This window comes from Rutidosis leptorrhynchoides, chromosome 1 (assembly GCF_046630445.1).
Source record: "Rutidosis leptorrhynchoides isolate AG116_Rl617_1_P2 chromosome 1, CSIRO_AGI_Rlap_v1, whole genome shotgun sequence".
Classification (NCBI taxonomy): Eukaryota; Viridiplantae; Streptophyta; class Magnoliopsida; order Asterales; family Asteraceae; genus Rutidosis; species Rutidosis leptorrhynchoides.
The window spans coordinates 544,767,938-544,912,116 of record NC_092333.1 but is presented as its reverse complement, the minus strand read 5'-3'; positions in this window follow the sequence as shown (position 1 = coordinate 544,912,116).

The window sequence follows — 144,179 nt, the reverse complement described above, 5'->3', positions numbered from 1 at the left end:
TTATTAATGGCCCTCGTGCCTTTTGTAAACATTTAACTTGTGATGTTGTGTAATGGGTTATATGTAACCGTTCATTTTGGCGCAAATGGTTTATTATTTAAAAAAAAAATTTATCGTATGGAATACGGGTTGGGTTGTTTCACAAACCTTGTAACCAGCTACATTATGCACTATAAAGCCCAAGATTTGATAACCACTGAATTGGACTGAAACAGAACGCCTGACTTGCCAGAATAAACTGCACCAATTGGCTAAACCAAATCACCCCATCTTTTGATATGTTTTAGTTTAGCTTGTTCTTGAAATTTACCCACTGACCTTGCTTGATTTTCATGCTCCTAGCTCAGGTTATGCTCATTCTAAAACTGACGCGCAGATTGAAACTGATTTCGTGCAATATGTATTGTGAATGCGATTATGTGCTTCGTGCTAAGGACATAACTTTGAACTTGTGAATGGATGTGGATTGAATACTGATCATTAACATGTCATAAGTGAAATTTGATTATCATATGTTCATATGTGACTTTAGTTGCACACTACTTAACACACTAAGTGACTATAAGGCGGTAAACTATGAAACAATGAAAGTGAAAACTATAAGAGGTCATTTGAATACAGTTTGACTATTTGACCAACATGACATGGACACTACTGATGTGTTGACTACTTTGACCCTTTTTGACCTTGGTTGACTCTTGTTTGACTTGCATAAATTAGTTGACATTTGTGTTGACTTTAACTCTACAAGAGTGTCGGTCTAAGCAATAGTACAACTTACTCTATGAAATAACTATTGTACATGATACAACTATTGACCAAGCTAAATACGTATATCTAGGTTGCATTACTCGACCGTAGTCCGTACAAGCTACTTTTTGTTTACTTTTCATACCGAGCTTTTCAAGAGGTGAGTCTACAGTCCCGCTTTTACATATTTTTTGGGATGCGAATACACGCTGATTACCTTTACGTTATTATAAATGCTTTTACTTTTGACACGAGTACTATTATCCATGTTGAGTTATTGTTCACAAAGCCCCTAGCTTGAATACTTTAATTACCTTCAGGTAAGCACAATTTAGATGGACGGATCCGTTAGGTTAGACAAAACTCACCCTACTATAATTGTGGTGCATTTACTTTGAACTATAAGTACATTCGAACAAGTGTATACGCTATATGGGGTAAAGGATAAGTGTAGTTATAAACTATACGCAGGTCTTTAGCTAGTATTCAAGTGCTCATGGATGTATGTACATTTTTGCAACGCTTGGGTTGTGTTTATTGAAATCTCGTGGTCAAATGCAGATGAACTATTTTTTCGAATAATGTTTTCAGATATTATTTTACGTTACTTAATATAACACCCTGCCAAATTCCCATCTGACGGCGTGTTAATCATAGGTCCCACGGTTATCAGTTACGCCCTCTATATGAGACGTTTCAAAGCAATCGCATTTAATTTTATTAAAAAGTTGACTTTCAAAATATAAGTCAATAAATCCTAAAATAAGTAACACTGTTGTGATCGTAACCACAAGCCAACAGTATTAAACAGTTATAAAAGTTTTAAATGCGAAAGTAAATAATGTCTTTAATAAAGTATGCTGACTCCACGGCCAGACCAAGCATCAACACAACGGAAGACTTTACCTCTTAAGGACCTGAGAATAAAACATGCAAAACAGGTCAACAAATAATGTTGGTGAATCTACAGATTTAAAGGTCGTAACAGTATCTGAAAAACAGTTATCTGAAAAATAGTTCAAGTTCATTGACCACGAGATTTTACAAGTACAACTCCAAGTTGCGAAACGTTTACAATCTATGAGCACCTGAATACTAGCAATGACTAGAGTATAGAATCCACTACACTCCCTTTACCGCATAAAAATGTTATACACTTGATCTAGTGTATCTAATGTTCAAAGTAAATGCGCCACAGTTAATATTGTTTAGGCGAGGTTTGTCTAACCTAACGGATCCGTCCATCTAAATTGTGCTTACCCGAAGGTAATAAAAGTATTCAAGCTAGGGGCTTTGTGATCAAACTCAATATGTATAAGAAGTACTCGTGTCAACATAAAAGCATTTGCAAAAAAATGTATAAGTATTCAGCGCGTATTCTCATCCCAGAAAATATGTAAAAAGTGGGACTGTAGACTCACATTCGATAAAGCTCGGATTGAAAAGTAGACAAATAACTTGTACGGATTATAGCCGAGTAATGCAATCTAAGTATACGTATTTACTAGGGCTGTAAATGAGCCGAGCTACTCGAGCTCGGCTCGTTAAAAACTCGATTCGAGCCTAGCCTAAACGAGCTCGAGCCCGAGCCTAAGTTAGGGCTCGTTTGATAAACGAGCTGGAGCCTTAAATATCGAGCTCGTTTAAGCTCGCGAGCCTAAACGAGCTTATATATATTATTAATATAAAATATAAAATAAAATAATAATATATCAAATATTAATACTGTATTATTTAATTTATAACTAATTATTTTTTATGGAGTACTTTATTAGTAATAATTATTACTCCGTATAAATCAAAGAGGTGGTATAATGAATTCTCAGACATAATCTTCTTTTACGTCTACCTTTTTCCAACTTTACCTTTCCCCAAAAAAAGTTTCCCAACATTATGTACTCGTATAATCGTGTAGTATTACTTAAGACCTTCGGTTCCCAATGTATTAATCTCTTCCTTTTCCCACATCTGGAACCAAAGTCACTAATATCACTAAAAATCGGAAAAAGCTCACAACTAATTACTCCGTATTTATTTGTAAGCTTCATGTTGATATCAGCACAACTCTATTCGGATATATGAGTAATATGCTCGTTCACCAGCTTACCCAATAAAGCGAGGTTGAGAATTTAATTTTTTTACAGGCAATAAAACAAGCCGAGATGTATTCAATTAAAAAGCACACCTAATTTATCGATCCCATAACGAGCCGAGCTCGAGCTTTTGATATATAACCCGAGCCGAGCTCAAGCTAAAAATTTAAGGCTCGAACCGAGCTCGAGCTCGAGCTTGCTAAAAATAAACGAGCCGAGCTCGAACACTGTCAAGCTCGGGCTCGGCTCGGCTCGTTTACAGCCCTAGTATTTAGGTTGGTCACCATATAAGTCTTATACAAATGTGGTTTCATAGAGTAAGTTGTCTTATTGCTCGACTCGACGCGTTTCAAAGTAAAAGTCAAACAAAGTCAACCAAAGTCAAACCAAAAGTCAAACTTGATCAAAGCAGTCAACTAAAGTCAACATCAGTAGGTTCATGTCAAATGTTGGTCAACATGTCAAATCTAAGTCAAACAACACGTTTTATTTCATAAATGGTCAATTACACGATCACAGTTTATTGTCATGCATAACGTTCATGTACATGTAGCAAACTTCGCATAATATCTCATAGCACAAAATTCACGGTAACATGGAAAACTCCAGATCACAAGCAGACTAAAAATCGATTCAAAAAAGTCCAGCCAGGGTCTCATAAGATGTCTGAAATGTCCCGTTCTTATTGATTAAAAACGTTCCATATTAATTGATTTCGTTGCGAGGTTTTGACCTCTATATGAGACGTTTTTCAAAGACTGCATTCATTTTTAAAACAAACCATAACCTTTATTTCATAAATAAAGGTTTAAAAAGCTTTACGTAGATTATCAAATAATGATAATCTAAAATATCCTGTTTACACACGACCATTACATAATGGTTTACAATACAAATATCGAAATCAGTTTCTTGAATGCAGTTTTTACACAATATCATACAAACATGGACTCCAAATCTTGTCCTTATTTTAGTATGCAACAGCGGAAGCTCTTAGTATTCACCTGAGAATAAACATGCTTTAAACGTCAATAAAAATGTTGGTGAGTTATAGGTTTAACCTATATATATCAAATCGTAACAATAGACCACAAGATTTCATATTTCAATACACATCCCATACATAGAAATAAAAATCATTCATATGGTGAACACCTGGTAACCGACATTAACAAGATGCATATATATAAGAATATCCCCATCATTCCGGGACACCCTTCGGATATGATATAAATTTCGAAGTACTAAAGCATCCGGTACTTTGGATGGGGTTTGTTAGGCCCAATAGATCTATCTTTAGGATTCGCGTCAATTAGGGTGTCTGTTCCCTAATTCTTAGATTATCAGACTTAATAAAAAGGGGCATATTCAATTTCGATAATTCAACCATAGAATGTAGTTTCACGTACTTGTGTCTATTTTGTAAATCATTTATAAAACCTGCATGTATTCTCATCCCAAAAATATTAGATTTTAAAAGTGGGACTATAACTCACTTTCACAGATTTTTACTTCGTCGGGAAGTAAGACTTGGCCACTGGTTGATTCACGAACCTATAACAATATATACGTATATATTAAAGTATGTCCAAAATATATTTACAACACTTTTAATATATTTTGATGTTTTAAGTTTATTAAGTCAGCTGTCCTCGTTAGTAACCTACAACTAGTTGTCCACAGTTAGATGTACAGAAATAAATCGATAAATATTATCTTGAATCAATCCACTACCCAGTTTATACGTATCTCAGTATTGATCACAACTCAAACTATATATATTTTGGAATCAACCTCAACCCTGTATAGCTAACTCCAACATTCACATATAGAGTGTCTATGGTTGTTCCGAAATATATATAGATGTGTCGACATGATAGGTCGAAACATTGTATACGTGTCTATGGTATCTCAAGATTACATAATATACAATACAAGTTGATTAAGTTATGGTTGGAATAGATTTGTTACCAATTTTCACGTAGCTAAAATGAGAAAAATTATCCAATCTTGTTTTACCCATAACTTTTTCATTTTAAATCCGTTTTGAGTTAATCAAATTGCTTTGGTTTCATATTGAACTCTATTTTATGAATCTAAACAGAAAAAGTATAGGTTTATAGTCGGAAAAATAAGTTACAAGTCGTTTTTGTAAAGGTAGTCATTTCAGTCGAAAGAACGACGTCTAGATGACCATTTTAGAAAACATACTTCCACTTTGAGTTTAACCATAATTTTTGGATATAGTTTCATGTTCATAATAAAAATCATTTTCCCAGAATAACAACTGTTAAATCAAAGTTTATCATAGTTTTTAATTAACTAACCCAAAACCGCCCGCGGTGTTACTACGACGGCGAAAATCCGGTTTTACGGTGTTTTTCGTGTTTCCAGGTTTTAAATAATTAAGTTAGCATATCATATAGATATAGAATATGTGTTTAGTTGATTTTAAAAGTCAAGTTAGAAGGATTAACTTTTATTTGCGAACAAGTTTAGAATTAACTAAACTATGTTCTAGTGATTACAAGTTTAAACCTTCGAATAAGATAGCTTTTTATGTATGAATCGAATGATGTTACGAACATCATTACTACCTCAAGTTCCTTGGATAAACCTACTGGAAATGAGAAAAATAGATCTAGCTTCAAGGATCCTTGGATGGCTTGAAAGTTTTTGAAGCAGAATCATGACACGAAAACAATTTCAAGTAAGATTTTCCACTCGAAATAAGATTGTTATAGTTATAGAAATTGAATTAAAGTTTGAATATGATTATTACCTTGCATTAGAAAGATAACCTACTGTAAGTAACAAATGTTTCTTGATCTTGGATGATTACTTGGAATGGATTTAGAAAACTTGGAAGTAAACTTGCAATCTTGGAAGTATTCTTGATTTTATGAAACTAGAACTTTTGGAATTTATGAAGAACACTTAGAACTTGAAGATAGAACTTGAGAGAGATCAATCAGATGAAGAAAATTGAAGAATGAAAGTGTTTGTAGCTGTTTTTGGTCGTTGGTGTATGGATTAGATATAAAGGATATGTAATTTTGTTTTCATGTAAATAAGTCATGAATGATTACTCATATTTTTGCAATTTTATGAGATATTTCATGCTAGTTTCCAAATGATGGTTCCCACATGTGTTAGGTGACTCACATGGGCTGCTAAAAGCTGATCATTGGAGTGTATATACCAAAAGTACATACATCTAAAAGCTGTGTATTGTACGAGTACGAATACAGGTGCATACGAGTAGAATTATTGATGAAACTGAACGAGGATGTAATTGTAAGCATTTTTGTTAAGTAGAAGTATTTTGATAAGTGTCTTGAAGTCTTTCAAAAGTGTATGAATACATATTAAAACACTACATGTATATACATTTTAACTGAGTCGTTAAGTCATCGTTAGTCGTTACATGTAAATGTTGTTTTGAAACCTTTAGGTTAACGATCTTGTTGAATGTTGTTAACCCATTGTTTATTATAACAAATGAGATGTTAAATTATTATATTATCATGATATTATGATATATAATATATCTTAGTATGATATATATACAGTTAAATGTCGTTACAACGATAATCGTTACATATATGTCTCGTTTCGAAATCATTAAGTTAGTAGTCTTATTTTTACATATGTATTTCATTGTTAATACACTTAATAATATATTTACTTATCATTTAACATAATTAACCAAGTGTATCAATATCTTAATATGATTCATATGTACCTAGTAAGACGTTGTTATAACGATAATCGTTATATATATCGTTTTCGAGTTTCTTAAATTAATAGTCTCATTTTTATGTATATAACTCATTGTTAAAATACCTAATGAGATACATAATTATAATAATATCATGTTAACTATATATATATATAACCATATATATGTCATCGTATAGTTTTTACAAGTTTTAATGTTCGTAAATCACCGGTCAACTTGGGTGGTCAATTGTCTATATGAAACCTATTTCAATTAATCAAGTCTTAACAAGTTTGATTGCTTAACATGTTGAAAACACTTAATCATGTAAATAACAATTTCATTTAATATATATATAAACATGGAAAAGTTTGGGTCACTACAATGTCTACAAGTCGGGAATCAGAAGGGATACATTTATGGTTTACCAAATCAGTTTCTGACCGTGCACTGATCTCGTAATGGATATAACCGGAGCTAGGGACATGAAATTGATACAAGGTCAGTGGCCATGGTTCAAGGACAAATCAAACTATCACATATCCGAAAATAAGAAATTTTTTTTTAGCTAATTGGTACAGTTTATTCATTCAAGTTAGATGTTCTGTTTCAGCTAAATTCAGAAATTTCCAAAACTATGGCCCTAGTGTGCACAATGCATAAGGTTTCATAGGTTGCAACAAACTAAACATATATCACATATCATGTAAAGATTCATATTCCAGAAGCATTCATGTTAATTCACAAAACACAAACCACATAGTATAAATCAGTGAACAAATGGCATATTCGATCCTAGTTTAGCTAGTCACTTTCGCATGCAATTATTCGAAGATCTTGATAGAATTAGATCATTATATCTACATGAAAAGTGAATTAATTTTTGTGTGCATTTCAGATATGTAAAGCTCTAATCTCAGAAGTCAATACATTTTAGCATACAAGTCAGTTTTCATGCATGTGATGGAAAACTCTGCATTTTCATTCGATTAGGCATATCACGAGCTTTACTCAAGCAAATGACATAATATCCTAGTGTAACCTGAGTGTTTTTGAATTATATATACAATGGTAATCAATATACAAGCCAATTCATGACCCATCAATACCAGTTTTCTGATCAAGCATAAAAACACAACGATGATTCAAATGGTCATAACTTAAGCATACGGAAACGAAATCAAGAGAATCCAAAGCCTAAAATCAATAGTTTTTCATGAGAATTCTAAATAAATCATAATAATTAACATTTAGCAAAGTCAAGTTTCTGTATACGCACAAATCAAATTCGGTTTTAACCCTAAACGCATCAAACGATCAAATTAACGACACCAATCAAGAATAACGCGTATAGACTTGAGCAATTGACAACATAAACTATGAAACATCAATAAAATTAAATTTTAAAAGTTAGGGTTCATATGATTATACCTTTTATCGTGAAAATAATTATACCCACGCGTAGAGGACAACGGGAATTACAACGTTTGTGAAGCAAGATTGAGCAAAAAACAAAAATTGAAGATGGATTGTATGTGTGTGTGTGTCGACGTGATGGAGCAGAGGGAGGGAGAGGCTATCGTGTTTTTTGATTAGGTTTAGGGATTGTGCAGTGTTTTATTCACTAGTTAAATACAATTAGGGCCTAAAGTATCCACTAGTTACACTTAAGTCCAACAAATTAGTCCAATAAGGGGAGGGGGGATGGGGTTCGGCTGATTAGCCGAATGGGTGAGTCCCCGAGCTCTCGTTATCCAATTCCTTGTACTCGTGGCTCGTTTCATGTGCCGTTTAGACGTACCGAAGACCCGAAACGCTAAACCGATCGTTAAAACGCAACCAAACGTTTAATTTATTAAAAACCCAATAAATTAAATATTTTTAAAAGGTTAATAATTATTAAAATAAACCCGATCGTTTCGTTGCTCAAAAAGTAGTTATCCAAACCGTATCATTTTTATCGTATTTCTTTATCCGAAATATATTTTCAAATCAATATTAACCCATATTAATTATCATAACCCTCCAAGGATCAAGTATGTATTTAATACACATAAACACATAAAATGTCAAGTAATCGTCGTTAAATTAACTAACAGAAAGTTAACGGAAATGACGGAAAAAGCAGGGTTGTTACATTACCCACCTGTTATTGAAAATTTCGTCCCGAAATTTTAGTGAGCGGCCGCTGAAGTAGTTTCTTCTGGAAACAGTTGGCCATTTGCGGGTATTTCAGTCTCATTTGATCTTCACGCTCCCACGTGAACTCTGATCCTCTTCTCGCGTTCCACCAAACTTCAACGATAGGAATTCTGCTTTGCTGCAACTGTTTGACCTCTCGGCCCAAGACTTCGACAGGTTCTTCAATGAAATGAAGTTTGTCGTCGATACACAGTTCCTCTAAAGGAATAATCAAATTCGCGTCGGCTAAGCACTTCTTCAGTGTAACATCCCGCGTTTTTCAGTTAAATTTATTTTAACACCATCTTTTTTTTAGATAATATGTTTCATTATCTAAATTCATATCTTTCGTTAACTAACATTCTTAATATTTCCGTTATTTGATTATAATATCTCTCGGTTACTCTAGCGTTTTTAAATATTCGTTCGGTTAATTCACGCACCCGTTTTCAAACTTGAGGGACCAAAGTTGCAAAGGGGCCAAACTAGTTGACTAGGTCAACTAGTCAAACCCCACCGCCACCACTCATTCACTTCTTCTTCTACTTCTCTCTTTTCTCTCTAGTCACTAAGAATCCATTTTTAACATCTTCAAGGATTCATCATCTAAATCAATTCAAGCAAGCAAAAATCAAAACAAATTACATATTCGTGATCCTCTCTTCATCCTCTTTGATTTGCTACCAATTTCACTACTTGGGGTAAGGTTTCTAATAACTCTAGATTTCTCAAATTCGTTTTATAGACATGAAATGGTGTTAGTTAGTGTCTATTGCTCGAGTTTAACATGAATATGTGATTAGTTTGCTCGATTTGTTTGTTTTGAGTAACTAGCATGAACACTTGAAATGGGTTTGTTAAATCTTTGATTTTGGATGATGATATGTGTTTAGATGTTATTGTTTATGTGTTTAAAGAGTTAGTTACTTCATATGCTTGAAATGGGTTTGTTAAATCTTTGATTTTGGATGATGATATGTGTTTAGATGTTATTGTTTACGTGTTTAAAGAGTTAGTTACTTCATATGCTTCAAATTGGTATGTTGGATGACATGAAAATCTCACATTAACATGATTATGGATTTCATGATTCTTGGTTAGGGTTTGATAGACTTAAAACGAAATTTTGATGAATTTAATGCTATGAAATGTTGTTACTATATGTTTAGTTGTATTGTATGTTTAATTACCTTCAAAACGGCGTATCGTAGGTGTAAATTGGTTTCCCGAATCACCGTTTGCATTTTTGAGCTTGAAATATTAAATAATGATCATTTATTGAGGTTTTCATTATTGTTAATAATGGATTTGATTGATGAAATGTATTTAGTTATATTCCTCGTTAAATTTCCTTTCCAACGATATAAGATACGTGTTTTGAATGTTTACGGTTCATAAGTTATGGTTGTTTGAAGTTGATTCGTGCTTGAGTGTTCAAAAACTGTCAGACTTGCTGAACAGACCATCTGAGCGCCGCTCAACGTCCTGGAGCACCGCTCCGGGCCCCGGCTGTCCAAAAATGCACATTTTCGTTTAATTCTAACTATGCTACGCACCCTCGATCAACATGAAACTTGGCCAACATACTTATATATGCTTATCTTTCATAAAAAAATTGTCGGATACCCGACCCGACCCCGTTGACTTTTTTGTTGACTTTGACCAAGATTGACTTTTAGTCAAACTTAATAAAATACTTATACAATCGTTCTAATCTTTTTTTATACTTGATTTTTGCATGAAACTTGACAACGTGATTCACATGCTATATAATCGAGTCGTAACGAGCCAAAGGACTAATTGAACACATTTCGCTCGACCTTGTGTCGTAACCGGTTAATTGATACAACCTACTTGTTTAGGTCAAGACTAAGCAACTTTCATGCACACGTTTACTTTGTGAAGTACATTTATACTCGTGCACTCGAGGTGAGATCATAGTCCCATCTTTCAACAACTTTTACACTTTTAAATCATGGGATGAGAAACATATACAGTTTTATACTACATACTTTTATACTTTGAACACAAGTACGAAAACAAACATTCCACAGCGAGTTAGAACAAATATCCTCAATTCGATTATCATTAGTTACACTTGCAGGGTGTAAGCGAGAACTTATATTGTGTGGCCATACGGGTTTGACAAACCCTCATTCGGATGGTTCGCTACCGTTGTCCGGATGAAATATATTTTCGAGAAACAGTGTATGTTCTAACACTATTGTGATGGGGTTCTATGGAAGGAAAGTTAAATCTTGATAATTGGGTGATCGCGAACATACTTTTGGAATGCAAACGATTTGGATAATCAACGTTATGGAAATACAAAATCTTGTGGTTCAGAAACAACGTTTACAAATACACTTATGATTTCACCAACGTTTTTCGTTGACAGTTTTCTATATGTTTCTCAGGTTCATACTTGGCTACTTGATACATGCTTCTGCACACTTTGATTACTTGCTTGGGGTCAAGCATACATGCATACGTTAGGGATAGCACCTTTGGATTCAAACATATGTTTACATACTCACGCTATTTATAGCAACCGTGATTTTAAACTAATTATGTAGCATGGTATTTCATTTATACTTTATAACTTTTGTAAACTTAAACTTGTTGTCGAACCGTTCGGTAAACTAAACTTTGTAAGTCTTGCACGTTTCAAATGAATGCGACATAATTTTGGTCAAACGTGTCTCATTTAGGGACTACGACCATGTAACGGGACCTAAGTTAACGGCTCCGTCAATGAAGATTTTGTCGGGTCGCTACAGATGGTATCAGAGCGTTGGTTGTAAAGAACTAGGATATGCAATAGTGTGTCTGACAGAGTCGTTAGGACGCATTAGTGAATCTAGACTTCAACCGGATAGTTAATCATTGCATTCTGACTTGCATTTGCTATAGATAGCACTTACTTGACTACTTGTGCATTCATACTTGAATCTTTCTTAGGTGAACTCCTTAATGGTACCAAATTTTCATCATATGATCATGTACTCTACCACTTTCTGGTAACATGCGTAAATTCAAAATTCATACACGTAAGGATGACGACGACTTCATTAGTTATACTAGTTCGAGAACTCTGTCTCCCACGTTATTATTCACCCCATCTCAGCTTACTATCCACAAGTGTTGTAAAGTTACCACCACTACTTTAGATGAGTATCGTCATCACTATTTATCACTACGGTTACGTACTACTCGTTATCATAATTCGTTACTCTTTTCGTGCCTAAAGACATTATTTTTTGACTTGAACCGCATTGACGTAGACAATCATTTATACACTTCCCTCGGGAAATGCTTCTTCAGAGTTGCACAAATTTTTTCGATTCAATACGAGTCACACTAGAGACGTCGTTACACTTTGTTCATTTTAAAACTTCACGATCACACGAACTTAGTTCTATGGAGTGATGTGGGAATGGAGGTATGAGTTAGCGTAATATAACGACACTCGATCAATGTGGTTATATTATGGTAAGTCATACCAAAGTTCTAATGACTCGTGATGGTGATTGGACTCGATCAACCTAATCACCACCATGTGCCATGTACATGACTTCATTTTTCTTGTTGGACATCCGAAAACTCCGAGAATATTGATGACAACCATACCAAGGACACACCTTTGATTATTGTCGAACCATATTATGCTTCCGAATGAATGACAAATTCTTTCAACTTCAAACATGTGTTACACGCGTATACTATCTCGTATTCGCACAGTTTTATCGACGAACTACAAAATGCTTGGTATGCTCACATCGAGGCGGAAACTTCTCTCGCCTTACACTCGTACTTCCGTATAAGGAAATCTTTTATCTAAATTCTCAATGGAGAGAGAGACTCTTCACATTATGCTAGTATTCGCCTCGAGGGTGAATAGTCCTAACGAACATTTTTCAGAACCCGATAAGAAACTTATTCTAACAAACGTTTTCAAGTCCTAATAAACTTGTTCAAATATACCTCTTAAAGAAATGTACCTCGTTTCGGATCGAGATTCACGTTTCACTTCTAGATTTTTGGGGTGCCTTACAAAAAGCCTCGGGACCACGTTTAGACCTGAGTACAGCACATCAACCACAAATCGACGAACCAAAAACATACGATTCAAACTTTGGAAACCATAATACGAGTTTGTGTTATCAACTCTAAATTTACTTGAGAAGAGTATTTTCCTTTAGCCGAATTCTCTTACTACAATGATTTTCATTCGAGTTTTAACGTCACACCTTTTGAAACCTTATATGACTGGAACGTCATTCTCCTTTTGTCGAACCAAGAAACGATGATCAATTCACCGGGCCCGAGATTATACACGAGTGACCGAGAAAATCTATCCATATTCAAGAAAGACCCAACACGACCCGTAGTCGCCAAAAGAACTATGCTGATGTTAGACGTAAACCTTTCGAATTCCAAGTGGGTGACCGCGTAACGTTAAAAGTCGCACCTTGGGAAGGTGTAATCCGTTTTGGGAAACACAGAAACTAAATTCGCGATATTTTGATCCTTTTAAAATCTTGGGGCGTTTTGGACCCGTTGCTAGCCGTTTAGATTTTCTGACTCGTTGGAGTCTCCGTTCGTCCTGCAATCCACGTATCAAACTTAAAGAAGTGTCTTGCAAAACAAGAACTTGTTACCCTTTCCAATGAGCTTACTATCGATGATAAACTTCACTTCCTAGGAGGACCGGTTGAAACTATGAATCGTGAAACCAAATTTTGAAACAACGTAAAATCCCAACTGTCAAAGTTCGTTGAAATGCCCAAGGAAGTACCCCTCACTTATTCGTAGAATTGGAAACGCAAGATCTCGAGGAAGAAAAACAACGACTACTACTTCTAACTAAATTTCGGGACGAAATTTCTTTTAAGGTGTAGGTAATGTAACATCCCGCGTTTTTCCGTTAAATTTATTTTAACACCGTCTTTTTTTTAGATAATATCTTTCGTTATCTAAATTCGTATCTTTCGTTAACTAACATTCTTAATATTTTCGTTATTTGATTATAATATCTATCGGTTACTCTAGCGTTTTTAAAATATTCGTTCGGTTAATTCGCGCACCCGTTTTCAAACTTGAGGGACCAAAGTTGCAAAGGTCCAAACTAGTTGACTAGGTTAACTAGTCAAACCCCACCACCACCACACATTCACTTTTTCTTCTACTTCTCTCTTTTCTCTCTAGTCACTAAGAATCTGTGACGACCCGGGAATTTCCGACCAAATTTAAACTTAATCTTTATATGTTTCCGACACGATAAGCAAAGTCTGTAATGTTGAGTCACAAAAATTTTGAACTGTTTCATATATTCATTTGACTTTCGACCATTCCCGATGTAGTGACCCGAACTTTTCCATGTTTATATATATTAATTGAGATTGATGTTTACATGATTAAATGTTTCCAACATGTTAAGCAATCAAACTTGTTAAGACTTGATTAATTGAAATAGGTTTCATATAGACAATTGACCACCCAAGTTGACCGGTGATTCACGAACGTTAAAACTTGTAAAAAACTATATGATGACATATATATGGTTATATATATAGTTAACATGATATTATGATAAGTAAACATATCATTAATTATATTAACAATGAACTACATATGTAAAAACAAGACTACTAACTTAATGATTTTGAAACGAGACATATATGTAACGTTTATCGTTGTAACGACATTTAATGTATATATATCATATTAAGAGATATTCGTACATCATAATATCATGATAATATAATAATTTAAAATCTCTTTTGATATTATAAACATTGGGTTAACAACATTTAACAAGATCGTTAACCTAAAGGTTTCAAAACAACACTTACATGTAACGACTAACGATGACTTAACGACTCAGTTAAAATGTATATACATGTAGTGTTTTAATATGTATTTATACACTTTTGAAAGACTTCAATACACTTATCAAAATACTTCTACTTAACAAAAATGCTTACAATTACATTCTCGTTCAGTTTCATCAACAATTCTACTCGTATGCACCCGTATTCGTACTCGTACAATACACAGCTTTTAGATGTATGTACTATTGGTATATACACTCTAATGATCAGCTCTTAGCAGCCCATGTGAGTCACCTAACACATGTGGGAACCATCATTTGGCAACTAGCATGAAATATCTCATAAGATTACAAAAATATGAGTAATCATTCATGACTTATTTACATGAAAACAAAATTACATATCCTTTATATCTAATCCATACACCAACGACCAAAAACACCTACAAACACTTTCATTCTTCAATTTTCTTCATCTAATTGAACTCTCTCAAGTTCTATCTTCAAGTTCTAAGTGTTCTTCATAAATTCCAAAAGTTCTAGTTTCATAAAATCAAGAATACTTTCAAGTTTGCTAGCTCACTTCCAATCTTGTAAGGTGATCATCCAACCTCAAGAAATCTTTGTTTCTTACAATAGGTTATCATTCTAATACAAGGTAATAATCATATTCAAACTTTGGTTCAATTTCTATAACTATAACAATCTTATTTCAAGTGATGATCTTACTTGAACTTGTTTTCGTGTCATGATTTTGCTTCAAGAACTTTGAGCCATCCAAGGATCCATTGAAGCTAGATCCATTTTTCTATTTTCCAGTAGGTTCATCCAAGGAACTTAAGGTAGTAATGATGTTCATAACATCATTCGATTCATACATATAAATCTATCTTATTCGAAGGTTTAAACTTGTAATCACTAGAACATAGTTTAGTTAATTCTAAACTTGTTCGCAAACAAAAGTTAATCCTTCTAACTTGACTTTTAAAATCAAATAAACACATGTTCTATATCTATATGATATGCTAACTTAATGATTTAAAACCTGGAAACACGAAAAACACCGTAAAACCGGATTTACGCCGTCGTAGTAACACCGCGGGCTGTTTTGGGTTAGTTAATTAAAAACTATGATAAACTTTGATTTAAAAGTTGTTATTCTGAGAAAATGATTTTTATTATGAACATGAAACTATATCCAAAAATTATGGTTAAACTCAAAGTGGAAGTATGTTTTCTAAAATGGTCATCTAGACGTCGTTCTTTCGACTGAAATGACTACCTTTACAAAAACGACTTGTAACTTATTTTTCCGACTAGAAACCTATACTTTTTTTTGTTTAGATTCATAAAATAGAGTTCAATATGAAACCATAGCAATTTGATTCACTCAAAACGGATTTAAAATGAAGAAGTTATGGGTAAAACAAGATTGGATAATTTTTCTCATTTTAGCTACGTGAAAATTGGTAACAAATCTATTCCAACCATAACTTAATCAACTTGTATTATATATTATGTAATCTTGAGATACCATAGACACGTATACAATGTTTCGACCTATCATGTCGACACATCTATATATATTTCGGAACAACCATAGACACTCTATATGTGAATGTTGGAGTTAGCTATACAGGGTTGAGGTTGATTCCAAAATATATATAGTTTGAGTTGTGATCAATACTGAGATACGTATACACTGGGTCGTGGATTGATTCAAGCTAATATTTATCGATTTATTTCTGTACATCTAACTGTGGACAACTAGTTGTAGGTTACTAACGAGGACAGCTGACTTAATAAACTTAAAACATCAAAATATATTAAAAGTGTTGTAAATATATTTTGAACATACTTTGATATATATGTATATATTGTTATAGGTTCGTGAATCAACCAGTGGACAAGTCTTACTTCCCGACGAAGTAAAAATCTGTGAAAGTGAGTTATAGTCCCACTTTTAAAATCTAATATTTTTGGGATGAGAATACATGCAGGTTTTATAAATGATTTACAAAATAGACACAAGTACGTGAAACTACATTCTATGGTTGAATTATCGAAATCGAATATGCCCCTTTTTATTAAGTCTGGTAATCTAAGAATTAGGGAACAGACACCCTAATTGACGCGAATCCTAAAGATAGATCTATTGGGCCTAACAAACCCCATCCAAAGTACCGGATGCTTTAGTACTTCGAAATTTATATCATATCCGAAGGGTGTCCCGGAATGATGGGGATATTCTTATATATGCATCTTGTTAATGTCGGTTACCAGGTGTTCACCATATGAATGATTTTTATCTCTATGTATGGGATGTGTATTGAAATATGAAATCTTGTGGTCTATTGTTACGATTTGATATATGTAGGTTAAACCTATAACTCACCAACATTTTTGTTGACGTTTTAAGCATGTTTATTCTCAGGTGATTATTAAGAGCTTCCGCTGTCGCATACTTAAATAAGGACAAGATTTGGAGTCCATGCTTGTATGATATTGTGTAAAAACTGCATTCAAGAAACTTATTTTGTTGTAACATATTTGTATTGTAAACCATTATGTAATGGTCGTGTGTAAACAGGATATTTTAGATTATCATTATTTGATAATCTACGTAAAGCTTTTTAAACCTTTATTGATGAAATAAAGGTTATGGTTTGTTTAAAAATGAATGCAGTCTTTGAAAAACGTCTCATATAGAGGTCAAAACCTCGCAATGAAATCAATTAATATGGAACGTTTTTAATCAATAAGAACGGGACTTTTCACCCGACGATTCACGAACAACTATTTGTAAATAGATAACATACATATTTAAATAGGTATTTATAATTTGAAATATAATTTGGAATATTATATAACTTAATTATTAGAATTTATATTGTAAAAATAAATAAAATGCGATGTAATGGAAACTATATTTAATTATATATAGATATATATAAATATGTACATAAATATTACTTGTAAATATATAAAGTTATATTAAACCTATTTGTTTAAAAATATATAATATTATTGTTTTAGTAATTAAACTTGCTATCTTAAAACTGTTTATATATAACGGGAATTAAATGATTTCGAGCTTAATTAGTAAACGTCAATAATACTCGGTTGACATTTCGTTAGCGTTCATATAGATCTAACATGAGTTTATGAAGGATTAAAATAAAAGTTGAACTGTAAATCGATTACAAAGATTTTAGATTTGTTAAAAGTATTTTTACCTTTTTAAGTTTAAATATTAGTACTCCGTACATATAAATCGGAACAGAAAATAAATAATTTTCGAACCTATTTGAGCAGGTTTCAAACAGGTAATGAGTAATATAATTAAATATTTTTAATCTAAAAATTTGGGATTTTTTTAGGGACACTTTTATCCGTAACTGTTTAGCAATGGACACACCCCGTGAAAACTGTCGGTAGAAATAAAACAAAATGTCTGGTGGCTTAACTGTTCTCTGTTTCCTTTCACATGTTGAAGTTGAATTTTGGTTATTATTATTTTAATCATTATTATTATTATATTATATAATCTTAAGTTATATATTTAATATTTATATACTTATATTCACATACTAGAAGAGAAAGCACAGGTATATCTCCATTTCTGTTTATGAACTCAACCATCCCATATTACCATCTCACATACGCCACCATCTTAAACCCATTTGGTGTTGCACATTTCTATTTGTAAATCGATCACCTTAAGAAACGCCACCATGTCCACCGCTTTAATCGTACACCTTGTCACCATCGTGACCACTACCACAGCTCACGTCACCACAACTTACAACCACCTCAAAAATTCAACACAAACCCACTTGTTACACTACTAACATACAGTTTGCAATTGAGGAACAAGCCTTTCGATATCTATTTTCCTGTCATGGCTGCTATGAAGCTTGAACCCAACTCAAGAACCCATTATCAAATATATGCTGCTACTCCATCTGTTTTTCTGTTTTCATTCACCATCGACAACCATCACAAACCTCCATCAGTCACCACCTTTCTTCTTCTCTCTCTCTCTCTCTCTCTCTCTCTCTCTCTCTCTATCTCTCTTTCTCTCTCCAAATCCTTATAACCGAGAACCATGAACAACCATCTTGTTTCAATATGTGACCTACGATCACCATTATCACTACCAAATAAACACCATCGATCAAACCACCACTTTCTTCGTTTAACGCCACCCAATTCACCATCTTCATTCTCCTTTTCTACTTGCTGCCCGACGATGAAACATCAACTACATACACCATCACCATCTTCAACAGCTACTGTTTTTTGCTGTTCGAAGAAAGGTTCCAAACATCACCACCATCAGACTGTTTCTGTTTTAATCGAGCCTCAAAACCAATACCCATTTACTATTGTTTTCCTGATTTCTAATTCAAACACCACAACAAACAAAGGACTTCTGCTATATGCTTCTGCTATTGTTTAATAACATTTAAACAATTTACGTGCTACTTTTCCTGTACATACAGCTGCAAACTACTGCAGCAACCTGCTGCTTCTGTTTTTATGATCAAATCGAAACCCATATTTTTTTTTGCTGTATCTATTCCACTGTTGCTGCTATAGCGGCTGTTTTATATTATGATGATCACGATGGTAACAAGAACAATGATAATGATGGTTCCTGTGAATGATAGCATGATGAGATGTACATGATGACAATTACGAAGATGGTGTTGATGATGGGGATGATGTTAAATGATGACGGTGGCATTGATGTTGCAGCGAGTTTGATATGGTGATATAATTATAAAGATGATGAAGATGCTTATGATGTTGTTGTCAAACCCTATAACCCCCTAGTTGCTATCTCGTTTCTTTTTTTTCCTGACCACAAAACCTACAACAACGGGACTAATCGATTAACTAATTGCAATGGAAATAGGGCTCATTAACCATATGGATTGGGCCGCCAATCACTAGTTTCTTTGTTGGGCCGAGATTCAAATTATATGTTGGGCCGAGACCCATTTTATTTTGGTGGGCTGGACTTTCAAATAATCATATTACTTAATGAAGATAAGAACGGTTATAAAGTTTAATAAATTTGAATACGAACTAATTAAAGAAATAATAATTGGAGCAGATGGTTAAGGGTATAGGTTACTGAGCGAGAGGTTGTGGGTTCGATCCCGGGCATGGGCAGTTAGTTTTTTTTTTTTTGAGCTTGTTTCATTAAGGTAGCACTTTTATTATTTTTGTTATTATTATAAAATGATTATTTTTACTATTATTATTAATATTATCATTATCAAGATTTTATATATTATTATCATCATTTTTACTAACACTACTATTATTTATTATTATTATTAGTATCCTTATTTTTATAAAAATATTCCAACTTTCTATTATAAATATTATTTTACCAAATAAGGTAATAGTTATATAAAAACATATCTTAATATAATCATATATATATATATATATATATATATATATATATATATATATATATATATATATATATATATATATATATATATATATATATAATATATATATATAAAGATATTAATCTTAATACATTATATAATATAAATAAACTTAGTCGATTAAATGTGATATGTGTTAATATATATGAATATTATAGGTTCGTGAATCCGAGACCAATCCTACTCTTGTTAAATGACGTCATATGTATTTTTACTACAAAATACAGTATGATGAGTTCATTTGCTCCCTTTTACTCTTTACATTTTTGGGACTGAGAATACATGCGCTATTTTTATAACTGCTTTATTAAATGCTTTTGAAATATATTTTTGAACTGCGAATACATGAAATGATTTTATAAATGTTTGACGAGATAGACACAAGCAAAACATTCCTCGAATGAATTATTATGCAGACAGAAGTTCTGCGGATTATTATTGAATTATGTGGACATGATAATTGCCACCCTTGAATTATGTGGACATGATAATTGCCACCATTGAATTATGTGGACATGATAATTGCCACCATTGAATTATGTGGACATGATAATTTCCACCATTGAATTATGTGGACATGATAATTGCCACCAGTTGATGTGAATGTTATATATCGAGAGAATGATTTTATACACAGGTTATGTGTATGTTATTTTTGTGCACAAGATATGTGTACGGTTACTATGATTTATGAAGATGTTTTCGTACACGAGAAAGATGTACTGTATTTAAAAGATATTGCATGTGCATTAAAGGTGGGTATAGAATTCGAGCCCATTTGTACCATGCAGCATTTAAATTTTGTGGTCTATCAAAATGATGAATTTTATTGTTTTAAGATAAACTTATGAACTCACCAACCTTTTGGTTGACACTTTAAAGCATGTTAATTCTCAGGTATGAAAGAAATCTTCCGCTGTGCATTTGCTCATATTACATGGAGTCGTTTATGGCATATAGAGGTCAGAACCTCGCAATGGGATCAACTGTTGAAGACTTCGTCCAGATGGATTAGGAAGGGGCATTTCAGTTGGTATCAGAGCGGTGGTCTTAGTGAACCAGGTCTTGCATTAGTGTGTCTAACTGATAGTCGTTAGGATGTATTAGTAAGTCTGGACTTCGACCGTGTCTGCATGTCAAAAGTTTTGCTTATCATTTCGTGTCGAAAATTACCTGCTTATCATTCTTAGGGAATCACTTGCTTATCATCTTAAGTCTAGACACGTCTTACCGCATTCATTGCATAGACAGTGTATAGATAAATTCATATATTAGCGTATCTGTTATTGTTACCTTTACCTGACAGCTTCCATAGATTCATCCGTAACTTATGGGATTTTAGTATTATATATGCATATGTAAATTATGTATTGCAGGGTACTAATCTACATCCTATAATCTATTTCTTATCGGAAAGTCCTTCATCTGATCGTACGAGATGAATCTCTCAACCAGTTCAAATTCCTCGGATTCCCACAGCTATTCCGATATGGATTTCGACTCAAGCTCCGAAGACAGTGTAACTGGAATGGATCAACCAGTTAGTCATCACCAATTCTGGATGAATTGGGGATGGGTTCATAGCTTACTTAATCATTGGAGGCATGAAGAAGGTGATCCCTTTCACCAACCGAATTCACCTCTGGGTGAAGAACCTGAAGCACTTACCGGCGAACCTGTCCGAAACACCATTTTCTCTCTCGTTTCCCGAGCATCTCGTCACGATCATATACTATACCAAATTCTAGATCTTATCTATCCACTCGTCCGAACCGACAGTCACCCCGGAGTAATAGAAGAAGTCAACGAGCTTCGCGCTCTAGTGGTGGCTTTAGAGAATATGGTGCGAAGGTTACAAACACCAGCAGCAGCACCAGCAGCATAACCAGTACCACCATTAACAACATCAACAGTACCATCAATAACAGTACCATCAACAATCCATGCCTCAACATCTCATTCTGTACCTCGAGTATAATCCTCGTTCTACGTACCATTTTACATTATTTATCTTCGTTTGACATGGCGATTATGTAATCTCTAATGTTTTAGAGATTATATATTCTTGTTCTAACGATAAATCAAATGAGTTTGATATCATATTGACTCAATAAATCCATGATTACATCTGAAGAAAATATATATGTATATATTTTTTTCATAAAGATTGTAATTAAAAATTCTTTTGTACAAACTGTTAATGGTGAAAATATTTTAACGGGTAGGTAATACCCGAGGAATATTTAGATTTCACATTAATAAATTATACTGTACATTCTTCTAATCTGATTCAACAGTCATTTATTATCCTACTTATAACTACCAATATACGTATCCGTTCACCGCAAAATAACCATTGTCTTTCAACTTCATATTGGGATTTTGATTTATCAGAATCCAACAAGTGGCATAATGAAGAAAACATTTGAGAAAATAAAATTTGTTTGAAACAAACAAATTAACTACGAGAAAAATGTTGTTAAGAATCCACGCTAACTGTTCCTAGCTAATTGTTCCTAGCTAACTGATTACATTTTATTTATCGCAATTTATTTATCACAATTTACATTCTCGCAATTTTACTTATCGTCATTTAATTTCTGTTATTTACTTTACGCACTTTATTTATCGTCATTTAATTTCTGTTATTTATTTTTACGCACTTTAAATATCGGGACACGTATACAAGGTTTTGACATATCATATCGACGCATCTATATATATTATTTGGAATAACCATAGACACTCTATATGCAATAATGCGGGAGTTAGCTATACAGGGTTGAGGTTGATTCTACAATAATATATATAGTTTGAGTTGTGATCAAGTCTGAGACGTATACGGGTCAGGAAACGTATTAATTAATTCGAATATTATATATTAAACTATATATGAATTATTGGACTGTTAACTGTGGACAATCGACTGTGGACTAATAATATTGGACAATTAAAATGAATTAAAATATTGATTATAACATATGAAACTAAACATTTCTTCAAGTTTGCCACTTGATTTCATTTTAAACTTCATTTGTATCATGGTAATTACAATCTGCGTTCAAACCTTTCATGATTCTTGAAAACACCTCAATCGAGAGGATGATCCAACCGCACTTCATCTACGGAAGAAGAGATTGATGCATATAATTATGCACTTGAAAACATTCAGAACCAGAGTAAACGTTTAATACATATCTGTGCTAGCTCCTTTGGAGTTGTAATTACCGAAAATAACTTCGCAATTCCTTTCCAAATTAGCCAATTTTGTCACAGCTCCAGCAAGTCAACTTCGACTTTTCGTTTAAAATAATCTTATTATAACCTTGATATATATGCGTGCTCTTTTATTGTTACCGGGAAACCTTTCATATTTCACCATATTACCACCAGCGTTTAATCATCTAAAAACACAAATCTCCTGAAACCACCTCGGATTGATAACCGATGATTCAGATATCGTAGCATTAAATGCAGAGGAAATAGAAAAATGATAGACGGTCTAAGCGGCCAAAAGTTTGATGATAAAGAAAGAAGTATTAGGAACGCTCGATAGAAAATTTGGTACTGAAAAACAAATTGAGCTAACCATGAAGGAGACCAAGGACAAATACAATGATCAAATTCTATATTCAAAGAATCTAGGTAACGCTGGATCAAATGAAATCTTTAGAGAATATCTTGCTCCGAAGTCATGTTAAAATCTTGCGAAAAAATTTTCTTCATCAACTTTCGAACTTAGAGATTCCAAAAATATCATCATAAATATCTTCGATATTTCTGAGGATATTTTCATAAAATCTTCTTGTTCGAAATTATCTACCTCTTCGTGTTTCCTGTATTCCATTATATTGGAAACTTATGTATAAATTATGAATGAATTGTGGAGAAGTGTTGGGAATTGAAGCATGGGTTAGTATAATATAATGACGCCCGGCCAACGCTATTATATTACAGTAAGTCATGCTGAGTTTCTAACGGAACGTGATGATTCACATGAAATGTCCCATTCTTATTGATTAAAAACGTTCCATATTAATTGATTTCGTTGCGAGGTTTTGACCTCTATATGAGACGTTTTTCAAAGACTGCATTCATTTTTAAAACAAACCATAACCTTTATTTCATAAATAAAGGTTTAAAAAGCTTTACGTTGATTATCAAATAATGATAATCTAAAATATCCTGTTTACACACGACCATTACATAATGGTTTACAATACAAATATGTTACATCAAAATCAGTTTCTTGAATGCAGTTTTTACACAATATCATACAAACATGGACTCCAAATCTTGTCCTTATTTTAGTATGCAACAGCGGAAGCTCTTAGTATTCACCTGAGAATAAACATGCTTTAAACGTCAACAAAAATGTTGGTGAGTTATAGGTTTAACTTATATATATCAAATCGTAACAATAGACCACAAGATTTCATATTTCAATACACATCCCATACATAGAGATAAAAATCATTCATATGGTGAACACCTGGTAACCGACATTAACAAGATGCATATATAAGAATATCCCCATCATTCCGGGACACCCTTCGGATATGATATAAATTTTGAAGTACTAAAGCATCCGGTACTTTGGATGGGGTTTGTTAGGCCCAATAGATCTATCTTTAGGATTCGCGTCAATTAGGGTGTCTGTTCCCTAATTCTTAGATTACCAGGCTTAATAAAAAGGGGCATATTCGATTTCGATAATTCAACCATAGAATGTAGTTTCACGTACTTGTGTCTATTTTGTAAATCATTTATAAAACCTGCATGTATTCTCATCCCAAAAATATTAGATTTTAAAAGTGGGACTATAACTCACTTTCACAGATTTTTACTTCGTCGGGAAGTAAGACTTGGCCACTGGTTGATTCACGAACCTATAACAATATATATATATATATATATATATATATATATATATATATATATATATATATATATATATATATATATATATATATATATATATATATATATATCAAAGTATGTTCAAAATATATTTACAACACTTTTAATATATTTTGATGTTTTAAGTTTATTAAGTCAGCTGTCCTCGTTAGTAACCTACAACTAGTTGTCCACAGTTAGATGTACAGAAATAAATCGATAAATATTATCTTGAATCAATCCACGACCCAGTGTATATGTATCTCAGTATTGATCACAACTCAAACTATATATATTTTGGAATCAACCTCAACCTTGTATAGCTAACTCCAACATTCACATATAGAGTGTCTATGGTTGTTCCGAAATATATATAGATGTGTCGACATGATAGGTCAAAACATTGTATACGTGTCTATGGTATCTCAAGATTACATAATATACAATACAAGTTGATTAAGTTATGGTTGGAATAGATTTGTTACCAATTTTCACGTAGCTAAAATGAGAAAAATTATCCAATCTTGTTTTACCCATAACATCTTCATTTTAAATCCGTTTTGAGTGAATCAAATTGCTATGGTTTCATATTGAACTCTATTTTATGAATATAAACAGAAAAAGTATAGGTTTATGGTCGGAAAAATAAGTTACAAGTTGTTTTTGTAAAGGTAGTCATTTCAGTCGAAAGAACGACGTCTAGATGACCATTTTAGAAAACATACTTCCACTTTGAGTTTAACCATAATTTTTGGATATAGTTTCATGTTCATAATAAAAATCATTTTCTCAGAATAAAAACTTTTAAATCAAAGTTTATCATAGTTTTTAATTAACTAACCCAAAACAGCCCGCGGTGTTACTACGACGGCGTAAATCTGGTTTTACGGTGTTTTTCGTGTTTCCAGGTTTTAAATCATTAAGTTAGCATATCATATAGATATAGAACATGTGTTTAGTTGATTTTAAAAGTCAAGTTAGAAGGATTAATTTTTATTTGCGAACAAGTTTAGAATTAACTAAACTATGTTCTAGTGATTACAAGTTTAAACCTTCGAATAAGATAGCTTTATATGTATGAATCGAATGATGTTATGAACATCATTACTACCTAAAGTTCCTTGGATAAACCTATTGGAAATGAGAAAAATAGATCTAGCTTCAAAGGATCCTTGGATGGCTTGAAAGTTCTTGAAGCAGAATCATGACACGAAAACAATTTCAAGTAAGATTTCCACTCGAAATAAGATTGTTATAGTTATAGAAATTGAATTAAAGTTTGAATATGATTATTACCTTGTATTAGAAAGATAACCTACTGTAAGTAACAAAGGTTTCTTGATCTTGGATGATTACTTGGAATGGATTTAGAAAACTTGGAAGTAAACTTGCAATCTTGGAAGTATTCTTGATTTTATGAAACTAGAACTTTTGGAATTTATGAAGAACACTTAGAACTTGAAGATAGAACTTGAGAGAGATCAATTAGATGAAGAAAATTGAAGAATGAAAGTGTTTGTAGGTATTTTTGGTCGTTGGTGTATGGATTAGATATAAAGGATATGTAATTTTGTTTTCATGTAAATAAGTCATGAATGATTACTCATATTTTTGTAATTTTATGAGATATTTCATGCTAGTTGCCAAATGATGGTTCCCACATGTGTTAGGTGACTTAAATGGGCTGCTAAGAGCTGATCATTGGAGTGTATATACCAATAGTACATACATCTAAAAGCTGTGTATTGTACGAGTACGAATACGGGTGCATACGAGTAGAATTGTTGATGAAACTGAACGAGGATGTAATTGTAAGCATTTTTGTTAAGTAGAAGTATTTTGATAAGTGTCTTGAAGTCTTTCAAAAGTGTATGAATACATATTAAAACACTACATGTATATACATTTTAACTGAGTCGTTAAGTCATCGTTAGTCGTTACATGTAAATGTTGTTTTGAAACCTTTAGGTTAACGATCTTGTTGAATGTTGTTAATCCATTGTTTATTATAACAAATGAGATGTTAAATTGTTATATTATCATGATATTATGATATATAATATATCTTAGTATGATATATATACAGTTAAATGTCGTTACAACGATAATCGTTACATATATGTCTCGTTTCGAAATCATTAAGTTAGTAGTCTTATTTTTACATATGTATTTCATTGTTAATACACTTAATAATATATTTACTTATCATTTAACATAATTAACCAAGTGTATCAATATCTTAATATGATTCATATGTACCTAGTAAGACGTTGTTATAACGATAATCGTTATATATATCGTTTTCGAGTTTCTTAAATTAATAGTCTCATTTTTATGTATATAACTCATTATTAAAATACCTAATGAGATACATACTTATAATAAAATTATGTTAAATATATATATAACCATATATATGTCATCGTATAGTTTTTACAAGTTTTAACGTTCGTGAATCACCGGTCAACTTGGGTGGTCAATTGTCTATATGAAACATATTTCAATTAATCAAGTCTTAACAAGTTTGATTGCTTAACATGTTGAAAATACTTAATCATGTAAATAACAATTTCATTTAATATATATATAAACATGGAAAAGTTCGGGTCACTACATCACAGCTTATAACGTCATCATGTGCCATGATACATAACTCTTTCATTCTACTTAACTTCTGAACATATCAAGAAAATGTATTCTTGATAGTTCTATCTTCTGTAATTTTGATAAATTTGAAAATCAAATCGTGCTACCACGTTCCACCCTGCTTAGAACATTATAATCATTCAAAACTCTATATCTACGAATTCTGGATCATTATTCGATTGACTTGAAGTCGGGAAGAGAAAACAAGAGCATGTAACTCCTAAATATAAAGGAGAATATAAAGCCCGATAACAACACATAAATTACAAAACGTGTATATCAATGTTTATCGCAATATAAAGATACGAGAGAATTAAAAACACTATAACCGCAAGGGCAAAGTAGAAGAAGACAAATTCCTCCGATGAAAGTTGGAAAAGGAGAATGATTGTTGCGATAGCCAGGATAAGGACAAGGATCAGAACTGGATTAAGCATTTTCACAATCTTTTGAATTTGGAATTGAGTATAGAAGTGGTGAAAACTAATGGACGGAAAAGGTAAATTTATAATGGAAATATCAGACGTAGTAATCGGGACAGATCACCGCATTTAATTAAAGAGATCCTAATTTCCTTAAATCTCGAAGAATCAAATCTTATAGATTTCGAAGATTTTCTTTAAATCCCTTGAATTCCGGAATCCAACCAAGACAACGTCAAAAGTTAAGACACACTTTATTCTCTAAAATAAACCGTGACTATGTCACTGGTTAAGATGAACTTCCATTTACTCATTTCACTCTTTTGTGATAACTTCACTCGTACGCTTCACCTAATCGAATCGTTTTATCTATATTAGTCAATAATGATAAAACTCCATTTATCAACTCATATTCGTCATGAAAACATTTTTATTTGTTATCCATGACGACCCCACTCAAATTTCGGGACGAAATTTCTTTAACGGGTAGGTACTGTGACGACCCGGGAATTTCTGACCAAATTTAAACTTAATCTTTATATGTTTCCGACACGATAAGCAAAGTCTGTAATGTTGAGTCACAAAAATTTTGAACTGTTTCATATATTCGTTTGACTTTCGACCATTCCCGATGATTCATGAACAACTATTTGTAAATAGATAACATACATATTTAAATAGGTATTTATAATTTGAAATATAATTTGGAATATTATATAACTTAATTATTAGAATTTATATTGTAAAAATAAATAAAATGCGATGTAATGAAAACTATATTTAATTATATATAGATATATATAAATATGTACATAAATATTACTTGTAAATATATAAAGTTATATTAAACCTACTTGTTTAAAAATATATAATATTATTGTTTTAGTAATTAAACTTGCTATCTTAAAACTGTTTATATATAACGGGAATTAAATGATTTTGAGCTTAATTAGTAAACGTCAATAATACTCGGTTGACATTTCGTTAGCGTACATATAGATCTAACATGAGTTTATGAAGGATTAAAATAAAAGTTGAACTGTAAATCGATTACAAAGATTTTAGATTTGTTAAAAGTATTTTTACCTTTTTAAGTTTAAATATTAGTACTCCGTACATATAAATCGGAACAGAAAATAAATAATTTTCGAACCTTTTTGAGCAGGTTTCAAACAGGTAATGAGTAATATAATTAAATATTTGTAATCTAAAAATTTGGGATTTTTTTAGGGACACTTTTATCCGTAACTTTTTAGCAATGGACACACCCCGTGAAAACTGTCGGTAGAAATAAAACAAAATGTCTGGTGGCTTAACTGTTCTCTGTTTCCTTTCACATGTTGAAGTTGAATTTTGGTTATTATTATTTTAATCATTATTATTATTATATTATATAATCTTAAGTTATATATTTAATATTTATATACTTATATTCACATACTAGAAGAGAAAGCACAGGTATATCTCCATTTCTGTTTATGAACCCAACCATCCCATATTACCATCTCACATACGCCACCATCTTAAACCCATTTGGTGTTGCACATTTCTATTTGTAAATCGATCACCTTAAGAAACGCCACCATGTCCACCACTTTAATTTTACACCTTGTCACCACCGTGACCACTACCACAGCTCACGTCACCACAACTTACAACCACCTCAAAAATTCAACACAAACCCACTTGTTATACTACTAACATACAGTTTGCAATTGAGGAACAAGCCTTTCGATATCTATTTTCCTGTCATGGCTGCTATGAAGCTCGAACCCAACTCAAGAACCCATTATCAAATATATGCTGCTACTCCATCTGTTTTTCTGTTTTCATTCACCATCGACAACCATCACAAACCTCCATCAGTCACCACCTTTCTTCTTCTCTCTCTCTCTCTTTCTCTCTCTCCAAATCCTTATAACCGAGAACCATGAACAACCATCTTGTTTCAATATGTGACCTACGATCACCATTATCACTACCAAATAAACACCATCGATCAAACCACCACTTTCTTCATTTAACGCCACCCAATTCACCATCTTCATTCTCCTTTTCTACTTGCTGCCCGACGATGAAACATCAACTACACACACCATCACCATCTTCAACAGCTACTGTTTGTTGCTATTCGAAGAAAGGTTCCAAACATCACCACCATCAGACTGTTTCTGTTTTAATCGAGCCCCAAAACCAATACCCATTTACTATTGTTTTCCTGATTTCTAATTTAAACACCACAACAAACAAAGGACTTCTGCTATATGCTTCTGCTATTGTTTAATAACATTTAAACAATTTACGTGCTATTTTTCCTGTACATACAGCTGCAAACTACTGCAGCAACCTGCTGCTTCTGTTTTGATGATCAAATCGAAACCCATATTTTTTTTTGCTGTATCTATTCCACTGTTACTGCTATAGTGGCTGTTTTATATTATGATGATCACGATGGTAACAAGAACAATGATAATGATGGTTCCTGTGAATGATAGCATGATGAGATGTACATGATGACAATTACGAAGATGGTGTTGATGATGGGGATGATGTTAAATGATGACGGTGGCATTGATGTTGCCGCAAGTTTGATATGGTGATATAATTATAAAGATGATGAAGATGCTTATGATGTTGTTGTCAAACCCTATAACCCCCTAGTTGCTATCTCGTTTCTTTTTTTTTCCTGACCACAAAACCTACAACAACGGGACTAATCGATTAACTAATTGCAATGGAAATAGGGCTCATTAACCATATGGATTGGGCCGCCAATCACTAGTTTCTTTGTTGGGCCGAGATTCAAATTATATGTTGGGCCGAGACCCATTTTATTTTGGTGGGCTGGACTTTCAAATAATCATATTACTTAATGAAGATGAGAACGGTTATAAAGTTTAATAAATTTGAATACGAACTAATTAAAGAAATAATAATTGGAGCAGATGGTTAAGGGTATAGGTTACTGAGCGAGAGGTTGTGGGTTCGATCCCGGGCATGGGCAGTTAGTTTTTTTTTTTTTTTTTTTTGGAGCTTGTTTCATTAAGGTAGCACTTTTATTATTTTTGTTATTATTATTAGCATTATTATTATTATTATTATTATTATTATTATTATTATTATTATTATTATTATTATTATTATTATTATTGTTATTGTTATTATTATTATTATTATTATTATTATCATTACTATTAATTAAAAATTGTCATCTTATTAAGATTTACATTATTAGTAAAATGATTATTTTTACTATTATTATTATTATTATTATTATTAATATTATCATTATCAAGATTTTATATATTATTATCATCATTTTTACTAACACTACTATTATTTATTATTATTATTAGTATCCTTATTTTTATAAAAATATTACAACTTTCTATTATAAATATTATTTTACCAAATAAGATAATAGTTATATAAAAACATATCTTAATATAATCATATATATACATATATATAAATATATATATATATAAATATATATATATATATATATATATATATATATATATATATATATATATATATATATATATATATATATAAATATATTAATCTTAATACATTATATAATATAAATAAACTTAGTCGATTAAATGTGATATGTGTTAATATATATGAATATTATAGGTTTGTGAATCCGAGACCAATCCTACTCTTGTTAAATGACGTCATATGTATTTTTACTACAAAATACAGTATGGTGAGTTCATTTGCTCCCTTTTACTCTTTACATTTTTGGGATTGAGAATACATGCGCTGTTTTTACAACTGCTTTATTAAATGCTTTTGAAATATATTTTTGAACTGCGAATACATGAAATGCTTTTATAAATGTTTGACGAGATAGACACAAGCAAAACATTCCTCGAATGAATTATTATGCAGATAGAAGTTCTGCGGATTATTATTGAATTATGTGGACATGATAATTGCCACCCTCGAATTATGTGGATATGATAATTGCCACCATTGAATTATGTGGACATGATAATTGCCACCATTGAATTATGTGGACATGATAATTGCCACCAGTTGATGTGAATGTTATATATCGAGAGAATGATTTTATACACAGGTTATGTGTATGTTATTTTTATGCACAAGATATGTGTACGGTTACTATGATTTATGAAGATGTTTTCGTACACGAGAAAGATGTACTGTAATTAAAAGATATAGCATGTGCATTACAGGAGGGTATAGGATTCGGGCCCATTTGTACCATGCAACATTTAAATTTGGTGGTCTATCAAAATGATGAATTTTATTGTTTTAAGATAAACTTATGAACTCACCAACCTTTTGGTTGACACTTTAAAGCATGTTAATTCTCAGGTATGAAAGAAATCTTCCGCTGTGCATTTGCTCATATTACATGGAGTCGTTTATGGCATATAGAGGTCAGAACCTCGCAATGGGATTAACTGTTGAAGACTTCGTCCAGATGGATTAGGACGGGGCATTTCAGAATCCATTTTTAACATCTTCAAGGATTCATCATCTAAATCAATTCATGTAAGCAAACATCAAAAAAAATTACATATTCGTGATCCTCTCTTCATCCTCTTCAATTTGGTACCAATTTCACTACTTGGGGTAAGGTTTCTAAAAACTCTAGATTTCTCAAATTCATTTTATAGACTTGAAATGGTGTTAGTTAATGTCTATGGCTCGAGTCTAACATGAATATGTGATTAGTTTGCTCGATTTGTTTGTTTTGAGTAACTAGCATGAACACTTGAAATGGGTTTGTTAAATCTTTGATTTTGGATCATGATATGTGTTTAGATGTTATTGTTTATGTGTTTAAAGAGTTAGTTACTTCATATGCTTCAAATTGGTATGTTGGATGACATGAAAATCTCACATTAACATGATTATTGATTTCATGATTCTTGGTTAGGGTTTGATAGACTTAAAATGAACTTTTGATGAATTGAATGCTATGTAATGTTGTTAGTAAGTGTTTATTTGTATTGTGTGTTTAATTACATTCAAAACGGCGTATCGTAGGTGTAAATTGGTTTCCCGAATCACCGTTTGCATTTTTGAGCTTGAAACGTTAAATAATGATCATTTATTGAGGTTTTCATTGTTGTTAATGATGGATTTGATTGATGAAATGTGTTTAGTTGTATTCCTCATTAAATTACCTTTCCAACGATATAAGATACGTGTTTTGAATGTTTACGGTTCATAAGTTATGGTTGTTTGAAGTTGATTCGTGCTTGAGTGTTCAAAAACTGCCAGACTTGCTGAACAGACCATCTGAGCGCCGCTCAAGGTCCTGGAGCGCCGCTCTGGGCTCCGGCTGTCCAAAAATGCACATTTTCGTTTAATTCTAACTATGCTACGCACCCCCGATCAACATGAAACTTGGCCAACATACTTATATATGCTTATCTTTCATAGAAAAATTGTCGGATACCCGACCCGACCCCATTGACTTTTTCATTGACTTTGACCAAGGTTGACTTTTAGTCAAACTTAACAAAATACTTACACCATCGTTCTACTCTTCTTTTATACTTGATTCTTGCATGAAACTTGACAACGTGATTCACATGCTATATAATCGAGTCGTAACGAGCCATATGACTAATTGAACACATTTTACCCGACCTTTTGTCGTAATCGGTTAATTGATACAACTTACTTGTTTAGGTCAAGACTAAGTAACTTTCATGCACACGTTTACTTTGTGAAGTACATTTATACTCGTGCATTCGAGGTGAGATCATAGTCCCATCTTTCAACAACTTTTATACTTTTAAATCATGGGATGAGAAACATATATAGTTTTATACTACATACTTTTATACTTTGAACACAAGTACGGAAACAAACATTCCACAGCGAGTTAGAACAAAAATCCTCAATTCGATTATCATTAGTTACACTTGCAGGGTGTAAGCGAGAACTTATATTGTGTGGCCATACGGGTTTGATAAACCCTCATTCGGACGGTTCGCTACCGTTGTGCGGATGAAATATATTTTTGAGAAACAGTGTATGTTCTAACACTATTGTGATTGGGTTCTATGAAAGGAAAGTTAAGTCTTGATAATTGGGTGCTCGCGAACATACTTTTGGAATGCAAACGATTTGGATAATCAACGTTATGGAAATACAAAATCTTGTGGTTCAAAAACAACGTTTACAAATACACCTATGATTTCACCAATGTTTTTCGTTGACAGTTTTCTATATGTTTCTCAGGTTCATACTTGGCTACTTGATACATGCTTCCGCACACTTTGATTACTTGCTTGGGGTCAAGCATACATGCATACGCTAGGGATAGCACCTTTGGATTCAAACATATGTTTACATACTCACGCTATTTATAGCAACCGTGATTTTAAACTAATTATGTTGCAAGTTATTTCATTTATACTTTATAACTTTTGTAAACTTAAACTTGTTGTCGAACCGTTCGGTAAACTAAACTTTGTAAGTCTTGCAAGTTTCAAATGAATGCGACATAATTTTGGTCAAACGTGTCTCATTTAGGGACTACGACCACGTAACGGAACCTAAGTTAACGGCGCCGTCAATGAAGATTTTGTCGGGTCGCTACATTCAGGTTCGATACATGGAAAGCGTCGTGTATACCACTGAGTGCTTGTGATAGTTTCAATCTGTAAGCCACTTGTCCAACTCTTTCAGTTATCTCGAACGGTTCAACATATTTAGGACTCAATTTACCTCATTTCTCGAACCGTATAACACCCTTCCAAGGTGCTACTTTAAGCATGATTTTGTCACCAACTCGGCATCACTCTTTTGATGACTCCGAGCCGTTCTCAATCGCTCCTGAATCTGTAGGACTTTCTCCGTTGTCTCCTGAATAATCTCAGGACCTGTCAACTGACTATCTCCCTATTCGCTCCAACATATGGGAGATCTACACTTCCTTCCGTACAATGCTTCAAAAGGTGCAACTTTGATGCTCGTATGATAGTTGTTCTTATATGAAAACTCAGCTAGTGGTAAGTACTTATCCCAACCGTTTCCGAAATTAATGACACATGCTCGCAACATGTCGTGTAAAGTTTGAATAGTCTGCTCGCTTTGTCCATCTGTCTGGGGGTGATACGCTGTACTCATATCTAAACGAGTCCCCATTGCTTGCTGTAATGACTGCCAAAATCTGAAAGTGAATCTGCTGTCCCGATCGGATATATTTAATATAGGCACTCCATGCTTAGAGACGACTTCCTTAATGTAGACTTGAGCCAACTTCTCCATTTTATCAGTTTCTTTTATCGGTAAGAAGTGTACAGACTTAGTGAGATGATCCACGATAACCCAAATAGTATCGTAACCTCCTACCGTTCTCGGCAGTTTCGTGATGAAGTCCATTGTAATACCTTCCCATTTCCACTGGGGAATATCTGGCTGAGTTAATAACCCTGATGGCTTCTGATGTTCAACCTTGACTTTAGCGCAAGTCAAGCACTTCCCGACATAGGTAGCAATGTCAGCTTTCAAATTTTGCCACTAATAAAACGCCTTCAAATCTTGGTACATTTTATCTGACTTCGGATGAATTGAGTACCTTGACTTGTGTGCTTCCTCCAACACTAGCTCTCTCAATCCACCAAACTTTGGTACCCACATTCAATTAGCAAAATATCGTGTTTCGTCCTCCTTGATTTCAAATGTCTTATCCATCCATTTGATAATTTCAACATCGACGTTTTCTTGTTTCAAGGCTTTCCATTGTGCTTCGTGGATCTGTGATGTGAGATTCGTACCGAAAACTATATTAAGAGCTTTAACTCTGAGAGGTTTATCTCTCTCTTTTCTGCTCAAAGCATTCGCCACAACATTCGCTTTGCCCGGATGGTATTGAAGTTCGCAGTTATAATCGTTAAGTAGTTCCATCCAACGTCGTTGTCTCATGTTGAGCTGTTTCTAATCAAATATGTGCTGTAAACTCTTATGGTCGGTGAAGATAGTAAACTTGGTTCCATACAGGTAGTGTCTCAACATTTTAAGTGCAAAGACAACAGCTCTTAGTTCAAGGTCGTGCGTAGTGTAGTTCTGCAAGTGAATCTTTAACTGACGAGATCCATAAGCAATAACCTTGTTTCATTGCAGAAGCATGCAACCCACTCCTTGACGTGAGGCATCACAATAAACAAAAAAATCTTCACTTCCCTCGGGTAGAGACAACATCGGTGCAGTTTTTAACTTCTCTTTTAACAACTGAAATGCAGTTTCTTGCGGTTCTGACCACTCATACTTCTTGTCTTTATGAGTCAACGTGGTTAATGGTCGGGCAATATTATAGAATCCTTCAATGAATCTCCTATAGTAACCAGCTAGACCCAAAAATTTCTGGATATGAGTTGGGGTCATTGGAGTTTCCCAGTTCTTAACCGATTCAATCTTTGCTGGATCGACCTGTATTCCATTGGCCCTACAACATGGCCAAGAAATTGTACCTCTGGTAACCAAAAGACACACTTAGAGAACTTTGCATACAACTTATCTTCTCTAAGCATATTCAATATCGAACGTAAATGCTGTTCGTGCTCTTCCTTGTTCTTGGAGTACACCAATATATCATCAATAAACACAATGACGAATTTATCAAGGTATGGCTTACGCACATGGTTCATGATATCCATGAACACTATCGGTGCGTTCGTCAAATCAAATGACATCACTGTAAACTCATAATGTCCATAACGTATTCTAAATGCCATCTTCGGGACATCCGCTTCCTTGACCCTCAATTGGTGATAACCGGACCTCAGGTCAATCTTCGAATAACAACTAGATCCATGTAGCTAATCGAATAAGTCATCAATCCTCGGTAGTGGATACCGATTCTTGATTGTCAACTTGTTCAATTCTCTGTAGACGATACACAATCTCGTTGACCCATCCTTCTTTTTAACAAACAATACCGGAGCTCCACAAGGTGAAGAACTCGGTCGTATAAATCCCCTGTCTAAAAATTCTTGCAATTGGCTTAGCAACTCTTGAAGCTCTGGGGGTGCAAGTCTATATGGTGCGCGAGCCACCGGTGCCACTCCTGGCACTAAGTCTATCTAAAACTCAACTTCTCGATGAGGTGGAAGACCATGTAATTCCTCCGGAAAAACTTTAAGAAATTCCTTAACTATAGGAACATCTTCGGGTCTCCTTTCTTCAGGTACAACTTGGCTTACGTGAGCTATAAACACGATACATCCCTTTCTCACATACTTCTGAACTTTCAAGCAGTTAATGAGATGTAATTGTGAGCCGTTCTTTTTTCTATAAATCATCATAGGTTCACCGTTAGCAATAGGAATACGAATAGCCTTTAGGTCACAGATGTAGTGACCCGAACTTTTTGATGTTTATATATATTAATTGAGATTGATATTTACATGATTAAATGTTTCCAACATGTTAAGCAACCAAACCTGTTAAGACTTGATTAATTGAAATATGTTTCATATAGACAATTGACCACCCAAGTTGACCGGCGATTCACGAACGTTAAAACTTGTAAAAATGACATGACGATATATATATGGATATACATATGGTTAACATGAGATTATGATAAGTAAGTATCTCCATAAGTATATTAACAATGAGTTATATACATATAAACATGACTACTAACTTAAGAATTTCGAAACGAGACATATATGTAACGATTATCGTTGTAACGACATTTAAATGTATATATATCATATTAAGATATATTAATATATCATAATATCATGATAATATAATAATTTAACATCTCATTAGAAATAATAAACAATGGGTTAACAACATTAATTGAGATCATTAACTTAAAGGTTTCAAAACAACACTTACATGTAACGACTAACGATGACTTAACGACTCAGTTAAAATGTATATACATGTAGTGTATTTAGATGTATTAAAATACTTTTGGAAGACTTCAAGACATATATCAAAACACTCATACTTAACGAAAATGGTTACAGTTACTTTCCCATTCTTTTCTTTCATCAAGAATTCTAGTCGTATTCTTACCCGTATTATACACAGCTTCAAAACGTACTTACTATGGGTATATACCAATAGGAACTAGCATGGGATTCCACTCTTAATTATGTCATGTATGACTAATCAATTTTAACTTCTACCATGAGCTAGTCAACTAACTAGAACTCCTTTTAACCCCACTCACCACTCACCAATTACCACTCATCATTCACTCCATTTCACTTCCAATTCTCTTTCTAATTCTCTCTCAACACACCCACACTATTATGAACGTATTTTTCCAGTAGTTAATCATCATCTTCATCAAAAATCACTTCAAGAATCAAGCTATAATCATCATAGGAAGAACACTTCAAGAACACTTCAAAAATCCCTTCAAGTTTACTAATTTACTTCCAAGCTTTCTAATCCATTCCAAGTAATCATCTAAGATCAAGAAACCTTTGTTATATACAGTAGGTTATCTTTCTTATTCAAGGTAATATTCATATTCAAACTTTGATTCAATTTCTATAACTATAAACTATCTTAATTCGAGTAAAAATCTTACTTGAACTTGTTTTTGTGTCATGATCCTACTTCAAGAACTTTCAAGCCATCCAAGATCCTTTGAAGCTAGATCATTTCTTGTCACTTCCAGTAGGTTTACCTACTAAACTTGAGGTAGTAATGATGTTCATAACATCACTCGATTCATATATATAAAACTATCTTATTCGAAGGTTTAAACTCGTAATTACTAGAACATAGTTTAGTTAATTCTAAACTTGTTCGCAAACAAAAGTTAATCCTTCTAACTTGACTTTTAAAATTAACTAAACACATGTTCTATATCTATATGGTGTGCTAACTTAATGATTTAAAACCTGGAAACACGAAAAACACCGTAAAACCGGATTTACGCCGTCGTAGTAACACCGCGGGCTGTTTTGGGTTAGTTAATTAAAAACTATGATAAACTTTGATTTAAAAGTTGTTATTCTGAGAAAATGATTTTTATTATGAACATGAAACTATATCCAAAAATTATGGTTAAACTCAAAGTGGAAGTATGTTTTCTAAAATGGTCATCTAGACGTCGTTCTTTCGACTGAAATGACTACCTTTACAAAAACGACTTGTAACTTATTTTTCCGACTATAAACCTATACATTTTCTGTTTAGATTCATAAAATAGAGTTCAATATGAAACCATAGCAATTTGATTCACTCAAAACGGATTTAAAATGAAGAAGTTATGGGTAAAACAAGATTGGATAATTTTTCTCATTTTAGCTACGTGAAAATTGGTAACAAATCTATTCCAACCATAACTTAATCAACTTGTATTGTATATTATGTAATCTTGAGATACCATAGACACGTATACAATGTTTCGACCTATCATGTCGACACATCTATATATATTTCGGAACAACCATAGACACTCTATATGTGAATGTTGGAGTTAGCTATACAGGGTTGAGGTTGATTCCAAAATATATATAGTTTTAGTTGTGATCAATACTGAGATACGTATACACTGGGTCGTGGATTGATTCAAGATAATATTTATCGATTTATTTCTGTACATCTAACTGTGGACAACTAGTTGTAGGTTACTAACGAGGACAGCTGACTTAATAAACTTAAAACATCAAAATATATTAAAAATGTTGTAAATATATTTTGAACATACTTTAATATATATGTATATATTGTTATAGGTTCGTGAATCAACAGTGGCCAAGTCTTACTTCTCGACGAAGTAAAAATCTGTGAAAGTGAGTTATAGTCCCACTTTTAAATCTAATATTTTTGGGATGAGAATACATGCAGGTTTTATAAATGATTTACAAAATAGACACAAGTACGTGAAACTACATTCTATGGTTGAATTATCGAAATCGAATATGCCCCTTTTTATTAAGTCTGGTAATCTAAGAATTAGGGAACAGATACCCTAATTGACGCGAATCCTAAAGATAGATCTATTGGGCCTAACAAACCCCATCCAAAGTACCGGATGCTTTAGTACTTCGAAATTTATATCATATCCGAAGGGTGTCCCGGAATGATGGGGATATTCTTATATATGCATCTTGTTAATGTCGGTTACCAGGTGTTCACCATATGAATGATTTTTATCTCTATGTATGGGATGTGTATTGAAATATGAAATCTTGTGGTCTATTGTTACGATTTGATATATATAGGTTAAACCTATAACTCACCAACATTTTTGTTGACGTTTAAAGCATGTTTATTCTCAGGTGAATATTAAGAGCTTCCGCTGTTGCATACTAAAATAAGGACAAGATTTGGAGTCCATGTTTGTATGATATTGTGTAAAAACTGCATTCAAGAAACTGATTTCGATGTAACATATTTGTATTGTAAACCATTATGTAATGGTCGTGTGTAAACAGGATATTTTAGATTATCATTATTTGATAATCTACGTAAAGCTTTTTAAACCTTTATTAATGAAATAAAGGTTATGGTTTGTTTTAAAAATGAATGCAGTCTTTGAAAAACGTCTCATATAGAGGTCAAAACCTCGCAACGAAATCAATTAATATGGAACGTTTTTAATCAATAAGAACGGGACATTTCAGTTGGTATCAGAGCGTTGGTCTTAGAGAACCAGAATTTTGCATTAGTGTGTCTTATCGAGTTTGTTAGGATACATTAGTGAGTCTGGACTTCGACCGTGTTTACTTGAAAAATGATTGCTTAACAAATTTTGTTGGAAACTATATATTTTTAACATATGAATATTATGTGATATATTAATCTCTTAACGCGTTTGATATTATGTGATAGATGTCTACCTCTAGAACAAGTCCCATTGACTCACCTAATAATAATGAAGAGTCAAATGTAAATTGGAATGATTCGTGGACTGATTCACAAGTTCCCGAATAGGAACCGGAAGAAGAGTCGGAACCAGAAGAAGAATCGGAACCGGAAGAAGAATCGGAACTGGATGAAGAAATAGAACCGGTGGGGGAAATAATAAAACGGTTAAGTAAAAGAAAATCCTCAACCAACCGACCAAGGTTAATTATGGTCAATGGTATTTCCGCTAAGGAAGCAAAATATTGGGAGGATTACCAATTCTCCGATGAATCGGATTCTGACGAGAATTCCGATGATGTTATAGAAATTACCCCAACTGATTTTAAAAAGGCAAAAGAAAATAATAAGGGAAAGGGCATAAAAATAGAGAAATCTAATTCCAACCCCGATGAACTTTATATGTATCGTCAACCCCCGAAGTCCTTAAGTTGTAACAATGACCCGGGAACCTCTAAACCACCAGGTTTTTCTAAACCAATGTGGAAAACGACGGCTCGTATTAGGGGAACATCATATATCCCTAGAAACTTGGCAAAACGAACCAAAACCGAAGAAGAAGAAACAAGCGAGTCGGAATAAGATAGTTGTATTCGCGTGGTGTAATATATGTAATATAGTGTGCTTATGCTTTATGATATATGTAAAAATTGCTTGTATTAATAAGTATTTTTTTTTTTGAATCTAACTCTTGTCTATTTTACAGTATAAAAACACAAAATAGATAGACAACCCAATATTTTAAGAGACCTACTGTAACATCCCGCGTTTTTCTGTTAAATTTAATTTTAACACCGTTTTTTTTTAAACATAATCTTTCGTATTTAAATTAATAGTTTCCGTGAGTAACGTTCATTATATTCCCGCTATTTAATTTTGACATCACCCGTTTACTCGAGCGTTTTAAAATATTCGTTTGGTTAATTACCGCACCCGCTTTGAAACTTGAGGGACCAATCTCGTCACTTGGCCAAATTGGGGCAACTAGTCACCACCTCCCCACCTTCCTCACCATTCAATCACCTCCATCTCTCTCTCTCTTTCTCTCTAGCAAGAACACACACACAAACACCCAATTCAAACATTCATCATCTAAATTCGGATCGGGAAGCAAACTTCAAAACAAATTACATATTCGTGATCCTCTCTTCATCCTCTACATTTTGATACCAATTTCATCAAGTTTGGGTAACATTTCTAAAGCACTAAATTTCTCTAAATTCGTTTTATATACTTGAAATTGTGTTAGTTAGTGTCTATGGCTCGTGTATAACATGAATATATGTTTTGTTTGCTCGATTTGTTGATTTGGAGTAACTAGTATGAACTTGGAAATGGGTTTGCTTAATCTTGCATTTTGGAAGATTAAATGTTGTTTGATTGTTAAAGTTCATGTTTTAATTGTGTTACTAGTATCACTAGCTTCGTTTTGATGCGTAGGTTGATTAAGTAAACTTCAAAAACATGAATATTGATTTTTGCGGATTTTGGTTAGGGTTTGATAGACTTAAAACGAGCTTTTGATGTTTCGAATGCCATGAAATGTTATTAGTAAGTGTTTAGATGCAATGTATGCTTAATTACCTTCGAAACGACATATCGTATGTGTAAATTGGATTCCCGAATCATAAAATACGTTTTACGAACTTGAAACTTTGAAAATAAACCTTTCTTGATCAATTGACGAGTTTTCGGTTATTGTAAATGATGTTTTTGCTTGATGAAAAGTGGTTAGTTGTATTCCTTGTCAAAATACCTTTCCAACTATATAAGATACTTGTTTTGGATGTTTACGGTTTAGGATTTATGGGTATTTGAAGTTGGATTCGTGCATAAGTTGAAAACTGCAGAAAATAGCTGAACTGCATGGTGCGCGCCGCGCATTTACCCGCGCGCCGCGCAGAATCAGAAATCCCAGATGAATGGCCCTTTTAGTCAAGTTCTGACCTGGTTTTACACTTGGGTGCGCGCCGCGCAACCCATTGCGCGCCGCGCAAAACCCCCAGGCCAGGCTCTTGTGTTTTTAAATGTTCTCAAAATGTTTCTCGCTTAACCGTAACCCCGATTAACATGAAAATCGGCTATTGTGTTCATATATGATTTCTCATCAGGGGAAAATTGTCGGATACCCGACCCGACCCCGTTGACTTTGACTTTGACCAAGTTTGACTTTTAGTCAAACTTAACCAAACTTTTATACAATCATTCTAACATGCTTTTATACTTGTTTCTTGTATGAAACTTGACAACGTGATTCACATGCTATATTTAATCGAGTCGTAACGAGCCATAGGACTAATTGAACACATTTCACCCGACCTTGTGTCGTAACCGGTTAATTGATACAACTTACTTGTTTAGGTCAAGGCTAAGCAACTTTCATGCATACGTTACTTTGTGAAGTACCTTTATACTCGTGCACTCGAGGTGAGATCATAGTCCCATCTTTCAACAACTTTTATACTTTTAAATTATGGGATGAGAAACATATACAGTTTTATACTACATACTTTATTACTTTGAACACAAGTACAAGGAAACAAACATTCCACAGCGAGTTAGAACAAAAATCCTCAATTCGATTATCATTAGTTACACTTGCAGGGTGTAAGCGAGAACTTATATTGTGTGGCCATACGGGTTTGACAAACCCTCATTACGGACGGTTCGCTACCGTCTACGGATGAAATATATTTTCGAGAAACAGTGTATGTTCTAACACTATTGTGATGGGGTTCTATGGAAGGAAACGTTAAGTCTTGATAATTGGGTGCTCGCGAACAATACTTTTGGAATGCAAACGATTTTGATAATCAACTATGGGAATACTAAATCTTGTGGTTCAAAAACAACGTTTACAAACACCTATGATTTCACCAACGTTTTTCGTTGACAGTTTTCTATATGTTTCTCAGGTTCATACTTGGCTATTTGATATATGCTTCCGCGTTCACTCATACTTGCTTGGGGTCAAGCATACATGCATACACTCTGATCATTTGCTTGGAGTCAAGATACATACATACATACGCTAGGGATAGCACTTTTGGATTCAAACTTTTGTTTACATACTTACTCTATTTATAGCAACTGTGTTTTTAAACTAATTATGTCGCAAGTTATTTCATTTATACTTTACGACTTTTGTAAACTTAGACTTGTTGTCGAACGGTTTTGTAAACTAAACTTGCAAGTCTTGTACCTTTCAAATGAATGCGACATAATTTTGGTCAAACGAGTCTCATATAGGGACTACGACCACGCAACGGGACCTAAGTTAACGGCGCCGTCAATAACGGTTTTGGTCGGGTCGTTACAGGTGGTATCAGAGCGTTGGTTGTAGGGAACTAGGACGTGCATTAGTGTGTCTAACAGAGTCGTTAGGACGCATTAGTGAGTCTAGACTACAACCGGATAGTTAGCATTTGCATTCTGACATACATTTGCTATAGATAGCACTTACTTGACTACTTGTGCATTATACTTGAATCATTCTTAGGCAAACTTTTTTTAATGGTACCCAACCTTCATCATACGAACTCGTATTCCACCACTTTTTGGTAACACACGTAAATTCATGATTCATACACGTATGGATGACGACGACTTCATTAGTCACACTTGTTCGGGAACTCTGTCTCCCGGATTGTTATTTGCCACCGTTTCAACTTACTATCGGTTTTCCACTGGTGTTTCTTGCTATCTACTTTTTGGTGTTACTACCATCACTACTCTAGGTGAGTATCGTCATCACAAATTATCACTACGGTTGCGTACTTTTTGTTATCATGACTCGTTACTCTTTTCATACCTGAATACCTTATTGTCTGACTCGAACCACATTGCCGTGGACAATCATTTATACACTTCCCTCGGGGAACGCTTCTTTATAGTTGCACTAATTCTTTCGATTCAATACGAGTCACGTTAGAGACGTTGTTACACTTTGTGTATTTTAAACTTCACGATTATACGAACTTGAATCTATAGAGTAATGTGGGAATGGAGGTATGAGTTAGCGTAATATAACGACAATCGATCAACGTGGTTATATTACGGTAAGACATACCAAAGTTTCTAGTGACGCGTGATGGTGGTTAGACTCGATCAACCTAAACACCACCATGCGCCATGTACATGACTTCATCTTTTCAGGTTTGGACATCCGAAAACTCCGAGAATATTTATAACAATCATACCGGGGACACACCTTCAATTATTGTCAAATTATATTTATGCTTCCGAATGAATTACCGATTCCATTCGACTTCAACCGTATGTCACACGGGTATACTAGCTCGTCCTCCCGCAGTCTTATTGACTAACTACAATTTACTCGTTATGCTCACATCGGGGCGGGAACTTCTTTTGCATCACCCTCGTACTTCCGGTTCAGGAGGTCCTTATTCTAAATTCTCAATGGAGAGCGACTCTTCACGTCATACAAGTATTCGCCGCGAGGGTGGATAGTTCTAACAATCATTTTCAAAACCCGATAAGAACTTGCCCCGACGAACGTTTTTGGAAACCGATAAATCTTCCGCGACGCGAATTTTCTTGAGAAACTTGTCCTAGCTAACGTTTTCAATTCCTAGCAAACTTGTTCAATATGCCTTAGGGAAATATACCCCGTTTCGGATTGAGATCCTCGTTTCACTTCTAGATTTTGGAGTACCTTACAAAAAGCCTCGGACCACGTTTAAACATGGGTACCGCGTATCATCCACAAACCGACGGACCAAGCAAACATATGATTCAAACCTTGGAAACCGTAATACGAATTTGTATTACTAACTTTAAATTTACTTGAGAAAAGTATTTTCCTTTAGCTTAATCCTCGTACTACAATGATCTTCATTCGAGTTTTAACGTCACACCTTTTGAAACCACATGTGACCGGAAACGTCATCCTCCTTTTTGTCGAAACCAAGTAAACGGTGATCAATTCACCGGGGCCGAGCTTATTCATGAGCAATCGAGAGGATTTATTCATATTCAAGCAAGACCCAACGCGACTCGTGATCACCAGGAGCTATGCCGATGTTACAAGTAAACCTTTCGAATTCCATGGGAAACCGCGTCACGTTAAGAGTCGCACCTTGGAAAGGTGCAATCCGTTTCGGGAAAACGTAGGAAGCTAAATCCGCTATATTTCGATCCTTTAAATTCTTGGGGTGTTTTGGACCCGTCGCTAGCCGTTTAGATTTTTCCGACTCATTTTGGGTCTCCGTTTATCCTACATTCGATGTATCAACTCAAAGACGTGTTTTGCGAAACGAGAACTTGTTATCTCCTTTGATGAACTCACTATCGACGATAACCCTCACTTCCTAGGAGGACCGGTTGAAACCATAAATCGTGAAGCCAAACCTTAAAACAACATATGATCCCGACCGTCAAAATTCGTTGAAATACCCTAGGACGTACTTCTCCCTCACTCGTAGAATTGGCAACGCAAGATCTCGAGGAAGATTCAACAACTACTACTTCCAACTAAATTTCGGGACGAAATTTCTTTTGAGGCGTGGATAATGTAACATCCCGCGTTTTTCCGTTAAATTTAATTTTAACACCGTTTTTTTTTAAACATAATCTTTCGTATTTAAATTAATAGTTTCCGTGAGTAACGTTCATTATATTCCCGCTATTTAATTTTGACATCACCCGTTTACTCGAGCGTTTTAAAATATTCGTTTGGTTAATTACCGCACCCGCTTTGAAACTTGAGGGACCAATCTCGTCACTTGGCCAAATTGGGGCAACTAGTCACCACCTCCCCACCTTCCTCACCATTCAATCACCTCCATCTCTCTCTCTTTCTCTCTAGCAAGAACACACACACAAACACCCAATTCAAACATTCATCATCTAAATTCGGATCGGGAAGCAAACTTCAAAACAAATTACATATTCGTGATCCTCTCTTCATCCTCTACATTTTGATACCAATTTCATCAAGTTTGGGTAACATTTCTAAAGCACTAAATTTCTCTAAATTCGTTTTATAAACTTGAAATTGTGTTAGTTAGTGTCTATGGCTCGTGTATAACATGAATATATGTTTTGTTTGCTCGATTTGTTGATTTGGAGTAACTAGTATGAACTTGGAAATGGGTTTGCTTAATCTTGCATTTTGGAAGATTAAATGTTGTTTGATTGTTAAAGTTCATGTTTTAATTGTGTTACTAGTATCACTAGCTTCGTTTTGATGCGTAGGTTGATTAAGTAAACTTCAAAAACATGAATATTGATTTTTGCGGATTTTGGTTAGGGTTTGATAGACTTAAAACGAGCTTTTGATGTTTCGAATGCCATGAAATGTTATTAGTAAGTGTTTAGATGCAATGTATGCTTAATTACCTTCGAAACGACATATCGTATGTGTAAATTGGATTCCCGAATCATAAAATACGTTTTACGAACTTGAAACTTTGAAAATAAACCTTTCTTGATCAATTGACGAGTTTTCGGTTATTGTAAATGATGTTTTTGCTTGATGAAAAGTGGTTAGTTGTATTCCTTGTCAAAATACCTTTCCAACGATATAAGATACTTGTTTTGGATGTTTACGGTTTAGGATTTATGGGTATTTGAAGTTGGATTCGTGCATAAGTTGAAAACTGCAGAAAATAGCTGAACTGCATGGTGCGCGCCGCGCATTTACCCGCGCGCCGCGCAGAATCAGAAATCCCAGATGAATGGCACTTTTAGTCAAGTTCTGACCTGGTTTTACACTTGGGTGCGCGCCGCGCAACCCATTGCGCGCCGCGCAAAACCCCCAGGCCAGGCTCTTGTGTTTTTAAATGTTCTCAAAATGTTTCTCGCTTAACCGTAACCCCGATTAACATGAAAATCGGCTATTGTGTTCATATATGATTTCTCATCAGGGGAAAATTGTCGGATACCCGACCCGACCCCGTTGACTTTGACTTTGACCAAGTTTGACTTTTAGTCAAACTTAACCAAACTTTTATACAATCATTCTAACATGCTTTTATACTTGTTTCTTGTATGAAACTTGACAACGTGATTCACATGCTATATTTAATCGAGTCGTAACGAGCCATAGGACTAATTGAACACATTTCACCCGACCTTGTGTCGTAACCGGTTAATTGATACAACTTACTTGTTTAGGTCAAGGCTAAGCAACTTTCATGCATACGTTACTTTGTGAAGTACCTTTATACTCGTGCACTCGAGGTGAGATCATAGTCCCATCTTTCAACAACTTTTATAATTTTAAATTATGGGATGAGAAACATATACAGTTTTATACTACATACTTTATTACTTTGAACACAAGTACAAGGAAACAAACATTCCACAGCGAGTTAGAACAAAAATCCTCAATTCGATTATCATTAGTTACACTTGCAGGGTGTAAGCGAGAACTTATATTGTGTGGCCATACGGGTTTGACAAACCCTCATTACGGACGGTTCGCTACCGTCTACGGATGAAATATATTTTCGAGAAACAGTGTATGTTCTAACACTATTGTGATGGGGTTCTATGGAAGGAAACGTTAAGTCTTGATAATTGGGTGCTCGCGAACAATACTTTTGGAATGCAAACGATTTTGATAATCAACTATGGGAATACTAAATCTTGTGGTTCAAAAACAACGTTTACAAACACCTATGATTTCACCAACGTTTTTCGTTGACAGTTTTCTATATGTTTCTCAGGTTCATACTTGGCTATTTGATATATGCTTCCGCGTTCACTCATACTTGCTTGGGGTCAAGCATACATGCATACACTCTGATCATTTGCTTGGAGTCAAGATACATACATACATACGCTAGGGATAGCACTTTTGGATTCAAACTTTTGTTTACATACTTACTCTATTTATAGCAACTGTGTTTTTAAACTAATTATGTCGCAAGTTATTTCATTTATACTTTACGACTTTTGTAAACTTAGACTTGTTGTCGAACGGTTTTGTAAACTAAACTTGCAAGTCTTGTACCTTTCAAATGAATGCGACATAATTTTGGTCAAACGAGTCTCATATAGGGACTACGACCACGCAACGGGACCTAAGTTAACGGCGCCGTCAATAACGGTTTTGGTCGGGTCGTTACACCTACCCGGAGACATGATTGATGAAATCTTGTCTAGAGTCGGTCAGAATTCTTCGGCACAACTATTTAAGGCGAGATCAGTTTGTAAGATATTCGAAGAACGTTCCAAGAATGCCTTGGTTTATAAAAGGCTTTCGTTCGAAAGATGGGGGATATCACATTGGGAAATCCATAAGTTACGATGTGTTTACTTTGACGCATGTATTGCGGGGAACCCAAATGCTATTTTACGCAATGGGTTAAGAAATTATTTTGACTCAATATATCTGAATATTGGACTTCGTGATTTAGAAAAAGCGGCTAACATGCAACATAAAGAAGCATGTTATGCTTACGGATTAGTAATGTTCGCTTCTCACCAAAGTGAGAACAAGAACATCGGCCTATAACTATTAAACAAAACGTTCCCACAAGTGACGGAGTCGGTAATTGGGGTAAGAAATGAGGTTTTTAGATTGTTACGGGACTGTTGGACATTACGTAACCCTCGTCCCTTTGACAACGTTACAACACGCTGTCTTATCAACGGCCATAACGGTTATGTTCCACAAGACCAAGGATGGGAAGTAGTCCTAGTAAAACCAGAATGCATGACTTGTTTCTGGACGTATGAATTACGTGTCTTTATTGCCTTTGCTGAACGACTTGTGTACTAGCTAGAATTATCTTCACAACTATCTTGTATCAAAGTTATTGTGTACTATATTTCATGCTTTATGTAAAATAAGCGGTATTGTAAGTTTGTAAAATATTGTATAAAAGTTTGAACGCGAAATATTATTATAATCAGTTTTTCATATAGAATTGTAGTAGTTGAATTGTATATTAGCTACTAAGTATGAACTTAACGGGTAGGTACTACCCGAATTTAAACTTATAAAACGCTAATATGAAGAAAAAGCTTTTATAAATGAGTTCATATTATGCTACGAAATACTATTAACTACTCTTGATATTCTGTATGATTAACTTGTTCCATTTGACTATTTTGAAGGAAATGGCACCGACTACTCGACACACCGTGAATATGAATGAAGAGGAATTCCGTACTTTTCTAGCTTCAAACATAGCCGCAGTACAGGCTGCGCTACATACCAACAATAACCTTGGATCTAGCAGTACAGAAAATCGTGTAGGATGCACCTACAAAGAATTCACTGCCTGCAAACCTTTGGAATTTGATGGAACCGAAGGACCGATCGGATTGAAACGGTGGACCGAGAAGGTAGAATCGGTGTTTGCCATAAGTAAGTGTACTGAGGAGGAAAAAGTGAAGTACGGTACGCATACCTTCACAGGTTCTGCGTTAACATGGTGGAATACCTATCTAGAGCAAGTGGGACAAGACGATGCGTACGCACTACCATGGTCAGCTTTCAAGCACTTGATGAACGAGAAATACCGTCCCAGAACCGAGGTCAATAAGCTCAAGACAGAACTTAGAGGGTTACGAACCCAAGGATTTGATATTACCACGTACGAAAGACGATTCACAGAATTGTGCCTATTGTGTCCGAGAGCATTCGAAGATGAGGAAGAGAAGATCGACGCGTTTGTGAATGGATTACCGGAAAGAATCCAAGAAGATATAAGTTCACACGAGCCCGCCTCCATACAACAGGCATGTAGAATGGCTCATAAACTAGTGAACGAGATTGAAGAAAGAATTAAAGAACAGACTGCTGAAGAGACCAATGTGAAACAAGTCAAAAGAAAGTGGGAGGAAAACGGTGATAAGAATCACCAATACAACAACAACAGCAATTACAACAATAATCGCAACAATTATCCCAACAATCGCAACATCAATCACAACTACAACAAACGGCCCAACAACAACAACAACAACAACAACAACAACAACAACAACTACAACAATCATCCCAACAACAATAATAACCGCAACAACAACAACAATCAGAAGCAGCTATGCCAAAGGTGTGAAAAGTATCACTCGGGGTTCTGCACCAAATTTTGCAACAAGTGTAAAAGAAATGGTCATTGCGCGGCGAAGTGTGAGGTCTACGGACCAGGGGTTAATAGAACGAAAGGAACAAATGGTGTCGGAATGAGTAATGGCGGAGCAAGTAGTGTCGGAGCAAGTTATGCCAATGTAGTTTGTTATAAATGTGGAAAACCCTGGCTACATTATTAGAAATTGCCCAAACCAGGAGAACACGAATGGACAAGGCCGCGGAAGAGTTTTCAATATTAATGCGGCAGAGGCACAGGAAGACCCAGAGCTTGTTACGGGTACGTTTCTTATTGACAATAAATCTGCTTACGTTTTATTTGATTCGGGTGCGGTTAGAAGCTATATGAGTAGAGATTTTTGTGCTAAATTAAGTTGTCCATTGACGCCTTTGGATAGTAAATTTTTACTCGAATTAGCAAATAGTAAATTAATTTCAGCAGATAAAATATGTCGGAATCGAGAAATTAAACTGGTTAGCGAAACATTTAAGATTGATTTGATACCAGTAGAGTTAGGGAGTTTTGATGTGATAATCGGTATGGACTGGTTGAAAGAAGTGAAAGCAGAGATCGTTTGTTACAAAAATGCAATTCGCATTATACGAGAAAAAGGAAAACCCTTAATGGTGTACGGAGAAAAGGGCAACACGAAGCTACATCTTATTAGTAATTTGAAGGCACAAAAACTAATAAGAAAAGGTTGCTATGCTGTTCTAGCACACGTCGAGAAAGTACAAACTGAAGAAAAGAGCATCAATGATGTTCCCATTGCAAAAGAATTTCCCGATGTATTTCCGAAAGAATTACCGGGATTACCCCCACATCGATCCGTTGAATTTCAAATAGATCTTGTACCAGGAGCTGCACCAATAGCTCGTGCTCCTTACAGACTCACATCCAGCGAGATGAAAGAACTGCAAAGCCAATTATAAGAACTTTTAGAGCATGGTTTCATTCGACCAAGCACATCACCGTGGGGAGCTCCTGTTTTATTTGTCAAGAAGAAAGATGGTACATTCAGGTTGTGTATCGACTACCGAGAGTTGAACAAACTTACCATCAAGAACCGCTACCCACTACCGAGAATCGACGACTTATTTGATCAACTACAAGGCTCGTCTGTTTATTCAAAGATTGACTTACGTTCCGGGTATCATCAAATGCGGGTGAAAGAAGATGATATTCCAAAGACTGCTTTCAGAACACGTTACGGTCATTACGAGTTTATGGTCATGCCATTTGGTTTAACTAATGCACCAGCTGTGTTCATGGACCTTATGAACCGAGTGTGTGGACCATACCTTGACAATTTTGTCATTGTTTTCATTGATGACATACTTATTTACTCAAAGAATGACCAAGAACACAGTGAACATTTGAGAAAGGTGTTAGAAGTATTGAGGAAGGAAGAATTGTACTCTAAGTTTTCAAAGTGTGCATTTTGGTTGGAAGAAGTTCAATTCCTCGGTCACATAGTGAACAAAGAAGGTATTAAGGTGGATCCGGCAAAGATAGAAACTGTTGAAAAGTGGGAAACCCCAAAAACTCCGAAACACATACGCCAGTTTTTAGGACTAGCTGGTTACTACAGAAGGTTCATCCAAGACTTTTCCAGAATAGCAAAACCCTTGACTGCATTAACGCATAAAGGGAAGAAATTTGAATGGAATGATGAACAAGAGAAAGCGTTTCAGTTATTGAAGAAAAAGCTAACTACGGCACCTATATTGTCATTGCCTGAAGGGAATGATGATTTTGTGATTTATTGTGATGCATCAAAGCAAGGTCTCGGTTGTGTATTAATGCAACGAACGAAGGTGATTGCTTATGCGTCTAGACAATTGAAGATTCACGAACAAAATTATACGACGCATGATTTGGAATTAGGCGCGGTTGTTTTTGCATTAAAGACTTTGAGGCACTACTTATATGGGGTCAAAAGTATTATATATACCGACCACAAAAGTCTTCAACACATATTTAATCAGAAACAACTGAATATGAGGCAGCGTAGGTGGATTGAATTGTTGAATGATTACGACTTTGAGATTCGTTACCACCCGGGGAAGGCAAATGTGGTAGCCGATGCCTTGAGAAGGAAGGACAGAGAACCCACTCGAGTAAAATCTATGAATATAATGATTCATAATAATCTTACTACTCAAATAAAGGAGGCGCAACAAGGAGTTTTAAAAGAGGGAAATTTAAAGGATGAAATACCCAAAGGATCGGAGAAGCATCTTAATATTCGGGAAGACGGAACCCGGTATAGGGCTGAAAGGATTTGGGTACCAAAATTTGGAGATATGAGAGAAATGGTACTTAGAGAAGCTCATAAAACCAGATACTCAATACATCCTGGAACGGGGAAGATGTACAAGGATCTCAAGAAACATTTTTGGTGGCCGGGTATGAAAGCCGATGTTGCTAAATATGTAGGAGAATGTTTGACGTGTTCTAAGGTCAAAGCTGAGCATCAGAAACCATCAGGTCTACTTCAACAACCTTAAATCCCAGAATGGAAATGGGAAAACATTACCATGGATTTCATCACTAAATTGCCAAGGACTGCAAGTGGTTTTGATACTATTTGGGTAATAGTTGATCGTCTCACCAAATCAGCACACTTCCTACTAATAAGAGAAGATGACAAGATGGAGAAGTTAGCACGACTGTATTTGAAGGAAGTCATCTCCAGACATGGAATACCAATCTCTATTATCTCTGATAGGGATGGCAGATTTATTTCAAGATTCTGGCGGACATTACAGCAAGCATTAGGAACTCGTCTAGACATGAGTACTGCCTATCATCCACAAACTGATGGGCAGAGCGAAAGGACGATACAAACGCTTGAAGACATGCTACGGGCATGTGTTATTGATTTCGGAAACAGTTGGGATCGACATCTACCGTTAGCAGAATTTTCCTACAACAACAGCTACCATTCAAGCATTGAGATGGCACCGTTTGAAGCACTTTATGGTAGAAAGTGCAGGTCTCCGATTTGTTGGAGTGAAGTGGGGGATAGATAGATTACGGGTCCGGAGATTATACAAGAAACTACCGAGAAGATCATCCAAATTCAACAACGGTTGAAAACCGCCCAAAGTCGACAAAAGAGCTACGCTGACATTAAAAGAAAAGATATAGAATTTGAAATTGGAGAGATGGTCATGCTTAAAGTTGCACCTTAGAAAGGCGTTGTTCGATTTGGTAAACGAGGGAAATTAAATCCAAGGTATATTGGACCATTCAAGATTATTGATCGTGTCGGACCAGTAGCTTACCGACTTGAGTTACCTCAACAACTCGCGGCTGTACATAACACTTTCCACGTCTCGAATTTGAAGAAATTTTTTGCTAAAGAAGATCTCACTATTCCGTTAGATGAAATCCAAATCAACGAAAAAATCCAATTCATCGAAGAACCCATCGAAATAATGGATCGTGAGGTTAAAAGACTTAAGCAAAACAAGATACCAATTGTTAAGGTTCGATGGAATGCTCGTAAAGGACCCGAGTTCACCTGGGAGCGTGAAGATCAGATGAAGAAGAAATACCCACATCTATTTCCAGAAGATTCGTCAACACCTTCAACAGCTTAAAATTTCGGGACGAAATTTATTTAACGGGTAGGTACTGTAGTGACCCGAACTTTTCCATGTTTATATATATTAATTGAGATTGATATTTACATGATTAAATGTTTCCAACATGTTAAGCAACCAAACTTGTTAAGACTTGATTAATTGAAATATGTTTCATATAGACAATTGACCACCCAAGTTGACCTGCGATTCACGAACGTTAAAACTTGTAAAAACGACATGACGATATATATATGGATATAAATATGGTTAACATGAGATTATGATAAGTAAGTATCTCCATAAGTATATTAACAATGAGTTATATACATATAAACAAGACTACTAACTTAAGAATTTCGAAACGAGACATATATGTAATGATTATCGTTGTAACGACATTTAAATGTATATATATCATATTAAGATATATTAATATATCATAATATCATGATAATATAAAAATTTAACATCTCATTAGAAATAATAAACAATGGGTTAACAACATTAATTGAGATCGTTAACTTAAAGGTTTCAAAACAACACTTAGACTAACGATGACTTAACGACTCAGTTAAAATGTATATACATGTAGTGTATTTAGATGTATTAAAATACTTTTGGAAGACTTCAAGACATATATCAAAACACTCATACTTAACGAAAATGGTTACAGTTACTTTCCCATTCTTTTCTTTCATCAAGAATTCTAGTCGTATTCTTACCCATATTATACACAGCTTCAAAACGTACTTACTATGGGTATATACCAATAGGAACTAGCATGGGATTCCACTCTTGATTATGTCATGTATGACTAATCAATTTTAACTTCTACCATGAGCTAGTCAACTAACTAGAACTCCTTTTAACCCCACTCACCACTCACCAATTACCACTCATCATTCACTCCATTTCACTTCCAATTCTCTTTCTAATTCTCTCTCAACACACCCACACTATTATGACCGTATTTTTCCAGTAGTTAATCATCATCTTCATCAAAAATCACTTCAAGAATCAAGCTATAATCATCATAGGAAGAACACTTCAAGAACACTTCAAAAATCCCTTCAAGTTTACTAATTTACTTCCAAGCTTTCTAATCCATTCCAAGTAATCATCTAAGATCAAGAAACCTTTGTTATATACAGTAGGTTATCTTTCTTATTCAAGGTAATATTCATATTCAAACTTTGATTCAATTTCTATAACTATAAACTATCTTAATTCGAGTAAAAATCTTACTTGAACTTGTTTTTGTGTCATGATCCTACTTCAAGAACTTTCAAGCCATCCAAGATCCTTTGAAGCTAGATCATTTCTTGTCACTTCCAGTAGGTTTACCTACTAAACTTGAGGTAGTAATGATATTCATAACATTATTCGATTCATATATATAAAACTATCTTATTCGAAGGTTTAAACTCGTAATCACTAGAACATAGTTTAGTTAATTCTAAACTTGTTCGCAAACAAAAGTTAATCCTTCTAACTTTACTTTTAAAATTAACTAAACACATGTTCTATATCTATATGATATGCTAACTTAATGATTTAAAACCTGGAAACACGAAAAACACCGTAAAACCGGATTTACGCCGTCGTAGTAACACCGCGGGCTGTTTTGGGTTAGTTAATTAAAAACTATGATAAACTTTGATTTAAAAGTTGTTATTCTGAGAAAATGATTTTTATTATGAACATGAAACTATATCCAAAAATTATGGTTAAACTCAAAGTGGAAGTATGTTTTCTAAAATGGTCATCTAGACGTCGTTCTTTCGACTAAAATGACTACCTTTACAAAAACGACTTGTAACTTATTTTTCCGACTATAAACCTATACTTTTTCTGTTTAGATTCATAAAATAGAGTTCAATATGAAACCATAGCAATTTGATTCACTCAAAACGGATTTAAAATGAAGAAGTTATGGGTAAAACAAGATTGGATAATTTTTCTCATTTTAGCTACGTGAAAATTGGTAACAAATCTATTCCAACCATAACTTAATCAACTTGTATTGTATATTATGTAATCTTGAGATACCATAGACACGTATACAATGTTTCGACCTATCATGTCGACACATCTATATATATTTCGGAACAACCATAGACACTCTATATGTGAATGTTGGAGTTAGCTATACAGGGTTGAAGTTGATTCCAAAATATATATAGTTTGAGTTGTGATCAATACTGAGATACGTATACACTGGGTCGTGGATTGATTCAAGATAATATTTATCGATTTATTTCTGTACATCTAACTGTGGACAACTAGTTGTAGGTTACTAACGAGGACAGCTGACTTAATAAACTTAAAACATCAAAATATATTAAAAGTGTTGTAAATATATTTGGAACATACTTTAATATATATGTATATATTGTTATAGGTTCGTGAATCAACAGTGGCCAAGTCTTACTTCTCGACGAAGTAAAAATCTGTGAAAGTGAGTTATAGTCCCACTTTTAAAATCTAATATTTTTGGGATGAGAATACATGCAGGTTTTATAAATGATTTACAAAATAGACACAAGTACGTGAAACTACATTCTATGGTTGAATTATCGAAATCGAATATGCCCCTTTTTATTAAGTCTGGTAATCTAAGAATTAGGGAATAGACACCCTAATTGACGCGAATCCTAAAGATAGATCTATTGGGCCTAACAAACCCCATCCAAAGTACCGGATGCTTTAGTACTTCGAAATTTATATCATATCCGAAGGCTGCCCCGGAATGATGGGGATATTCTTATATATGCATCTTGTTAATGTCGGTTACCAGGTGTTCACCATATGAATGATTTTTATCTCTATGTGTGGGATGTGTATTGAAATATGAAATCTTGTGGTCTATTGTTACGATTTGATATATATAGGTTAAACCTATAACTCACCAACATTTTTGTTGACGTTTAAAGCATGTTTATTCTCAGGTGAATATTAAGAGCTTCCGCTGTTGCATACTAAAATAAGGACAAGATTTGGAGTCCATGTTTGTATGATATTGTGTAAAAACTGCATTCAAGAAACTGATTTCGATGTAACATATTTGTATTGTAAACCATTATGTAATGGTCGTGTGTAAACAGGATATTTTAGATTATCATTATTTGATAATCTACGTAAAGCTTTTTAAACCTTTATTAATGAAATAAAGGTTATGGTTTGTTTTAAAAATGAATGCAGTCTTTGAAAAACGTCTCATATAGAGGTCAAAACCTCGCAACGAAATCAATTAATATGGAACGTTTTTAATCAATAAGAACTGGACATTTCAATAGACCACCTCGACTTTGTTGTCAGATAACCAGTCCATTCCAACCATGAGGTCGAAACTTCCCATTTTAATAGGTATCCCATCAATGCTAAAAGGCTTACCTTCTAACTTCAAAGTACAACCGCGATAAATCCTATCGGCTCTCATCAAGTTACCGTTCCCTAGTTCTATGGAATACACATAATCTAAGGGAGAAAGAGGGTTCTTAACATTGTGACAAATATCTTTAGATATAAAACTCCTATCAGCACCAGTGTCAAACAAAACATAAACATGTTGATCATTGAGTGAAAACGTACCCGTGACTAGCTTCAGATCATCACAAGCTTCCGTAGAGTTAATGTTGAATGCCCTGCCTCGAGCATTTCCATTGTTGTTGTTCTTAGACCAATCTCTCTTGAAATGACCCAGCTGTCCGCAACCAAAATAGTTCTTAGCATTACCAGCATTATTCGCATTGTTCGCCGTGTTGTTGTTGTTGGTACTGTTGTTGAGGTTAACCTTACAATCCCTAGCCAAATGGCCAAACTTTTTACACCGATCACAAATTAAAACAGTACAGGTTCCCGAGTGATGCCTGCCACACTTTGAACATTGTGGCTTATTACCCTTATACCTAGAGTTAGTTCCAGTGATCCCAGAGTCGTTTCGGTGAGAATCTTGCTTCTTGAACGGTTGCTGGTTATGATTCTTATCTTGATCACCGTTCCATTTTCTCTTTTACCATCATTAGACTTAACCTCATTCACAGCAGTACCCTTTCCTCTATGGGCAATCTGGTCCAGTAACGGACTCGCCATGTCAATAGCTTTCTGCACGGTAGTGAGTTTAGAAGTATTAACCCCACCTTGAATACTCTCACTTAATGTCACACCCCCAAATAGGTCCTGGGGTATTTGTGACTAATTATATCAAATCACAGTTGTATAAACGAGAACGACTCTATATGAGACATTTTATTGAGTTTTACAGCGAAAGATAAATAGATTACATTGTATTTAATGAACAACGTATTAAATGTCTTTAATTGATATGATATGTAATGAAGACTCCAAGCATAGCAATCAATCATCATCAAATTAGCAAATGCAAGTCTTTCAAATTATCCATGAATGACTCATTGAAATGTTGCTTTCAATTAGCGAATACACAGCGGAAGCATCAAGTATGACCTGAGAATAAATATGCTAAAGAGTGTCAACCAAAAGGTTGGTGAGTTCATAGGTTTATCATAAATAATGATTTCAATAATAATATTAGACCACAAGATTTAATAAGAGTTGATTGATATAGAAATATCAATATAAAAGTATTGTTGAAGTTGTAATATCGTGACAAAACAAAAGTTACCCCGTGACACTTTGTTATTCGTGTCGTTAAATCATTATTATGTATCCAAGACCAACGGTCAAATGGACAGAGACGTTACTCTCAATAGACCTATTCACAATAATTAAGCTTGCCAAAATTCCAGCAATTGACGATATTATGGTAGGGATTTAGCATGAATCATAGCATGTCATAGCATATAAGTTTGAGTACTTGTGTCTAAACGTAAAACAGTTATAAAAGTTGCGCATGTATTCTCAGCCCAAAAATATATATAAAAAGGGAACTATGAAAACTCATGATACGATACGATAGTTTGTAGTAAATATGCATAGAATAGCACTGAATAAGGGCAGAGTTGTCCTCGGATTCACGAACCTATATCAAGTATATATATTAACACATATACTCGTAATCGAATAAGTTTATATATATTATTTCAATTGTTATATATTTCTGTTAATATATACTTATATATATATATATATATATATATATATATATATATATATATATATATATATATATATATATATATATATATATAAGTATTTGTTTGATAAAATAATATTAATAATGATAATGATTAATGAGTTGTATTATTTTGTAATAACAATAATAATACTAGTGGTAAAATGTTAATTAATCATAATAAGGTTTAAAAATAATAATAATAATAATAATAATAATAATAATAATAATAATAATAATAATAATAATAATAATAATAGTAAAAATGAAAGTTCTTATAATAATTAAAATGTTATATGTTTACAATAGTAATGATATTAATAGTAAAAATGATAATAATCATAATATAGTTTTAATGATAGCAAAAATGATAATTTTTGTAAAAATGATAATAACGATAGTAATTTTTAATAATAATATTGCTAATAAAGATAATTATATTAGTAATAATAATAAAGATAACATTAATAATACTTATAAATATAAAATGATACTAGTACTAATAATAATAATGATAACCATAATTTGTATTGTTAAAATAATAATAATAATAATTCTAATTATAATAATGATAATAATATTAATAATAATAATGCTTCAAATTGATATGTTGGATGACATGAAAATCTCACATTAACATGATTATTGATTTCATGATTCTTGGTTAGGGTTTGATAGACTTAAAATGAACTTTTAATGAATTGAATGCTATGAAATGTTGTTAGTAAGTGTTTATTTGTATTGTATGTTTAATTACATTCAAAACGGCGTATCGTAGGTGTAAATTGGTTTCCCGAATCACCGTTTGCATTTTTGAGCTTGAAACATTAAATAATGATCATTTATTGAGGTTTTCATTGTTGTTAATGATGGATTTGATTGATGAAATGTGTTTAGTTGTATTCCTCATTAAATTACCTTTCCAACGATATAAGATACGTGTTTTGAATGTTTACGGTTCATAAGTTATGGTTGTTTGAAGTTGATTCGTGCTTGAGTGTTCAAAAACTGCCAGACTTGCTGAACAGACCATCTGAGCGCCGCTCAAGGTCCTGGAGCGCCGCTCTGGGCTCCGGCTGTCCAAAAATGCACATTTTCGTTTAATTCTAACTATGCTACGCACCCCCGATCAACATGAAACTTGGCCAACATACTTATATATGCTTATCTTTCATAGAAAAATTGTCGGATACCCGACCTGACCCTGTTGACTTTTTCATTGACTTTGACCAAGGTTGACTTTTAGTCAAACTTAACAAAACACTTACACCATCGTTCTAATCTTCTTTTATACTTGATTCTTGCATGAAACTTGACAACGTGATTCACATGCTATATAATCGAGTCGTAACGAGCCATAGGACTAATTGAACACATTTTGCCCGACCTTGTGTCGTAATCGGTTAATTGATACAACTTACTTGTTTAGGTCAAGACTAAGTAACTTTCATGCACATGTTTACTTTGTGAAGTACATTTATACTCGTGCACTCGAGGTGAGATCATAGTCCCATCTTTCAACAACTTTTATACTTTTAAATCATGGGATGAGAAACATATATAGTTTTATACTACATACTTTTATACTTTGAACACAAGTACGGAAACAAACATTCCACAGCGAGTTAGAACAAAAATCCTCAATTCGATTATCATTAGTTACACTTGCAGGGTGTAAGCGAGAACTTATATTGTGTGGCCATACGGGTTTGACAAACCCTCATTCGGACGGTTCGCTACCGTTGTGCGGATGAAATATATTTTCGAGAAACAGTGTATGTTCTAACACTATTGTGATTGGGTTCTATGAAAGGAAATTAAGTCTTGATAATTGGGTGCTCGCGAACATACTTTTGGAATGCAAACGATTTGGATAATCAACGTTATGGAAATACAAAATCTTGTGGTTCAAAAATAACGTTTACAAATACACCTATGATTTCACCAATGTTTTTCGTTGACAGTTTTCTATATGTTTCTCAGGTTCATACTTGGCTACTTGATACATGCTTTCGCACACTTTGATTACTTGCTTGGGGTCAAGCATACATGCATACGCTAGGGATAGCACCTTTGGATTCAAACATATGTTTACATACTCACGCTATTTATAGCAACTGTGATTTTAAACTAATTATGTCGCAAGTTATTTCATTTATACTTTATAACTTTTGTAAACTTAAACTTGTTGTCGAACCGTTCGGTAAACTAAACTTTGTAAGTCTTGCAAGTTTCAAATGAATGCGACATAATTTTGGTCAAACGTGTCTCATTTAGGGACTACGACCACGTAACGGAACCTAAGTTAACGGCGCCGTCAATGAAGATTTTGTCGGGTCGCTACATTCAGGTTCGATACATGGAAAGTGTCGTGTATACCACTGAGTGCTTGTGGCAGTTTCAATCTGTAAGCCACTTGTCCAACTCTTTCAGTTATCTCGAACGGTCCAACATATCTAGGACTCAATTTACCTCATTTCTCGAACCGTATAACACCCTTCCAAGGTGCTACTTTAAGCATGATTTTGTCACCAACTCGGCATCACTCTTTTGATGACTCCGAGCTGTTCTCAATCGCTCCTGAATCTGTAGGACTTTCTCCGTTGTCTCCTGAATAATCTCAGGACCTGTCAACTGACTATCTCCCTATTCGCTCCAACATATGGGAGATCTACACTTCCTTCCATACAATGCTTCAAAAGGTGCAGCTTTGATGCTCGTATGGTAGTTGTTCTTATATGAAAACTCAGCTAGTGGTAAGTACTTATCCCATCCGTTTCCGAAATTAATGACACATGCTCGCAACATGTCGTGTAAAGTTTGAATAGTCTGCTCGCTTTGTCCATCTGTCTGGGGGTGATACGCTGTACTCATAATTAAACGAATCCCCATTGCTTGCTGTAATGACTGCCAAAATCTGAAAGTGAATCTGCTGTCCCGATCGGATATATTTAATATAGGCACTCCATGCCTAGAGACGACTTCCTTAATGTAGACTTGAGCCAACTTCTCCATTTTATCAGTTTCTTTTATCGGTAAGAAGTGTACAGACTTAGTGAGATGATCCACGATAACCCAAATAGTATCGTAACCTCCTACCGTTGTCGGCAGTTTCGTGATGAAGTCCATTGTAATACCTTCCCATTTCCACTGGGGAATATCTGGTTGAGTTAATAACCCTGATGGCTTCTGATGTTCAACCTTGACTTTAGCGCAAGTCAAGCACTTCCCGACATAGGTAGCAATGTCAGCTTTCAAATTTTGCCACTAATAAAACGCCTTCAAATCTTGGTACACTTTATCTGACTTCGGATGAATTGAGTACCTTGACTTGTGTGCTTCCTCCAACACTAGCTCTCTCAATCCACCAAACTTTGGTACCCACATTCAATTAGCAAAATATCGTGTTTCGTCCTCCTTGATTTCAAATGTCTTATCCATCCATTTGATAATTTCAACATCGACGTTTTCTTGTTTCAAGGCTTCCCATTGTGCTTCGTGGATCTGTGATGTGAGATTCGTACGGAAAACTATATTAAGAGCTTTAACTCTAAGAGGTTTATCTCTCTCTTTTTTGCTCAAAGAATTCGCCACAACATTCGCTTTGCCCGGATGGTATTGAAGTTCACAGTTATAATCGTTAAGTAGTTCCATCCAACGTCGTTGTCTCATGTTGAGCTGTTTCTAATCAAATATGTGCTGTAAACTCTTATGGTCGGTGAAGATAGTAAACTTGGTTCCATACAGGTAGTGTCTCCACATTTTAAGTGCAAAGACAACAGCTCTTAGTTCAAGGTCGTGCGTAGTGTAGTTCTGCAAGTGAATCTTTAACTGACGAGATCCATAAGCAATAACCTTGTTTCATTGCAGAAGCATGCAACCCATTCCTTGACGTGAGGCATCACAATAAACAAAAAAATCTTCACTTCCCTCGGGTAGAGACAACATCGGTGCAGTTTTTAACTTCTCTTTTAACAACTGAAATGCAGTTTCTTGCGGTTCTGACCACTCATACTTCTTGTCTTTATGAGTCAACGTGGTTAATGGTTGGGCAATATTATAGAATCCTTCAATGAATCTCCTATAGTAACCAGCTAGACCCAAAAATTTCCGGATCTGAGTTGGGGTCATTGGAGTTTCCCAGTTCTTAACCGATTCAATCTTTGCTGGATCGACCTGTATTCCATTGGCCCTACAACATGGCCAAGAAATTGTACCTCTGGTAACCAAAAGACACACTTAGAGAACTTTGCATACAACTTATCTTCTCTAAGCATATTCAATATCGAACGTAAATGCTGTTCGTGCTCTTCCTTGTTCTTGGAGTACACCAATATATCATCAATAAACACAATGACGAATTTATCAAGGCATGGCTTACGCACATGGTTCATGATATCCATGAACACTGTCGGTGCGTTCGTCAAACCAAATGACATCACTGTAAACTCATAATGTCCATAACGTATTCTAAATGCCATCTTCGGGACATCCGCTTCCTTGACCCTCAATTGGTGATAACCGGACCTCAGGTCAATCTTCGAATAACAACTAGATCCATGTAGCTAATCGAATAAGTCATCAATCCTCGGTAGTGGATACCGATTCTTGATTGTCAACCTGTTCAATTCTCTGTAGACGATACACAATCTCATTGACCCATCCTTCTTTTTAACAAACAATACCGGAGCTCCACAAGGTGAAGAACTCGGTCGTATAAATCCCCTGTCTAAAAATTCTTGCAATTGGCTTAACAACTCTTGAAGCTCTGGGGGTGCAAGTCTATATGGTGCGCGAGCCACCGGTGCCGCTCCTGGCACTAAGTCTATCTGAAACTCAACTTCTCGATGAGGTGGAAGACCAGGTAATTCCTCCGGAAAAACTTTAAGAAATTCCTTAACTATAGGAACATCTTCGGGTCTCCTTTCTTCAGGTACAACTTGGCTTACGTGAGCCATAAACACGATACATCCCTTTCTCACATACTTCTGAACTTTCTAGCAGTTAATGAGATGTAATTGTGAGCCGTTCTTTTTTCCATAAATCATCATAGGTTCACCGTTAGCAATAGGAATACGAATAGCCTTTAGGTCACAGACCACCTCGACTTTGTTGTCAGATAACCAGTCCATTCCAACCATGAGGTCGAAACTTCCCATTTTAATAGGTATCACATCAATGCTAAAAGGCTTACCCTCTAACTTCAAAGTACAACCGCGATAAATCCTATCGGCTCTCATCAAGTTACCGTTCCCTAGTTCTATGGAATACACATAATCTAAGGGAGAAATAGGGTTCTTAACATTGTGACAAATATCTTTAGATATAAAAATCCTATCAGCACCAGTGTCAAAGAAAACATAAACATGTTGATCATTGAGTGAAAACGTACCCGTGACTAGCTTCAGATCATCACGAGCTTCCGCAGAGTTAATGTTGAATGCCCTGCCTTGAGCATTTCCATTGTTGTTGTTCTTAGGACAATCTCTCTTGCAATGACCCAGCTGTCTGCAACCAAAATAGTTCTTAGCATTACCAGCATTATTCGCATTGTTCGCCGTGTTGTTGTTGTTGGTACTGTTGTTGAGGTTAACCTTACAATCCCTAGCCAAATGGCCAAACTTTTTACACCAATCACAAATTAAAACAGTACAGGTTCCTGAGTGATGCCTGCCACACTTTGAACATTGTGGCTTATTACCCTTATACCTAGAGTTAGTTCCAGTGATCCCAGAGTCGTTTCGGTGAGAATCTTGCTTCTTGAACGGTTGCTGGTTATGATTCTTATCTTGATCACCGTTCCATTTTCTCTTACCAACATTAGACTTAACCTCATTCACAGCAGTACCCTTTCCTCTATGGGCAATCTGGTCCAGTAACGGACTCGCCATGTCAATAGCTTTCTGCACGGTAGTGAGTTTAGAAGTATTAACCCCACCTTGAATACTCTCACTTAATGTCACACCCCCAAATAGGTCCTGGGGTATTTGTGACTAATTATATCAAATCACGGTTGTATAAACGAGAACGACTCTATATGAGACATTTTATTGAGTTTTGCAGCGAAAGATAAATAGATTACATTGTATTTAATGAACAACGTATTAAATGTCTTTAATTGATATGATATGTAATGAAGACTCCAAGCATAGCAATCAATCATCATCAAATTAGCAAATGCAAGTCTTTCAAATTATCCATGAATGACTCATTGAAATGTTGCTTTCAATTAGCGAATACACAGCGGAAGCATCAAGTATGACCTGAGAATAAATATGCTAAAGAGTGTCAACCAAAAGGTTGGCGAGTTCATAGGTTTATCATAAATAATGATTTCAATAATAATGTTAGACCACAAGATTTAATAAGAGTTGATTGATATAGAAATATCAATATAAAAGTATTGCTGCAGTTGTAATATCGTGACAAAACAAAAGTTACCCCGTGACACTTTGTTATTCGTGTCGTTAAATCATTATTATGTATCCAAGACCAACGGTCAAATGGACAGAGACGTTACTCTCAATAGACCTATTCACAATAATTAAGCTTGCCAAAATTCCAGCAATTGACGATATTATGGTAGGGATTTAGCATGAATCATAGCATGTCATAGCATATAAGTTTGAGTACTTGTGTCTAAACATAAAACAGTTATAAAAGTTGCGCATGTATTCTCAGCCCAAAAATATATATAAAAAGGGAACTATGAAAACTCATGATACGATACGATAGTTTGTAGTAAATATGCATAGGATAGCACTGAATAAGTGCAGAGTTGTCCTCGGATTCACGAACCTATATCAAGTATATATATTAACACATATACTCGTAATCGAATAAGTTTATATATATTATTTCAATCGTTATATATTTCTGTTAATATATACTTATATATATATATATATATATATATATATATATATATATATATATATATATATATACACTATATATATACTATATATAAGTATTTGTTTGATAAAATAATATTAATAATGATAATGATTAATGAGTTCTATTATTTTGTAATAACAATAATAATACTAGTGGTAAAATGTTAATTAATCATAATAAGGTTTAAAAATAATAATAATTATAATAATAATAATAATAATAATAATAATAATAATAATAATATTAATAATATTAATAATAATAATAATAATAATAATAATAATAATAATAATAATAATAATAATAATAATAATAATAATAATAGTAAAAATGAAAGTTCTTATAATAATTAAAATGTTATATGTTTACAATAGTAATGATATTAATAGTAAAAATGATAATAATAATAATAATAATATAGTTTTAATGATAGCAAAAATGATAATTTTTGTAAAAATGATAATAACGATAGTAATTTTTAATAATAATATTACTAATAAAGATAATTATATTAGTAATAATAATAAAGATAACATTAATAATACTTATAAATATAAAATGATACTAGTACTAATAATAATAATGATAACCATAATTTGTATTGTTAAAATAATAATAATAATAATTCTAATTATAATAATGATAATAATATTAATAATAATAATAGTAATAATAATATTAATATTAATGAAAACTACCTTAGGAGCTCTTTAAAAAAATAAATGCCCAAGATGGGACTCGAACCCGCGACCTCCTGCTCACCAGACACTCACACTAACCATTCCTCCATCAGTGTTTTTCTGATTTAATATGTGTTTTAATTATATATATCCCGTATTTAATTGTTCTTCTTCTTCATCATCATAATTAAGTCGATCCAGGATTAAATCCAATTCATAATTTTGGATTATAAAATAGGTTTAGGACTTGAGACTAAGTTATAAATAACCTGAGTTTAGTTAAATCAAACAACAACAAATATATATATATATATATATATATATATATATATATATATATATATATATATATATATATATATATATATATATATATATATATATCAACTGCTGCTGTTGCTCGCGACAAAAAAAATAATAATAATGATTTTGAGATTGAGAACGTTTTAGCTTATGAATCCCACATGAAATAGGTTGCAAATCGTTTATAGAAACTATATGAATCATCAATTTTAACAGAAACATTAAAACAAAAGTGAATTTTATGATGAACACAAAGTTTGACTTTTTAAACTTGAACTTTGACTTTGAAAATTCGACTTCGATAACAAGAATTGAAATCTAAAAATTTACAGATAGTTTAAGTAATTAATTCCTAACAAGACTGCATTAATGGTTTTTGAAACAGATTTAGAATTCGAATTTTGGCAAAAAATTTATAGAACAGAGGTATCGTAGCAAAAAATATATATATATTTCTGTTAAGTTTCATCAAAAGCAGTTGTGTTTTGATAATTGATAGAATGACGGAATTTTTATATATAATGGATTCAACAGAAGACAAGATTAAAACCAGTAGCATAATTAAAATATGTCACGATTAATCAGAGAAAAAAATAAAAAAAATGGATCACGATTTTAAAAAAATAAAGAGGCAGGTATGATCCAATTAAAAGCAGATTTGAAAAATAAAATAAAAGCAGATCTTGATAACTAACAGAGTTTTGTTTATACCTGTTTTTATATAACCTATACCTAATTAATAATTAATATTTATAACAATAATAATACTTTTAAGAATAATGAAAATAATAAAATGATTTTAATAATAAAAATCTTAGTAATAAGAGTAATAATAATGCCTTTTTTTATATCATTAATAATAATAATAATATTAATAATAATAATAATAATAATACTTTTAATACTAATGATAATAATAATGATATTAATAATGATAATTATCAATAATAATAATAATAATAATAATAATAATAATAATAATAATAATAATAATATTATTATTATTATAAATAAGTTGTATTAATATAATAATAATAATACTAATAATAATATTAGTATTGATAATAATAATAATTCTTAAATGATAATACTAGATATATAATAATAATATAAATTATGTTAATGATAGTAATAATCATATTAACTATAATAAATGATAAATGATGAATGATAATAATAATAATTAATATCAAGTTTAATAATGATATTAATAATAATGATATTTATAAAAATCTTATCATTTTTAGTAAAAGTGATAATACTAATAATATTAATGATAATAATAATTATTAATAATAATAATATTAATAATAATAATATTAATAATATTGAGAGTAATAATACTTGTGAACGATGATAAATAATAATATTAATATAACAATTAATATTAATACATAATTATTTAAAAATAATGGTTCGTAAATCGTCGGAATCATATCAAAGTTAGGTTTAAATTTAGTCAGAATTTTCAGGGTTATCACACTTAAACCCTCGATGTACTGTTCAACCTTACGTTTCTCAGGAGTAACCATTTCAGGACACATCAAAGCCAACTCAAAGAACCTCTTGTTATAAGCGGTAACATCAAAGCCTACTAACTTCAAGTCTCGGAACTCACGTTCCATCTTCTTGATCTCATTCCGTGAACAGTATTCCTCAATCATTCTCTGCTTCAAACTTTCCTAGGGTAGGGCATAAGGTTGATCATGACCCAAGGATTGTGCATAGTTGTTCCACCAAGTGAGCGCACTGTCAGACAGTGTGCCCGTAGCAAAACCCACTCGATCATTATCATTACACCCGCCGATGCGGAAAACAGACTCTAGCTTTTCAAACCAGCGATTGAGACCAACTGGTCCCTCGGTTCCATTAAAAGAGTGCAGGTTGCAGCTAGTGAATGTCTTGTAAGAACATCTACCACGACCTTGAGTGCCGTTCCCATTGTTGTTGCTTGAACCACCACGATCATTGCTATTGCGGGTGTTGTTGAACTCTCTTAACAATTCAGCTCTCTCGGCTGCAATGCCTTCAGCGACAAGTCTCCTAATTTGAGCAGTTGTGGATTTCTTCGGAGGCATCTTCAATACAGAAAAACACACTAGGTCAGTGACAAAACAACGCTATATATAAAATATACTAGCAACGAGTGTTGAAGACTAGTAAATAATAATAGTACGAAAAGATTCGTAAGTAGTGAGAAGTAGTGTTAAGTAGCACTAGTAGTGATAGTAATGACAGTAGTGATAGTAGTGTCACTAGTGATAGTAGTGGTAGTAGTGACACTAGTGGTAATAGTAGTGGCACTAGTGTTATGTAGTAATAGCAGTGATAGTAGCACTAAGTAGTGACAATAATGATAATCATAGTAGTATCACATATCACAAAGTATAATCATACAACGCTGCTAAATAAAGAATATTACCGTATGCAATAAAAGATAAATAATCATTCATAACGTAATCCACCATTATTAAAATATAATCCCAAAAAGTAGTAAACCAAACAATAAACATTAAGTACTAGTAGCCCGGTTTAAAACACCCGGTAAGTCATATAATCAAATAATGGAAAGAATGGTGGCTGAGGAAGAAAAAAAGCACAAGGTCAAATGACCTTTCACTTCCTCTTTTGTCTGGTACGAGAGGCAGGTCCATCATCCTTAGGCTTATCTCGATCTGCCTCCAGTGCAGCAATTCTAACAGTCGGGGCTTTTATCATATTCTCCTGGTCAAAGAGCCTTGCCTCAACCTTGTAACAATAGGTGTTTATGGACGTAACCCTCGAGTCCAACCTGTCAAGTTCATCAGGATGTGGGTAAGTTCTCGAGACGTCACTTAAAGCATTCACATGATCAACCACATTCCGGTTTCAATTAGTGTGGATCAGGTTAATGTCATAGAGATTAACAGGGTGGTTGGGTATCTGATGAGGAGCAGGAGTAGGTGCTGGAGCAGGAGCAGGTGCATCAGCTACACTAGAGTTGCTATCATTCCTGGAATCCTGCGACATCTAACTCACAATACAAGAACACATCGAAAGACAGATTAGTCAAACACATAAAGTTAGTCATAAAGTATTCATGTAATGACTAAGTCCCGGTCGTAGTCTAGACTCACCAAAGTGTCCTAATGACCAAGTCAGACACACTAATGCAAGTCCTAGTTTCCCTACGAACCGTTAGCTCTGATACCATCTATAACACCCCCGCCAAATTCCCATATGACGGCATGTTAATCATAGGTCCCACAGTTAACAGTTACGCTCTCTATATGAGGCGTTTCAAAGCAATCGCATTTAATTTTATTAAAAAGTTGACTTTTAAAACATAAGTCAATAAATCCTAAAATAAGTAACACTGTTGTGATCATAACCACAAGCCAACAGTATTAAACAGTTGTAAAAATTTTAAATGCGAAAGTAAATAATGTCTTTAATAAAGTATGCAGACTCCACGGCCAGACCAAGCATCAACAAATCGGAAAACTTTACCTCTTAAGGACCTGAGAATAAAACACGCAAAACATGTCAAAAAATAATGTCGGTGAATCTACAGGTTTACAGGTTGTAACAGTATCTGAAAAACAGTTATCAGAAAAATAGTTCAAGTTCATTGACCACGAGATTTTACAAGTACAACTCCAAGTTGCGAAACGTTTACATAATCTATGTGTACCTAAATACTAGCAATGACCAGAGTATAGAATCCACTACACTCCCTTTACCCCATAAAAATGTTATACACTTGATTGAGTGTATCTAATGTTCAAAGTAAATGTGCCATGGGTAATATTGTTTGGGCGAGGTTTGTCTAACCTAACGGATCCGTCCATCTAAATTGTGCTTACCCGAAGGTAATAAAAGTATTCAAGCTAGGGGCTTTGTGATCAAACACAATATGTATAATAAGTACTTGTGTCAACATAAAAGCATTTGCAAAAAAATTTATAAGTAATCATCGCGTATTCTCATCCCAGAAAATATGTAAAAAGTGGGACTGTAGACTCACATTCGATAAAGCTCGGATTGAAAAGTAGACAAATAACTTGTACGGATTATAGCCGAGTAATGCAACCTAAGTATACGTATTTAGGTTTGTCAACATGTAAGTCTTATACAAATGTGGTTTCATAGAGTAAGTTTTTTTATTGTTCGATTCGACGCGTTTCAAAGTAAAAGGCAACTAATTCATGCAAGTCAAACAAAGTCAACCAAAGTCAAACCAAAAGTCAAACTTGGTCAAAGCAGTCAATAAAGTCAACATCAGTAGGTTCATGTCAAATGTTGGCCAACATGTCAAACCTAAGTCAAACAACACATTTTAGTTCATAAGTGGTCAATTACACGATCACAGTTTATTGTCATGCATAACGTTCATGTACATGTAGCAAACTTCGCATAATATCTCATAACACAAAATTCACGGTAACATGGAAAACTCCAGATCACAAGTAGACTCAAAATCAAATCCAAAAAGTCCAGCCAGAGTCTCATACGATGTCTACAAGTCGAGAATCAGCAGGGGTACATTTATGGTTCGCCAAATCAGCGTCTGACCGCGTACTGATCTCGTAATGGCTATAACCAGAGCTAGGGACATGCAATTGATACAAGGTCATTGGCCATGGTTCTAGGAAAAGTCAAAATATCACATATCCGAAAATAAGCAAATTTTATTTAGCCAATTGGTACAGTTTATTCATTCAAGTTAGATGTTCCGTTTCAGCTAAATTCAGAAATTTCCAAAACTATGACCCTAGTGTGCACAATGCATAAGGTTTCAGAGGTTGAAACAAACTAAACATATATCAAATATCATGTAAATATTCATATTCCAGAAGAATTCATGTTAATTAACAAAACACAAACCACAGAGTACAAATCAGAGAACAAATGGCAGATTCGATCCTAGTTTAGCTAGTCACTTTCGCATGCAATTATCCGAAGATCTAGATACAATTAGATCATGATATCTAAATGAATAGTGAATTAATTTTTGTGTGCATTTCAGATATGCAAAGCTCAAATCTCAGAAGTCAATACATTTTAGCATACAAGTCAGTTTTCATGCATGTACTGGAAAAATCTACATTTTCATTCGATTAGGCATATCACGAGTTTTACTCAAGCAAATGACATGATATCCTAGTGTAACCTGAGTGTTTTTGAATTATATATCCAATGGTAATCAATACACAAGCCAATTAGTGACCCATCAATACCAGTTTTCTTATCAAGCATAAAAACACAACGATAATTCAAATGGTCATAACTTAAGCATACGGAAACGAAATCAAGCGAATCCAAAGCCTAAAATCAATAGTTTTTCTTGAGGATTATAAATAAATCATAATAATTAACATTTAGCAAAGTAAAGTTTATGTATACACACAAATCAAATTCGGTTTTAACCCTAAACGCATCAAACGATCAAATTAACGACACCAATCAACAATAACGCGTATAGACTTGAGCAATTGACAACATAAACTATGAAACATCAATAAAATCAGATTTTAAAAGTTAGAGTTCATGTGATTATACCTTTGATCGTGAAAATAATTATACCCACGCGTAGAGGACAACAGGAATTACAACGTTTGTGAAGCAAGATTGAGCAAAAAGCAAAAATTGGAGATGGATTGTATGTGTATGTATGTATGTGTCGACGCGATGGAGCAGAGGGAGGGAGAGGCTGTCGTATTTTTTGATTAGATTTAGGGATTGTGCAATGTTTTATTTACTAGTTAAATACAATTAGGGCCAAAAGTATCCACCAGTTACACTTAAGTCCACCAAATTAGTCCAATAAGGGGAGGGGGGATGGGGTTCAGCCGATTGGCCCAATGGGTGAGTCCCCGGGCTCTCGTTGTCCAATTCCTTGTACCTGTGGCTCGTTTCAAGTGCCGTTTAGACGTACCGAAGGACCGGAACTCTAAAGCGATCGTTAAAACGCAACCAAAAGTTTAATTTATTAAAAACCCAATAAATTAAATATTTTTAAAATGTTAATAATTATTAAAATAATTATTAAAATAAACCCGAGCGTTTCGTTGCTCAAAAAGTAGTTATCCAAACCTTATCTTTTTTATCGTATTTCTTTATCCGAAATATATTTTCAAATTAATATTAACCCATATTAATTATCGTAAGCCTCCAAGGATCAAATATGTACTTAATACACATAAACACATAAAATGTCAAGTAATCGCCATTAAATTAACTAGCAAAAAGTTAACGGAAATGACGAAAAAAGCAGGGTTGTTACATTACCCACCTGTTATTGAAAATTTCGTCTCGAAATTTTAGTGAGCGTCCGCTAAAGTAGTTCCTTCTTGAAACAGTTGGCCAGTTGCGGGTATTTCAGTCTCATTTGATCTTCACGCTCCCACGTGAACTCTGATCCTCTTCTCGCGTTCCACCGAACTTCAACGATAGGAATTCTGCTTTGCTTCAACTGTTTAACCTCTTGGCCCAAGACTTTGACAGCTTCTTCAATGAAATGAAGTTTGTCGTCGATACGCAGTTCCCCTAAAGGAATAATCAAATTCTCGCCGGCTAAGCACTTCTTCAGGTTTGATACATGGAAAGTGTCGTGTATACCACTGAGTGCTTATGGCAGCTTCAATCTGTAAGCCACTGTTCCAACTCTTTCAGTTATCTCAAATGGTCCAACATATCTAGGACTCAATTTACCTCGTTTCCCGAACCGTATAACACCCTTCCAAGGTGCTACTTTAAGCATGACTTTGTCACCAACTTGGAATTCTATATCTTTCCTTCTAACATCGGCATCACTCTTTTGACGACTCCGAGCTGTTCTCAATCGTTCCTGAATCCGTAGGACTTTCTCCGTTGTCTCCTGAATAATCTCAGGACCTGTCAACTGACTATCCCCCAATTCGCTCCAACATACGAGAGATCTACACTTCCTTTTGTACAATGCTTCGAAAGGTGCAACTTTGATGCTCATATGGTAGCTGTTGTTATATGAAAACTCAGCTAGTGGTAAGTATTTATCCTATCAGTTTCCAAAATCAACGACACATGCTCGCAACATGTCCTCTAAAGTTTGAATAGTTCGCTCGCTTTGTCCATCTGTCTGGGGGTGATACACTGTACTCATATCTAAACGAGTCCCCATTGCGTGCTGTAATGACTGCCAAAATATGGAAGTGAATTTGCTGTCGCGATCGGATATAATTGATATAGGCACTCCATGCCTAGAGATGACTTCCTTAATGTAGACATGAGCCAACTTCTCCATTTTATCAGTTTCTTATCGGTAAGAAGTGCACAGACTTAGTGAGACGATCCACGATAACCTAAATAGTATCATAACCTCCCACCATTCTCGGCAGTTTCGTGATGAAGTCCATTGTAATACCTTCCCATTTTCAGTAGGGAATCTTTGGTTGAGTTAATAACCCTAATGGCTTCTGATGTTTATCCTTACTTTAGCGCAAGTCCAGCACTTCTCGACATAGATAGCAATGTCAGCTTTCAAATTTGGCCACTAATAAAACACCTTCAAATCTTGGTACATTTTATCTGACCCCGAATGAATTGAGTACCTTGACTTGTGTGCTTCCTCCAACACTAGCTCTCTAAATCTACCAAAATTTGGTTCCCAGATTAGATTAGAAAAATATCGTGTTCCGTCCTCCTTGATGTCAAATTTCTTATCCATCCCTTTGATAAATTCAACATCGACATTTTCTTATTTCACGGCTTCCCATTGTACTTCGCGGATCTGTGATGTGAGATTCGTACGGATAACTATTAAGATTCGTCCAAGTCTATATCAATGTGGGTGTAGATGTGTATATGCATATGATATAATATGTAGCCCTATGTGTAGCATAGTTGAGCAAACAGTGTAAGCATGGCGTATAATAGTCATTCTAAGTATACATCTATAGACTAGACCCACTAATGCGCCCTACGGTTAGACACACTAATGCATCCTAGTTCCCTATAGCCAAAGCTCTGATACCAACTATAACACCCCGTCAAAATCCATCAACGGCGATGTTAATTCTGGTCCCAGCGCATGGCTTGACTTCTATATATAACAACAAATATCTACATCATAATCAATTAAGATTTATCGTGGTTGTACTTTAAAGTTAGATGGTAAGCCTTTTAGCATTGATGTGATACCTATTAAACTGGAAAGTTTTAACCTTGTGGTCGGGATGGACTGGTTATCTGACAATAAAGCAGAGGTGGTCTGTGACCAAAAGTCTATACGTATACCTATCTCGAATGGGGAACATATGATGGTGTATGGAGAAAAGAGCAACACACAACTAAATTTCATTAACTTCTTAAAAGTCCAGAAGTATATGAGGAAGGGATGTATAACATTTATTACACACGTGAACAAAGTTGAACCTGAAGGCAAGGGACTTGAAGATGTTCCTATCGTTAAAGATTTTCTAGAAGTTTTTCCTGAGGAACTACCTAGTCTCCCACCGCATCGAGAAGTTGAATTTCAAATTGATTTAGTGCCAGGAGCGGCACCGGTGGCTAGCGCACCATATAGACTTGCACCCCCAGAACTACAAGGGTTATCCAGTCAACTGCAAGAGCTATTAGACAAGGAATTTATATGACATAGTTCTTCACCGTAGGGAGCTCCGGTCTTGTTCATAAAGAAGAAGGATGGATCGATGAGATTATGTATCGACTATAGAGAATTGAACAAGTTGATGTTCCTAAGATGGCATTTAGAACATGCTATGGACATTATGAGTTTACATAGATGCCGTTTGGTTTGACGAATGCACCAGCAGTATATATATATATATATATATATATATATATATATATATATATATATATATATATATATATATATATATATATATATATATATATATATATATATATATATATATATATATATATATATATATATATATATATATATATAGGTCAACACCTCATGAACCGTGTGTGTAAGCCATACCTAGATAAATTCGTCATTGTATTTATTGATGATATATTGGTGTACTCCAAGAACAAAGAAGAGAACGAGCAGCATTTACGTTCAGTACTGACAATGCTTAGAGAAGAGCAATTGTATGCAAAATTCTCAAAGTGTGTCTTTTGGTTACAAGAGGTACAATTCCTTGGTCATGTTGTAGGTGCCAACAGTATACAAGTTGATCCGACAAAGATTGAAACAGTTAAGAATTGGGAAACCCTAAAGACACCAACTCAGATTCGATAATTTCTAGGTCTAGCTGCTTACTACAAGAAATTCATTGAAGGATTCTCTATGATTGCCCAACCATTAACCGCGTTGACTCATAAAGGCAAGAAGTATGAGTGGTCAGAACCATAAAAAACTGCATTTTAGTTGTTGAAGGAGAAGCTAACAACTGCATCGATATTATCTCTACCCGAGGGAAATAAAGATTTTGTTATTTATTGTGATGCCTCGATTCAAGGAATGGGTTGTGTGCTAAAACAAGGTTATTGCTTATGGATCACGACAGTTAAAGATTCATGAGCAGAATTATACTACGCACGACCTTGAACTTGGTGCTGTGGTCTTTGCACTCAAGATGTGGAGACACTATCTGTATGGAACCAAGTTTACTATCTTCACCGATCATAAGAGTTTATATCACATATTTGATCAGAAGCAACTCAACATGAGACAACGACGTTGGGTGGAATTGCTTAACGATTACGATTGTGAACTTCAATACCATCCTGACAAAGCGAATGTTGTAGCAGACGCTTTGAGCAGAAAAGAGAGAGAGAGAAACCTCTCAGGGTTAAAGCTCTTAACATAGTTGTACGTATGAAACTTACATCATAGATCCGTGATGCACAACTGGAGGCTGTGAAATAAGAGAATGTCGATGTAAAATTTATCAAGGGATTAGATAAGAAATTCGACATAAAAGAGGATGGAACATGATATTTTGATAACCGAATCTAGGTGCCGAAATTTGGTGGATTAAGAGAACTGGTGTTGGAGGAAGCACACAACTCAAGGTACTCAATTCATCCTGGATCAGATATAATGTACCAAGATCTGCAGACGTTTTATTAGTGGTTAAATCTGAAAGCTGATATTGCTACCTATGTCGGAAAGTGCTTGACTTGCGCTAAGGACAAGGACGAACACCAGAAGCCATCAGGGCTACTGACTCAACCAAAAATTACCCAATGGAAATGGGAATGTATTGTGTAACAACCCTACTTTTTTTTTGTTACTTCCGTTAACTGTCTGTTAATTGTTTTAACGGTGATTACTTGAATTTTTGTGTGTTTAAGTGTATTAAATGCATACTTGATCCCTGGTGGGTTACTTGAATTAATATGGGTTAATATTAATTGATAAACTTATTTCGTGTAATGAAATACGATAAAAACGAAACATTTTGAATAACTGCAAAAACTTCTTTTCGAGTAACGAAACACTCGGGTTTATTTTAATAATTATTTTAATAAGTATTAACTTTGAAAAATATTTAATTTATTAGTTGTTTTAATAAATTAGACTTATTAGCTGCGTTTTAACGATCGGTTTAGCGTTCCGGGCCTTCGGTACGTTTAAACGGCACTTGAATTGGACCACGAATACACGGTATTGGACAACGAGAGCTCGGGCACCCCTCTTGGGCCCCATTCGGCCGACCTGAAAGGATCCGTCCTAATCCATCCAGACAAAGTCCACATCGATTACAAACGATTCACAATAGTTGGTTACATCGCGAGGTACTTGACCTCTATATGATAAATTTTGCAAACATTGCATTCGTTTTGAAAAGACAAACTTCCTTACATCGAAAATTGACGATATGCATACCATTTCATAATATATCTAGTTATAATTATCTTAATAAAAATCTTGATGAACTCGACGACTCGAATGCAACGTCTTTTGAAATATGTCATGCATGACTCCAATTAATATCTTTAAAGTGAGCAAATGCACAGCGGAAGATTTCTTTCATACCTGAGAATAAACATGCTTTAAAGTGTCAACCAAAAGGTTGGTGAGTTCATTAGTTTATCATAAATAATCATTTCATCATTTTAATAGACCACAAGATTTCATATTTCCATTTCTCATAAACATACGTCCCATGCATAGAGATAAAAATATCATTCATATGGAATGAACACCTGGTAACCGACATTCACAATATGCATATAAGAATATCCCCATCATTCCGGGATCCTCCTTCGGACATGATATAAATTTCGAAGTACTAAAGCATCCGGTACTTTGGATGGGGCTTGTTGAGCCCGATAGATCTATCTTTAGAGTTCGCGTCAATTAGGGTGTCTGTTCCCTAATTCTTAGATTACCAGACTTAATAAAAAGGGGCATATTCGACTTCGATAATTCAACCATAGAATGTAGTTTCGATTACTTGTGTCTATATCGTAAAACATTTTTAAAAGCAGCGCATGTATTCTCAGTCCCAAAAATATATATAAAAAGGGAGTAATGAAAACTCACCATACTAGATTTTGTAGTAAAAATACATATGACAACATTGAACAACTGAACAATGCAGGGTTGGCCTCGGATTCACGAACCTATATAATTTATATACATTAACACATATAGTTGTAATCGAGCAACTAAATTTACATATTATTAGTGCTATAAATGTTATTTTAATAATTTTTATGTTTCATCAATAAGTAATTTAAATATTTCTATTTTATGTACATTAACTAAATATTTAGTATTTATTATAGACGTTAGTATATATATGTTATATGTATTAACTATAGTGTTGTATAGTTAAAAATCATTTGATAAAATAATATTAATAATAATAAATAAAAAGTTGAATTATTTTATAATTATAATATCAGTAAATATACTTAATAATGATAATAATAATGATAGTAAGTGTAATATTTATATTAGTATGGTAATAATAATAATAATAATAATAATAATAATAATAATAATAATAATAATAATAATAATAATAATAATAATAATAGTAATAATAATAATAATAATAATAATAATAATAATAATAATAATAATAATAATAATAATAATAATAATAATAATAATAATAATAATAATAATAATAATAATAATGAATATTTATAAACAAGGAAGACTACCTTAATGAGCTCTAAAAAAATGCACGAAGTCAGACTCGAACCCGAGACCTCACGTTAACCATAGCACACACCTAACCACTACACTGCTTGCTACTTCTTTGATTTATCTACTACACTTTTAAGAACAATCTCAGCCCAACAAAGAAGGGCAGTCCAACATCAAAAAGAAATAATTAATTTGCAGTAGCCTTGGTTCAAACTCAAGACCTCTCGTTCCTCAACACAACTCCTAACCATTGATCTGTTAAACTAATCTTGTAGTATTTTGCGTTCTTAATCATTTAACCTATACTACGTGTTTATCATTTTTCCTAGTATCACTATCACCATATTATCATCAATCTCATCATTTTTATCATCACCATAATCATGTTATCATCATCTCTATCTCGCTAGTCATCATATCGATCACCACTTCCTTTCATCTTCTCATCATAGTCACTCATCATCATTATAATAATAAGTGTAACTCATAAGTTATGGTTTAATGTATGCTACCTTAGTTTTAGCGAACGATAAAGGATCGAGATAAGGGTGTGTCTGGCTTCTATTTATCAACAGAAATAGAAGCAGTTAGCATAATGAATCAAATGGTAGCAGCCTGTCACGTGAATATCCAACCCACAGTTCAGGCCCATGATTCACCTCGGCCCAAATGAAACACTGCAGCCCAGTAATTGAATTTCCAAGCCCAATATTTAACAGAATAAGTTTAAGGAAAAATTGTCGAATAGCAGATACACAAAAACATTCGCATACCTTCATCATGATTTCATCATGCTCAATTCATTATCCATTATCCCTTATTAAACAAAGAACTAGTGGACACTTTGATTATTCAATCAGAAAGAAAATATGGCATGCGAATAACAACAAGTGGGGTTTTCTTTGTGTTAGAGTTTGTCGGCCATAGAAAAAAAATAACACTTTAATAGCTGTAAGATGTGGTTGGTTCGTACAAGAAAATAAACAGAAAAGAGCTGCTGTAAAAGCAACTTGTAGGTGAATTTTTGTGGTGATATCGGACGTAACAGAAACAGGAAAATAACGGATGCATGTGGTTTCGTTAGTTGCAGTTTGTAACTCAGAAGTGGTAACAAGTTAATATCAAAGGTATCAGTTTTTATGGGTGTTGTCTTGAGTGGCTTAAATGGAGGTTTTCAAGCTGAAACATAACCAAGTGTAGTAGTAGTATGATAAAGGTATTGATGGGTTTAAGGTGTTCTAGTCAATGACAAACGGTTTCAATTGTTGATGATGGAATCCGAACAAAATAGTAGCAGTAGAATAGCAATGGTTTTCGATGGTTTAAGTGAGATGATAGTGGTTATTTGGTTGGCTTTCAATGATGGATGTAGAAGTATCAATCGAAGGTTGTTGGTATGGTGATGGGTGATGTTTATTAACGTGGTGATGGTTTTTGATGTTACAACCAAAATAGTCACGGTTTACCGGAACTTGCAGCTGAAATAGCATGATCTCGGGTAGAAACATAAGATAAAAGTAGCAGCAGTAACAAGCAGCAGCAGTCATTCTAGCAGGTGGAGATTGTTCGTGTATTGTGAAAATAATGATAGATGATGATAAAGTTGTATATATATATATATATATGTATATATATATATATGTATATATATATATATATGTATATATATATATGTATATATATATATGTATATATATATAAAGATGATGGATGTGGGTGATGTGATTCCAAATCAAAAAGAAAACAACAAAAGTGGTGTTTTTTAAAATAAATAGTAATCGGCAATATAAATATCGATGCATGTATATTTTTCTAAGGTGGGGTTTGGGTGGTAAGCAAAGTCAAAAGCAGAAAACTAAATTATGGCGATGATAATGGTTGTAAGGACTAATCAATACTATGTGCATGTATGTATGTGTTACTTTGTTGCGTGGGAACAAAAACAATCAACATCAAAGTTTAATAAATTAATTCATGATCCAACATGCATAACATAAGCCACTGGTCTCTCATTTGTATCTTATATTGACACTATTGTTTTTACATATCATGGATATCACAAAAGTTTAACTAAATCAGTGACGTTGATTATAAATTAGTTTAAGCGTATAACCTAATTACGGATCATCGTTCTATTTTTAATATCACACAAGTTCCTTTTTAACTCGTTTAATATCGATCGAATAATAAATGGGTGTTACGTTCGTTTACTAAATAAATTCGAAATCACATATACATATTTAATATAATTCAATTATATATGCTGATATATTTTAAATAATAATTATTATAATACCATATTTTATTTTATTTTACATAATAAATTCTAATAATTAAATCATATAATATTGCCAATGATATATCAAATTATATATTCATATATTTAAATATATATGTATCTATTTACAAATAGTTGTTCGTGAATCATCGGAAACAGTCGAAGGTCAATTGAATATATGAACATCGTTCCAAAATTTTAAGACTCTAACATTGCAGACTTTGCTTATCGTGTCGAAACCATATAAAGATTAAGTTTAAATTTGGTTGGAAATTCCCGGGTCATCACAGTACCTACCCGTTAAAGAAATTTTGTCCCGAAATTTTAGTGTGGTTGTCATGGTTAACAATAAATATGTTTTCATGACGAACATGAGTTGATAAAATAGAGTTTTATCATTATTGAGTAATATGGATAAAATAATTCGATTATTCGAAGAGTACGAATGAAACTATCGTAAGAGAGGTTCCAACGGGCATCGTCCACCTTCGCCCAAAAACTTGCCCAAATTCTTAGCCGTTAGTAAAATAAAAAAAAATTTCCAACGGTTATCCCAACGGTCACTTTTACACTATATAAACACCAACCATATACTTCATTTTATACACACAAACATATTTTTCTTTTATATTTCCACCTTTCTCAAAATCAAAATCAAACACTCCCAAACTGCAAAATGTTAACACTTCCCCCAATGATTGTTTCATTCGATGTTCATTACGGAGGTAATTTCCGTAATCAAATGAAGGAATATAAGTGGGGCGACAGTATTTCGTTTGAAGATATCGACATTCGTGATGTTGGTTTACAAGACTTGCTATCCTTTCTGAAGGAAAAAGTTCCGTGTGAATTCACGTCTGTGTTCTTTTATGAAGATGATTATGATGCGAATTGTAGGGCAAGTTTTCTATGTACCGATGATTAATGGTACTTTATAAAAGATACCATTGAAGATCACGGTAAACGCATTTTTTTGTATGCGGTTCTTGAAGATGAAGAGACGTTGAGTTATCGTTACCTCGATGAATCAGCTGAAGCAGCAGTTGAAGCATCAAGAGAAATACCGATGTGTCCAGAGTACCTCACGGATGGTGAAATGACTGGTGAACACTACTTTGCAGATGACAATTGACGACAACGAGTAGTTTGATTGTAATCTTTTAATTTTTAATTGTCGTGATGTTTTAATTTTTAATTATTGTAATTTCAGTGTTGTTGTCGAGTTTTATATCTTCCTTTATGTTTCGGAGCTCTTTGTCTTTTTAATCTACTCTCGATCTTTAGTAAAACGAGTAATGGTCCAGAATTTGCAGATACAAGTTTCAGAATGAACATTATTAATGTCCTAAGAAAGAAACGGTAATAGGCCAATTTGACTTGTCAAATCACCAAAATTCGAGAAAAGATAGGACTATCAAGAAAAATATGTTCTTGATATATTTATAGATTAGACAGAATGTAAGAGTCGTGTAACATAGCACATGATGACGTTATGATCTGTGAATCATCACATTCCATTAGAAACTCAGCATGACATACTGTAATATAATCACGTTGATTAAGTGTCATTATATTATACTAACTCATGCATCACTTCCCAACATTACTTCAATAACATTCATATTTTAAGCTCGAAATTTTACAGAATATAGAAACTAACAGTTTCTATATGATGTAATACTGATAGCACGAAGAGATTAATGATTTCAGATAAGAATAGTTATAAAAATATCTCCAGAAATATGGAGGATATTTATAATGAAAGATACGATAACATCTCGGAATATCTAAGATCAGAGGATGATAGAAACTATTGATTGCAAGGGTTTAGAGTAAGGAGCAAAATATTCACTAAAGACTTTAGCAGACATTGAATCATTTTGATTCTTTGAAGTCAAACTTATTCTTTGTGATTTGTCCACGGCTTTCTTCATAGTTTCGCATAATCTGCTTTTCGGTACTAAATTTTCTATTGAATGTTTCCAATATAATGATACACAGGAAGCACGAAGAGGTATATAATTTCGGACGAGAATATTTATAAAAATATCCTCAGAAATATCGAAGATATTGATGATGATATTTTGGAATTTCTAAGTTCGATGGTTGATGGAGAAAAATTTTCTGCAGGATTTTAACATGACTTCGGAGCAAGATATTCTCTAAAGATTTCAACGGATCCAGAATTATCTGGATTCTTTGAATATAGGGTATGGTCCTTGTATTTGTCCTTGGTCTCCTTCATGGTTAACTCTATCCGTTTTCCAGTTCCAACGTTTCTGAGCTTTTCTAACATATTATTCTTTATCATCAAGCTTCCGACGACTAAGGTCATTTACGGTTGCCTACCGTTTCTGCTGCTTCATTCAGCCTTTTCAACATTTAGAGTATTGATTCGCAGACTAGGTGCTTTTCAGAATTTCAGAATGGAAGATCATAATTCTAAGAGGTAAGTGTTATATATATATATATATATATATATATATATATATATATATATATATATATATATATATATATATATATATATATATATATACATACATACATATAACTGTTGTTGTGGAAATGTTGCGAGACTCACAATACAGATTTGATGATTCCCGGTAATTGGTATGGCAATTCTTGTTACAAGATGCGGATGAGTACATGATGAGACTTCAATAGATAAATATAGTGATTTGCCGGAGAGATTTAAACCAAGGAGCAACGAGGTTGCTGGTACGTCTGCTGGTAATATGATGGAATATAAAAGGTTCCCCGGTAACAATAAAAGAGCAAACGTATATATCAAGATATTAATAAGGTTGTTTCGAACGAAAAGTCGAAGTTGACTTGTTGGAGCTGTGACAAAATTGGCTAATTTGGAAAGGGATTGTAAAGTTATTTTCGGCATTAGTAATGCCAAAGGAATGAGCACAACTACGCATTAAACGTTTACTCAGTTTTCGAGAGTTTTTCAGGTGCAATACTATATGCATAAATCTTTCCTTCTGTAGATGAAGTGCGGTTGGTTCATCCTCTCGTTTGAGGTGTTTTCAAAAATCATGAAAGGTTTGAACGCAGAATGTAATCGTGAAGATACAAATGATGTTTAAGACGAAATCAAGTGGCAACTTGAAGAATTGTTTAGTTTCATATGTTATAATCAATATTTTAATTCATTTTTAATTGTCCAATGTTATTAGTCTACAGTCGATAGTTCACAGCTGACAGTCCAAAAATTCATATATAGTTTAATATATAATATTCGAATTAATTAATACGTGTCGTGACTCGTATACGTCTCAGACTCGATCACAACTCAAACTATATATATTATTGTAGAATCAACCTCAACCCTGTATAGAGAACTAAATCATTACTGCATATATAGTGTCTATGGTGATTCCAAATAATATATATAGATGCGTCGATATGATATGTCAAAACCTTGTATACGTGTTCCGATAATTAAAGGGCGTAAAATAAATACAGAAATTAAATGACAAAAATAAAGTGCGTAAAGTAAATAACAGAAATTACATGACGATAAATAAAATTGCGAGAATATAAATTGCGATAATTAAACTGCGATAAATAAAAATGTAATCAGTTAGCTAGGAACAGTTAGCTAGAAACAGTTAGCGTGGATTCTTAACAAAATTTTTCATCATAGTTAATTTGTTTGTTTCTAACAATTTTTATTTTGTCTAATGTTTTCTTCATTATGCCACTTGTTGGGTTCTGATATGTCAAAATCCAAATATGAAATTGAATGACAATGGTTATTCTGTGGTGAACAGATTCGTATATCTGTATATGTAAGTAGGATAGTACATGACTTGTTGAATCAGATTTGAAGAATGTAAAGTGTACTTATTAATATGAAATCTAAATATTCTTCGAGTATTACCTACCCGTTAAAATATTTTCACCAGTAACAGTTTGTAGGAAAAAATTTTAAATTACAATCTTTATGAAAGAATATATATATGCATATATATTTTCTTCAGATGTAATCATGGATTTAATGAGTCAATGTGATATTAAACTCATCAGATTTACGGCTAGAATTAGAGTGCATAATCTCTAAAACTTTAGAGATTACATAATTGCCATGAAGAACGAAGATAATTGATGTAGAACGATACGTAGAACGATGATTATACTCGAGGTACAGAATGAGATGTTGAGACATGGATTGTTGATGGCACTGGTGCTATTACTGATGCTACTGTTGGTGCCGGTGATGTTGCTGAAGCTGGTACATTTTGCACCATGTTCTCCGAATTGATTTTTCGACCGCGAAGTTCGTTGACTTATTACTCTAGGATGATTGTCGGTCGGAACGAGCGGATGAATAAGGTTCAGAATTGTGGATAGAATATAATCTTGTCGAGTTACCCTGGAAATGAGACTGAAAATGGTGTCTCGAATAGGTTCGCCGGTAAACGCTTCAGGTTCATTGTCAAGAGGTAAATTCGGTTGGTGGAAGGGATCGCCTTCTTCGCGTTTCCATTAATTAAGTCGACTACGAACCCATCAGATGAATTGATAATGGCTGATTGGTTGATTCATGCCGATGACGCTATTTTCGGAGCTTAGGTGAACATCTATGTCGGAATAGCTGTCGGAATAACTATCGGAATAGCTATCGGATCTGAGGGACTCGAACTGGTTGCAGGATTCATTTCGTATGATCAGATGAAGGATTTTCGATAAGAAATAGATTATAGGATGTAGATTAGTACCCTGCAATACATAATTTACATATGCATATATACTACTAAAATCCCATAAGTTACGGAGGAATCTACGGAAGTTGTCAGGCAAAGTTACAGTAACAGATACGTTAAGATATGAAGTAGCAGATACGCTAAGATATGAATTTAGTCTATACACTATTCATGCAGTCAATGCAGTAAAACGTGTCTAGACTAAGAATGATAAGTAGGTAATTTCTTAAGGATGATAAGCAGGTAATTTTTGACACGAAATGATAAGCAAAACTTTTGACATACAGACACGGTCGAATTCCAGACTCACTAAAGCATCCTAACGACTTATCAGTTAGACACACTAATGCAGACCTGGTTCACTAAGACCACCGCTCTGATACCAACTGAAAGGACCCGTCCTAATCCATCCGGACAAAGTCCACATCGATTACAAACGATTCACAATAGTTGGTTACATCGCGAGGTACTTGACCTCTATATGATAAATTTTGCAAACATTGCATTCGTTTTGAAAAGACAAACTTCCTTACATCGAAAATTGATGATATGCATACCATTTCATAATATATCTAATTATAATTATCTTAATAAAAATCTTGATGAACTCGACGACGCGAATGCAACATCTTTTGAAATATGTCATGCATGACTCCAAGTAATATCTTTAAAGTGAGCAAACGCACAGCGGAAGATTTCTTTCATACCTGAGAATAAACATGCTTTAAAGTGTCAACCAAAAGGTTGGTGAGTTCATTAGTTTATCATAAATAATCATTTCATCATTTTAATAGACCACAAGATTTCATATTTCCATTTCTCATAAACATACGTTGAAAGGACCCGTCCTAATCCACCTGGACGAAGTCATCAACATTTGGTCCCATTGCGATGATCGGCTCCAAGTAATGTCCTTATATTGAGCAAATGTACAGCGGAAGACTTAATTCGTACCTGAGAATAAACATGCTTTAAAGTGTCAACCAAAAGGTTGGTGAGTTCATAGGTTTATCATAACAATCATTTCAATATGTTAATAGACCACAAGATTTCATAATCATAAACATAATACACTCGCAAGTGTATGTAAAGCATTCTAAGGGGTTGAGCACTTGGTAACCATACTTAACATTTAATCAACGTCGCATATTCCCCTTTATTATGAAATCTCACTACACCGTACCAAGTGTAGTCACCAAAACGAAGTACTGTGCAACCGTTGAATACTGGTCGTCCAGTCCGGTTGGGGTTGTCAGGCCCGATAGATCTATCAACAGGATTCGCGTTTACAATACCCATGTAAATAGTAGTTACCAAGCTACAGGGAAATATGCCAGTGGTACAACTCAACGTAGAATATATTTTTAAGTACTTGTGTCTATTTTGTAAACATTTATAAAAGCAGCGCATGTATTCTCAGCCCAAAAATATATACTGCAAAAGCAATTAAAAAGGGAGCAAATGAAACTCACTTTTGCTTTGAAGGTATTTAATTCAACTTGGTTTCCAATAGATATCACGAACCTAACCATATATATAATATATCAACATATTTTCTTTTTAAGTAATCGTTACATATATATACACTTTTAATACTTTTAATATTTTTCTTAGTCCGTAGTTAGCAGTCCGATGTTAGTGGTCCACAATTAGTTGCTTAAATAAAATAAATAAAGACCCCATCATATTCGTATTGATCAGAATTAATCTCGACCCATGGTACCATGTTGTCAAATGACGTGTTGCGTACATAAAGTACCGTGTTGTCAAATGACGTGTTGCGTACAATCATGAGGTCTTATGATTAATCTTCTCGTGTTGTTTAAGGGTGGTCCTGAAATATATAAAATCAAATCATAAGTAATTATATATAAAATATCATATTAATTAGAAAAGATATGATTAATTTACTTTTTCTCCAAATATTTTCGTAGCTAAACTAGCTTCGGATACCCAATCTTGTTTTAGTCGTAGTTTCTTCATTACAACTCCGTTTTTGTTGTTTCAACTTACCACTTCCTTGGATCGAGTCAAATTTTAAGAATATGAACTGAAAATATCTTAGTTTGTATTCGAAATCATAGGTTATAGGTCAAACTTTGGTGAAACTTATGAAAGAGATCATTTTCCATCATAAAAACAACATTTAATGATCATTTTTCTAAAAATACTTACACTTTGAGTTAAACCATGAAATTTTTATGTGTTAACATATTCATAATAAATATCATTTTTCCAGAACATGAACTTCTAATTCAAGGTTCAAGATGGTTTTTAATTATACAACCCAAAACAGCCCCCGGTTGCACTCCGACGACGTAGATTCATTTTTTAAGATGTTCTTTGTAAAACCAAGTTATATCTTGTTAGGTTAGCATATCATTATGATATATTACAGGTCTTGAAGTGTTTTAAAAGTCAAGTTAGAAGGATCTATTTAGTTTCCGAACAAGTTTGAAATCATTCAAACTATGTTCTTGTTGTTAAAATTTTATACCACAAAATAAGATAGCTATATGAATATGAATTGAATAAGATTATGAACAAAGTTACTACCTCAAGTTATTTGGACAAAGTTACTGCAAAAGATAAGAAATAATCTTGGAATCAAAGAGTGGTGGAGTTAGATCAAAAGGTTGGAAGTAAACTTCTTCAAATGGGTGCTTATTTTGATATGTTCTTGAAAGAGTTTTCTTATGGTGTTTAAGACTTGTAATTGAAGCTAAATGATGGGGAAAATGCTTGGAGATGATCAAGTATGAAGTTAGGAGTATTTTTAGAGAGAAATGATGGTGTAGGTATGAGAAAATGGAGTGAAGAAATGGTGTTCATTTATAAAAACGTTTTTAGTTTATAAAGAAAGAAAAGGATTCCTAATTTTGTTTTCTTACTAATAATTCATACTACTTGACAAATTCTAGTTACCTCATATCTAGGGCAGTAATAATGTTGATTAGGATGTTGATTTGATGTGTATATACCAATAGTAAATACGTATAGAAGCTGGGTATGATACGGGTACATATACCCTAGATATACGTATAGAAATCTTGAGGAAACGGAACGAGAATTCAAATATAGCTATCTTTTGTGAATATACTTATATTGTTTTATGTATTTAAGTCCTTAAAAAGTGATTAAATACATTATATATACGATACATGTATAAGCATTATAGATTATAAGTATATATATCAAAGAATGTTACGTATAGTTATCGTTTTGAAAACTTAAGTTAGTAGTTTCAAAATATACTTATAACTCATTCTCATTAGTACACAATGAGATGTTAAACCATCCTTAGATCATGTTAAATATATATAAATACATATATATACACAAACGTATAATTATCGTATGTTATATAGTTCGTGATATCATCGGTCATATTGGACGGTCAAACGTTGTGTAAAACTCTTTTCAAAAACACAAGTCTGAACAATTTGGATTGCTTATCATGTTGGTATGGTTTAATTTATGTAAATATTAATCTCATAAGTATAATTTGGTCAGAAAATTCCGGGTCATTACAGTACCTACCCGTTAAAGAAATTTCGTCCCCGAAATTTGATAGAGGTTGTTATGGATAACAATAATAAGGTTTTCATGACAAATATAAGGTGATAATGGAGTTTTATCATCATTGAGTAATGTAGATAAAACGATTCGATTATGCGAAGAATATAAATGAGACTATCGTAAAAGAGTGAGATGAGTAAAATATATTCGTCTTAACCGATGACGTAGTTATGATTGATTTCCGGGATTTAAGGGATTTAAAGAGAATCTTACGTAATAAGATTTGGTTCTTTGGTGATTAAGGAAATCAGGATCTTCTTTGATTATATGCAATAATCTGTTTCGATTGCTCTGTCGGATATTTCACTATAAATTCACCCCTTCGTTTCCTTATTTTCCACGACTCACACCTTCTATTCTTTCTCCCTTGATTCTTACTTTAAAGCATTTATCAATATGCTCCATCCAGTCCTGATTCTTGATATACTCCTAACTTTTATATCTATCATTATTCTTTTTCATCTACCACTAGAAGAATCTATTTACTTCTACTATACTCTTGTGTTTATAGTGTTTCTAATTCTCCCGTGTCTCTATATTGCTATCTGCATCGATATACACGATTTGTAATTTCGGGGTTATTATCGAAGTTTATATTCTTCATTATTTTTCGAAGCTTCATGCTTTCGTTTTCTCTTCCCGACTTCGAGTCAAGCGAGTAATGGTCCGAAATTCGTAGATATGAAATTCAGAATGAACATAGCTAATGCTCTAAGAAGAAAATGGTAATAGAACGATTTTGATTTGTTAAATTACCAGAATACCCTGGAGAAGACCGAGTCATCCAGAAAAATATTCTCTTGATATGTTTAGAGATTAGATAGAATGTAAGAGTCGTGTAAATGACACATGATGATGGTACTGTGAATCATCATGCTTCATTAGAAACTCAGCATGACTTACTGTAATATAATGACGTTGATCAAGTGTCATTATATTATACTAATCCATGCTTCAGTTCCCAACACTACTTCAAAACATTCATATTTTAAAATCGAAGGTTTCAGAATTTAGAAACTAACACAGTTTTTTTTATGTTGCAGATATTACGGAGAGATAAATGATCTCAGATAAGAATAGTTGTGAAAATATCGCCAAAAATATGGAGGATATTTATAATAGAACATACAAGAATATCTTAGAATTTCTAATATCAATGGATGATGAAGAAGATTTGTCTGTGAAGGTTTAGAATGAGAAATAAGATGTTTGCTAACGATTTTAGCAGGCACAGAATCATTTGGATTCTTTGAAGGCAAACTTATTCTTTGTGAGTTGTCCACGGCTTTCTTCATAGTTTCGCATAATCCGATTTTCGGTACTAACTTTTCTATCGAGCGTTCCTAACACTCCTTTCTTTATCATCAAACTTTTGGCCATTAAGATCATCTACAACATGCTGCTTCATCAGCATTTTCAAAGTTAACTGATCTGGGTCATCGGTTATCAAACTGAGGTAGTTTCAGGAGAATTGTGTTTTTAGAATGATTAATCGCTGATGGTAATATTGTGGAATATAAAAGGTTCCCCAGTAACAATAAAGAGTACGCATATATATCGCGGTTATAATAAAGTTGTTTCGGATAAAAAGTCGGAGTTGACTTGCTGGAGCTGTGACAAAATTAGCTACTTTAGAAAGAGATTGCAAAACGATCTTCGGTAATAACAATGTCAAAGGAACTAGAACAGATACGTGTCAAACGTTTACTCAGTTTCTGAGGGTTTTTCAGGTGCATAACTATATGCATCAATCTTTTCTTCCGTAGATGAAGTGCGGTTGGTTTATCCTCTCGATTGAGGTGTTTTTAAGAATCATGATAGATTTGAACGCTGATTGTAATCGTCGAGATACAATGAGGTTTAAGATGAAATCAAGTGGCAATCTTGAAGAAATGTTTAGTTTCATATGTTATAATCAATATTTTAATTCATTTTAATTGTCCAATGTCATTAGTCCACAGTCGATAGTCCACAGTAACAGTCCAATAATTCATATATAGTTTAATATATAATATACGAATTAATTAATACGTGTCGTGACCCGTATACCTCTTAGACTCGATCACAACTCAAACTATATATATTATTGTAGAATCAACCTCAACCATATATAGAGAACTCGATCATTACTGCATATAGAGTGTCTATGGTGATTCCAAATAATATATATAGATGTGTCGATATGATATGTCAAAACATTGTATACGTGTCCCGATATTTAAAGTGCGTAAAATAATTACAGAAATTAAATGACGATAAATAAAAGTGCGATAATTAAATTGCGATAAATAAACTGCGATAAATAAAATGTAATCAGTTAGCTAGGAACAGTTAGCTGGAACAGTTAGCGTGGATTCTTAACAAAATTTTTCATAGTTAATTTGTTTGTTTCTAACAGATTTTATTTTGTCATATGTTTTCTTCATATGCCACTTGTTGGATTCTGGGAAGTCAAAATCCAAATATGAAATTGAATAAAAATGGTTATTCTGCGGTGAACGGATACGTATATCGGTGGTTGTAAGTAGGATAGTAAATGACTGTTGAATCAGCTTCGACGAATGTACAATGTAACTTATTAAGATGAAATCTAATTATTCCTCGGGTATTACCTACCCGTTAAAAAAAAAATTCACCATTAATATTTTGTACAATAGAACTTTTAATTACAATCTTTATGAAAACATATATACATATATATTTTATTCAGATGAAATCATGAATTTAATGAGTTAATATGATATTAATCTCATTTGCTTTTCGGTTTGAGCTAGAATAAGAAATCTCTAAAACTTTTTGAAACCACATATTCTTCGCGGAATATCAATGAAGTTATGGATCAATACTTCATCGTTCATTATTGTTGGTACTCCTTGGTATCTATGGTGCGTATGATGTTGATGTTTGTGGGATAGATTATGATGTCGAGACGTGTGATGCGGATGTTGTGTAGTGACCCGAACTTTTCCATGTTTATATATATTAATTGAGATTGATATTTACATGATTAAATGTTTCCAACATGTTAAGCAATCAAACTTGTTAAGACTTGATTAATTGAAATATGTTTCATATAGACAATTGACCACCCAAGTTGACCGGCGATTCACGAACGTTAAAACTTATAACAATGACATGACGATATATATATGGATATAGATATGGTTAACATGAGATTATGATAAGTAAGTATCTCCATAAGTATATTAACAATGAGTTATATACATATAAACAAGACTACTACCTTAAGGATTTCGAAACGAGACATATATGTAACGATTATCGTTGTAACAACATTTAAATGTATATATATCATATTAAGATATATTAATATATCATAATATCATGATAATATAATAATTTAACATCTCATTAGATATAATAAACAATGGGTTAACAACATTAATTGAGATCGTTAACTTAAAGGTTTCAAAACAACACTTACATGTAACGACTAACGATGACTTAACGACTCAGTTAAAATGTATATACATGTAGTGTATTTAGATGTATTAAAATACTTTTGGAAGACTTCAAGACATATATCAAAACACTCATACTTAACGAAAATGGTTACAGTTACTTTTCCATTCTTTTCTTTCATCAAGAATTCTAGTCGTATTCTTACCCGTATTATACACAGCTTCAAAACGTACTTACTATGAGTATATACCAATAGGAACTAGCATGGGATTCCACTATTTATTATGTCATGTATGACTAATCAATTTTAACTTCTACCATGAGCTAGTCAACTAACTAGAACTCCTTTTAACCCCACTCACCACTCACCAATTACCACTCATCATTCACTCCATTTCACTTCCAATTCTCTTTCTAATTCTCTCTCAACACACACACACACACACTATTATGAATGTATTTTTCCAGTAGTTAATCATCATCTTCATCAAAAATCACTTCAAGAATCAAGCTATAATCATCATAGGAAGAACACTTCAAGAACACTTCAAAAATCCCTTCAAGTTTACTAATTTACTTCCAAGCTTTCTAATCCATTCCAAGTAATCATCTAAGATCAAGAAACCTTTGTTATATACAGTAGGTTATCTTTCTTATTCAAGGTAATATTCATATTCAAACTTTGATTCAATTTCTATAACTATAAACTATCTTAATTCGAGTAAAAATCTTACTTGAACTTGTTTTTGTGTCATGATCCTACTTCAAGAACTTTCAAGCCATCCAAGATCCTTTGAAGCTAGATCATTTCTTGTCACTTCCAGTAGGTTTACCTACTAAACTTGAGGTAGTAATGATGTTCATAACATCATTCGATTCATATATATAAAACTATCTTATTCGAAGGTTTAAACTCGTAATCACTAGAACATAGTTTAGTTAATTCTAAACTTGTTCGCAAACAAAAGTTAATCCTTCTAACTTGAATTTTAAAATTAACTACACACATGTTCTATATCTATATGATATGCTAACTTAATGATTTAAAACCCGGAAACACGAAAAACACCGTAAAATCGGATTTACGCCGTCGTAATAACACCGTGGGCTGTTTTGGGTTAGTTAATTAAAAACTATGATAAACTTTGATTTAAAAGTTGTTATTCTGAGAAAATAATTTTTATTATGAACATGAAACTATATCCAAAAACTATGGTTAAACTCAAAGTGGAAGTATGTTTTCTAAAATGGTCATCTAGACGTCGTTCTTTCGACTGAAATGACTACCTTTACAAAAACGACTTATAACTTATTTTTCCGACTATAAACTTATACTTTTCTGTTTAGATTCATAAAATAGAGTTCAATATTAAACCATAGCAATTTGATTCACTCAAAACGGATTTAAAATGAAGAAGTTATGGGTAAAACAAGATTGGATAATTTTTCTCATTTTAGCTACGTGAAAATTGGTAACAAATCTATTCCAAACATAACTTAATCAACTTGTATTGTATATTATGTAATCTTGAGATACCATAGACATGTATACAATGTTTCAACCTATCATGTCGACACATCTATATATATTTTGGAACAACCATAGACACTCTATATGTGAATGTTGGAGTTAGCTATACAGGGTTGAGGTTGATTCCAAAATATATATAGTTTGAGTTGTGATCAATACTGAGATACGTATACACTGGGTCGTGGATTGATTCAAGATAATATTTATCGATTTATTTCTGTACATCTAACTGTGGACAACTAGTTGTAGGTTACTAACGAGGACAGCTGACTTAATAAACTTAAAACGTCAAAATATATTAAAAGTGTTGTAAATATATTTTAAACATACTTTGATATATATGTATATATTGTTATAGGTTCGTGAATCAACCAGTGGCCAAGTCTTACTTCCCGACGAAGTAAAAATCTGTGAAAGTGAGTTATAGTCCCACTTTTAAAATCTAATATTTTTGGGATGAGAATACATGCAGGTTTTATAAATGATTTACAAAATAGACACAAGTACGTGAAACTACATTCTATGGTTGAATTATCGAAATCGAATATGCCCCTTTTTATTAAGTCTGGTAATCTAAGAATTAGGGAACAGACACCCTAATTGACGCGAATCCTAAAGATAGATCTATTGGGCCTAACAAACCCCATCCAAAGTACCAGATGCTTTAGTACTTCGAAATTTATATCATATCCGAAGGGTGTCCCGGAATGATGGGGATATTCTTATATATATGCATCTTGTTAATGTCGGTTACCAGGTGTTCACCATATGAATGATTTTTATCTCTATGTATGGGATGTGTATTGAAATATGAAATCTTGTGGTCTATTGTTACGATTTGATATATATAGGTTAAACCTATAACTCCCCAACATTTTTGTTGACGTTTAAAGCTTGTTTATTCTCAGGTGAATACTAAGAGCTTCCGATGTTGCATACTAAAATAAGGACAAGATTTGGAGTCCATGTTTGTATGATATTGTGTAAAAACTGCATTCAAGAAACTGATTTCGATGTAACATATTTGTATTGTAAACCATTATGTAATGGTCGTGTGTAAACAGGATATTTTAGATTATCATTATTTGATAATCTACGTAAAGCTTTTTAAACCTTTATTTATGAAATAAAGGTTATGGTTTGTTTTAAAAATGAATGCAGTCTTTGAAAAACGTCTCATATAGAGGTCAAAACCTCGCAACGAAAACAATTAATATGGAACGTTTTTAATCAATAAGAACGGGACATTTCATGTTGTTTGTTAGTGGTGATGATGGTATTGTTGATGTTATTGATGGTGGTGCTGATTATGCTGCTGGTGTTGCTGCTGGTGTTTGTAACCTTCGCACCATGTTCTCCAAAGCCGTCACGCGAGCGCGAAGTTCGTTAACTTCTGCCAGTACACCGGGATGATTGGCGGTTGGAGCGAGCGAATGAAAAAGATTTGTAATATGGGATAGTATATATAATCGTGACGAGATACTCTAGAAATGAGAGAGAAAATGGTGTTTTGAATAGGTTCGCCGGTAAGTGCTTCAGGTTCATCGCCAAGAGGGCAATTTGGTGGATGGAATGGATCACCTTCTTCTTGTCTCCAGTGATTTAGTATATTACGAACCCATCCCCAATTCATCCAGAATAGATGATGGGAAATTGGTTGATCCATTCTGGTGACGCTGCTTTCGGAGCCCGAATGGAAATCCATATCGGCATAACTGTCGGAATCTGAAGAATTCGAACTAGATGTTGAATCCATCTTGTATAATGGGGAAAATGAATTTTTAGTATGGAATAGATTATAGTAGTTAGATTTGGTACTCTTCGATACATAATTTACATATGTATATATAATACCAAAATCCCGTAAATTACGGAGAATCTTTGAAAAGATATCAGTCAAAGTTCGCAATAATATATATGCTAAGATAAGAATTCGTCTATACACTATCAATGTAGTAAATGCAGTAAAACGTGTCTAGACTTATGAATGATAAGCAGGTAATTTCCTAAGGATGATAAGCAGATGATTTCCGACTAGAAATGATAAGCAAAACTTTTGACATGTAGACACAGTCGAAGTCCAGACTCATTAATGCATCCTAACAACTACTAGTTAGACACACTAATGCAAGACCTTGTTCGCTACGACCACCGCTCTGATACCAACTAAAATTTGGGGACGCATCCCACTCAGTGCCTTCCCAGCTAACCGCCTGGTGACCACTGAGCGTACCTCAGACACTGATTTTATGGCCCGCCTCTCGGCAACGTACAGCCAACCCTAATAGGGACCGCGAGGAGTAAGAGCCAATGCTTCATCACAGGTAACACTGTGAGAACCCCCTCTACGATTAACACGCTAATAAACGGTATTAAACCAGCTCTGATACCAACTGAAAGTACCCGTCCTAATCCACCTGGACGAAGTCATCAACATTTGGTCCCATTGCGATGATCGGCTTCAAGTAATGTCCTTATATTGAGCAAATGCACAGCGGAAGACTTAATTCGTACCTGAGAATAAACATGATTTAAAGTGTCAACCAAAAGGTTGGTGAGTTCATAGGTTTATCATAACAATCATTTCAATATGTTAATAGACCACAAGATTTCATAATCATAAACATAATACACTCGCAAGTGTATGTAAAGCATTCTAAGTGGTTGAGTACTTGGTAACCATACTTAACATTTAATCAACGTCGCATATTCCCTTTATTATGAAATCTCACTACACCGTACCAAGTGTAGTCACCAAAACGAAGTACTGTGCAACCGTTGAATACTGGTCGTCCAGTCCGGTTGGGGTTGTCAGGCCCGATAGATCTATCAACAGGATTCGCGTTTACAATACCCATGTAAATAGTAGTTACCAAGCTACAGGGAAATATGCCAGTGGTACAACTCAACGTAGAATATATTTTTAAGTACTTGTGTCTATTTTGTAAACATTTATAAAAGCAGCGCATGTATTCTCAGCCCAAAAATATATACTGCAAAAGCAATTAAAAAGGGAGCAAATGAAACTCACTTTTGCTTTAAAGGTATTTAATTCAACTTGGTCTCCGATAGATATCACGAACCTAACCATATATATAATATATCAACATATTTTCTTTTTAAGTAATCGTTACATATATATACACTTTTAATACTTTTAATATTTTTCTTAGTCCGTAGTTAGCAGTCCGATGTTAGTGGTCCACAATTAGTTGCTTAAATAAAATAAATAAAGACCCCATCGTATTCGTATTGATCAGAATTAATCTCGACCCATGGTACCATGTTGTCAAATGACGTGTTGCGTACATAAAGTACCATGTTGTCAAATGACGTGTTGCGTACAATCATGAAGTCTTATGATTAATCTTCTCGTGTTGTTTACGGGTGGTCAAAACCACCCGTAAACAGTCGAAGGTCAATTGAATATATGAACATCGTTCCAAAATTTTAAGACTCTAACATTGCAGACTTTGCTTATCGTGTCAAAACCATATAAAGATTAAGTTTAAATTTGGTTGGAAATTCCCGGGTCATCACACGACCACCCTATGTCCACCCCATTATTTTCTTGTTTTGGGCTTTGCTAATAAACTAGTGTTGTGATTAGGGCCTAAATATAACTAGCTAGTAAACAACCACTGCATTATCTCCTAAACCTAAAATTTCACTCGATCCCTCCCTCTCCCTCTGCCTCATCGTCGACTACCAACACAACCACAACACCATCAAACTTTGATTTTTAGATTAAACCTTCAATACGAGAATTGTAATTCGCATCGATAGCTACGCGTTGGTATAAGTAATTCTTTGATCAAATGTATAATTCTATGAACCCTAATTTTTAAAAATCTGATTTTGATGTGATTTTATAGTGTATGATGTCAATTGCTCAAGTCTATACGCGTACATGTAGATTGCTTGCGTTAATTTGTTCGTTTGATGTGATTAGGGTTAATCCCGAATTTATTTTGCATGATTACAGAAATTTGACTTTTTTGAATGTTAAATATTATTACATATTCAGAAACCTCTCGAAAAATTAATAATTTTAGGCTTTGGAATTGCGTATTTTCGTTACCGTATGTGCAAGTTATGATTAAATGAAGTTTTGTTGACGAATATGTGATTTATCCGAATTCTGGAAAAATGAGTAAGGAATTGAGTTATAACTGATCACCATTGTGTATAGAGTTCAAAAACATTGAATTTGGACTAGAATATCATGCTATTTGGAGTTGTAAAGCTAATGTTATGCCTAAATGAACGTTCTTGACAAAACTAGTTTGCTCGGCAGCTTAAATTAGGTTCTAAAAGCAATTTGAAATGTGATATTGAATCTAGGCCTTGTGATGATTGAACTTGTATAGCTTGCGTAATGTGCGTGTAAAAATGATAACTTGTATTGTGTCCTAATCTGCTATGCATGCACCTTTAGCTCTATAAGTTGAGTTGTGGATGATTTGAGAACTTGAGCTTCTAAATATTTTCACTTTATATGGTATGTGACCAAAGTCTAGTTTATGTCGAACCTTTGTAACCTGATACATTATGCTCAATGAGGCCAAAGTTTTGATAACTACTGAATTGAGCTGAAAAGAAGGCCTGACTTTCCGGAATAAACTGTACCAATTGGCTAAACCAAATCATGTCATCTTTTGATATGTGTTAGTTTAACTTGTCCTTGAAATTTATCCACTGAACTTGCTTGATTTTCATGATCCTAGCTCCCGTTATGCCCATTTTGAGATTGTTGCGCAGATTGAAACTGATTACGTTCAAATTGTATTGTGAATGCGATTATGTGTTGCATGCTAGAGATATGATTTTGAACTCTTGAGTGGTTATAAGTTAACTACTGATCATTAACATGTCATAAGTGAAACTTAATTGTCATATGATCATATGTGTCTTAGTTGCACACTACTTAACATGCGGTATGACAACGAAATCTATAAATGATGAAACTTGAAACTGGAAATGAATGATATGAACTAAGTTTGACTCTTTGACCAACATTGACATGAACCTATTGATGTGTTGACTTTAGCTGACCACTTTGACCGAGTTTGACTTTTGTTTGACTTTGGTTGACTTTTGTTGACTCGCATGAACTAGTTGACTATGTGTTGACTTTTACAATGAAACGCGTCGGTCTAAGCAATAGGACAGCTTACTCTATGAAACCGCTATTGTATAAGATACAAATATTGACCAAACTAAATACGTATACCTAGGTTGCATTACTCGGCATTAAACCGTACAAGCTATTTGCTTACTTTTCATACCGAGCTTTTCAAAGGTGAGTCTACAGTCTCGCTTTTTACATATTTTCTGGGATGAGTATACACGCTGATTACATTTACATTATTACAAATACTTCTACTTTTGACACGATTACATATTGAGTTATTGTTCACAAAGCCCCTAGCTTGAATACTTTAATTACCTTCGGGTAAGCACAATGTATATGGACGGATCCGTTAGGTTAGACAAACCTCACCCTACAATAACTGTGGTGCATTTACTTTGAACTTTATGTACACTCGAACAAGTGTATACGATTTATGGGGTAAAGGATAAGTGTAGTGTATACTATACACATGTTTTTTGCTAGTATTCAAGTGCTTGTGGTTGTATATACATTTTGCAACGTTTGGGTTGTGCTTATTGAAATCTCGTGGTCAAATGCAAATGAACTATTTTTCTGAATAATGTTTTTCAGATACCATTTTACGTTACTTAAAACTGTGGTGTACAAATAAGAGAAATAAAACTGGACCATGGAATTGTCTATGAACATTTGAAACTTGGCATGGTATTGTCGACGCACATTCGAAACTTGACATTGTATTGTCTACAAACATTTGAAACTTGACATGATTTTGTCTACAAATATTCAAAACAGGACACAGTGCTGTCTACAAACTTTAAATGTGAAACCTTGTGGTCTCGTACGTTGCAATTGGTTAGGTAGACTTGTGTTTTAAAAGCAGGAGAAACAAAATATTTTTGAATGTCATACACAGCTGAACTTGACATTGATGTTTATAAACAGACTAAAACTTGACAAATGTTGTCTGCAAACTTTTAATATTATACCATGGTGGTCTTTCGCTAATAAACATTTTCTAAAAATTATTTCTTAAACATACTGTATTGTTTACTTAAACATGTAGATTCACTCAACATTATTGTTGACCCGTTTTGCGTGTTATTTCTCAGGTATTAATTGCTTCCGTTGTAGAACATTGCTGTTACGTAGAAGTCAAGCCAATCACTGGAACCAGAGTTAACATTCCGTTAATAGATTTTGACGGGGTGTTATAGTTGGTATCAGAGCTTTGGCTATAGGGAACTAGGATGCATTAGTGTGTCTAACTGTAGGGCGCATTAGTGGGTCTAGTGTGATGACCCGGAAATTTCTGATCAAATTTAAACTTTAATCTTTATATGTTTCCGACACGATAAGCAAAATATGTAATGTTGAGTCTTGAAAGTTTTGAAATCTATATTCATATATGCAATTACCCTTTGACTGTGCCCGACGATTCACGAACAATTGTTTTTAAATAAATATGTATATGTATATATATATAAATGTTAGTACATATAATAATTGTAAATAATAAAGTATAAATAGTTAGGTTGATATTAAACTAATAATTATATACATAAATATATGGTAAGATGTTAAAATGCATAAATGATAAGTATTCAATATATGTATTATATAATAGTGCATAAATAAAAATGGTGAAATTATTAGTTAAAATATAGTTGACACATTATAATAGCACTTTCATTGTTATCATTAAAACAAATATCAATATTATGAATATTATTAATTTAAATAAAATTAGTACATGAAATCTGTCATGTTGTTATTAGTATTATTAGTTCATTATTAATATTGATGTTAATATTAATCTATGTATTATTAATACTATTAATTCTAAAATAAAATGTATAGATATGAAAATTGGACATATGTAACTTGTTATATCTTAATTACTACTTGTATTATTATTACCTTCGACATTTAAAATCATTAAGTTTATTATCATTGATAATATTATGATTAGTATCATTTTTATAATTATTATTATAATTATCATTATCCATTATTAATATTAGTATTATTATTATTAAAATGATGATTATTATTATTAGTATTATTTTAATATTATTTATTAATATCCTTATTATTGGTTCTATTATTATTATTTGAAAGTATTATAAATATTAGTAATTAATTAAAAAAATTAAGAAAATATATATAATTAGATATAGATCGAATTAAGTATGCTATCCCCATCAAACTGTAACAACTTCTTGTCTTTGCCTCTAATCCGATATAAGTCAGTATCAGATTTGCAAAACAATCCAAAAATCTAGTACAATTTGTTAGAAATCATATCTGCTTTATTTTTTTATATATATTTATGTACTAACCGAATATTACATGTCGGACTCTATTATCAAACAAATCTGATAAATTCTAGTGTTAAGTTATAGCAGATGACTTGGCATTATCGATTGCAACTCACAAAAATATTTAAACCTTCCTCTCAATCGAATTCAAACAGAAAAACCGTGTATTAAAAACCGATACCTCTGTCCCTCGTTATTTTTACAAAAACCTCGAAATCAAATCCTATTTTAAAATCTGTAAATGCATTGATGTTTGAAATCTTTCACTTAAACTTCCTGTAAAGTTTCAAAGGCTAATTTTTTATATTGAGTTCGAATTTGGAAGTCAAACTTTTTGAAATAAAAAGTCAACAAATGTTCATCGCTAAATTCGAATTCAGTTCAATGTTTTAAGATCAATTACTGATTCAGATAGTTTCCAGGAGTGTTTTGCAACACATTTCGTGTTGTAATCTTTATCTAAAACTGATCCGAATTCGAAAGTGGAATTTGAGTTTGTTTATATAATTTTTTTTGTTCGAAGATACAGCAGGCCTGTATATTATTTATATATTTTTTTTATCTTTCTGTTAATTCAATTCAAGGACTAGGATCGTCTCCATTCCAATTACATATCTTAATTCAAGCTTTAAATTATCTGTTAAGATCCACGTTTAGTTTTCTGGTCGATTAAAATGGTGAAGAAGATGAAGCATTTAATTTACGGGTTTAATATAATTAGCTTCTGTAATATTTTGAGAAATGGGCGACAGCCCAGCTGGTTTAAGGATTGTGTCGGGTTACGAGAGGTCGCGGGTTCAAGTCTCGGGGATGGCATAATTTTTTTTTAAAAGGCTTTTGAGGTAGTTTTCCATTTTCATTATTATTATTATTATTATTATTATTATTATCATTATTATTATTATTATTATTATTATTATTATTATTATTATTATTATTATTATTGTTATTATTATTATTATTAATTATGTTATTGTTATTATGATAAGTAGTATTGTCACTAATATAAATATTACTAATATTATTATCATTAACCTAGCTAATTGTTATTATTATCATCATTGTCATTATTATTATTATTATTAACATTATTATTGTTATTTTTATTGTTATTATTAGTAACTATTATTATACATATTAAGATTAGTAATATAATTGATATTATCACTAATATTATTATGATTATTAATAATATCATTAGGAGTAAAATTATTAAAGTTATTATTGTTATCAGTATTAGTGTTATTATTATTATTATTATCATTAATATTAGCGCTGTTATCACATGTAATTATTATTGTCATTACAATCAAAAGTATCACTTTCATTAATATTAGTATTATAAGTACCATTTAACATTAATGATAGTATTATTAATTTTATGATCATTAAAATTTTCATTGAAGGGATAACTATTATTAAGCTTACCATTACGATTAACCTTGCTAAAAGTATTAGTTTTAATATATCATTATAAGTTAAATTATCATTTTTATTAAAATTAATATTAACTATATTACTATTATCTTTAAACTAGTATTATTACAAGTAATAATTTTATAAAGCAAAAGATATATATATATATATATATATATATATATATATATATATATATATATATATATATATATATATATATATATATATATATATATATATATAAGTATAAATATAATTATTATATATATAAAGTATACTAATACTACTTAAAAATGTCGTTTTTAACTAATAACATTAATTAAAAATCAAATAAGTATCATAATGTAATATAAGCATTAATAAAATCATATATAAGAATATTAATCTTAATACATAAAATAATATGTATATATATAATTGTTTAAATTATGATTATTTATTTTAATATATATATACAAATGATATAGGTTCGTGAATCCAAGACCAACCTTGCATTATTTAGTTGTTCAATGTCGTTATATGTATTTTTACTACAAAATACATTAGGTGAGTTCATTTGCTCCCTTTTACTCTTTACATTTTTGGGCTGAGAATACATGCAAATGGTTTATTAACAATTTTACAATATTTATATGCGTGAGTTTCATTATTCCCTTTTTATACACATTTTGGACTGAGAATACATGCAAATGCTTTATTAACTGTTTTACAATATTTATATGCGTGAGTTTCATTTACCTTTTTACCCTTTATATTTTTGGGACTGAGAATACATGCGCTGTTTTTATAACTGTTTTACGAAATAGACACAAGTAATTGAAACTACATTATATGGTTGAATGATCGAAATTGAATATGCCCCTTTTTATTAAGTCTGGTAATCTAAGAATTAGGGAACAGACACCCTAATTGACGCGAACTCTAAAGATAGATCTATCGGGCCCAACAAGCCCCATCCAAAGTACCGGATGCTTTAGTACTTTGAAATTTATATCATGTCCGAAGGAGGATCCCGGAATGATGGGGATATTCTTATATGCATATTGTGAATGTAGGTTACCAGGTGTTCAATCCATATGAATGATATTTTTGTCTCTATGCATGGGACGTATGTTTATGAGAAATGGAAATATGAAATCTTGTGGTCTATTGAAATTATGAAATAATTATTTATGTTAAACTAATGAACTCACCAACCTTTTGGTTGACACTTTAAAGCATGTTTATTCTCAGGTACGAAAGAAATCTTCCGCTGTGTAATTGCTCATTTTAAAGATATTACTTGGAGTCATTCATGACATATTTCAAAAGACGTTGCATTAGAGTCGTTGAGATCATCAAGATTATTATTAAATCAGTTATAGTTATATATATTATAAAATGGTATGCATGCCGTCAAATTTGGTTGAAATGAAAGATTGTCTTTTCGAAAACGAATGCAATGTTTGTAAAATGTATCATATAGAGGTCAAGTACTTCGCGATGTAATCAACTGTTGTGAATCATTTATAATCGATATGGACTTCGTCTGGATGGATTAGGACGGGTCTTCACAGTTGGTATCAGAGCGGTGGTCTTAGTGAACCAGGTCTTGCATTAGTGTGTCTAACTGATAGTCGTTAGGATGCATTAGTGAGTCTGGACTTCGACCGTGTCTGCATGTCAAAAGTTTTGCTTATCATTTTTATTGAAAATCATCTGCTTATCATCCTTAGGAAATTACCTGCTCATTATTCTTAGTTTAGACACATTTTACTGCATTGACTGCATGAATAGTGTATAGACAAAATTCATATCTTAGCGTATCTGACAATTCATATCTTAGTGTATCTGTTACTGTAGACCTTGCCTGATATCTCTCGTAAATTTCTCCTTAATTTAAGGGATCCTGGTACTATATATATCTATGCAAATTATGCATTGAGAATACCATCTAACTATCAATTGCTGTCACTAAACTCTTCATACCAAAAATCTTTCCTGAGATCGCGTAAGATGGCCTCTACGAATCGACCAAGTTCCTCTGACTCCGAAGACAGCGTGACAGGAGCACACCAACCAATCAACTACCGTGATTACTGGAGAAAATGGGGGTGGGTTCGCGACATACTCACCCTATGGAGAAAGGAAGAAGGTACTCCATATCATGAATCAAATCTACCACCTAACCTTGGAGTACTTGACCCGCTCACCGGCGAACCCGTTCGCAATACTGTTTATACCCTATTTGCAAAAAAAATTCATCTTGAAACTACCATTAACGGAACTAGAGAAGATATCCGACCTCTACCTCACATTGATAAACAACCAGGGTTAGTAGAAGAAGTTAGAGAACTCCGAGCTCGAGTATTAACTTTAGAGAGCACGGTATACAATTTGCAATCATCAACAGTATCACCAACACCAGTAACATCACCAGCCTCAGCACCAATGGCACCAGTACCACCAACAACCCAAGTTTAAACAATCCATGCCTCAACATCTCATTCGGTACCTCGAGTATAATTATCGTTCCACGAATCATTCTACATCATTTATCTTCATTTGACATGACGATTATGTAAACTCTAATGTTTTAGAGATTATGTATCATAGTTCTAATCGTAAATCTGATGAGTTTAATATCACATTGACTCATTAAATCCATAATTACATCTGAAGAAAATATATATGTAAATATATTTTCAAAAAGATTGTGATTAAAAATTCTTTCGTACAAACTGTTAATGGTAAAAATATTTTAACGGGTAGGTAATACCCGAGAAATATTTAAGATTTCACATTAATAAGTTACATTGTACATTCTTCGAATCTGATTCAACGGTCGATTACCATCCTACCTACATCTATCGATATACGAATCCGTTCACCACAGAATAACCATTTTCATTCAAATTCAATTTCATATTTGGATTTTTACTTACCAGAATCCAACAAGTGGCATTGTAGCGACCCGACCAAAATCGTCATTAACGGCGTCGCTAACTGAGGTCCCGTTACGTGGTCGTAGTCCCTATATGAGACTCGTTTGACCAAAATTTTTTCGCATTCATTTGAAAAGTACAAGACTGGCAAAGTAAGTTTACCGAACGGATCGAAAACAAGTTTAAGTTTACAAGGTTATAAAGTATGAATGAAATAACTCGCGGCATAATTAGTTTAAAATCACAGTTGCTATAAATAGCGTAAACATGTAGACAAAAGTTTAAATCCAAAAGTGTTATCCCTAGCGTATGCATGCATGGTTGACTCCAATCAAGTAATCAAAGAGAGCGGAAGCATGTATCAAGTAACTAAGTATGAACCTGAGAAAACATATAGAAAACTGTCAACGAAAAAAACGTTGGTGAAATCATAGGTTTAAGTAAGTAATTTGAGTAAGTAAAGTAAGCCGAACCACAAGATTTGCAAAGTTGAAATAAGAGTGATACATTCTAAAAGTTAATATTCACGAGCACCCAAGTATCAAGGCTTAACGTTTCCTTCCATAGAACCCCATCACAATAGTGTTAGAACATACATTGTTTCTCGAAAATATATTTCACCCGTAGACGGTAGCGAACCGTCCGAAGTGAGGGTTTGTCAAACCCATATGGCCATACAACATAAGTTCACGCCTACACTTACACCCTGCAAGTGTAACTAATGATAATCGAATTGAGGCTTTCGTTCTAAACTCGTATGTAGAATGTTTGTTTTCCTGTACTTGTGTTCACTTAGTTAAAAAGAAACGTTTATGTTTTCTCATCCCAAATATAAGTTCAAAAGAGTAAAAGTGGGACTATGATCTCACCTCGAGTGCACGAGTATAAATGTACTCCACAAGTAAACGTATGCATGAAAGTTGCTTAGCCTTGACCTAAACAAGTAAGTTATATCAATTAACCGGTTACGACACAAGGTCGGGTGAAATGTGTTCAATTAGTCCTATGTCTCGTTACGACTCGAATATGTAGCATGTGAATCACGTTGTCAAGTTTCATACAAGAATCAAGTATAAAAGCACGTTAGAACGATTGCATAAGTGTTTGGTTAAGTTTGACTAAAAGTCAAACTTTGGTCAAAGTCAACAAAAAAGTCAACGTTTTCGGGTCGGGTCTCGGATAATTTTTCTAAGCTTAGAAGTCATATATAAGCATGTTGGCCAAGTTTCATGTCAATCGGAGTTGCGTAGCATAGGTAGAATTCAAATGAAAGTTGCAAAGTGAACAACCATCTGCCCACGCTTTAAGCCGCGCCGCGGCTGGAAGACCCGCGCCGCGGGCTAACACTAGTTTTGAAGGTCGAGCATTTTGATGGTTTCAGACATCTGAGTTAGTGTTAAGCTGCACCACGGCTAGAGGAGCCGCGCCGCGGGCTAAAGCATGACAGGACACCTGTGCTGATTTTAAGTGTAGGCTCGATCAAAACTTCAAACAAACGTAACTTATGAACCGTAAACATTCAAAATGCGTATCTTATAGTGTTGGAAAGGTAATTTAACAAGGAATACAACTAAACACATATCATCAATAAAATTCATCATTACTAAAAACGAAAATCTCGTCGAATGATCATTAAATGTTCCAAAATCAAGGTTTCAAGTTTATAAAACGCATTTCTTGACTCGGGAATCCAATTCACACATATGATATGCCGTTTTGAAGGTAATGAAACATACATTACAACTAAATACTTACTAATAACATTTCATGGCATTCAAAGCATCAAAAGTTCGTTTTAAGTATATCAAACCCTAACCAAAATTCTCAAAAATCAATAATCATGTGTTTGATGTTTTCTTAATCAACCTACGCATCAAAACGAAGCTAGTGATACTAGTAACACAATTAAAACATGAACTTTAACAATTTAACAACATTTAATCACCTAAAATCAAAGATTAAGTACACCCATTTCAAATGTTCAAACTAGTTACTCAAAACAACAAATCGAGCAAATAAAACATATATTCATGTTATACACGAGCCATAGACACTAACTAACACCATTTCAAGTCAAAAACACGAATTTAGAGAAATCTAGAGTTTTTATAAAGTTACCCAAACTTGATGAAATTGGTACCAAAATGTAGAGGATGAAGAGAGGATCACGAAAATGTAATTTGTTTTGATGTTTGCTTCTTGATCCGGATTTAGATGATAAATTTATGAAGATGGGTGTTTGAGTTCATGAAAGGGAAGTAGAGAGAAAAGAGAAAGAAGGTGGGAGGTGAAAATGAATGGATGGATAAGGTGGGTTGACTAGTTGACCTAGTCAACTAGTTTGCCCACTAGCCAAATTCGGTCCCTCAAGTTTTAAAGCGGGTGCGGGAATTAACCAAACGAATATTTTAAAAACGCTCGAGTAACCGAGTGATGTTATAATTAAATAACGAGAATATTATGAACGTTTGTCAATGGAATCTACGAATTTAAATAATGTAAGATATTAAAAAAAGACGGTGTTAAAATTAAATTTAACGGAAAAACGCGGGATGTTACAGGCATAATGAAGAAATAATGGACACAATAAAAATTGATTAGAAACAGACTAATTAACAATATGGAATTTTGTTAAGAAACCACGCTAACTGTTCCAGCTAACTGTTCCTAGCTAACTGATTACATTCTATTTATCGCAATTTAATTATCGCAATTTACATTCCAGCAATTTTATTTATTGTCATCTAATTTATGTTATTTACTTTACACACTTTATTTATCATTAATTAATTCCTGTTACTTATTTTACGCACTTTAAATATCGGGACACATATACAAGGTTTTGACATATCATATCGACGCATCTATATATATTATTTGGAATCACCATAGACACTCTATATGCAGTAATGATCGAGTTCTCTATACAGGGTTGAGGTTGATTCTATAATAATATATATACTTTGAGTTGTGATCGAGTCTGAGACATGTACACGGGTCCCGATACATATTAATTAATTCGAATATTATATATTAAGCTATATATGTATTATCGGACTGTTAATTGTGGACTATCAAATATGGACTGTCGACATTGGACAATTAAAATGAATTAAAATATTGATTATAACATATGAAACTAAACATTTCTTCAAGTTTGCCACTTGATTTCATCTTAAACCTCATTTGTATCTTGACGATTACAATCTGCGTTCAAACCTTTCATGATTCTTGAAAACACCTCAACCGAGAGGATGAACCAACCGCACTTCATCTACGAAAGAAAATATCGATGCGTATAGTTATGCACCTGAAAACACTTGGAACCTGAGTAAACATTTAACACGTATCTGTGCTAACTCCTTGGCGTTATTATTACCGAAAGTAACTTTACAATCTCTCTTCAAATTAGCCAATTTTGTCACAGCTCCGACAAGTCAACTTCAATTTTTCATTCGAAACAACCTTATTATAACCCTGATATAAAAGTTGCCTTTCGTCATCAATACCGGAAAACCGTTTATATCTCGCTACATTAGCAGCAAATTTACCAGCAACATCATTGATCTTTGTCCTTATAAAAAGTTATTATATTCATTGAAGTCCTGTCATATACCCATCCGCATCTTGTAAAGAGAACTGCCATACCAAATACCGAGAAATCAGCAATCAGTACTTTGAAAACTCACACCATTACTACATCAACAGTTATATGTATACATATAACACTTATCTCTTAGAATCATGATCTTCCATTATGGAATTTTGAAAAGCACCCAGTCTGCGAATCAATACTCTGAATGTTGAAAAAGCTGAATGAAGCAGCAGAAACCATGGACAACCGTAAACGACCTTAATCATTGAAAGTTTGATGATAAAGAATAGTATGTTGGAAAAGCTCAGAAAAGTTAGAACTGGAAAACGGATTGAGCTAACCACGAAGGAGACCAAGGACAAATACAAGGACCATACCATATATTCAAAGAACCCAAGTAATTCTGGATCCGATGAAACCTTCAACGAATATCTTACTTCGTATCCATGTTAAAATCTCGCGAAAAATATTTCTTCATCAACCATCGAACTTAGAAATTCCAAAATATCATCATAAATATCTTCGATATTTCTGAAGATATTTTTGTAAATATTCTCATCCGAAATTATATACCTCTTCGTGCTTCCTGTGTATCATTATATTGGAAATATTCAATAGAAAATTTAGTACCGAAAAGCAGATTATGCGAAACTATGAAGAAATCCGTGGACAAATCACAAAGAATAAGTTTGACTTCAAAGAATCCAAATGATTCAATGTCTGCTAAAGTCTTTAGTAAATATCTTGCTCCTTACTCTAAACCCTTGTAGACAATAGTTTCTATCATCCTCTGATCTTAGATATTTCGAGATATTATCGTATCTTTCATTTTAAATATCCTCCATATTTCTGGAGATATTTTTATAACTATTCTTATCTGAAATCATTAATCTCTTTGTGCTATCAGTATTACATCATATAGAAACTGTTAGTTTCTATATTATGTAAAATTTCGAGCTTAAAATATGAATGTTATTGAAGTAATGTTGGGAACTGATGCATGAGTTAGTATAATATAACGACACTTGATCAACGTGATTATATTACAGTAAGTCATGCTGAGTTTCTAATGAAACGTGATGATGGTTCACAGTAGATCATACCATCATCATGTGTCATGTTACATAACCTTATCATTCTACTTAACTCCTGAACATATCAAGAAAATGTATTCTTGATGGTTCTGTCTTCCGTGATGTTGATAAATTTGAAAATCAAATCATGCTATCACGTTCCTTCCTGCCTAGAACATTATAATCATTCGAAACTCTGTATCTACAAATTCTGGATTATTATTTGCTTGGTGTAGAATCGAGACGAGAAAACAAAAGCATGAAGCTCCGAAAGAGAAAAGGGGTATAAATCGCAGCAAATAAAAGAGAGTATTAACTGTGAATAACGATAATTATAGAAGACGGAAGCAGGGACTTTAAAATATAAGAGAAAATATAAAACCCAATAACAACACGGAGGTTACAAACCATGGATATTAATACTAATAGCAATATAAAGACACGGTATAATTAAAAATAGTATCACCCCGAGGTAATAGTAGAAGTAAACAGATTCTTCTGATGGAAGATTGACAAGAAGGATGACAGAAATGATAATTAAGAAAATATCAAGGAGTAGAACTGGATGAAGCATTTTCCCAACCTTTTAGAAGTAAGAATTAAGAATGAAAGTATAGGAATGATGAAAATAAGGGAACAGGAGAAGTTCATTTATAGTGAAATATTTGATAGAGAAATCAAGTCAGATCTCCGCATTTAATTAGAGAGATTCTAATTTCCTTATTCGCCGAAGAATCAAATCTTTAAGATTTCGAAGATTTTCTTTAAATCCCTTGAATTCCGTAATTCAACTAAGACAACGTCAAAAGCTAAGACGCACTTTATTTTTCTAAATTCAACCCTATCTGCATCAAAAGATATGACGAAACTTCATTTTCCTCATTTCACTCTTTTGTGTTAGCTTCACTCGTACTCTTCAAATAATCGAATTGCTTTATCCATATTACTCAATACTGATAAAATTCAATTGATCAACTCATATGCGTCATGAAATCATATTTTTTGTTAACCATGACCACCTCACTCAAATTTCGGGACAAAATTTCTTTAACGGGTAGGTACTGTGATGACCCAGAAATTTCCGATCAAATTTAAACTTTAATCTTTATATGTTTCCGACACGATAAGAAAAATATGTAATGTTGAGTCTTGAAAGTTTTGAAATCTATATTCATATATGCAATTACCCTTTGACTGTGCCCGACGATTCACGAACAATTGTTTGTAAATAAATATGTATATGTATATATATATATATATATATATATATATATATATATATATATATATATATATATAATGTTAGTACATATAATAATTGTAAATAATAAAGTATAAATAATTAGGTTGATATTAAACTAATAATTATATACATAAATATATGGTAAGATGTTAAAATGCATAAATGATAAGTATTCAATATATGTATTATATAATAGTGCATAAATAAAAATGGTGAAATTATTAGTTAAAATATAGTTGATACATTATAATAGCACTTTCATTGTTATCATTAAAACAAATATCAATATTATGAATATTATTAATTTAAATAAAATTAGTACATGAAATCTGTTATGTTGTTATTAGTATTATTAGTTCATTATAAATATTGATGTTAATATTAATCTATGTATTATTAATACTATTAATTCTAAAATAAAATGTATAGATATGAAAATTGGACATATGTAACTTGTTATATCTTAATTACTACTTGTATTATTATTACCTTCGACATTTAAAATCATTAAGTTTATTATCATTGATAATATTATGATTAGTATCATTTTTATAATTATTATTATAATTATCATTATCCATTATTAATATTAGTATTATTATTATTAAAATGATTATTATTATTATTAGTATTATTTTGATATTATTTATTAATATCCTTATTATTGGTTCTATTATTATTATTATTTGAAAGTATTATAAATATTAGTAATTAATTAAAAAAAAATTAAGAAAATATATATAATTAGATATAGATCGAATTAAGTATGCTATCCCCATCAAACTATAACAACTTCTTGTCTTTGCCTCTAATCCGATATAAGTCAGTATCAGATTTGCAAAACAATCCAAAAATCCAGTACAATTTGTTAGAAATCATATCTGCTTTATTTTTTTTTATATATATTTATGTACTAACCGAATATTACATGTCGGACTCTATTATCACACAAATCTGATAAATTCTAGTGTTAAGTTATAGCAGATGACTTGGCATTATCGATTGCAACTCACAAAAATATTTAAACCTTCCTCTCAATCGAATTCAAACAGAAAAACCGTGTATTAAAAACCGATACCTCTGTCCCTCGTTATTTTTACAAAAACCTCGAAATCAAATCCTATTTTAAAATCTGTAAATGCAATGATGTTTGAAATCTTTCACTTAAACTTCCTGTAAAGTTTCAAAGGCTAATTTTTTATATTGAGTTCGAATTTGGAAGTTAAACTTTTTGAAATAAAAAGTCAACAAATGTTCATCGCTAAATTCGAATTCATTTCAATGTTTTAGGATCAATTACTGATTCAGATAGTTTCTAGGAGTGTTTTACAACATATTTCATGTTGTAATCTTCATCTAAAACTGATCCGAATTCGAAAGTGGAATTTGAGTTTGTTTACATTTTTTTTTTGTTCGAAGATACACAGGCCTGTATATTATTTATATTTTTTTATCTTTCTGTTAAGTCAATTCAAGGACTAGGATCGTCTCCATTCCAATTACATATCTTAATTCAAGCTTTAAAATATCTGTTAAGATCCACGTTCAGTTTTCTGGTCGATTAAAATGGTGAAGAAGATGAAGCATTTAATTTACGGGTTTAATATAATTAGCTTCTGTAATATTTTGAGAAATGGGCGACAGCCCAGCTGGTTTAAGGATTGTGTCAGGTTACGAGAGGTCGCGGGTTCAAGTCCCGGGGATGGTATAATTTTTTTTAAAAGGCTTTTGAGGTAGTTTTCCATTTTCATTATTATTATTATTATTATTATTATTATTATTATTATTATTATTATTATTATTATTATTATTATTATTATTATTATTATTATTATTATTATTATTATTATTATTATTATTATTGTTATTATTATTATTATTATTATTATTATTATTATTATTATTATTATTATTATTATTATTATTATTATTGTTATTATTATTATTATTAATTATGTTATTGTTATTATGATAAGTAGTATTGTCACTAATATAAATATTACTAATATTATTATCATTAACCTAGCTAATTGTTATTATTATCATCATTGTCAATATTATTATTAACATTATTATTGTTATTTTTATTGTTATTATTAGTAACTATTATTATACATATTAAGATTAGTAATATAATGGATATTATCACTAATATTATTATCATTATTAATAATATCATTAGGAGTAAAATTATTAAAGTCATTATTGTTATCAGTATTAGTGTTATTATTATTATTATCATTAATATTAGCGCTGTTATCACATGTAATTATTATTGTCATTACAATCAAAAGTATCACTTTCATTAATATTAGTATTATAAGTACCATTTAACATTAATGATAGTATTATTAATTTTATGATCATTAAAATTTTCATTGAAGTGATAACTATTATTAAGCTTACCATTACGATTAACCTTGCTAAAAGTATTAGTTTTAATATATCATTATAAGTTAAATTATCATTTTTATTAAAATTAATATTAATAATATTACTATTATCTTTAAACTAGTATTATTACAAGTAATAATTTTATAAAGCAAAAGATATATATATATATATATATATATATATATATATATATATATATATATATATATATATATATATATATAAAAGTATAAATATAATTATTATATATATAAAGTATACTAATACTACTTAAAAATGTCGTTTTTAACTAATAACATTAATTAAAAATCAAATAAGTATCATAATGTAATATAAGCATTAATAAAATCATATATAAGAATATTAATCTTAATACATAAAATAATATGTATATATATAATTGTTTAAATTACGATTATTTATTTTAATATATATATACAAATGATATAGGTTCGTGAATCCAAGACCAACCTTGCATTGTTTAGTTGTTCAATGTCGTTATATGTATTTTTAATACAAAAAAAATTAGGTGAGTTCATTTGCTCCCTTTTACTCTTTACATTTTTGGGCTGAGAATACATGCAAATGCTTTATTAACTATTTTACAATATTTATATGCGTTAGTTTCATTATTCCCTTTTTATATACATTTTGGGCTGAGAATACATGCAAATGCTTTATTAACTGTTTTACAATATTTATATGCGTGAGTTTCATTTACCTTTTTACCCTTTATATTTTTGGGACTGAGAATACATGCGCTGTTTTTATAACTGTTTTACGAAATAGACACAAGTAATTGAAACTACATTATATGGTTGAATGATCGAAATCGAATATGCCCCTTTTTATTAAGTCTGGTAATCTAAGAATTAGGGAACAGACACCCTAATTGACGCGAACTCTAAAGATAGATCTATCGGGCCCAACAAGCCCCATCCAAAGTACCAGATGCTTTAGTACTTCGAAATTTATATCATGTCCAAAGGAGGATCCCGGAATGATGGGGATATTCTTATATGCATATTGTGAATGTCGGTTACCAGGTGTTCAATCCATATGAATGATATTTTTGTCTCTATGCATGGGACGTATGTTTATGAGAAATGAAAATATGAAATCTTGTGGTCTATTAAAATTATGAAATAATTATTTATGTTAAACTAATGAACTCACCAACCTTTTGGTTGACACTTTAAAGCATGTTTATTCTCAGGTATGAAAGAAATCTTCCGCTGTGTAATTGCTCATTTTAAAGATATTACTTGGAGTCATTAATGACATATTTCAAAAGACGTTGCATTAGAGTCATTGAGATCATCAAGATTATTATTAAATCAGTTATAGTTAGATATATTATAAAATGGTATGCATGCCGTCAAATTTTGTTGAAATGAAAGATTGTCTTTTCAAAAACGAATGCAATGTTTGTAAAATGTATCATATAGAGGTCAAGTACTTCGCGATGTAATCAACTGTTGTGAATCGTTTATAATCGATATGGACTTCGTTCGGATGGATTAGGACGGGTCTTCATATCTAGTCTATAGCCGTATACCTTGGATGACTATTATACACCATGCTTGCACTGTTGGATTCACTATGCTACATGTGGGGCTACACATTATGTGATGACCCGCCAAAATCGCCATTGACGGCGCCATCAACTTAGGTCCCGTTACGTAGCCATAGTCCCTAAATGAGATGCGTTTGACCAAAATTACGTCGCATTCATTTGAAACATACATGACTTGCAAAGTTTTAAGTTACCAAACGGTTCGACAATAAGTTTAAGTTTACAAAAGTTATAAAGTATAAATGAAATAACTTGCGACATAATATAAGTTGAAAATTGCGAATGCTATCAATAGCGTATGCATGTATGCCTTAAGTTTGAATCCAAAGGTGCTATCAATAGCGTATGGATGTATGCTTGACCCCAAACAAGTAATCAAAGTGTGCGGAAGTATGTATCAAGTAGCCAATCAAGAACCTGAGAAACATATAGAAAACTATCAACGAAAAACGTTGGTGAAATCATAGGTGTATTTGTAAACGTTGTTTTTGAACCACACGATTTAGTATAAGTTGATTATCCAAATCATTTGCATTTCAAAGATGTTGTTTTTTTGTCAAGCACCCAATCATCAAGGCTTAACTGAATGGTACCTCTGAATCATAGTGTTAGAACCTACACTATACCCGAAAATATATTTCATCCGCTAACGGTAGCGAACCATCTGAATGAGGGCTCGTCAAGCCCGTATGGATCCACACAACATAAGTTCTCGCTTACACTTACACCCTGCAAGTGTAACTAATGATAATTGAACTTGAGGATTTTTGTTCTAACTCGTACGTGGAATGTTTGTTTTCGTACTTGGGTTCAAAGTATAAAAGTATAAACCGTATATGTTTCTCATCCCATGATTTAAAGAATAAAAGTTGTTGAAAAGGTGGGACTATGATCTCACGTTGAGTGCACGAGTAAAAAGGTACTTCACAAAGTAAACGTGTGCAAGAACGAATGCTAGTCTTGACCTAAACAAGTAGGTTGTATCAATACCGGTAAAATACGAGGTCGATCAAAGTTGTTCAATTAGTTTTATGGCTTGTTATGACTCAATTATATAGCATGTGAGTCAAGTTGTCAAGTTTCATGTAAGATATAAGTATAAAAGAAGAGCTAGGACGATTGCATAAGTCTTTGGTTAAGTTTTAATAAAATTCAACTTTGGTCAAAGTCAACGTAAAAAGTCAAAGTGGTTGGGTCGGGTATCCGACAAGTTTTCTATGAAATATAGTCATATATAAGCATGTGGGAACAAGTTGCATGTTAAACGGAGTTGTGGATCGACGGGAACATTAAAAGATGCGAAATTTGGTCAGCAAGAATCGGAGCCGCACTCCAAGCCTTTGAGCAGCACTCAAATAGGCATGTAGGGACCTTGAGCGGCAACTCCAGGGGTGTTGAGTGGTGCTCAGGGTGTCAGATCAGTAATTTGAGCAATTTTGAACACTTAACGCACTAATCAAGACACAAACCACCACACTTAATGATCAAGAAACATGTAAAACACATATCTTATATCGTTGGAAAGCTCTTTTAACAAGGGTTACAACTAAACACATATCATCAACCAAATCCATCCTTTACAATAACAAAATCCTCGTCGAATGATCATTGAATGTTCATCATTCAAAGTTTCAAGATGATAAATGCAAATGATGATTCGAGAACTTAATACACACATATAATACTCTGTTTCGTAGGTAATTATGCATATAATACAACTAAACACTTACCAACAACCCTCATTATCGTTTAAGACCTCAAATGTTCATATCAAAACCTATCAAACCCTAACCAAGAATCACAAAATCAATAATCATGTCAATGTGAGATTTTCATGTCATCCAACATACCAAATCGAAGCATATGAAGTAACTAACTCTTTGAACACACAAACATTAACATCTAAACACATTTCATCATCCAAAATCAAAGATTTGACAAACCCATTTCAAGTGTTCATGCTAGTTATTCAAAACAAATAAATCGAGCAAACCATTTACATACACAACAACGTAGTGGGCCATAGACACTAATTAACACCATTTCAAGTCTATAAAACGAATTTAGAGAAATCTAGAGTTTTTAGTACCCCAATTAGTGAAATTAGTCTCAAAACGTAGAGGATGAAGAGAGGATTCTAAAAGTACAATTTGTTTTGTTGAAAGCTTACTAGATCGAATTTAGATGATGAATCTTTTTTTTGTGAGTTTGAGAGAAAAATATGGAAGTAATCAAGAATGAGGAGGTGAAATGAATGAGTGGTGGTGGTTGGGGATTAACTAGTTGACCACTAGTTACATCTTTGATCTATTGGTAAAGTTAGTCCCTCGAGTTTCAAAGCGGGTGCGTGAATTAACCGAACGAATTATTTTAAATACGCAAGAGTAAACGGAAGATATTTTAATCAAATAACGGAAATATTGGAAATGCTAATCAACAGAAGATACGAATTTAGATAACGAAAGATATTATCTAAAAAAAAGACTGGCGTTAAAATAAATTAACGGAATAAGGCGGGTTATTACATTACATATACCTTAAAAGAAATTTCTTCCCGTAATTTAGTTGGAAGTAGTAGTCGTTGTTTCTTCCTCGAGACCTTGCGTTGCCAATTCCACGAATAAGGGAGGGTACTTCTTTTTCATTTGATCTTGCCTTTCCCACGTTAACTCGGGTCCTCTTTTGGCATTCCAACGAACTTTGACAATCGGGATTTTACTTGTTTTAAAATTTGGTTTCACTATTCATAATTTCAACCGGTTTCCCATGAAGTGGAGTTTGTCATCGATAGTAAGCTCATCGAAAGGAATAACAAGTTCTTGTTCGGTAAGATACTTCTTTAAGTTTGATACATGGAATGTAGGATGAACGGAACTCAATTGAGTCGGGAGATCGAAACGGTAAGCAACGGGTACAATATGCTCCAAGATTTCAAAAGGATCAAAATATCGCAGATTTAGCTTTCTACGTTTCTCGAAACGGATTACACCTTTCTAAGGTGCGACTTTTAACATTTCGTGGTCACCCACTTGGAATTTGAGAGGTTTACGTCTAACATCGGCATAGTGGCGACTACGGACCGTCTTGAGCCTTTCTTGGATTTGAACAATTTTAACAGTTATTTCATAAATGAGTTCGGGTCTGGTGGTTTGCTTGTCGCCTACTTTGGCCCAACAATTAGGAGAATGACATTTGTGGCCACGTAAAGCTTTGAAAGGTGTGACGTTAATACTCGAATGATAAATATCATTGTATGAGGAATCGGCTAAAAGCAACAATACAAGTTCGTTATACGTCTTCCAAGGTTTGAATCGTACGTTTGCTTGGTCCGTTGGTTTATGGATGATACGCGGTGTCCCCAAGGCTTATTGTAAGGCACTCCAAAATTTAGAAGTGAAACTAGTATCTCAATCCGAAATAAATGACAATGACACTCCGTGTCGAGATAGAATTCTTATAATGTATAGTTGTACAAGCTTTTCCCATCTTGTCATTTTCTGAAAAACGTTCGTTAGGACTATTCACCCTCGTGGTGAATACTAGTATAACGTGAAGAGTCTCTCTCTCCATTGAGAATTTAGATAAAAGATTTCCTTATACGGAAGTATGAGTGTAATATGAGAGAAGTTTCAGCCTCGATGTGAGCATATCAAACATTTTGTAGTTCGTCGATAAAACTGTGCAAAAATGAGATAGTATACACGTGTATCATATGTTTTGAAATTGAAAGAATTGGTCATTTATTCAGAAGCATCAATATGATTTGGTATTGTCAAAGGTGTGTCCTTGGTATGGTTGTTATCAATATTCTCAGAGTTTTCGGATGTTCAAAAAAAGAAAAAAAATAAAGTCATGTACATGGCACATGGTGGTGACTAGGTTGATCGAGTCCAATCACCATCACGTGTCATTAGAACTTTGGTATGACTTACTATAATATAACCACGTTAATCGAGCGTCATTATATTACACTAACTCATACCTCCATTCCCACATCACTCCATAAAATCAAGTTCGTGTAATCGTGAAGATTTAAAATGAACAAAGTGTAACGACATCTCTAACGTGACTCATATTGAATTTAAAAGAATTAGTGCAACTCTGAAGAAGCGTTTCCCGAGGGAAGTGTATAAATGATTGTTCACGTCAATGCGGATCAAGTTAAACAATAATGTCTTTAGGTACGAAAAGAGTAACGAACTATGATAATGAGTAGTACGCAACCGTAGTGATAAGTAGTGATGATGATACTCACCTAGAGTAGTGGTGGTAGTAACAAGAAGTGGTAGATAGTGAAGAACACCAGTGTAACATCGATAGTGGTTAATGATTGTCATAGTGGTGGAAAATTTACAGCACTTGTGGATAGTAAGCTGGAACGGTGGTGAATAACAACCTGGGAGACAGAGTTCCCGAACTAGTATAACTAATGAATTCGTCGTCATCCTTACGCATATAAATATTGAATTCACGTGTGTTGCCAGAAAGTGGCAGAGTACGGGTTTCCATGACGAGAGTTAGGTACAATTAAGAAGTTCACCTAAGAAAAATTCAAGTATAATGCACAAGTAGTCAAGTAAGTGCTACATATAGCAAATGCAAGTCAGAATGCAATGGTTAACTATCGGGTTGTAGTCTAGACTCACTAATGCATCCTAACGACTCTGTCAGACATAATAATGCATTTCCTAGATCCCTACAACCAACGCTCTGATACCAACTATGATGACCCGTCAAAATCGCCATTGACGGCGCCGTCAACTTAGGTCCCGTTACTTGGCCATAGTCCCTAAATGAGACGCGTTTGACCAAAATTGTGACAACCCGGAAATTTCTGAACAAATTTAAACTTGATCTTTATATGTTTCTAACATGATAAGCAAAGTTTGTTAAGTTAAATCTCAAGAATTTTAAACTATGTTCATACATTCATGTAACCTTGACCGTATTCAAACGATTCACGAACCATTATTTATTATGTGTATATATTATAACTTGAGAATATTAACAAAGTATTAAACGTATACTACTTTACATGAACGTATTGGTTTCAAAAATGTTTATCAGTGGAATTAAAAAGATAATATAAAATGATTGATTTATCAGATACATTGTATGATTGAAAGTCTCTGTTGAGAGGTCCACTTTGATTTAGGAAACTTTTTCTTTTAACGGTATTCGGAATAATTAGTAAAGTGATTTACAAGTAAGAACAAATGTGTCAATTGATGAAGGTTAGACAAAAGTTAGTGGAGAACTGGATTTCATAATATTCGACTGACCTATTTTCAAACGTAAGAAAACGATTTCAAAAACTGAATTATTGCAATCTGCTATTTATAAAGGTAAATTGATTATATAGAATTAGCAGAATTTAAGCTTTATATTATAAAGGCATATATATAGTGTTTCTTAAACGAAAACATTTTTCGATATAATAGAATTTCATTATTAAGAACGTATTATGACATAACCACTTCTACTATTATAACCTTTGTAATAAAATGATTTTAAACATAAAATAATTTGATTATAAAAATGTCTTTATGAATGTTTGTATAATGAATTATATCAATTTTAAACTTAAAATACAAATGTTACGAAATAATATTTCTTATTATTTAAACGAGTTCAAAATATATAAGTTTTGAATATCATTAGTTTTGAAAAACTATATATATTATTTTGTTTCAAATTTATATTTCAAAATGAATATATATATATATATATATATATATATATATATATATATATATATATATATATATATATATATATATATATATATATATATATATATATATATATATATTTTAACTTAGTCATAACATGTTTCGATAACATGTATATACAATGAGACGATGATTTATAGAAGCAAATGACCAAAACACTCAAATGCATAAGTTACACTTCGTGTAATATAGTTTACTAATGATTTAAGTCTATATTTTGATAAGGGTACGAGTCACTAAACATAAAGTGCTAGTTTTCTAAGCGTACAAAAATGAATTCGAGAAACCGGAACGGGACTTTAGTCGAACGACAACGTACAAGTTTTTGGAACTAAAAATTCAAGATAACTATGCACGTAAATATAATATAATATATAATTAAATATATAAATTAAATATTATATATATATATATATATATATATATATATATATATATATATATATATATATATATATATATATATATATATAGATATATTATTATTTAAAACCGTCGGCAGATGTAAAACAAAAGAGGGTGAGCTGGTCTAGAGTGCTCCGCGACTGCGGAGCTAATGTGTGCAAATGCTCCACGACCGCGGAGCTGTGGGTCTCCAGTCGGGGGCTATAAAACTCGATCCATTCTGCGCTCAATTCAATCTCTCTATCTATATTATTACTCCGTAGTATATATTTATTTTATTTATATTATTATTATTATTATTTTATGATTAAGATTAATATTATTATTATTAATCGTATTTAGTAGTATTATTATCATTAGTATTATACATAAAATACTACGACGAAGTTATGAGCGAGTTATTTCAAAACGGGTTTTTATGAGCGGAATAGAGCTAAGGAAATTATGGGTTATAGCTATGGAGGTTATGGGTATGGATCAAGGGTATGCTCGTGAGGTCAAACTAGTGTTTATCATCTCCGTTGCGTCTACGTACTTTCCTGCAATATTGAATCTCAATATTGATACGTGAGCACTCATAACTTAACTTTTACATATATTTAGTGTATCCCTGACTAGTGCTCGAGTATATAGAATTATGCATGTTTGTACACGTGATATTGTCGTTAGATAGGTTAGGTTGAATATTGAATTGGATACATATGCCACTGAGATAGAGTATATGATATGCATGTCATTGGAAAGCTAGCGAAAAATTAAGAACTTTTCATTTAGAACTCGAATGGTTTTGATGAACAGATTAGAATTTATAGTCAACTGAATTTTTTTATTAAAATGATTATTATTACTATCGTCGTTATTATTATTATCTAATAATAATAATTATTATTATTATCATTATCGTTATAAGTATTATCATTAAAAATTGTCACTTTTATTAGTATTACTATCTTTATTATCATTAAGATTATTATTAACATTATTATTATTATTATTATTATTATTATTATTATTATTATTATTATTATTATTATTATTATTATTATTATTATTATTATTATTATTATTATTATTATTATTATTATTATTATTATTATTTTTATTATTATTATCATTAAAATAATTATTATTATTATCATTAATGTTATTATAATATTTATTATTATTAATATTATTATCATTAAAACTAATATTAGTATCATCTAATTATTATGATTTCTATTTGATAATGCTAAAAACAAACATATATTTTATAGCATTATTTCTCAAGAAAGACAAGCTTTTAGTTGCAAATGTTCTATTTACAAGTGATATTCGTTTAAATAATAAAAGGTGAAGACAAAAGATAGATTCGACGAATTGAAGACGCAAACGACCAAAAAGCTCAAAAGTATAAAATACAATCAAAGAGGTTTCAATTATTGATAAGAAACGTCTCGAAATTACAAGAGTACAAGATTTAAAACGCAAAGTACAAGATATTAAATTGTACGCAAGGACATTCGAAAACCCGGAACCGGGACCAGAGTCAACTCTCAACGCTCGACGCAACGGACTAAAAATTACAAGTTAACTATGTATATAAATATAATATAATATATAATTAATTATATAAATTATATATATATTATATTTATATAATAAAACGTCGGCAAACAAAGATCCAAAAGGTGTGAGCTGGATCTGATATCTCCGCGACTCGCGGAGTTCTAAGATCAAATGGGCCGCGACTCGCGGAGCCCTAAATTCTAAAAATGCCTATAAAAGCTCGCGCATTCTGAACGTTTTATATATCTTTTTCTTCTCCTCATTCATACGTAATATATATATATATATATATATATTATAATTTTAATTTTAATTTTAATTTTAATTCTAATAATAAGGGTATATTAGCGAATGTTGTAAGGGTGTAAGTCGAATTTCTGTCCGTGTAACGCTACGCTATTTTTAATCATTGTAAGTTATGTTCAACCTTTTTAATTTAATGTCTCGTAGCTAAGTTATTATTATGCTTATTTAATCTGAAGTAATCATGATGTTGGGCTAATTACTAAAATTGGGTAATTGGGCTTTGTACCATAATTGGGGTTTGGACAAAAGAACGACACTTGTGGAAATTAGACTATGAGCTATTAATGGGCTTTATATTTGTTTAACTAAATGATAGTTTGTTAATTTTAATATAAAGATTTACAATTGGATGTGCCTATAAATAACCATATACACTCGATCGGACACGATGGGCGGGGTATTTATATGTACGAATAATCATTCATTTAACCGGACACGGGAATGGATTAATACTCTATGGAATTATTAAAACAGGGGTGAAATTATGTACAAGGACACTTGGCATAATTGATAACAAAGTATTAAAACCTTGGGTTACACGCAGTCGATAACCTGGTGTAATTATTAAACAAATTATTAAAACCTTGTTACAGTTTAAGTCCCCAATTAGTTGGAATATTTAACTTCGGGTATAAGGAAAATTTGACGAGGACACTCGCACTTTATATTTATGACTGATGGACTGTTATGGACAAAAACCAGACGGACATATTAAATAATCCAGGACAAAGGACAATTAACCCATGGGCATAAAACTAAAATCAACACGTCAAACATCATGATTACGGAAGTTTAAATAAGCATAATTCTTTTATTTCATATTTAATTTTCTTTATTTTATATTTAATTGCACTTCTAATTATCGTACTTTTATTTATTGTTATTGTATTTAATTGCACTTTTAATTATCGTACTTTTTAATTATTGTATTTTATTTCATCGCACTTTTATTTATCGCAATTTCATTTTCGTTATTTACTTTACGCTTTAAATTAAGTTATATTTATTTTTAATATTTTACATTAGGTTTTAACTGCGACTAAGTTTTAAAATCGACAAACCAGTCATTAAACGGTAAAAACCCCCCTTTATAATAATAATATTACTTATATATTTTTGTATTTTTATAAATTAAAACTAATATAGCGTTAAGCTTTGTTTAAAAGATTCCCTGTGGACGCACCGGACTTACTAAAAACTACACTACTGTACGATTAGGTACACTGCCTATAAGTGTTGTAGCAAGGTTTAAGTATATCCACTCGATAAATAAATAAATAACTTGTGTAAAATTGTAGCATATTTAATAGTATTTAGTTGTAAAAATAAAGCTATTTCATATACACCTCGCATAACATCAAGTATTTTTGGCGCCGCTGCCGGGGAACGACGAAGCGAAATGCCACACACATAAAAAAAGAGAATTTTTATTAAGTTTTATTTAATTTTTGTAAAACTAAATTTTAAATATTAAAAAAATATAAAAATTTAAAAACCGAAAAAGAAAAAAAATATATATATATATATAAATCTATTTTTAAGATTTTTATTTATAAAATTATAAAGTATTTCTATTTTTTTATTTTAGTTTTTAAAATATAAGTTTTTATTTATTATATTTTATATAATTATTAAAAACAGAAAAATATATAAAATATAATTTAAAAAAACCTACAGAACCTGTCGAACGATATTTGTGCATTTAAAATTTTAACCTTCGCGACTCGCGTGGTTTTCTGGTACGTGGCACCGCAACTCGCGGAGCCACCCTGACACGCGTACTCAAAAACCCTAACCAGCATCATTACGGAGTAATTATTATTATTATTATTATTTTATTTAAAACCCTAATTAGGTTTTTAGTTTTTAATTAGTTAATTTAAGTTATTATTTTGTTTAATTAGTTTAATTAGTTTAATTAATTTACAAAATTAATAGTTTTATAAAATAAATAATATAAAAATAATATTTTTATAAAAATTGTACTTTTTACAACTTTTAGTATATTTTTATATTTTATTTTTTTTAATTGTTTTAGTGTAATTTGTTGTATTTTTCGCTCGTAATTAATTTTAAGTCATAGTTTTTGCCATAGTTTTTTTTTATTTCTAGATTTTTAGGCTTTGCCGTAAAATCCCTTAAGTGCTTTTTCTTTAGACTAAGATTTAGGTGCTTTAGAATTTTGCGATGCAGTTTTTAGATTTTAGTGCCTAATTAAGTTATTGCCGTTTTGGATATAGAATTCCTTTAAGCTTTAATACCTTTAGGCGTAACTTTTTAGATTTAATTTTTAGACTTTTAAGTTACAACGCGCTATTTTCTTATTTTTCTTTTTCGACCTTTTTCGACGCCTTTTACCTATGTATCAATTATCACTCCAATTATTAATCTCAATTTGTAATTTTAGTTTTAAGTTAGTGATAATAATAAGGTTGGGTTAGTCGAGTGTTTTAAAGTTTTATAGTCGCTCTTTTTCTTTCTTATTTTTCGACGCCTTTTATTTTTTAACCCTTTTCTTTTTCGACCTATTTCGACGCGTTCTTTCTTTTTCTTTCTTATTTCTCGCCATTCTAGTTTTTAGGACTTAGAATTTTTCTACTTCTTCTCTAAATTTCTTAAAATTACGAAAATTTATTTTAAGTGGTTAAATTGATAGACATTAAAATTTTCTGGTTCGTAGTAATAGTTGGATTTGTACGTGGACCGGGTTATTGGAGCCAAACAGTACTCAATTATATTGAGACCAAACGAATCATGCCCCTCTGCTGCATCTTTTGGCTATTCGAAACGTGGGTAAAATCAGAAAAGTCTATTAATTGGATAACTTATATAATTTTTCTTTCCTTTTAAAAACTAATAGGATATTCAGTGAATGCACCGAGTAAGACGTTCACCACCTTTTGTACGTTCACCACCTGTAACCAGATCAAGACATCTAGCAAATATTGTCGCCGTTGATTTTTCTTTAGAATCGTCATCCAGTCAACCAAGTACTCCAATTCAAATTTCCGATAATCCATTTTTTGAACCCGACCTCACAATTGAGAATCCGAAGAATATTCAGGGACAATTCATAGATCCTGAACCATTAATTTTTCCTCCGGAACCACCAATCATTCAAACAGAGATTGTTGAGGAACGAACCATTAAATCAGAATCCTCTAGTGATTCAGATTCAACAAATTCAATCATGGAGAATCTGGAACCTTTAAGTATGGAAGACCGAATGAGAGCTAAATGCACTGGCCAAGGTCACGCAATTACTCATCCAGACATTAATGCGCCAGATTATGAAATCAAAGGACAAATTCTACATATGGTGACTAATCAATGCCAATTTAGTGGTGCGCCGAAGGAAGATCCAAATGAACATCTTCGTACCTTTAATAGAATCTGCACACTATTTAAAATAAGAGAAGTTGAGGATGAACAGATATATCTCATGTTATTTCCCTGGACTTTAAAGGGAGAAGCCAAAGATTGGTTGGAATCGTTACCTGAAGGGGCGATTGATACATGGGACATTTTAGTTGAAAAATTTCTTAAACAATTCTTTTCGGCATCTAAAGCCATAAGACTTTAAGGAGAAATTGTTACGTTCACACAGAAACCGAATGAAACTCTATATGAGGCATGGACCAGATTTGGAAAGTTATTGAGAGGATGTCCGCAACATGGTTTAGACACCTGTCAAATAGTACAAATATTCTACCAAGGATGCGACATCACTACAAGAAAAGACATAGATATAGCAGCTGGTGGTTCCATTATGAAGAAAACAGAAACTGATGTTTATAAAATTATTGATAACACTGCTTCCCACTCACATGAGTGGCACCAAGAAAAAGATATCGTTAGATCATCTAAAGCAGCTAGAGCCGATTCTAGCCATGACTTAGATTCCATTTCTGCAAAGATAGATGCTATCGAGAGACGAATGGAAAAGATGACTAAGGATATACACTCAATACGAATTAGTTGTGAGCAGTGTGGAGGACCACATTTGACAAAACATTGTCTTAGTATTGAGCTAACAATGGAACAAAGAGAGAATATTTCATATCTAAACCAAAGGCCTGGAAATAATTATCAGAATAATTATCAACCGCCAAGACTAATCTACAATCAAAACCAGAATTATAACCGAAATGTTCCATACAACAACCAACAAGGTCCTAACAATCAACAAGTATCCAATAATACTTACAATCAGCAAAGACCTAATTTTCAAAACAAACCACCATAAACCGATGATAAAAAGCCGAATTTAGAAGATATGATGACGAAGCTAGTTAAAACTCAAACGCAGTTTTTCACATCTCAGAAACAAACCAATGAACAAAATGCTCAAGCATTTAGAAATCAACAAGCTTCTATTCAAAATCTAGAACAAGAAGTAAGTAACCTAGCAAGGTTAATAGGTGAAAGAAAACCGGGAAGTTTACCTAGTGATACAAATGCTAACCCCCGGAATGAAACAGCTAAAGCTATTACCACAAGAAGTGGTACAACACTTAAACCACCTGAAATACCTGTAAATTCTGGTGAAGCTATTCCTACTCCACAAGAACCACAACCTGAACAAGATAAGGAAAAAGAACCGGTAGTTGAAAAGGTTAATGAAGATAACACAGTTAAGGCTAAACCTTATGTTAAACCATACCAACCACCACTTCCTTACCCGAGTAAAATGAAAAAAGAGAAACTTGAAGCCGAGCAATCCAAATTCGTGGATATGTTTAAACAGATAAATGTAAATCTTCCTTTCATTGATGTGATTTCAGGAATGCCTAGATATGCTAAATTCTTGAAAGATCTGATCACAAATAGAAAGAAAATGGAAGAACTCTCGGCTGTTACTATGAATGCTAATTGTTCAGCAGTGCTGTTGAATAAGATACCAGAAAAACTATCTGATCCAGGAAGTTTCACAATTCCATGTTTTCTAGGTAGTATTAGTTCAATAGAAGCATTGGCAGACTTAGGTGCTAGTATAAATTTAATGACGTATTCACTATACACTAAACTAGACCTTGGAGAATTGAAACCAACAAGAATAAGCATACAACTAGCCGATAGATCAATAAAATATCCTAGAGGGATAATGGAGAACATGCTAGTTAAAGTTGGTACTTTAGTATTTCCAGTAGATTTTGTTGTTTTGGACATGGAAGAAGATTCTCAAGTTCCTCTCATATTAGGAAGACCATTCTTAAACACGGCTAAAGCAATGATAGACGTATTTGGTAAGAAACTGACCCTAAGTATAGAGGACGAGAGTGTTACCTTTTCAGTTGATAGAGCTATGCAACAACCGCAATCTGCAGATGATACATGTTATTATATTCAAACTATAGATTCACATGCAGAATTGTTAGAAGAATTTCCAGAATTACAAGGAACAGGAAAATGTTCTTTAGGAGAAGGAACTGAACCAATTGATGAAACTGAAATGTTAGCTACACTAATAGCTAATGGATATGAACCAACAACAGAAGAAATTCAAATGCTAAAAGAAGAAGACAGATATTGATATAAATCATCGATAGAAGAACCACCGACACTAGAGTTAAAGCCACTTCCAAACCATTTGGAATATGCTTATTTACATGGTGAATCTGAATTACCTGTAATAATATCGTCTTCTCTTACTAAAAATGAGAAATCGCAACTCATTTCTGTGTTGAAAGCTCATAAACCAGCTATTGCATGGAAAATTCATGATATTAAAGGAATAAGTCCTTCGTATTGCACACATAAAATCCTTATGGAAGAAGGTCATAAAACGTATGTGCAACGCCAACGAAGACTAAATCCTAATATGCAAGATGTTGTTAAAAAAGAAATTATTAAACTGCTTGATGCAGGTTTAATTTATCCAATCTCTGATAGTCCATGGGTAAGCCCAGTTCAATGCGTGCCTAAGAAGGGTGGCATGACTGTCATTACAAATGAGAAAAATGAGCTTATTCTGACTAGGACTGTAACAGGATGGTGTGTATGTATTGATTATAGAAAATTAAATGATGCCACCAGAAAAGATCACTTTCCCTTACCTTTCATTGATCAAATGTTGGAAAGATTAGCCGGAAATAGTTACTATTGTTTTCTTGATGGATTTTACGGATATTTTCAAATTCCAATAGCACCCGAGGACCAAGAGAAAACCACATTCACGTGCCCTTATGGTACTGTTGCTTACAAACGCATGCCATTTGGACTTTGTAATGCCCCTGCAACCTTTCAAAGGTGCATGATGGCGATTTTTCACGACATGATAGAAGAATGCATGGAAGTTTTCATGGATGACTTTTAAGTCTTCAGTGATACATTTGAATCATGTCTAGTGAATCTTGAACGAATGCTTATTAGATGCGAACAATCAAATCTAGTACTTAATTGGGAGAAATGTCATTTCATGGTTAAAGAAGACATCGTTCTTGGACATAAAATTTCAAAGGAAGGAATTGAAGTGGATAGAGCTAAAGTAGATGTAATTGCTAAACTTCCACATCCCACCAATGTTAGAGGAGTTAGGATTTTTCTAGGGCATGCCGGTTTTTACCGACGTTTCATAAAAGATTTTTCTAAAATTGCCACTCCTATGAATAAACTCCTAGAAAAGGATGCTCCATTCATCTTTTCAGATGAATGTATCAAATCTTTTAATATTCTTAAAGAGAAACTCACTAATGCGCCGATCATGATAACACCAAATTGGAATCTACCGTTTGAACTATTGTGCGATGCAAGTGATTTTGCAATGGGGGCCGTTTTAGGACAAAGGATTGAAAAACGATTTCAACCTATTTATTATGCTAGTAAGACGTTACAAGGAGCACAAACGAACTACACAACTACTGAAAAAGAACTCCTTGCTATTGTCTTTGCTTTTGACAAATTTCGTTCATATCTCGTTCTAGCAAAAAAGGTGGTCTATACCGACCATTCTGCTCTTAGATACCTATTTTCGAAATAAGATGCTAAACCACGATTAATCCGTTGGATCTCACTCTTACAAGAGTTCGATATTGAAATCCGAGATAAAAGAGGAGCAGAAAATCTCGCCGCTGATCATCTTTCTCGTCTTGAAAATTAGAAGTTCTAAATGAATCGGCCATACAAGACAACTTTCCTGATGAATATCTATTGAAGATACATTATAATAAAATTCCATGGTTTGCAGACTATGCAAACTACTTAGTATGTGGATTCCTTGAGAAAGGATTGTCGTTCCAAAAACGAAAGAAATTATTCAGTGATATAAAACACTATTTCTGGGAAGATCCACATCTGTTTAAAAGTTGTCCCGATGGAATAATACGCCGATGTGTATTCGGAGATGAAGCCAATCAAATCTTAAACCATTGTCACACAGGACCAACAGGAGGGCATTATGGGCCTCAACTTACAGCAAGAAAAGTTTATGATGCTGGATTCTATTGGCCTACATTTTACAAAGACGCACAACTTCTTTACAAATCCTGTGATGCTTGTCAAAGGGCCAGAAAAATAAGTCAACGTGATGCAATGCCACAAAATGTCATTCAAGTATGTGAAGTATTTGACATTTGGGGTATTGACTTTATGGGTCTATTTCCAAAATCTCATAATAATCTCTACATTCTCGTAGCCATTGATTATGTATCTAAATGGGCGGAAGCACAAGCTCTCCCAACTAACGATGCACGAGTTGTAGTCAACTTTTTAAAATGTCTTTTTGCAAGGTTTGGAACACCGAAAGCTTTAATAAGTGATCGGGGAACTCATTTCTGTAATAATCAACTTGAGAAAGTTCTTAAAAGATATGGAGTAACTCATAAAATCTCCACCGCATATCATCCACAAACAAGTGGACAAGTTGAAAATACCAACCGAGCTTTAAAATGTATTCTAGAGAAAACCGTAGGATCAAATCCGAAGGAATGGTCCATTAAATTGGAGAATGCACTCTGGGCTTTTAGAACAGCCTACAAAACTCCAATTGGAACCACACCTTTTAGACTCATTTATGGAAAAGCATGTCATCTTCCAGTAGAAATTGAACACAAAGCATTTTGGGCTTTGAAGACATGTAATCTTGATTTACATGAAACTGGACGTCTACGATTAAGTCAATTAAACGAATTAGAAGAATTAAGACATGAAGCATACGAAAATTCGTTAATCTATAAGGAAAGAACAAAGAAATGGCATGATAAAAGAATCAGAAGTTCAAAAGAATTTAAAGAAGGAGATAGAGTTCTTCTTTTTAATTCACGATTCAAGCTATTTCCTGGAAAATTGAAATCAAGATGGTCTGGACCATTCATAGTCAAAAGAGTTTTCCCATACGGAACGATAGAATTAATAAATTCAAATGGGATTGAATTTAAAGTTAATGGTCACAGAGTTAAACACTACATAGATAGTCCAATTGAAGTTGACAACGAAGTTAATCACAATTTCGATACCACAGCTAACTAAGTGTGGGGAGAATCAAGTCTTTAAATGATAATATGTATTTCTGTTAGAGTTAGATTTTCTGTTTTTGTGTAGTTCTCGAAAATGGAACCCAAATGGTCTTTCCCTAGCAGACCCTAAAGAACTAGTCTTCTCCCCCCATTCTGAATTTTTATTTTTTTTTAGGTTTTACGAAATGAAGACTTCCTGTGAATTAAACCATGGTCTAATGCTACACGCTTTGATTACTAAACGTAATAATGACACACTACCGATTGAACTGGTATCAGTAATCAGAGAAAAATTGGACGGAGTAAGAAAAGAATCCAGATGCGAAGATAATAAGTTACAATTTGGTAAAGGAAAATCAAAATCCGCAGCGAAAAGAAGAGCACGGCACCTTGAAAAATGTCACAAATGGGGAAAATGGTCACACGAAGGTAAATGTTCAAATAATCAAACTTATTCAAATACCGAATTTGTTACTTTATGCAGAGACGGACCGTTTATATGTTTAGAAGAAAAAACATTAAATGCTCGAGGTTACGCCTATGTAGCCATTGAAAACCAATTAGTTCGACTATCTTATGAGTGGACTAGAGCATATCACTAAGAAATATATTTCACAAGTAAGTTTGTACAGTTTTTATTTTTATTTTTATTTTTAACCTTTTGATAATAAACGCTAATTTGTTCGCTATAAAGTATTAAATTGGTATTCGATGAAATTAGGTCTTGCGACCGAAATTATTGATATCATACAAAAATTTATTACATCACTGCGAAATTTACCGTTTATTCTTAAGGTATAAATATCTTTAATCAATCAAACTCAAAATATTTCAAAAATTCGTCATGAGTTAAATTAGGTTATAGAACCGAAATTACTTTACCGAAAAGAGGGGCGCATATTTTTGATAATATTTGATTGATTAAAGTGGGATAAAAGCCAAAAAGATTTTTAATTTTATTTTTACCATGTTTTTAAAATTAATATATAAATCTTAAACTGATATTGTAAACATTTTAAATCAATATATTTAAAATTGTAAATATTTGGAAAATTAATATTTTTAATATAAGTTTGTATGTATAAAAACAAAAATATAATTTAAGTTTGGTGTGAATTTTTAAAATATGAATTTTTAATTTTATGCATTTTAAATTTAAGTTTGGTGTGAATTTAAAAACAAAAATTTACTTTATTTTGCTAAGTTAAAAATATGATTTTTAAAAATTCGTCGTAAGTTGAAGACTAGGTCGTTGAACCGAAATTGCTTTACCCGAGGGAGGGACGAGAATTTTTATTATCATTATTTTTAATCTTATTGATTTAAAGTATGCCAAAAACATTAAAAAAACCCAAAAATCTTTGCTTTTAAAACCGCGCTTTAAATAGACAAATTTTAAAATTTTGTCGAAGGACGGACTAGGACATCGATCCGAAACGACCTCATTCTAAATAACAAGGGAAACAAATTTTTAAAATTAGTTAATATTTGTTTTATAAGTTAAAGATTTAGAAAAAAAAAATAAGCTCCGCGACTCGCGGAGTTTGAAGGGAAACACCACCGCGACTCGCGGAGGTTACGAAATCCAGAAAAAAATAAAAGGGATCGAACAGACCAGTTTCTTCCCAACCAAACTCAAATACTGCCAAAAACACACACGAAAACACACACAAATTCGCAATTTTTGGCCATTTTTCATCAAATCTTTCACAAAATCATGTTGAGAAGGATGCTATCAAGGAATTACTCAAGGAAAACGGTAAATTTCTACATCAAATCACCCTTTAATCCGAAAAATTAGTGTTCTTGAGCAATTTTATACCCAATTCGATTTTGATGCTTTTTAGTGTAATTATGCTTAAATTGCTTATGTATTATGCTTGTATAACCTAGATTGATGCTATTTAACATGATTAGAAGCCTTAAACTTCAAATTTTGAGTAATCTAGGGTTTGTGTTCTTGAGCAATTTGGGGCTTTTTGATATAAACAGGTTATGGCTGATTTTTGTCATGAATTATTGCTAAATTAAGTAATGTAACATGTTTAGGTAGTTAAATGATACAAACTTTGAGCCTAAACAAGATTTTTGAGAATTAAAGTGGACTTTTTCAAGTCTAAAATTCATGAACTTAATTTTTAAGAGATAATGCCATTTGAAACTTGTTTAATTGCTAATAATGATTATTTTGACATGTTATTTGAGTTGAATGCTTATGAACTTGGCGAACATTTTCGTATATGCTTATTTGAAAAAGTGTAGATTTGATAAAAATATGAAAATGAGCATAAGTTTGATATAAATTGAACATGTCATTGTAATTATTTTGATTGATGATTTTGCTGACACTAATGCATATTTGGATGCACAAAAATTGTGTTTGATGTGTTTTGCAGACTGAAAGGGGTGAATCTTCATCCCAAGCTCGCATTGCTCCTCCTGAAAATGCGGAACAACAGGATGTTAATAACTATTACAAACAAGATATACCTCATCCAGTTATGACATTTTCAGATATGCACGTGGAAGATTTGCACCCGAACTTGAGATTAGACAGATGTTGGATAGATTATCCAAAATACCAAAGGAGCTTGCACTCTAAAGCTGTTGAAGTACCTAGGGTAATAGAATGGGAACCGTTAGAAGCCGTAGGATTGGGCGAACGGATTAGAGAATTACTCACATAGAGGTATGGTAATTCTACTTTTAACGATCGGGTACGATTATTCAACATGCGTAGACCTGTATATAAAGTATGGTGTGAAGAATTATTGTGTAGTATAGAAATAAATGATCGGGTAGCTAGTTTAACCGATCGAACTTTTATTAGATTTTTGTTATTAGGTTCGATGCGCCACATGTCTCTACTAGACATGGCTCAGGCCTTACGTATATATACACCTGAGGAGCTAGCATCTGCCGATTGTCAAGGGTTGATATTAAATGGTAGGAAGATTGATGAAAATTTTGATACGCATGGTGTATGGAGTCAAATGACTAGCCATCACCGATTTAAAGGGGGAAATTACTCTTATTTGGATATAGATAGAGCTGAGTTAAGAGTAATTCACAGGTTTCTAGCGAACTCGATTACACAGCGAGGTAAAAATAAGGAAAAGGTAAATGAGCAAGATTTATTTTACCACATGTGTATTCGAGACCCACAAAGCGCTGTAAGTATATCTTATTTTGTGGGTTATTATTTATCAGCTATAGTTAGGGGGATGAGACCGCACAGTATAATAGGAGTTGGTATATTTATTACATTAATTGCTGAGTATCTCGATGTGGATATAAGTCGGGGGGATTATTAATCGAAGAACCAGAACCCCACGATACAATTGGTTTAAATGTATATCATGGTGCTAAGGTTTTGAAGAGGCGAAATAACGCCGCAGTACAATATAATGGAAGACATCCACAGGTTGAAAGAGATCAACAGCCAGGTAATGTGGGAGGGGGAAATGAAATGACAGAAATACAAAGGTTTATAGCTTCACAAGAGTATGAAAATGCTAGACATCGAGCATTTGAAGATTGGAAAGTTCATCAAAACCACATCATAGCTCATTGCCAACATATAGGTAGAAACTATATTCCTACTCCAAAGCCCGTATTTCCTCTCTGGTCTATAGAGATCCAACCACCGTATCCTACTTATAACCCAGCTGAAGCATTCTATAACACATATGGTTATGCATGGAACCCCTACTGGTATCAGTATCAACCCTAGTTTATTTAGTTTTATTTATTTTATTTTTGTAATGTTACTACATTTAACACTTATGTTGATATTGTAATAGTTTTTATAATTTTCTAACTTTTATTATTAGATTTTAATAATTTTTGAATGTGGGGTAATATACCAAACTTCAAAAATATGTATATATGTTTGCAGTTTATCTTATATACACAACAGGGTAAAACAACGCATTTTCAAAGACTGGCATTAAGTTCAGCAAAAGCAACTAATTTTGACTACAAGATTGAAATGTCCCATTCTTATTGATTAAAAACGTTCCATATTAATTGATTTCGTTGCGAGATTTTGACCTCTATATGAGACGTTTTTCAAAGACTGCATTCATTTTAAAACAAACCATAACCTTTATTTCATAAATAAAGGTTTAAAAAGCTTTACGTAGATTATCAAATAATGATAATCTAAAATATCCTGTTTACACACGACCATTACATAATGGTTTACAATACAATTATGTTACATCAAAATTAGTTTCTTGAATGCAGTTTTTACACAATATCATACAAACATGGACTCCAAATCTTGTCCTTATTTTAGTATGCAACAGCGGAAGCTCTTAGTATTCACCTGAGAATAAACATGCTTTAAACGTCAACAAAAATGTTGGTGAGTTATAGGTTTAACCTATATATATCAAATCGTAACAATAGACCACAAGATTTCATATTTCAATACACATCCCATACATAGAGATAAAAATCATTCATATGGTGAACACCTGGTAACCGACATTAACAAGATGCATATATAAGAATATCCCCATCATTCCGGGACACCCTTCGGATATGATATAAATTTCGAAGTACTAAAGCATCCGGTACTTTGGATGGGGTTTGTTAGGCCCAATAGATCTATCTTTAGGATTCGCGTTAATTAGGGTGTCTGTTCCCTAATTCTTAGATTACCAGACTTAATAAAAAGGGGCATATTCGATTTCGATAATTCAACCATAGAATGTAGTTTCACGTACTTGTGTCTATTTTGTAAATCTTTTATAAAACCTGCATGTATTCTCATCCCAAAAATATTAGACTTTAAAAGTGGGACTATAACTCACTTTCACAGATTTTTACTTCGTCGGGAAGTAAGACTTGGCCACTGGTTGATTCACGAACCTATAACAATATATACATATATATCAAAGTATGTTCATAATATATTTACAACACTTTTAATATATTTTGATGTTTTAAGTTTATTAAGTCAGCTGTCCTCGTTAGTAACCTACAACTAGTTGTTCACAGTTAGATGTACAGAAATAAATCGATAAATATTATCTTGAATCAATCCACGACCCAGTGTATACGTATCTCAATATTGATCACAACTCAAACTATATATATTTTGGAATCAACCTCAACCCTGTATAGCTAACTCCAACATTCACATATAGAGTGTCTATGGTTGTTCCGAAATATATATAGATGTGTCGACATGATAGGTCGAAACATTGTATACGTGTCTATGGTATCTCAAGATTACATAATATACAATACAAGTTGATTAAGTTATGGTTGGAATAGATTTGTTACCAATTTTCACGTAGCTAAAATGAGAAAATTATCCAATCTTGTTTTACTCATAACTTCTTCATTTTAAATCCGTTTTGAGTGAATCAAATTGCTATGGTTTCATATTGAACTCTATTTTATGAATCTAAATAGAAAAAGTATAGGTTTATAGTCGGAAAAATAAGTTACAAGTCTTTTTTGTAAAGGTAGTCATTTCAGTTGAAAGAACGACGTCTAGATGACCATTTTAGAAAACATACTTCCACTTTGAGTTTAACCATAATTTTTGGATATAGTTTCATGTTCATAATAAAAATCATTTTCCCAGAATAACAACTTTTAAATCAAAGTTTATCATAGTTTTTAATTAACTAACCCAAAACAGCCCGCGGTGTTACTACGACGGCGTAAATCCGATTTTACGGTGTTTTTCGTGTTTCCAGGTTTTAAATCATTAAGTTAGCATATCATATCCGATTTTAGTTGATTTTAAAAGTCAAGTTATAAGGATTAACTTTTATTTGCGAACAAGTTTAGAATTAACTAAACTATGTTCTAGTGATTACAAGTTTAAACCTTCGAATAAGATAGCTTTATATGTATGAATCGAATGATGTTATGAACATCATTACTACCTCAAGTTCCTTGGATAAACCTACTGGAAATGAGAAAAATAGATCTAGCTTCAAAGGATCCTTGGATGGCTTGAAAGTTCTTGAAGCAGAATCATGACACGAAAACAATTTCAAATAAGATTTCCACTTGAAATAAGATTGTTATAGTTATAGAAATTGAATTAAAGTTTGAATATGATTATTACCTTGTATTAGAAAGATAACCTACTATAAGTAACAAAGGTTTCTTGATCTTGGATGATTACTTGGAATGGATTTAGAAAACTTGGAAGTAAACTTGCAATCTTGGAAGTATTCTTGATTTTATGAAACTAGAACTTTTGAAATTTATGAAGAACACTTAGAACTTGAAGATAGAACTTGAGAGAGATCAATTAGATAAATAAAATTGAAGAATGAAAGTGTTTGTAGGTGTTTTTGGTCGTTGGTGTATAGATTAGATATAAAGGATATGTAATTTTGTTTTCATGTAAATAAGTCATGAATGATTACTCATATTTTTGTAATTTTATGAGATATTTCATGCTAGTTGCCAAATGATGGTTCACACATGTGTTAGGTGACTCACATGGGCTGCTAAGAGCTGATCATTAGAGTGTATATACCAATAGTACATACATCTAAAAGCTGTGTATTGTACGAGTACGAATATGGGTGCATACGAGTAGAATTGTTGATGAAACTGAACGAGGATGTAATTGTAAGCATTTTTATTAAGTAGAAGTATTTTGATAAGTGTCTTGAAGTCTTTTAAAAGTGTATGAATACATATTAAAACACTACATGTATATACATTTTAACTGAGTCATTAAGTCATCGTTAGTCGTTACATGTAAATGTTGTTTTGAAACCTTTAGGTTAATGATCTTGTTGAATGTTGTTAACCCATTGTTTATTATAAAAAATGAGATGTTAAATTGTTATATTATCATGATATTATGATATATAATATATCTTAGTATGATATATATACAGTTAAATGTCGTTACAACGATAATCGTTACATATATGTCTCGTTTCGAAATCATTAAGTTAGTAGTCTTATTTTTACATATGTATTTCATTGTTAATACACTTAATAATATATTTACTTATCATTTAACATAATTAACCAAGTGTATCAATATCTTAATATGATTCATATGTACCTAGTAATACGTTGTTATAACGATAATCGTTATATATATATCGTTTTCGAGTTTCTTAAATTAATAGTCTCATTTTTATGTATATAACTCATTGTTAAAATACCTAATGAGATACATACTTATAATAAAATCATGTTAACTATATATATAACCATATATATGTCATCGTATAGTTTTTAAAAGTTTTAACGTTCGTGAATCACCGGTCAACTTGGGTGGTCAATTGTCTATATGAAACCTATTTCAATTAATCAAGTCTTAACAAGTTTGATTGCTTAACATGTTGGAAACACTTAATAATGTAAATAACAATTTCATTTAATATATATATAAACATGGAAAAGTTCGAGTCACTACAGTACCTACCCGTTAAATAAATTTCGTCCCGAAATTTTAAGCAGTTGGAGGTGTTGACGTATCTTCTGGAAATAAATGCGGGTATTTCTTCTTCATCTGATCTTCACGCTCCCAGGTGAACTCGAGTCCTCTACGAGCATTCCATCGAACCTTAACAATCGGTATCTTGTTTTGTTTAAGTCTCTTAACCTCATGATCCATTATTTCGACGGGTTCTTCAATGAATTGAAGTTTTTCATTGATTTGGATTTCGTCCAACGGAATAGTGAGATCTTCTTTAGCAAAACATTTCTTCAAATTTGAGACGTGGAAAGTGTTATGTACAGCTGCGAGTTGTTGAGGTAGCTCTAGTTGGTAAGCTACTGGTCCGACACGATCTATAATCTTGAATGGTCCAATGTACCTTGGATTTAGTTTCCCCCGTTTACCAAATCGAACAACGCCTTTCCAAGGTGAAACCTTAAGCATGACCATTTCTTCAATTTCAAACTCTATATCTTTTCTTTTACTGTCCGCGTAGCTCTTTTGTTGACTCTGGGCAGTTTTCAATCTTTATTGAATTTGGATGATTTTCTCGGTAGTTTCTTGTATTATCTTCGGACCCGTAATATGTCTATCCCCCACTTCACTCCAACAAATCGGAGACCTACACTTTCTACCATAAAGTGCTTCAAACGGAGCCATCTCAATGCTTGAATGGTAGCTGTTGTTGTAGGAAAATTCTGCTAACGGTAGATGTTGATCCCAACTGTTTCCGAAATCAATAACACAAGCTCGTAGCATGTCTTCAAGCGTTTGTATCGTCCTTTTGCTCTACCCATCAGTTTGTGGATGATAGGCAGTACTCATGTCTAGACGAGTTCCCAATGCTTGCTGTAATGTCTGCCAGAATCTTGAAATAAATTTGCCATCCCTATCAGAGATAATAGAGATTGGTATTCCATGTCTGGAGACGACTTCCTTCAAATACAGTCGTGCTAACTTCTCCATCTTGTCATCTTCTCTTATTGGCAGGAAGTGTGTTGACTTGGTGAGACGATCAACTATTACCCAAATAGTATCATAACCACTTGCAGTCCTTGGCAATTTAGTAATGAAATCTATGGTAATGTTTTCCCATTTCCATTCCGGGATTTCAGGTTGTTGTAGTAGACCTGATGGTTTCTGATGTTCAGCTTTGACCTTAGAACACGTCAAACATTCTACTACATATTTATCAATATCGGCTTTCATACCTGGCCACCAAAAATGTTTCTTAAGATCCTTGTACATCTTTCCCGTTCCAGGATGTATTGAGTATCTGGTTTTATGAGCTTCTCTAAGTACCATTTCTCTCATATCTCCAAATTTTGGTACCCAAATTCTTTCAGCCCTATACCGGGTTCCGTCTTCCCGAATATTAAGATGCTTCTCCGATCCTTTGGGTATTTCATCCTTTAAATTTCCCTCTTTTAAAACTCCTTGTTGCGCCTCCTTTATTTGAGTAGTAAGGTTAGTGTGAATCATTATATTCATAGATTTTACTCGAATGGGTTCTCTGTCCTTTCTGCTCAAGGCGTCGGCTACCACATTTGCCTTCCCCGGGTGGTAACGAATCTCAAAGTCGTAATCATTCAACAATTCAATCCACCTACGCTGCCTCATATTCAGTTGTTTCTGATTAAATATGTGTTGAAGACTTTTGTGGTCGGTATATATAATACTTTTGACCCCATATAAGTAGTGCCTCCAAGTCTTTAATGCAAAAACAACCGCGCCTAATTCCAAATCATGCGTCGTATAATTTTGCTCGTGAATCTTCAATTGTCTAGACGCATAAGCAATCACCTTTGTTCGTTGCATTAATACACAACCGAGACCTTGCTTTGATGTGTCACAATAAATCACAAAATCATCATTCCCTTCAGGCAATGACAATATAGGTGCCGTAGTTAGCTTTTTATTCAATAATTGAAACGCCTCCTCTTGTTCATCCTTCCATTCAAATTTCTTCCCTTTATGCGTTAATGCAGTCAAGGGTTTTGCTATTTTGGAGAAATCTTGGATGAATCTTCTGTAGTAACCAGCCAATCCTAAAAATTGAAGTATATGCTTCGGAGTTTTTTGGGGTTTCCCACTTTTCAATGGTTTCGATCTTTGCCGGGTCTACCTGGATACCTTCTTTGTTCACTATGTGACCGAGGAATTGAACTTCTTCCAACCAAAATGCTCACTTTGAAAACTTAGCGTACAGTTTTTCTTTCCTCAATACTTCTAGCACTTTTCTCAAATGTTCTTCGTGCTCTTGATCATTCTTTGAGTAAATAAGTATGTCATCGATGAAAACAATGACAAACTTTTCAAGATATGGCCCACACACTCGGTTCATAAGGTCTATGAACACAGCTGGTGCGTTAGTCAATCCAAACGGCATAACCATAAACTCGTAATGACCATAACGCGTCCTAAAAGCAGTTTTTGGAATATCATCCTCCTTTACTCGCATTTGATGATATCCAGAACGTAAATCGATCTTCGAATAAACCGACGAGCCTTGTAATTGATCAAATAAGTCATCAATTCTCGGCAGTGGATAACGGTTTTTGATGGTAAGTTTGTTCAACTCTCTGTAGTCAATACACAACCTAAATGTACCATCCTTCTTCTTGACAAACAAAACGGGAGCTCCCCATGGTGATGTTCTTGGTCGAATGAAACCACGTTCTAATAGTTCTTGCAGTTGGCTTTGCAGTTCTTTCATCTCGCTGGGTGCGAGTCTATAAGGAGCACGAGCTATTGGTGCAGCTCCTGGTACAAGATCTATTTGAAATTCAACAGATCGATGTGGAGGTAGTCCCGATAATTCTTTCGGAAATACATCGGGAAATTCTTTTGCGACGAGAACATCATTGATGCTCTTTTCTTCAGTTTGTACTTTCTCGACGTGTGCTAGAATAGCATAGCAACCTTTTCTTATTAGTTTTTGTGCCTTCAAATTACTAATAAGATGTAGCTTCATGTTGCCCTTTTCTCCGTACACCATTAAGGGTTCTCCTTCTTCTCGTACAATGCGAATTGCATTTCTATAACATACGATCTCTGCTTTCACCTTCTTCAGCCAGTCCATGCCAACTATTACATCAAAACTCCCTAACTCTACTGGTTTCAAATCAATCTTAAATATTTCGCTACCCAGTTTAATTTCTCGATTCCGGCATATATTATCTGCTGAAATTAATTTACCGTTTGCTAATTCGAGTAAAAATTTACTATCCAACGGCATCAATGGACAGCTTAATTTAGCACAAAAATCTCTACTCATATAGCTTCTATCCGCACCCGAATCAAATAAAACGTAAGCAGATTTATTGTCAATAAGAAACGTACCCGTAACAAGCTCCGGGTCTTCCTGTACCTCTGCCGCATTAATATTGAAAACTCTTCCACGGCATTGTCCATTCGTGTTCTCCTGGTTCGGGCAATTTCTAATAATGTGGCCCGATTTTCCACATTTATAACAAACTACATTGGCATAACTTGCTCCGACACTACTTGCTCCGCCAT